Genomic DNA, 121,896 nt, shown 5'->3' with positions numbered 1-121,896 from the left:
TGGAAGGCTTTGAGGCGGGGGCGGCGGCGGTGGTGGGGTCTTTGGAAAATTCGCGTTTGAATTCGAAGCGTTTCGGGTTCGGGTTTCAGGTTCCCATTTCCTGAGAAGGGGTTTCCGGGGGATTTCTATGCCGCGTGTGTGGGCATACGTGAAATTTTTGACAGTTATTTTAATGAAATTATGCAAGCACACTTTCACACATTCACCCACTCAAAGGGGATGGGTGAAAGGAGGGTGGTGCTCGCCTGCAGCTGATTCGAGAGTTTTCGGAGTGGGCCATTCACTCCGTATGTGGGTTAATCATATGCATTTCGAGGTTCGCAGGCGGCCAACGCTTTGCCACGCAGCATTTTGGTTATTTAATTAGCGCTCCGCAGGAACACACACAAACTAGGGGTGCTAGCACACACAATTAAAGCTCACGTGTCCGCAAACATTTTCTGTTTGAGGTCCAAACCTTTACTAAAGTTTCTGTTAAATTTAGGGTAATTAGAGTCCTTTGGCGGAGAATGTAAATTACCTGTTATTAGGGTTGTTTTAATTTCAGACACGCATGTTGGTATAATCTAAAATTTTGCACCTAGAGGGATGATCAGAATATTAATAAAAAGATACAAATAGTAAGAGATTGGTTCATTTATTGATTTATTGATTGTTAAAATACTTTTCATGTAACTGTGTGTATTCAAAAATATTTAGTTTACTCCTAGTGATTCTTTTAAATTCCCCGAACTCTATTGTTACAATCTTATAACCATATTTGGTTGCATGATGTAATCGAAATTGTACTTTTCAAGTGCTCTTCTTATTTCTTTTTGGGCTTCCTTGGGTTCCCTGTTATTACGCCATGTCATCTCTAGTGTCTCATCGACTTTTGTGAGCCCCCTACACCCCCGACACTCCCCGAGTGGCTGTGCTACCCACCAAAATTGTCGCACTGCCGGAGAAATTATCCCCCGGGGTTGACGAAGGTGAGCACGTGTTGAGTTCGCAAAAAACACGGGAAATGGAAAGAAAAGTACAAACTTTTATTTGATACGTTTTTGATTTGCGTTGTCAGACAATGTCAATGTCTATCCCTGGATCTGTCGCCGGCTCCTGTTGAAAACAATGACAAGTCCTGCCGGCGAAGGGAGATTTGCCACTGGAGACAGGAGACAGGAAACGGAAGCCGGGGGACAGAGGACAGAGAGAAAGGCACTGGGGCAGACGAATGCGCCAAAGTCTCAAGTGCATCATGACACGTGAGTTTTTTGCTGAACAGTTCGGTTGAGTTTTTGGTAATTTGATTTCGACACTGAGATTTTCCCGGGGGCAGGTGGCAAAGCGGGCGAAGTTAAAGTTAACGCTACATTTGATGCCAATGGCAAAACAAATGCGGCAACGTGTGAGGAATTTTCAAGTTGCCATCCGCCTTTCATTTTCTGTAGGGCGGGTGTTTTGGGGGCGAATAATTTTGCATATTTGATTCTGGGCTAATAGAAAGAAAATGGCTTCGATTTTATTTAAGTGATATAATTGGCTGGGGCAATTGCAATTTGTTTAAGTCGTTTGTATTGGTAAAAACCAACCTTTAAAAAAATCTATACTGTGAGATAAGGTTTGTTGTCCGTACAATAAAAGACTGTAATATCAGGTATTTTAGTTTTAGAATTTGGGATAAATGATTTGATTTAAACGAATACTAATTTATTTTGTTTTTAAATATTATCTCCAAGTTTTATGGCCTCAATTTATGACTCGCATGTTTACAGCTGTCTCGTTAGTTTCCTACTAGATCCTAGATATTTTTTAGAGTACTCCCACCTGCGACTTTAACGCCCTGTGAGCTTTCACTTTATTTTTTGAAAACAACGCACGTATTTGTCGTTTCCATTACAGTTGTGCTGATTTTGATTTGCTGCCCTTATGTTGGGCTGCCTGCTGAGCCGCCTCCCAGCGAACCCCCTCTGCCCCGCCACTGCCAGTCAATCTAGAATTCACTCAATCAGTCAGCCCAGGCAGTTTCAGTTAGTCGTTGCGTCAACACTTTGCCAACTGCCAGGAGGGGCGGCAAACACCTGCCACGCCCACACATTTCGGTTATATGTTTTGTTCGAGTCACGTCTGTTGTTGTTGCGAAAACGGCCATTTTTTGCAGCTCGTTTGCCGACTTATGACTTTTGTGCCAGCGCTCATAGGCAATTTCTATCCACCGCCGGAGGGGGCGGGCTCAGGTGGGCGTGGCACATTTGTCATACTCAAATTTAAAATTCAATTTACTTGCGTCATAAATTTAATAGCACAGCTAGAGGCACCGCCACAGGCACAAATGCCAGTTGATTTTTCCATATGCGATATTTCTACGTCGACGTGTCAAGGGTTAACGCCAGCGAAAGGGGTTAATGGGAGGGGTATTTGGTGGTGGGTGGGCTATATTAGCCAGGATATTTCGAGGAACATATAAAAACCATCATTGGATCACATTGGAATATTTTATTGGTGCTAACGCAGTCAAATCAGAGGAAATAAACTGAAGAACACGCGGAAATAAAAGCCGGAAGGCCAATCATAAATATGTGTATGATGGTACTGAAGGATTTATAAATTGAATGGAAAAGCAATTGAAGAATACAACCAATAGTAGTATGTTTAATAATTTCGAGGATTAGAAAACTTAGCTAACAAAAGTTTAATACAAATTTAAGTAAACTTAAATACAAATCTGTAATGATATTAAATATATAAAAACAAATTTTAAAATTGTTTATATTATATATCTTATAAAGTCGGAGTTGTCTCTGTGGAGCTTTAACCGCACTTTTCAAGATGTTAAAGCCGCAACTCAGTGGAAGCCCCAAAACATTCCCCCATTTGGTACAACTGCCTCTCATTAGGCAAATAAAACATGGTAATTGCTTAGCTTGTTAGATGTTAGCAAGACTTTTAATCCACATACACTCCAGCCGAAAAAAGAATTAAAACTTAAAAGGAAATCTCTGCCCAGTCCTCAAGGCGTATACGTAATGGCGTATACGTAATATGCTAAACAAAAGTGCGCCAATTAGAAGGGAAGTTCAGTTTTTAAGCCCAGTCCCAAGCCCACATAACCGCAAAAGCCAGAAAGTTGATTTCTTAAAAGTCCCCTGCCCCAAAAGCCGCAAACCGAACAAAATGTCAGACGGAGACAGTCGACGAAGTCGGAGCAGCTCCAAAATTCTAAGCCAAAAAATGTTGCAGCAGCAGACCACAGAATTAAGCTGAAATGAGTCTGGCTCAGTGTGTGGAAATGGGTGTTTCAGGACAGGAGAATATGTGCGAGGGAGTCCGGGTGTTGTCAGTAACTTGTCTACTTGTTGTCTGTATCGTGTGTCAGTTTTTGGGCCCGAGTTTCAAGACCCACACTTCGAGGCATATGCAGGAAAAAGATGAATGCATTACAAATGAAGACAGCTAGGGGCAGGTCAGATGGAGAATACCCTCATCAAAGGAAAAGTCACGTGACCAACAGCTTACGTAGGGAACTACTGCATTATGCAGTCAAAGCTTGGCACAAGATCTTTAAAATATGTTGCTCCGAAGCCTCCAATAAAATAAATATCTGCTTATTTAAAATGTCATAATAAATATTTGAACTAAATTCTAAAACATTGGATCAAAGCTTAAAATGATATAGTCAACCCTCAAGCAGAATTTTCTAAAGATTTCGCGGTTTTTCGATATTCAGCTCTAGCCGAAGCTGAAGCTTTCGAAACCTTGTATTGTTTTATACAGGTTTCTATTTAAAATAGTATAAATCTTTTTTATAGACACATTACTATTGGTTTACCCAAAAATTCCTTTCTGAGTAGGTGTAGGGTACCCAAAATTTGCATGTCGGATCTGGAATCCCGATACAAACAGCAGAGCAACAAACATTCGCTAGTTGAGTTTTTGAATAGTTAAGTCATTTCTTGTTATATTTATATTTGATGTACATTTTGTGGCTTGGCCAGAGTTTTGAACAGAGACGGAAAAGTCGGCTGACAGTCAGAAGGGTCTGAGTGAAATATTCTGATTTGCGTCTTGTCACGCAGAAATAAAGCAAAAGTCCATTTTAATTGAGTTTTTCTCATGTTGCAAAATGCTTTTTGCAAATTTATGACTGCAGACCGAGCAGCAGAAAATTGGGTAGAACCAACTGAACTGAACCAAATCCCACCGAACCGAATCGAGCCGTATGAATGTGTAATAAAATGCATTTTTGGCCATTTTGTCACATGAATTTGATTTAATTTAGATTTGGACCGACAGCCGGCAAGGATCAAATGAAATGAAAAGAGCGTCGAAGGAAATGCTGAATATGAGTGAAATGAAATGGAATTATGTGCGGCTCAAATTTTATGGTCGAATGTGGCAGTTAAATTGAGCAGGGAAAGCGGCAAGTATTTTCATGGAAATGTGGAAAAGTTTTTCCTCCTCCAAGATCCCCAGCTTTTTCTTACTTACTTGCTGGTGTATGACAAAGTTTTCTTCGTCTTGCGCTTGTTATTTTCCACGTGCAGTGCTCGATATCAAAGAAAACAACTGGCAAGATTTCAAACAGCGGATTTCCCCCTTCCCATTTCCATTTTCATTTTCCGACCCCCTTCGCCACTTCAATTGAGCGGTGGCGGCTGCTTTTAACGTTTCTGTTTTTCCGTTGTTTTATTTTTATTTTTATTTTGATTTCGCCAGCGGCTTCTTGCACCGCTCACCCCTCGGAAAATCTGCGTAATCATCGGCAGACGGGCACGGGAAAAGCGGAACAGGAAAAATAAGTTTTGCCGCAAAAATAAATAAATAAATAACATTTTGTATAATAAAATGCAGGCGTGGAGGGGCAAAACTCGAGTAAACAACAGGAAGCATAAATTGTGTTATTGTAGCTTATAGGGGAAAGGCGAAGGGAAGGTGGTGGAGAAAGCAGAGAAAGGGGAAGGCGGGAAAGCTGGTCGATTTTGATGTGATTAGGCCTGTTTGGACGGAAATGGTTTAGTTAGAGAGGAAACTGGAAATGGAATCAACTGGTTCGTGGTCCTCCTTAAGTGTGTTTCATTAAATTTTTGTCTTACAGTTCCAACGAAATTGCAAATACAGATTATTCATTTCCCAAAAACCAAAGATAATAACTTATTATTTAAAAAATCATTTATTTTAAATCTAAACATATTACATATAAACTTTTTAAATAAGAATATGATAATAAAAGATAGTATAGAACCAAAAGTATTGCTATCAAATGCAGTATAAATGTTTAACAACTGTTTCTATACAATGGTATACCTTTTAAAAACCCAAAAATGAATCCATAATTTTGGTGTGTTTGCATCCCCCAGCGAACATGTTTTAATCACAGTATTAAGAAGGGGTTATCCCAAAAACAAAGGGGAGATCTACCCGCGTTCATCTGCCATTCAACTCCCAACAGCAACTCCCCGGCACATTTGCCAAATCAATATGCAATATCCCACAAGTAACGGATTTCAAACTTTCACCCACCACCCACTCACACTCACTGGGCAATCATATCGATGGGGAGAGATCCTAACCCGAACCGCCTGTCATAAAAGCCGCACACACAAAAATACGAGTAGTTGGCTGTATCAAGAGGGAACTGTGGCATGAAAAGCACAAAAACTAGGTTAGTTGCCGAGATTTTTTACCTTCGCTAACATGACCCCTCCGCCCACTCCACCCCACAAGAATAACAATTGCACCCTCTAACCCCTGACCCCACCCACTGCCATCCAACGACGTCCCAGAGCCATCCGTTCATGTCTCTGCCAATGCATTTCAAAACAGGAGCAGCAGAAGAAGCGAATCGGGAAAGGCGTTTGGCCACGCCCCCGCCTCCGCCCCCACCATATCTGTCAAGTGAAGTGGAAGTGATACGGATATATGGGGGTATGGGAAAGGGGGTGGAGGAAGAACGCTGAGCGTGTTCACGTGCAAAATTGCAGCGATTCCCTAGCGGGTTTCGGTTTCTCCTTCAAAATCGAATTCACTTTGCTGGGTACACTGAGAAAAAGTAAAAAACACCACTTGAAATGGTCCCTTGTGGCAGAAAATCAAGAGTCTCCTGGTTTTGAATTATTAAATTTTTTTTTATTTTTCAAAATGAACGATTTTAAGTATGTTATTGGGTAATCCATAATTTGAAATGTCTAAAATCTTTAAATTTAAATTCAATATCCAAGGCACCTTTTTTTTCCAGTGCATCGTGTGTGTGTGCCTGTGACGGTGTGCGTATGCGAGTGCAATTCGAGTTCGATTTGGAGTGTGATCGATGACGATGACGGGCAGGATGCGATGCGAACAGGAAACGGACTGCCAAGGATTTTAATCAGCTGTTGTCGCTCCCCCTGAATTTGGGTTGAGGAAGGCAGCTTGGAAGCCGATCGGTTGCGGTAGCGTCCAGTCGCCCAGCGACCATTGAGAAGCCGGACATGGCCAGTAGAGAGAACAAAGGGCTGCTGACTGATTTGCCAGGACAGGCATTTGTCTTAGCCATACGAACAATCACGTTGGACGAGGTAGGGAATTGTTCCCTAGCTGCATCTTTAAAATCCGGATGAATATCTAGAGTTCTTCGTAATATTAAGGATACCTTTTATTCAACAGCTCTGAAAAATGACAATATTATTATCTAAGTACTGGCAACTTAGGATAACATTCTTTGTCCGGGCTTAAGAAATTTCCATGTATTACGTAATCATAACTTGGCCAGTTTTTAGACCCCCCACCAAGGAATCAATTTTGGGAGCAAAACAAATAATTCGTTTCTCTCTATAAGATAACTTAATGAATGGAATCCATATTATGGAACCCCTTTGGACTTACCCCTTCCCTTTTAAGTTGTATCAAACAAATAAATAAATAATAAACCTAACAAAAACAAGGCTATATTAAAATTTAACTTAAATGGTCCGTGGTAATTTACCCATTATGGTTTCTCCACTGTTTTCTCTAGCTGAACCCATTAGCATTCCCCCTAATGTATTTGGCTTCTCATTCTATGCGAATCCGACAACCTTGGTTTGCACACCATCTTTCTGGCCACAGATTGTTTGTCCACATTGCAACGCCGCTAAATTGTTTGTCTTTTGTGTGTGTGCTTGTATCTGCGAGGCTGCAGCCCCCTCTATCCCCGAATCCCCCGCTCCCATCGCCCAGTCTTTCATTTGGGGGAACCCCATCGATGTGCGTGCAATGCCATTAACAATACGCCCAATGCCAAAAACGGGGCAAACGCGCCAAATCCATTGTTATTTCGGTGGTCGATTGTTGTTCTTCCGGCTTGCGTGAGCTTACTGTGGCCCCAGCCACGCCCCCGCCTCCGCCCGCCCCCCGCTGGGTAAATTGTGCAAACAAACAGCGGATGTTAGAGCGGAGAAGAGGATGGGTTGTTCTGAAAGGATGCTGCTGAGTACACTCAGAGAAACGAATTCACAGTGCTTAATGTTATGCATTTGATTACGAATCTGAAATGTGAAGAATTACCTACCCACTGTGCTCAGCGCAATTTTTTTTTGGATCCCTGATTGCTTAATTTCTGGCAAATAATATTCGTTAAGAAAGATTACATTTTCAAAATAGTTTTTAATACTTTTACTGATTTTTGTCTTACAAAATAGACTGGGATTGAAGTAGGTGCTCTTTGTATATTTAAACCGCTTTTGAAGAAGTGTACCATTACAACACATTAAATTGACTCTAGCACACCTTTCCAAATATTTCCAAAATCTTTTTCGAAATCTTTTGCTTTGTGTATAGTTTTAATTTGTGCAAGTTAACCAGTTTTTTTCTAACTGCATGCAGAACTTGTGCCACAAATCGCTTCAATTTTGGTGGCCCACTCCGCTCCTCTCATCTCATCTCTTTCCCTGACACAGTTGGAGGATAATTTGGCGAATTGGAGGGCGGCTGTGAGTGGGCCTGGGCTTTGTTTTTTCAGCTCGGTTTGTTCTCAACTGCAATAATCTTATTAGCAGTTTGTTGTTCGAACCTAATCAATTACCAACGTAATTACAAACTTTGCTAATCTGCCTCGGTTTCCCCAGCAACGCTTTCCCAGGCCGTTCCCCCATATTGTTCATGACCGTGTCAGTGCTCGTGTTCGTGTCCCTGTCGCTGTTCATGTTCACGTCTAGATTGGAATACATCCTGCATACATGTAGTACCAATCCCAGTCCCACAGGCCCGTGGATGAAACGCGCTCCGTTGATGCGGCTCAAATTTAGTGGCCTAAATAGCGATTTAACCAGTGGAGCATGACAAAAGATCTCATCAAACGTTGGCAAATTGTTAACCAGAAACTGAAAGAGATGGAAGCGGAAGAGATTTCGATTAGGCGTTAGTAGCGGAGTTTCTAAGTCCCAGGATGGTTCACATGAGTAGAGATCGAAACTCAATTAACGTTTTTGAAATGGGCTTAATGTATTCTATTTTCGAGCACTATCAATATCTTTCAACTTGTATTTGTACTACTCAAATTTAAACTTGTTTATCAGCATATGAAAAGTACTCTCAGTGTTTCAAAAATACTTAAATCAGAAAATGAAAAGTCGTTTAAGATAAACACAATTACAAAACAGTAATTCGTAAAAAAAAATTTTGAGCTTCGAAACACTTTTCCAATTATTAAAGACATTTCGCTATCAATAAGACTTATCAAAAGATGTGAAATCATAACATTTAAAAGTTCATGTGATTTGTATATTTTGTTATAGAAATAGTTGATTAACTTTCAAAAATAGTTGTTCTAACGTACAAATTTTCTGCAATGTGTTGTTTGTTGTAGACTCCCAAGCTAAACTCTGTAAAGTTATGAATCTTAACTTAAGACTTTACTTTAGCATAGCTAAAAGTCACCTTTAGTGCGAATTGAACATTTTATTTTATTGTGCTTATAAATTACCATGCTATTTTGACGTATTTATGAATTTAATTAATAACTTTATAAATTTAAAGGTATGTATTAAATATAAAAACAATTCACTAACTATATACATATGATGGGTTGGATAACTTTGAAAATAGGTTTTTCACTACAATCCATCGGTTGGATCCACTCTAAACTTTTTATAGTTACATTTACGTAACACGTATGAAAAAATGGACAATTCGATGGTTGGCCAATTTTACCAACCGATTTTTTTGTGTGTAGTTATACCCGTCATCTGTAAAGTTAAAGAGTATATTAGGTTCGGCGGAAAGTATGTAGCAGTCAGAAGGAAGCGATTATTAGCCGAGTCGATCTAACCATCTTCTTCTGTTAGTATGAACGCTGAGATCTAGAAAAGTATAGTTGCTACAAAGTTGAGCTTAAGCATGTACATTCTAAAGATTTCTGGGAAGCGCAAGGATATTTCAGCAAAGACACACGCCTACTATAACGTTCATAATGCTAAAATCAGGATTTGGCATGGACATTAGTACCGCTTCGGTTTGCTAGGTGCCGTGGCGCTGCCATCGGTGGTGTGTGCCGCGCTAAACGAACTGTCCAGGAATTGTATTTTATTTGAATCAAAGTAACGGGTATCTTATATCCCAGGCACTCGACTATAGCTTTTCTTCATTTATTCTTCCTATTTTACTCTTTATGTACTACTAGGTTTACCTACCTTTACCTAATGCCACAAAAACCACCAACTTTTTATACAAATGAATCATCGCAGACTTTTACCCTCTTTCACCAGTCGACCGGATCAATGAGCCGCTTATCGCACACCAACAATCAGTTTTGCCCCTTCTCATCATTGTTGCAGCGGCGTCTATCTATTGGGATTTGCTAGAGAAATGCCAAAAACTTTTCGGCTTAATCAAGTGCCAAAATATTTGAATATGCCAAGTCGAAATTATTGCCGTGTAAGCTCCGCCGCCGCCCCTTTTGGCATTTGCTGTCGACAGAAGCGGAGGAAAAGTTTTCCACGCATGATTTAAATGGAAATAAATCTTGCGTTAAGACTCGACTTGGATTTGGATTATGCAAGGCAGCAGAGGAGCGGAGCGAACTGCTGCGTCACGTAGTTGGTAAATTTGTTTACACGTCCTGCCGGTTGGCCCTCGCACTTGGGTCTTAGGATCTCGCCAGGATTCAGCTCCCCGGGCTACCCGCCCCCACAGGTCCACAATTGGCATAAAGTTTCTCATATGCAAATCGCAAGTTTAGCAAAATATTTCGTTTATTGTTGAAGTTTTCCTTTAGTTACTCTCGCTCTGTCTCCCTCAGTCGTCAACATTTTGTATGTTTTCCGTTCATTTTTCTCGACTTGCTTGCCTGGAAGTTTTCCCTCGCAAAGTTTTTTGGCTTAAGACATTTTTTGATAAATTATCCAGCGTCAGTTCGTGTAAGTTTGTGCCAGTAAAAATGCGCTCTCCTTTTTTAATAAAAATCATGACACCTTTTATTGATTTACTTATTCTGTTTGGATGCTGATGTGTGATTGTGTGGGGTTGTGTTGTGTAGCAATATACACTGAAGACTTAATAGATACATATAATCCATTCGCTTAACTAACTGCGTTTTATCACTAGAATTACGTTCTCGCTGTTTACTGCCTTAATATAGCCAATGCAAATATTTATCGCGGTTTTCCAAACTAATATTTCAATCTGCATCCACATTAAATGGCATTCTAATTTCATTTGTCCGAAAGGGAAATTCGCTTAATATCTAGTCAGAACACACAGCCTTGCTTTGTTTCTCTAAAAAATTACACTTAGCAGCTAATTATTAATTACACATTTAATTACACACAGAACACTTTTCACGTTAAGCTTACTCCTAAGGTGAATGCTAATTTCTGCATTGAAATTATGTTTAATTTAAAGCCACATCCAGATAGTTTGTATAAAATGCACACAGCTTAGACTCTACTTCAAACAAAGACAAACGATCAATTTGGAAACTTAGTTCAAAGCCATAAATTATTTAGCTACCCTTCCATCTGATTTGTCAATGCTTTTGTTCAGCTTCAAAACCAATTTATTATATTTGAGAACAAACTGAAACTCAGATTCTTTTCAGTTTATTTTTATAAATTTACTTTGTTAAAATTAGTTTGCTTTACAAGCATATAAAATGGCTTTTCTTGGCTATCGTACAACATGTTTGCGTATTAATTTTTTTACAGGTTTTCCAATATGTTTGTGGTTCTAAAATGTACAGTAGTTGCAAATTTGTATGCGACAGCAGTGGAATAGGCATTTATTTTTGGGATTCTCGAGACTCAAGCGGATATTTACAAGTTTCAGGGACCTATGCGCCTTCTAAAAACGATTTGCGTACAACTGAAATGAGAGGAAGAATTAGAAAACTTTATATCTAGAGAGAAAAGGGTAAAACTTACCTTTCAACTGGCGGCTTGCATCAACTACCACTTGGCTTGCCTTTCCAAAAATAAAATAAATGGCAACTCTTCCAAACGTCAACATATCATCTGGAGAATAAAAACAAGTTGAATTGGTTAATTTCTAAGTGAATATAGAACATATCTGGTTGTGTTAAAGCGTGAAGGAACCAATCGCCTTAGAGATGTTCTGAAATTAATAAAAGTAAAAAATAAAAGCATTGTCGAATTAAAATTAAGTGTGATCACATACACCAACATAATACGCAAAGAAATACCTTGTTGTATTATTAACCAAAGAACAACGTGTTAAGAACACAAAAAATAAGTACATTTTGTGTGCATTTGAAACAGAGAACAAAACTTTATTTAGATATGTATGCTGCGGGTATGAAGTGTTTACATATGTGCATGATTTTTTACATCAACAAAGTATGCTACATTAGGCACTTATCTACTTCAAAAATGTGCGACGACAGAAAGCCAAATAAACTTCAACTAAAACAGAGAGTTTACAACGAAGTGAATCATATATAATAATATAATACCAGATTTTTGTAAATTTGGATGATGTAGCGAATGATAGAAACTAAAAAATAATATAATAAACTCCATTGATAAGACTTCAACATAAATAACAAGTTTTCCATTTTTTGATTTCATTTGGTTTGTTGTCTTTTGTATGCATAGTTATTTTTTACAAATTGCATAATTAACACTGAGAAGCGTATGTGAATTTGTTTGTTCAACTAATTATAATAATAATTGTGTTACTTATAATGCGTGTTAACAAAAACATTTCCTTTTTCAATACAAATAAAAAATGTAAGTTAGTTTGGGGGTGTAACAAATCAGAAAACTAAAATCTAATTATGCACATTAGCATAAATGTAGGTATTTATATATAAAAGAGATAATCCATTGAACAGAACGAGTAACTTGTAACTATAGCTAGAATATATATCATGTGGGTATATATTTATAATAAGAACTTCATTGTGACTTGCAACATGAGAGATGAACAAATCAAACAGAAAGAGCGAGTATAAAATTATGAGATATATCAAAAACTTATAAGCTAACACTCGAACAGATCCTTGTTTTTTTTTTGTTTTTTTATATTTTGTTTCGTTTGTGAGTCATGAAAGTGTGTACAAAATGTTTAATAAAAAGGCGATGGTTCAACCAACTCGTACGACAGTTTAAAAATATGAAAACAAGTCGTAAGGGTTCAAAGGGAACTTCAACAGAAAGTTAACTAAACTACGGTCTAATAGTTGTATTATTCGTTTCTTTTTTTTTGGGTTTTGTGTTTTTTTTTCTAATTCAACATATAACGTGCTAAATCATAAGTGATTCTGTCTCTTTTTGGCACAGATTCATGTCTTTTTCTGCTCTGGTATTTGGTTTTTCATGATACGTACAACGTTGGCATTCGCATCTTCGTTTACTCTTGCAACGCGCGCGCTCTACACGGGCTACTCTTCATTCATTGACTACTCCATATTTCACAAATCTCAATATTCCTCTACTCGGTGTGTCCGGATAACCTCGCTGCTGACGGTGGGAATCCTCCGACAATGCCCTCTAGTAGGGCTTGGAGTCCTTTGGCTTCTTCAGCTGCACCTTGAGGCGCTTGGTGCCCACCTGGAAGCCGTTCATCGCCTTGATGGCCACCTGGGCCGAGTCCGGATTGTCGAACGAGACGAAGCCAAAGCACTTGGACAGGCTGGTCTGCTTGTCGATGAACACCTTGGCCGAGATCACATTGCCGAAGGGCAGGAACGTGGAGGCCAGATCCGTGTCGGTGAACTCCTGCGGCAGATGATAGATGAAAAGGTTGCAGCCCTCGGGTCCTGAAAGAAAGTAAAGGATGTTCCATTAATTTCTGATATTTTTTACAATTACGAGTCATAAATAAATATTCCAACACCTTCATAACAATAATCAAACTTTGGTTTATCCACTTTATGTAAGTAATCAGATATCATCCCTATAGTTTCTGCTGCTGCAACTAGTCCACATTATAGACCCACCTAGCAAGGAACTATTAATTAACCAGTTGCATCCTTGCACTCCCTGTGTTTTACCCATATCCCCCCTGAGTTTCCACCCACTGAACCGCAGAATACAGAGGGAAAGTTGAGCGGACAAAGAGTGAAATTACATGGGTCCAATGGCGGAGATTAGGGGAAGGGGATGGGCGCCAGCAGCAGCTGATTGCCAAGCGGAAGCGGAAATGAGGCTTCGTCCCTCTCTTTCGCACTTGTCTCGCCATCTCCTTTGCTCCCGTCAACTGTCTGCCGTACGTGTGTGGGTGTGACACTTTGTTTAGCAGCACGTGCTATTGCGACTGCTGACATCGTCATCATTATCTTTCGGGGCATTATCATCGCCATTCCCGGCGTTATCATCATCGCCCCGTCCCTGTCTGCCGCCCTATCCCTATCCCCGTCCCTGTCACACGCACATTAACGTGGCTCGCGCCTCGTGCTGCGGTTGCACTTTTCGTGCAAATTACTGTCAACGTCACTGGCAATGAGCAGTCAGCAGTCAGCAGTAATACAACCCACCAGCATCCGAAATCCAAGGCACCCAGCTCGGATAGAAAGAGATGGAAAGTGGGGTGCTGGAGAGAGAGGGGTGAAAGCAGTGCCAGCAGTCGCGTTTTCACTTTCGTGAAGCTTTTTAATGACAGCAAAACGCTTCAAATGGCAGCTGGCATTTTGCGGTCCTGTCTTTCAATTTGATCTGGATAAAACACAAAAAAAAAGAAAAGAAATAAAAAAAACGCCTATGTGTATTCGCATTTCGAAAGAATACAAAACATCGAAAAATAATTGACACTCAAATATTACAAATTTAAAATAACTTAATATTAAAAATACTTTTATCTAAGATTATAAAATCTTTATAATTCTAAAAACTAATTGCCCACCACAACACTAAATTAACCACTTTATATGATAGCTGAACAATGAATGAATCCATATATAAAAGCCTTATAAACTTAAGAAATGCTTTAGTGCATCAATCTTAAGTATCTTGATGTGTGTTTTCCTTTCTTTCGGTTTTTAATTTTACAAAACTCATGAATCTCCTCACGATGTCCCACTCATCATTAAAGCAAACTGTTACACTCTTTGATGAGTCCCCTCCCACACCCACACACACGCTGAGATTCACACTCGCTGTAATCGGATAAGTTTGTAGTGGTTCCAGGACATCATGCACCACCCACGGCCACCACGGCGGCATCCATAACTCTCACTCCATCATCGTTTGCCACAAGCACTGCTATTGATCACCTTGATGTATGGGTTGGCCACCGTAGGCCTGCAATCCCAGTAGGTTCCTCCTCAATCCGCCCACTCAGGCCTCCCCCAGTGCCACGCCCTCGAGGTAAACTGACTGCTGACAGATTGCCCGACGCTGATGCGATTACAAAATGAAGCCAAATTGAATGGCGAAGAAAGCTGCTCCTCCGGAGGCATCTCCTTCGGTCACAAGCCGTTGACGTTGCCAGGATTTTAATATTAATTGACTCGGGGCTCTCGTCATGCACTTGTTGCTTTGAAATTTTGCACGCCCATCAATTAATTTAGGCTCAGGATGGGGGAACGAAACGGGAAGTAAAAAGTCCAATTAAAAGTGCTTCAAGCTATTGAATTACGCGACTAACAAGCGACACGTGTGGCTCGACACGATACATAATTAGATGAAAGGACAAATGTGAAGGCAGGCGGCACGAGATGTTTCTAAGGCAACAAATTAAGGTAACAATTTTGAATGACACTCGACAATTTCCTGGAAGATTTCAAGTTGGTGGAAAAAACATACCCACATAAAATTCAGAAAATTCTTCAGTAAAATTTGTTTTTGTTCGTTCCTAAGGCGAATTTCTAAGAATTTTTCATTAAATGAAAACATTAAACTAAGGCTGCTCATTAGATTATTACGAGGGGACTTTTGCAAGTATTAAATTTCGAGTAAATTTTTTTAAAAGATTTGATTCATTCAATTCAAAAAGCAATGCAATTTCTTTTGATTATGTCTATATCATTAGTTACCAACTTTAACATAGAATGAATAAAGCACAACTATTTATTCTGACTTTATGCTATACCAATTTTAGTCCGCATTACATTTCCTTAACCACAAAATTTATATCCAAAACTAAATCCATATGCAGTCTGGTTTTACTCAACTTTATATAAATTCAGTTGGCTGTCAACTGCAAAATGTTTTCCACTCATTTTGGTAACCAGAAATGTGTAACTTCTTGGAATCCGCACAGGATTCCCCCTCTCCATCGCTCCGCACATACAAATAAACTTCCTGTTTTGTTTTTTCCCAACTCAAATTTGTTGGTTTCATTTTTTTGGTTGGAATTTTTCAGTGTGCGAAAAACGATTTCCTATATTGCATTTTCCTCTTCCGTCGAGCAAAGATGCGGCATCCGCCTTGGCAATGTCGCCTGCCCTCTTCGCTATTGATGCACTTGCATGCTGGCCGGGGGAATAAGAGATGTTACTTGCAGATGCACATTCCCTCTCCCTTTCGCAGTTAGGACCAGCATTTTTGCCATTTTCCTGGCTGTCGCGCTCACCGAAGTGAGCTGGCGAAAGTCCTCCTTTATTTTCCTATTCCTCTCAAGGGCACGAACGAGGCGGAAGGAAGCCAAATGGAATCTATGGCACATAAGCTACAGTTCCAGATCTGCCTGCACATATATCTGAGATTCTTTATTGATTTTAACGCGACTTGTGCATATAGCTGCAGTGGGAGAAATTGTGATAGAAATTCTCCGTTCTTGAATAGTTTGTCGAATTTATGGTTGAACCTTTTGCAGAATGTTGTCCAAAAAATATTCGTGGACACTTTGTTGAGTATGTTTTTGAATAAACACGTTTTGATAAACACGTTGTTGAATATGTTGTTCAATACGTAATGGAAAATTGTTGAATATGTAGTTGAATATATAGTTGAATATGTTGTTGAATATGTTGTTGAATATGTAGTTGAACATGTAGTTGAACATGTAGTTGAACATGTAGTTGAACTGTTGTTGAACATGTTGTTGAATATGTTGTTGAATATGTTGTTGAATATTTTGTTGAATATGTTGTGGAATATGTTGTTGAATATGTTGTTGAATATGTTGTGGAATATATTGTTGAATATGTTGTTGGATATGTTGTTGAATATGTTGTTGAATATGTTGCTGAGTATGTTATTAAATTTGTTATTGAATTTGTTGATGAATATGTTGTTGTATTTTTGAATAAATTTATCTGGTTTTTATCTTGTTAAATATCTACTTTATATAAGCTTTATATCTTATTAAACAACGCACAGAATATTTCGTTGCAATTCTTGTTGAATATCTTGTTAATATTTTGTTGTGTTTTCATTTCTCCACTTCATAACCATAACCACTCACTTGCAGGCTCATCCCCTTTATAATAATTCCAACTACCTCCCAGAGCAAAAGTCGCAAATCTGCGATGTCTCCGGCCACCTCTTCTGCTCCCCGAATCGCCCTCGCCTTCTTTCTGCACATACAACATTTGGTTATTTTATATTCCGACTTCCGGCTTATGCACATGACTTTAATCCGGATGCAGCCGGAAGGAGAGGCGACCGCTGCCGCCTTAGGGTCACCCATGCGATGATGAAGGCGGGGGATTCCCATCGTCTGTCACTGTCATATTTGTTGCCTTCCTTCCGTCCCTTTCTCGACCAGAGTTCTCGTCCTCTTGGTCCCTTAAGCATAGTCCTGCGCCGCTTATGATTTTTTAAAATTATTTTCCAACATATTTTTTATATATTTGTATTTATTTTATTTTGCTGCTTTTGCCTCTGTTTCCTGCTTAATTTTGTGCCTGTCGTCTGGGCCTGTCTACACGCTTATAAGTTGTTTCCTGCTCCCCAGCCCATCCTTATCTTCCGCTTAAACTCCCACTATCGTCCTCTTCCGCTTTCTGTTGTGGAACTGTCGTCACTTGATAAATTTCACATGTTGAGAATTTATCTGCACTAGACATTGTTGTTGCAGTTTTTCCTGCCCTTTTGCCCTACGCAGATTGCATAAATCCGACATTTTTAGGATTTTCTCAAACATATTTTTTCCCTGACTTCAGGGTTTAGACGAAATACGCTTTGTAGTAGTAAGGGGAAGATTTTAATTGTGGCTTAAAAAAAAACACTTTGCTTTAAATCTAATAAGGAAGATACCAAAAATGTCCAGTAAATTAGTGGAATATATGGTAAAGTTTTTTAGCAATACGTATGTTTAAAAAATGCTATAAGTGTACAGTCAAATTTAAGGTCGCCTTTAAACTCTCCTTTTTTATTCTGTCAAATCAGAGTCAATTACCCATTAACCACTTTCTGTCTGTATCTTCCTTATCTCATCCAATAATTATATAGAGCTTAGGTCATCCCACCCTCCTGATGGGTCGACTTTCATTTAAGCAGGTCCCAGTCATCTATGATAGTTTTTCACAATCCAACCAAGCGAGGCGAAACATGGCAGCTCACATTTCGCATTTGGGCTAGCAGGAGCAATTTGTTGTGCTTCCACAGACAGCACCACACAATCCTCGCTTCCTCGGGACTGTGACCCTGCGTCTCGTTGGAATTTGTTGTTGCAGTTGGTCAGGAGGGAATTTTCGGCGACGTCATGAGTCAACAGAGCAAACAAGGAGTCGCACAAAAGGACGAGGCAAGCAGAATTGAAGGAGTCGTGGGAGACGAAGATGAACCGGGGGACAAAGGACGAGCGAGTCACTCAACTGCAAAAATATATCTCACTATATGGTGCATAGCATGCACCGCAAAAAAGCAAATAATGGTTAAGGCCGAATTCGTACCAAATACAATTTAAAGTAAAGTATAATTTTAAAAATTAAATCAAGGTTTCATTAAAAATAAAATAGTAATAGTAATTTTGAAAGCTTATTTTTTCCCTCTGCACTTACACATCAAATGAAGCACCCCCGGCACTCCCATCCACTCAAAGGATGTTTGCTTATGTAACCGGAAATATGGCAAAAAGTGCAATGCCAAAACATTTTCCATTGCATTTTGCCCAGCATTTCGAACATCTCCCTGCTGCAACTTTAATGTTATGTGTGCCAAAGTACACACCCAGGCACACAAATCCACGGGGGGCGGGAAAAGAAATGCTCAGTTGCCATATTTCCCGATATCGACAGCGACGTCTGACTAATGGAATTGTGTGTCAAGTGTGTGTAATATTTACACTGTGTCGGGAGCTGATAAAAGTTTAAGCCCCACCGAAAGCGCTCCTCATAAATTCTCCTTAGCGAGTGTGAGATGGGAGCAGAAGTGGAGTATATGAGATGATTGATCTTATTGATTTTTGCTACATCTCTGCAGGCATTGGCTTATGGCATTGAAGGATTTGTGTCAGCAGAAGACATTCGATTGCGGATTAAAGGGGCGTTGTGCACACATTCAGGAGGGCAGGGCAAAGGCGATTGAAATTCTTGCAAGATGGTTTGGATTTGGATTGGTGATTCTGATTTGTAGGGGCTCGAAATCTACTCGGGACCAATCTTGCAGTTATGAAAATGCCCATCTGACATTGCGCTTCTCTCTCTCATCCCAAAATCCCGTACTTTATCCAACTGCATAACATTTGATAGATGACTTTTCATATAAAACTAAGGCCCCTTTCCTCCAGCACAATAAAAGCGACGCGAACAATGGCACAACTAAAACTAAGTAGATTAGACAGACATCCACAAAATGTCCATGACAAGTGGGATTCGGGAAATAGGGGGTTACGTGAAGGAAGGGCAATGTGGGTGGAAATAATGCTGAGCCAACGAGCAGAAAACAGCAAAAAAGGATGCAAAAAATAACCGCATCACGAGCGAATGACGCTGACAGCAATGAGCGGGTTTAATGCATGTGATGTTGCATCAGAAGCAGAAGCAAATACAATTGCAGATGTGAAAATGGCAGTGGGAATGTCCATTGTTTGGATACCCTATCCATTGGGATGCAATTTGAAGTGTACTTTGATTTAATGTAATATACCTAAGATCAATATAAAGTGTTTGACTTAAGAATTGCGAGGAAAAATATCGTTTATGGGTAGTGCTTAAATACAAAATGTTATTATCAATTAATTACTGTGAACAGTAATATTAATTTTTCCAATTCCTCGTTACTTTCACCAACTCTTTGGTAAGAGTTTTTAGAGAACCAACTTACGTAACCAAAAAAGAGTAGCGCAGAGGATAAAGTGTGGACCGAACGATTTGGTATTGGACTGACACGACCGCAGTAGCATTCGTTCGGGCATTTACTACATTTATCAAAATGTCAGGCTTTTAGACATTTCTATTTCTAACGTGTGCGCGTAACTTCCCCACCTTTTCTCCTCCCTAAATACCACTTTGATTACCCACGGAATTGCCAACAAGCCAGAAAAGAGTCTAAACTTAGGATTCCCTATAAAACAATAGAACAATGACCGACAAAATTTTTCAATATTTTGTTGAGATAACAAATAAATTTGTAAGGGAACATATATGTTGTTCATGAAAAAACCTTTTGTAATTTAATACTAGTTTAAATATTGAATATATATATATGGCTGAATGCTCCTTGTGTGTTTCACTCAGATTCAAATTGTTTATTTTATTGTTGAAATACCATTTTGGCAAGTTCTATAATATTTATTTCAGTGTATTTTCAGTGGGTCACTCACCTTCGATCTGCTTTCCCGCAGCGGCGGCGGCTGCGGCACTGAGGGCCACGCTGGCCAGCGGCGAAGTGGACAATGCACTGGCGCTTCCAAATTGCGGTAGACCGGCGGCTGTTGACATATATGCCGATGCCAACGGATTCGGATCTGACCCTATATGGATGAAGAGATGAGTGGAGAATTTTAGTTCGTGTCATGCTAAAGCAAATTTTAAAATATCGTTGCGTAAATGAGAAAGGTTTGCTATACCAAACGGAAAATTAAGCATAAAACTCATCATTAAATATTTCCATCTCATGTGTGATACTAAAAAATGTTATTAATACCGAAAAGTTTAGATTTAAAAATAAAAAAAGGTTTATATCAGATACTATCATACACTTGTAATCTAAAACTGATATTTCTGAAATGGAATTGGTATCACATAATTTTTTTGGCAGAATATATAACCAGTGATTTCACTGTACAATTATTATTTAGTTGGTATCGTTTCGTCAGACGTAATTAATCATCGAATTTTGTGCCCTGCGACGCGGGCGACATTTGATTATTTTACAAAGCACACACATGACACATCCGCAATAGCCAATCTGAAATTAATTTGTCTCTGTGCGATGTTGGTTGTGTTCTGGTTTCGGGTTTTGTGTAATTTGACGCCTGTTGTTTGTTATTTAGTTGTTTTGCGTGTTTCGCCATTGGCCGTCAGGCAATGCAATTTTGTGGTTTGCAATCCGCCCCTGACCACCACTACCAATTTTCGCCCCTTTACACCCCCTTGGCGCCAACCATGATCGCCGTTATTAATGAGTTTTGCAAACCTTTCGAATGGGGTCGAAACACTGCGAGTGCAATGCCCAAATAACTATATATATGCAAAATGGGCCCAATAACCAGTATCTTTGGATATTCCAACTTAGGGGAAAATATGAATTAAGATCACCAAAAAATATCCTAGTTTATTGAATTTAATTGTGCGACCCGCCTTTTCTTACGACACTTTAAAAACTTTGATCAAACGGACAACTTTACTGATTTAAATACGAAAGCAAGCAGTTAATTGAGAAATAAAAACATGGTAAATTTGCAGAAGTACGTAAGCGAAAAGTTTTGCACATATTTGCACGGAAAATTGTTTTAATTGTTGTTCAAAGTTTCGCAAAGAAAGGCAAGAAAAGTCGTCCAGTGAAGAGTGGAATATGTATGAACCCAGGGCACACTACTCATCAAGGAGCTGGCTAACTAAGTTGGCCAATAATAATACACATGAGTGGCCTGGCCTGGCCAAACAATGGCAAATTGAAGAAACAGCCGAAAGAAAGGAATAAGAAGTCGAAAACATTGCCTAAAACTGTTTTCTGGCCCGGATGTTGTCTGTTTTGTATTTGCAAGTTTTTAGTTTCAAGTTGGAAAATTGTTCGTGGAGTTCAAGTACGAAATTGTACAATTTCCAGTTCCTCCTTCATCTTATTTGCCACTTGCAGGCAGAAGACTTTTTGTTCCCACTGTTATTGTTATTTTTGCTGTTGATTTTGAAGTGCAAAAAGAAAAAGAAAGCAAAAGTGTATAAACAAACGTAATGGAGAGCGGGCTGGGAAAAAGGGAACGCCATGAAAGGAATGGCCAAGCAAAATGGAGGGGGTTCAAAACGTGTTGAAACCCTAAATCAGTTTGAAGGGCCTGAGGTTGGTAGTATAAACTACATAGTTTACTGCACTTGAACAAAACTTTGATTAAGATTTTCGGTTGTTGCTGTTGGCTTGGCTCGCTTTTGTTTTTTTACCTACTCAACTTGGAGGCGAGTTCAAAGGAGTGAGCTTCGAAAAACTTTTTGAATTGGATGCTCTTGATCTTTTGTGATGAGTGCTTGCGGAAAATCAGGCAAATGTAAGGGGGAAAAAACAAGACACACTGTGAAGACTTAAATATTTTTTTTATCTTTTTAAATTTTTTAATTAGCTTGCCCTATAAAATTACGAGTGTATAAAGTCAGTAGATAATTTTTGTTCCTTCTAAAGTGCAGAAAAACTTTAGATAATTATTTAAGAAAACAATTTAAGTTAGTTTAAAGCATAAATTATTTAAAATGTTATAATTGTTCAATATTTTTTGAAGTTTTAGAAATTTATAACATTTTCTGGGTAATAGGGCAATTATAAATAATTTGCAAACAAAAAGTGAGTGCCATATTTGTATTCCGTAGTGTAATTTAAAAAATGTACTGATCTCCCTGCAATATAGTAATTATTTCCCTTTTTCAATTAAGCCTCGTTTTTACATCCTCGTAAGTGCAACGAACAAACAAAATCCCTTTATTACTTCCATCTTCCCATTGTTAACTCTAACAATTTGTATCTCCCGCATTGTTCGTTCTAACCCCAAAACAATTAGTTCTTTTATTCCACTGCCGCCGACTTCGATACATTTTCCATAAACAATATTCGGGATGGAACAACAAACAAAGCGAGCCAAAGTCGAGAGCTCAATTTGTTTGTTCATTTTATTTGTGGCAGGCAAAGGGTGAGAGCAACAATAACAACATCAGTCACTGCCAAAAGTTTGTTACTCGTGGCAACTTGGAAAGCGATTTTGTAGTTTAGTTTATGTATCCGACCAGCAAAGAAAAAAAATACGAAACGAAAAGTTGGATTTTTTCAGCATGGGAACATGGTGAAAAAGAAGTGAGTTACAATAAGGGAGTCTCGACTATCGGATTTTCTTTATTGTTTGAATATTTCAGTAGTATTTTCCAAGGGTTCTATTTAAAAGTCTTAAATCGCATAAGAATATTAAAAAAGAAATTCTAAATTATAAATTTTTAAAATTATTTTAGTTTTATTTTATCACAACACGTTTTGTTTTTCGAGTTCCAACCTTTCGAACGAGTTAAATACACTCTTAAAGTACTGGGTATGAAAAGGCAGAAAGGACCCAGGGATAGGCGCATCCTTGCAGTCCTCGCTGTCAGCTGCACTTTGAACTGCATTTTTTTCAGTTCGAAAGGGAAGGATGTAAGAGACGGAGGACATCTCCTTCGAGTCCGAATCGTCGGACTCCATCCGCTCCCCGGGCAAAGAATTTTTAATATTTCATTAAATGAAGTGCCCGGAAATCGTTCAAGTGGCACACGATGAGCACGCACAAGTGCACAAGGGCCAAAACTCACGAAAATCCCCACAAGATAAGCTCGGAGCGAATGAGGCAGAGTGGCCAAAGGAGGGACTCTCTGCAAATCCGCTTAATTTTTGGCATTTTTCTGGTTAAGTCAGCCGCAGATTTTTCTTCTTATTTGGCCATGTTTTTTGTTCGCCTACTTCTCACTAAGATCCTCTCGAAATGAACTTGCTAAGAAAATATTTAAGAAGTAAGTGTGGAAAAGGCGGAAAATGCGGTCTGCGATGCCCGCAGATAGGCAATGACATTTCTTTTGGCCCTCGACCGAAAACTTTACTCTTTATTTTTCTGGAAAATTTTTTGTTTGTGTTATATTTGGCTTCTGTCTTTACCACATTTAAGAGGAATTTTCCTGTGGTTTTTGTTTGAAACAGGTCATAATTCTTTTTTATTTAAAAGTTTTAAGAAAGAACGAATTCCAGCTTAAACTGCTGTCGCAATTCATTGGCCTAGATCAGTTTTAAATATTTTTATGAGAATATTTTGAGGAAATTAAATTTATAACCTTAAAAATATTTTCTTTTTTCCCTTTATAATTCTAAAATATAAAAACCTTTATACTTTATGGACCTATAAACCTTTTGACCTTAATATTTTAATTCCCTATTGCCGCTTTTATTACCAGCTGCAACTGCAGAAATGGAAGCTGAGAAGTGAGAAATGAAGACTGTGAACTGAGCAGAAAGCATTGCAATTTCCCCAAAGCGAAAAAGTCAATGAGCCCAAGAAGGAGCCGTGCAGCAACAACTCGTCGTCCTTTATTCCCCATGTCCCATTTCCCAGGAACCAACTCCTCGTAACTTCGTTCCCCTTTCTCCAGGGGCTTCTGGTGCAATAAGTTCCGTGTTGTTAATTTCGCAAGAGAGTGTAACTTGTAATTTTGTATGTTGTAGGGTCTCCGGTACTCCAGATAAAGCCAGCCCTTCTCAGTTCCCCTCCTCCGGAGATATGGCCACCGATTCTCTACGGACTGGTGACGTAAAGCAGGCGACGTTAAACAAGCGCGTTACGGTGCACGTGAACGTTACGTCGAATGCTTCGTTGACTTTAACTATCAAACTTAATAACACACACATTTTTTTATGACAAAATGAAAATGAAAGCAGCATCCCTCAGCAGGTGATGAAAACTCAAGAAAATTGCGGAAAACTTGGCATACTCAAGAGTATTAGAGAAATAAAAGCATTTTGATTTAAGAGCACTGAAATTGAAATCATATTTAAGTAGGAATTAAATATTTATGGACTAATTAAATAATGGTTTAAATATTAAAATTGAAATTGCCACAGCATGGAAATGAAAAGCCAGACTTTGAAAATGTGGTCATATTCAATAAATTCTCACCTTTCTTTTTGGCTGCGTTCAGTCCACATTTATTTATACGATTTGCAATGATTTTTAAGTAGAGAGTAGAAAGTATATTTTCATTAATGGACAGATTTTCAAAACAAAAAATATCAGGATTGGAAATAAAGCTTAATAGATTTTTTATTTTGTAAAACAAAAACCAGAAAAATGAAAACTAAAACAGGGAAAATGTTGACCATTTTCATAAATTCAAGGGATTCTCACCTGATTTTTTGGCTGCTGCCTTTTTGCCCAAGAGGCCTGCATTAATTCCACATTAATTTAAACGATTAGGTTAGCAATGTTTAAGTAGATAGAAAAGAATACACTTGTGTTAGTAGAAGACTAATTAATTCTTCCAAACTTATTAGACTAGACCCGCCGATGACGTCAATCCACTTATCGCATTTGGGGAAAACATATTTTTTCGGCTATTTTTAGACAATCCGGTGAGTTTCCTCTCCAATGAAGATTGACAAGACCATCATTGTAATTTGTTTTCCTTGGATAAGTTGGAAAAACTGAAGACGGCGGGCGGTGGAAGGAAAAGCAGGGGGTCAACAAAATCAAGCTAATTGGGCACTTTGCATGTCAGATGATGACACATTACTTGTTAGCAACGAAACCAGGAATAGAAAAGCAATTTCGTTGAGTTTTTTGAGTGGAAAGTTTACCTCATTATTGATGAATTAAATTAGGAGAGCGAATGAATGTTAATGAGGCCATCGATTGGTTTATTTGCGTTATTTTATACTAAAAGCAAGGGTAATGCATAATTTATTAGAATTTAATTAAGCATTAAAAGGGAACTCTATATATACTCTGGCAGTATGAATTGTCTTTTAAGGCTGTTCCTCTCACACTTGTCATAATATTCTTTCACCCCGAAATAACTTTCTTATAACCCAATAACCATTCGACACTCATTTAAGACAATAACCAGGACAGCAACATAATTAGAAATCGATAAAAGAAACACTAAGCAACGGGATGGAAAAAGAAAGTGCGTCGGAAAGAAAGGCGAGCAACAGGCTGACGAGAAAGTAGAGGAGCGGAAAAACCCTGTGACGCACAAGCTAACTTCAATACGGAAATGAGAAAAAATTAGATAATTAGCTAAGGCAACTGATGGGTAAGATAAGTTTGGGGCGGATTATGGAATGTGGCACACCCTGATGAATTATTAACCAGGGAACCTTCACTTTTTTCCCTTAACTATCCAATTGATATTAAATGGGGTGGGGAAAACTTACAGAGCAGCGCAGCCGTGTTGGTCAGTTGGGCACTTCCCGGCGATGAGGCAGCGGCTGCTGCGGCGGCGGCATTCGAGAGACTTGGCTGCGTCATGGCCGCTATGGCCGCCAAATTCTGGACGGTCATCGGGGTCAAAAGGCCAGCGGCCGCAACGGCGCTGGTGTCCGTCGCCGAGCTGCTCTGCTGGGCTCCCAGACCGGTGAGGGCTGTAAAGGGATAATATAAGATGAGATTGTATTAGACAGTGTTTGCTAATATTAAGACTAAAGAGAAATATACAAAGAACCTTCAAAATCTTATAAATTTTGCTAAAATGATTGGTTTCATATGAAGGTCAAGCATTATATTTCTTATATAAAAAATAAATATAATTTTAGATCAGCTATTCACTATTTTTTATAAATATTAACATAAAATATTGTATCACAAAGTTAAGTACCAAAACATTAGACATAGAAAATAAATGACTTTTAATTATACAAGTAATACCGCTTAAAACTTATCATATTAACATAATACTTTATACAATAAATAATTGTACTATTTCAAAACTGTTTCCTAACATGAAATTAACCTTTAATTTTAATAAGATTATGTTTAAGTTATTGGCTTCTTATCAATGTCACAAAACATATTTGTTATTTATAAAATAAATGCATTTTTAGAACACCTTTATAAATCTTTACATTGAATATTCTATTGTATTGTATAGACATAGAAAATATATGACTTCTAATACCGCTTATAATACCGCTAAAAACGTATTATAAACACATAGTATATAATACAATACAAACAATTGATTGTATTATTTCAAAATACTTTTTTCTGATAAATAATTTTGATTCGGATATAACAACGATCACTATTTGCTGAACAAACAAAGATCCGTTGATCAGGGGTGTATATTTGCCACAATGTCCTCACCTTGGAGCAACTGCTGCTGCAGTCCAACCGCCTGCAGTTGCTGCAGCAGTTGGATGGAGGCCGGAGTGATGGCATCGGCGCCGAGGACCGGCGAAGGCTGCTGCGGCGGGTTGGGCAGAATGGGCGTGGTCACGCTGGTGGCCGTCTGCCCCAGCGGAATATTGATGTTGCTGGCCAGGTTCCACAGGTTGGCCTGGATCTGCTGGATCTTCTTCTGCTCCTTCTCCTTCTGCGTGTCGGCGAACTTGACGACCAGCGGCGATGTGCAGCCCTCCATGATCTTGTTCTGGCTTAGGGTCTATAAGGACAAACAAAAAATAGAAATAAATTTTTGAAAATTTCAAGATGGTATATTTTTGGTACCCACCACTTTAATGGCCGAAATGGCAGCGTGTTTGGTGGCAAATGTGACGAAGGCACAACCTTTGCTCTGGCCGTTCTGGTCCCGAAGAACGGTGCACTCTTCGATGGCTCCGTGGACTTCAAATAGTTTGCGAACGTCGTTCTCGTTCAGCTTCTTGTTTAGCATTCCCACAAAAAGTTTGCGTTCTGTAAAGGAAAGGGTATACATTGAATTAATATTGATAAGATTAGGTACATATAAACTATAAGTACGCTAAACATGAGAACTGTGTTTGCCAACAAATCATCTATCTCGGCTCTAATATTATTGAAATGATTTACCGCCTAAAATACACATTAGTTATCCAACGATTTTAAAATATGTGTTTGTTTTTAATTGCCTCTGTTCAACATATATATTTTCTACGACTATATTGTTTTGCCATTATAAAGGTAGCTAAACACAAATTTGGCAATCATTTATCAACTTTGTCTTTTAATTGACTGCTGCTCTACTCTGTTTGTGTGGCGGCAAAGAACCAGCAGATATATTCCCTATGCCCGCACAAACATTCTCTATTTGATAACAGGTATTCATATTAGAGTATAATTCGAAGAAATAGATAAAAATTAGAAATGTGTTAATTGTCTGTGGTGCAATAATTTATTTTTAATACGAATTTCTGCTAAATCGAGACAAATCCAAGCCATCCAAAACGGGGACCTTGGCCTTGGTAAGTTAATCGCTGCGTGAAACGCTGGCGGAAGCCCCAACCACATCGTCGAGTGTAACCCAATAGGCCCCAATGGACGGCCTCGCCTTGGCTGAGAGCTCAGTGCTGTGGCATTGAAAAGTGCCACACTCAAGTGGGTTAGGGCCAGGTTCGAACTGGTCCGTTCCGGCCGGGTCCAAACCGAGAATGGGGCTCATGGGCGGGAGTCTGCGTGCTCAGCCAGGCTTAGTTAATTCCAGCATTTGGCAATGCTCAATTAATTTTACATAAATTAAAACTCTCGCTCCGAGTGAAAACGGTATGGACTCGATAACTAATTGGCAGGCATTTAACATTTCGCCAAATATTTGCACTTCCATGGAAAAGGGCTCTAAGTGTGGTGGCGAGGCGGCCGAGGAGGCAAATGGGCAACTAATTTATTTGCACAAACACGCAAAATACGCACTGCACAAATTAATTGTTATCGAATGTGCAATTGGCTGAGAATGTTTTTCCCAAAAGGGGAAAGGGAGTGCCATGTGATGTGGTTGTTTGTGCGGGCGGATCGGCTCGGTTGGTTGGGCTCTCTATCTTTTAACTAAACCAAATTGCAATTCAATTGGCTTAAATACATTTAAAGTGCTGGCGATTACTGGAAGCGGATTAAATTTGTATGACTCGGCAAAAATAAATAAATAAGCCAAAATTTATTTCAATTTGCAGGATTTTCGTGTCGACAACTATTTTTGACGCGACCATTTTAAAGACTTTCATAAATATTTCAATGTTTCCTTCACATTTGCATATGAAAATAAAGCGTTAATTTGATAGTGATTTAAAATCATATATATTTTTCCCGCTTTAAAGAATTTCTGCATTGATTTAAGTGCTTCTTTTTATAGGTTACCAAACTTTATTTACCAAATATGTTAGTAACAAAATAATACATTTAGCCCTTACAATTTGTATCTCCACTTTCAGGTTAACCCCTTCCTTCCAAATGAGCCCAATTAGTATTTGATAATTTTAACTGCGCTGGCACAAATTTTTGGGCAGCATCAACCGAAAAATCGCATTCGGCTTTGTAATAAATTATTATTTTATCGCTCCAATAAACGCGAAATTTTTAGTCAATGCGAATTATGTTTTATAGTCTGCAATTTGCCAGCGCAAAAATGTTGAGCGCCGCCCAGCGCCACCCAATTTGAAATCTGTTTTTGGAAATCAATTAAAATTATAATTAAGCTGCTTATGGGGTGGAAATTGATTTTTAGTAGCCATTCTGGTCATTGACTTTGCTGCGTTGACGGCGGGTATTTAAAATTATTATTCGAAACTTATTATAATGGCGGTTTTTATGGACGGGAGTAACCGCAAGAAGTGTTGAAATTCAGCTTAATGGCTGGGAATTCTAATGCCTCGGTTTTGCCCCCTTTCGGTCTGCGACTTGCCACATTTCGAGGCATCGCCCATGCTGCAATGCGGCTCCATCCTTCCACTCGATGGAGCATCATGCTCCTTCTGCCCCCCATCGCCCCCAATTCAATTGCCATTCCGAGTGCTGATGCTGCATCACCATCATCATTATTATCATCTTCCCCAAGCGTTATCAAATGCAAAACCACACACACACACTATAATGACGTTGAAGGAGGAGGAGCAGCACTTGCACCACTATTATTATTATGATTATCGCAAACTGCAAGTGCAACTGCAGCAGCGACATCGACTAACTGCACTTGAGCTATATTATCATAATCCTGGCAGAAATTGCGCGCAGTCAGCAGCAGCGAGCGCAGTGGAAAAAGGAATTTTAGAATTCATTGAATTCGATGCGGTGGCGGAATGCCAATCCCGTCTAAAACATCCACCCACCACTATCCAATTCCATAATTTAAGTCCTCCTCCCGAAAAAGTAAACAAACTTGTCGAGGCGGTGACCTCATTAGTTTCGATCAGCTGCAAATTGAACGCATTGCCATTCAGGGATTAGGTTAAAGATAGCAAAAATAGGAAAATATTATGTATTTACCTAAATTATAAGAAATGTCTTAGGGGAATTTGTCGCTATTAAGAACAAGAATCTTTAAGAAAAAACTTAGGTAGGGTTTGACGTTCTAGATTTGGATTTGCATTATGTTCAGACTTAAAAGACCCCAGTTTCTTAAAGTTCCATTCAAATGATATATGTTTTTAAACCCCTTTTTCAACAATATGTTTTCCCAAGGAAGAATTATTCTCTTCATTTACTCTCCTACACATTAAGCCCCGCACATCTTAAGCTGCATTCAATTTAAACTTAAATTCCGCCACTAAGGCAGGCTGTGGAAAACTTTACCTTCAAGTCTTGCCGGCAAAATTGCTTTAGTTTTAAATTATTAATATGTCGGACCAGGCTTTCGCTCCGTAGCTATTCCGCTCCTCCCTCTTAGCCCGGCCAAAAAGGGGTGGCTGGAAAATGGACGAGTCAGTGAGCCGGCTTCGGGGTAATGCAACTAATCTGCTTCTAGTGGCGCACATTAAGTGTTGCCACGCTTTCGACTTTAATTTGAAAACATAAAGCAGAAAAGGAGGGGCGGCGACGGTGGCCAGGGAAGCGGCTAAAGTGCGGGCCACTTCTGCAACCTACATCCATACACACATTCAGCGAGGACTTGTTTTTCCTTGCTCCAGCGCTGGCCATTTTTGCATGCAACTCAACTTAACCGAGCGACCACTCGAACCCCGCGCCACCAAACCCAAAACCTGAACCGGAGAACTACGACCGGAGGGCCTGGGAACCCCGATCCCCGAACCCAAAACCGAAACCAAACGCAGGGCGAACGAGCCATGACATCGACGTACTGCACACTTCCTGCCCACTCTTCATTCGCGCCCCCTTGTTCTTTGGATTCTGCATGTAATGAGTGGGTTATGCTTGATACTTTTTGAGGAACGACTGCAGGCATACCTATTTATTATTTATGCCTAATAATGATAAAATGATCCAAGACTTAAGTGTTCTCAATTTTTAATTTTAAAAATGTAGTCTAGTCTACTCTAAAAACATTAAACACCCTTCAAAGAAGGCATTATTAGAAGTTATGAAATTTCTTTTTGAGAGTATAAGAAAATCTTTAATTAATCCAAAGGCTGCTTTCATCTATAATCCTCAAAGTCTTGGCTAATTTAATCCTCCGCACTAAGAGAATAATGGTACTATCCGCTTCGGTTACAAATCCCCCACCTGGTTCATCATTCCCCCGATATAAAGCCGAAAATGGCCGCCGCGCAACACTCATAAAAACGGGTCATATTTGCCGCCATTCCAGGTGTGGGGCTGTGCATCCTTCACTCCAACCATCCCCTAGAACCCCTCCTCCTCCGCCCATGGAAATCCACCTCACCCCCCTTGTTAGCCCGCACACTTGGCTTGGCTTATTTATGTCACAAATATGAGCAAACGCGTACGCAATGCCACGGCTGGATGGACTTGCCTTGCTTAAATAGAACCATCCCCCTGCACTTCCATTCCCCGCCCCTCGACTGCCCACTTGCCCCCCACGTAACCCCCCTTCAACCAACCCCCCTTCTACAACTAAGCACTACCCACCTGGCTGCTTTTGCCACTTTGCATGCATCGCTGCGTGTTTGGCATATTTAACAAATTTTCGCAAAAATAATGTAACTCTCCATGCTGAACTCGCGTTGTTGTTTTCCCCATGTTGTTGTTGTTGTGGCTGCGGTTATACGCACACAGTGAAAAACGGGGGGCTGTTTGTGGGTGGTGGGGTCCAAAAGTGAGTGGCAAAATCTAATCAAGCGCTGCGGCAAAAGTCGCACACCAGTATCAAAATGCACACACACGGCCACTCGCATAGAGAAGTATGCTCAATTTAAATTTATTGAAAATAATCAGAAGTTAAAATGAAATAAAGAATTTCTTTAAAAACTAATATGTTCAAAGGATTTTTGAAATATTATTAATGTTTTTAAGGTTTACCCTTCAATAAAAAACTCAAAAATTGCTTCGTATTGGTATAATTGATTTTGAAATTAAAATAAATTTTAGAGATATACACGTAGGAGCTAGTTTAATGAGTCTTTTTAATCTGTTTTATTGCGTTTTTATAAAAGAAAAAAAAATTTGTTTTGAGAAATTTAAAAAAAATCATATTTAAAACTGTTTCCTTCATATATGCAAAATATACGTTGCACATTCTGAGAAATTAAAAGTCCTCTTTTCTTAACTCTCACTTTTAAAATATGGAGAACATTTCATAGCAGTATTCCTGAATACTTATGGTATTACAGGTATATATTTCACTTTTCCACCTGCCTAATGAAATTTCGCTTCCGCCAATGCCAACACAATTTCAATGCATTATTAAATTTAATTTCGAGCAGTCGGAAAAAAGGCGCCGACGAAATTATGGCAAATACTTTGCAGCTGGTGTAAAATTTAAATTTTAATCGCCAGATTCGGCAGTTAAACGAAGGACAAAGAGCCCTACAAAGTTCGTCGACTGCGGGATTTACAGTTTTGAAGGTGTATTTTTAAGAACTTCTTTGTTTAAAGGTTCTATAAACTGCAATCCTTATTAAGTGCAAAAGTAGTCCTCATTCCCGTTTAGATATAGTTATATTTACATTTTATACATATATTTTGGAGCCTTCTTTTCTGTGTACCCTTCCCTCTTCTTTGGAATACAATTTTTATACTCTGTGTACTTTTTTTGGGGAATGCATAAACGAAATTTACATTTTAATTGCACTGAAATTGTGTTGCTTTGTGCTAAATCTATTTTCTTTTCGTTTTCCCTCCGCACAAAAAATATTGAATATCAAGTGGAGTTGCGGCCAAGTTGAAGGAGCGAAGGACTAACAAGGATTATGCATATATATCAAAAATAATTGCAGCACAAAATGGAACTTTGGCGTATAAATTTCCATTAGGAGGCGGGCCCGAAAGAAATAAATTTCAACACCCCTCAATAACAAAATGGAGGCGAAGACGAAACCAATTTCCACAAACTTGCCTCATTTATCAATTCGGTACCAGCGATGGACAATAGTTCGTACAGGTTAATAAATCGATATGACATGAAAGCCACAGAAATGTCCTTGCAACAACAGCCAGCCAATAAAATGAGCCACAAAAAAAGGGGGCACCGAAGGAACTACCAGGGAAACATAAATTTTCATGTCGAGGCAATAAAAAGGACATGTTTTTGCAGCATACATGAACAGATATCCCTACATATCCTCCCCACACAACAACAACATAACCAAGAGCATAACAATACGGCAAGAAAGTAGGAGCGAAAGAGATGGCTATGGCTGTGGAAATTATTTGCATTTTTACACATTTTGAGGGTCAAGCAAAGGACACGAAGGACACACACGAAAAGAGTATTACAGAGGGAAGGGGAAAATATGAATGGATGTCCATTATAGGGGTGTATGTGGGGTCAAAACTTTTGATTCGAACAATGAGTGTGCGAGTGTGTGTAACTGTGATAATGGGTTTCTGTGTCGAGGAACTTTCAACTTCCTTTATTGTGTTTTATGGTTCTCCCACAATATTTTTTTGGGTTACACTTCCTTTTTATTATGCCTTTCGAAAAGAATGTGTGGATGAAGAGCGAAGAGAGGGAAAGTGAAAGTAAGTAGTTCCAGTTTGATTATGATAATAACACATCTGCATAAAAAAGGAAGAAGGGTTCGCTTTTATGGCGCAAACTGAATCCATTCTTATCAATATTATATGGAAAATATGCAAATGGTTGGTAGGCCTAAAAATAAATAAGGACATTGCCGATGTAGAAAGAGATAAGCGTAAAAAAATTGAAAATTGCTATGATAATCCTAGTATATACTTGTTTCAGGATTTTAAAAGAACCTTTAATTTAAAAAGCCCATCAAAATACCTATTTAGGTATATCCGGGTTTCTTCTCTAACATTGCTGTCTTAACTTTCTCAAAATTTCTTCAGCATTATGTCAGTTGGTAGTTATTTAAGGAACTATGGGTAACGCAACATTTCTAAGCCAAATTCCCCTTTCGCATTAGCCAACTAGGCTGCTGTGTGTCGCTCAGTTTGACAGTCAGTACTCAGTCAGATAGTCGGGGCTGCAATCATTCAGTCACTCCGTCAGACTGTCACTCAACCCAAGAACTGCCAACCAGGCAGCCAAAGAAGCTCTGGGAATGCATTTGCATCTTGTGAGCGAATATCCTGCCCCAGAGATATACCACCAGAAGATTTTCTCGCCTTCCTGCTGTTTGGCCCAAAACAAAGTGCGAAGTATTTCCCTAAAAACCAATTCATTTGCATAAAATGGCAACTAGTCTGGGCGAAATAGAGCAGGGTGTTTGTGAGCAACTGTGGCATGGAAACTGAAACTCGGCTGGCTCCCAGATTAGGGAACGCCATGGCTGCGCCATCAGACTCTAAATGGAGGCCAGGCCGAATCATCCCAGTTACTATGCACTTGAATAAATGTTGGGTTATTAATATAGAAATAGATCTGAGTTGGTTTTATGATTTTTAAAAGAGTTTTACATTAATATTTTAAATTTTGTATTTATATCAACAAATTAGGACAAAATGATGATTTGTTTCGTGCTTTCCCAAAAGTATATTCCTTTTTTCTATTAATGCTAGCTTATAAAATACCAAATATATTTAGATATTATTAAAAAAAAATGTATTTCTTTCCCAATGCATCTTTTATTTACTATTTTTTTAATAACACATTCCCTTGTATAACTTATTTTAAGTGCAAGATGCGGCTGAGGGTCGAAAGCTGCATATATGTGGGTAAATGGCACACGATGGTTCCCTCTGAATGTGAAAATGCATTAGGCTGCAACAACAATACTGATAGAAGAGGGGTGCACGCAAAAAAATAATGTTATGCGGGTCGGGTAGTCTAGGCCATGCCCACATCCCGCCCATAGGCTATGTGGCTTTTGTGGCCGGGATCACAGGACCAGCCACCGAGCCAGAACCCGAACCAGAATAGTGGTACTATAGTAGCTGCACATTTTTTGGGTCAAAGCAATTAAAGGTTATAAATTTCTCCCATTCTCCTTCTCTCACTCGCTTTGTGTGCGAAAAATTACGTAACTTTTTTAGTGCAATATTTTTTGTTAAATTTCTATACCTTCGTTTTGTTGCCAAGTCACGTCCACGTGGTGGCCATGGCCTCTCTGGCAGTTTATTTAACGTTTAATTTAGCAGAAAATTAAAGAGCAGTTAAAATTTGCATGGCAATTTGGCCAGCAGTGATTTATGGAGTAACAAGTGATGCTGATAGGGAGCAAGTCAAGGGTTAAGGGTCCTTGAAAAGGATAGGCCACCCGTTGATATACGGTTGGTACGTGATTTAATATTACAAGAATTTTGTGAATTGATTTGAATGTAATTTGCAAATACTTTGCGGTGCTCAAATTTACAAGTCTTCTAAAAACCGACTATATTATTTATTTTTACCATATGGTTCTTCATACGTACATATATGATAGCTGAAACTCCTTATCGTATCAGTCTTCCTATAATTCCTTTACTTATTTTGTCAGGCATCACCCACACACTTTACCCAACCCACGCATTAAAAATGAAGTGTTAAATATAAATTCACTTTTCTCATATCGAGAGATGCAAGGACAATGTCCTTTTCTGTTGGGTTGTTCTGGCATCGACTGCTTGGTCGAGTGTATTAAGCGGAAAAGTGTCAGGCCGGCAACACGTGTATGTCAGGGGGAAAATTATTGTTAAATATACAGAGAGAAAGTTTCTGCGCGTTAATAATGTCGAAGTCAAGTGTAAACTTGTGGCCGACTGATGAGTGCGTGGGCAGAGGGGGCGTGGCACGCCTGTGTTGGACACATCCAGGTGATAAATACCCAAAAAAATAAAGGGTTTTAACATGTTTACCAGTTGTTGCTCTTTTTGTCTGGCTTGTGGTTTGGCATCAACAGATAATAAAATGAAGAGCGGAAATTGTGTGCGGAAAGGTTGAAAAATTAATCGAGGTGGAGACGAAGAGATCTGGGGATTCTGATGGAAAAAGATTCCAGGCAATTGACATTAAAGATTTAAAAATACAAAAATTCCAGAATATTATAGACAGGGACAGAAAAATGTATGAAGCTTTACTTAATTTAAGCGAGTAAATGTGGTTTTAAAACTGGTGGTCAATACTCAGCTTTTTGTAAAGTTAGGGATGAAGCAAAATTCACTTTACTTCAATAATTTTTAATCGGTATACATTTTAAAATTTAATTATACTTTCTTTTAAAACAAATAATCATGTTAAATCACTTAAAACGGCATATTAAACTTTAAAATTTTAGATAAAATATCCTTTCCGCAGGTGAATCTTCTTAACAATCCTCTCACATCCCGTATTTATTTTGGCAACAATTAAGAGACGACTTTTTGGGTCATGGGCAATTTGCTTAATGACGATTTCTTGGCCATTTGATGTCGGCATCCTGCCTCAATCTCAATCCACCGGCGACTGACAACGAGGACAGGACGCGCGTCGTCCAATAAATTGCCTTAATTACCCAATTTTAAAAGGCAAGTAAAGGAGACACCAGCGGACAGGGATATAATACATCGTAATGTGAATGTAAGGCAATTTGGTCAGCTGACGACTCCTGGCAACTCCTGCGACAAGGTAGATAACACTCAACATCAACAGACCATCAATAAGAGAGTGGCCCACGGGGCGGATGAGTGGGTGGTGACGAGGTCGGATGGCCGAGAAGGACAGGTGAGTGGTCGAAAACTGACCTGCACAGCCAGAGATGACATTGGGGAATGTACACAATATTAAACTAATACCAGGCAGGAGTAAATATTTTGAAGAACTATATCTATATTTTAATGACAAACAAGATATTACTGGAATAAAACTCAATATCGCCTACTACCATCGGATTAAATGTTCCAAATCATACAAAATCGATAGTGCAAAGAACATAATTTGTTGAAGTTAATAGAGTATGTCAAAATTGCACAACACCCCACACTTTGTAGCGATAAAAGGAAACTTTTTCTGATAACCTACTACTTTTTTTGAATTTGAAGAGATAAATTTGTAAGAAGTAATGAAGTCGTCAGATTTTTATGTACCTTCGGATCGAGTTTTAGAAGTTCGGTCCATTAAATGTTTACAAATAATATGTATAAACACAATGTCTATTAATTGGGCCCGAATCACGATATCATCTCTAGCTTGAGCTCGAGTTTCCCGGGGGCGGAGAAAAGTCGGGGAAAAGTGTGGAATCTGAGAGAATCTGCGACTCCTACCTGGCACCGCGTACGGTGATGGATGCGACGATGGCAGCCAATATGCTGAATTTATTGGCGGATAGGATTTATGCGTGGCGAGGTGCGTTGTCGAGGGGGATCCTGCTGCTGCCGCTGCTGCTGCTGCTGCTCCTACTGCAAACGATGTTAAAGCTGATGCTGCTGCCGCTGCTCCTGGCGACAGTGATGATAATAATGATGAGGATGAGGATGATGAGGTTCCCGGGGCAAAGGACAATGCGGCTGCAACGTCGCTGTTATTGGATAAATTCTCAATTACCGAGGATAATTGACTGTTGCTGCTGCCGCCAGCGAAGGCAACATTCTCAGCTGCTGTTGGCTCAGATGGCTCAGATATTCGCGCTCTTGCCGCTGTTTTATTTCCCTCACAGGATCCGCATTCGCATCCGCATTCGCCGGCGCATCCGCATCCGTGGGCTCCTTTTTGGCTATTTACGAAACCGATTGCAGTTGAATTATTTATCATGTCAGATGATGATGAGATGACGACGACGTTGGCGAGCGGAGAAGAGAGAATTCTTGAAAATATTTCACACTTACACTCAGCTCACACAGATACTCGACACGCACACAAACACAGATACACCCACACTTACACACAGACAGGGAGAGCAGAGAGCGTTAAAAACAGAACAAGAATCGTGAGACTCGAACAGGCGAGTCAAGTGGAAAATTCAATAAGCAAATATAATAAATATTAAACACGAATGTTCAACTCAATTATCAGCAAGTTAACACTTCTTCCCATACGTTGTTTGTTTATTATTTAAGTATTATTAATATTTTTGGAAGAACACGCAACGTTTTTTGGTGATTACTGCTTTTCGCTTTTTAGCCACGCACAATTAAAATATTATTTATTTTACTTTGATATTGGTCTCCTTTTGGTCGATAGTTCCTTGTAAAACGTTTAACGTGTAACAATCAGAAATATGAACACACAAATGGTTTTAGTTTAGTCTTTTCCGATTCGATTTTCCATAAAACAATGAACAACAATTATTCTGTGAGTTTCTCTTGGAGATTTCGCACTTTTTGCGTGTGATTTCAGAGTTTTCTTTCAGACAATTGCTGGCATCGAGAGTTCCTCCCTGTGGTCGCAATTAATGCGTTTACCGATTCGGCTCCTGCTTTTATAGATGCCTTCTTTCAATTGCTACTAAATATAGTTGTGCCAAGTAACACTAGAAATTGGTCGAAGGCAGAGAATTCGATTTATTCGGATCAGTTCACTTCGAAACGATTCAATACGCTGCAATTTATTTCAGGCATGCGACATTTGCTTTGGGAAAATTGGAGGGAGAGGTTGATGGACTGTTCGCCTAAAGGGTGACATATTACACATTTGTAGATCTGAACATACAACTGTATTTGCATAAAAAAGAACAACAGCATAGGGTAGTAACTTAAATCATTTAAATAATATATACATTATAATCTTTACTTCTATATTTTTAAGGTATTTAAAATCAATGATTTTTAATAAGCATGACTTACTTTCATTAATATATTTTCTTTCTCTGAAAATTTAATGCTTTAAACTTTTAGACACCCGGTATGTAGATTTGTTTGGTTTGTTTTCTCTATGCTTTGTTACTTCACTTTAACAGCCTGCCCATCACCGATAAGTTTCGCTGTGATTTAAATAAATTCCTTTGTGCAAGGCTCACTCTCTATTTACTTTTTGTTTTTTTCTGTTTGTTCCGACAACGCGTATTGGCAAACTCGATCCACTAAAAATAAATTGACATCAATCAGGGGCCGGGGAAAAAAGAAAAGTCATCAGAACCAGACGATGGCGATGGCAACTAATTAAGCAACGTCACACATGCAACGTCCATTAATGAAAGCGAATCACAGAGGACACGACAGGCGAGACGAAAGGGATTAACTTCGTATTTAAATACCAAACAATAGGCTCAATTAAAAAAGGAAAATCAATTCGCGAAAAATTGGAATTTTAGCACGTACGCGATGCGGGGAAAATAAATCAAGTTGATTGTTTGCCAGCTGCTTCTCTCGATTCGAACTGATTGACGTTGGAAATGCAACTAACCTGCGCTCGAGATCTAGACCCTAAACTCATCGCACATTAGATCTAATTTCATCTCGTACTAAGATGATTCTCGGCTGGAAAAACTTGATTAGCAACTTTTGCTGAGTTGTGAAATTGTGGGCTTTGAGTTGAGCTCTTTTAAGTGACTTTTAATGTTGGTTTAGCTTAGTTTACTTTTTATTCTCATCCACCTCTTGATGAATGTGAGTATATTCTTTGCTCATTCGCATCTACCCGCCGCCCATCGTAGTTGTTGTTGCCGTAGCACCTGATGCTAATGAGTTAATTAACACATTTAGCAGTGGCACTTTGTTGTTCACAAAAAGTTGGTTTTGAGAACTTTAAGACACGCATTTCAGGTGGGAACATTTTCAAATAGCATTACTTTGTATACTTAAAATATTTGATTTGTACGTTAAGTTTTATATTTTTACTACAAGGGGAATACGGAAAATAAATTGATTTACTCAAATCAAAAATGTACAATTATTATAAACACTTAAATAAATAATGGTAGTCCCCGATGATTTAATCATTACTTTTACTTTTTTAAACCAAGTTAAAATATTGTGACAAACTCAGCAAGCTCCTTCTCGATTATAGATTTCATCTGTGCGAAGTGTTTGCATTCAACTTTCACCTTCTTGTTGACTCACTGATTTCCACACCAGCCAAAGAACGAGAAATGCAAATACAATACGTAATTTGTTCAAGGTTCCTTCGTACACCCATGGTAAAAGTTTTTGCCGTAATTTCTTGGCACATTTTGCATTTCAGCGCCACAAAATGAAGACTCATATATGTGTGCTCTCCCCTTACTTGCCATATATTATGGCTAATTTGAATTTTTATCATGTTTACAAGCAAACAATACGTGCATCATCATCATAGCAGAAAGAAGGAGCCGCCATCGTGGTTTTCCTTTTTTTTTGTGTAGCTGTTGTTGACGCCGGGGAAAACCTCGCACAACATTTGCATATCGATTTCATATGCAGTGGGGAAAAATTCATATGTTCCTGCGTCTTTTCCACGACAAAAACAGCACCCACCATCATTTCCTGCTCCGGTTGCCCAACTCTAGGGCAATGCATTCGTATTTTTGTTCAGCTCCGAATTTTTATGGAATAAACATGAAGATGTCAGTTGCTCTCACTTTTGATCTCCTTGTTGGTGACGGAATATATAAGTTGAAGAAAATGAAGTAAGTATTTTCTTCATTATACTAAAATATTAGGTAAAACCTCTTTCTCTCTGGCAATTCAACTTTTAAATTGATACGTTTAGATGAAAACAGTAAAAAAAAGAAATAAATCGTAAGAAATATTAACATAATAAAAGAATTTCTATATATGTATATATTAAATTAAATTTTCCTTTTTAAAGATTTGATTAATTTTAAAAAGCTAATATCTTTATAGTGAGAGTAAACATAAACTTTTGTTTTAAACTTAACGTTTTCAACTATTTCCTTCATTTCTCTGCATCCCAAAAAGGGAAATTGTGGATTATTTGAAAATTTAATATCACCCCTAGAAGCTTCTGCCTTCATCATCCCCATTCCTCATAATCCTTCAAAACTTGACATCGTTCGCGACTCGTGGCCCCCATTTTCCGCTTTTCCTCGTTGTCTGTTTGAAGTTTGCTTGCATGTAAATTGCCCTGATTACCACGTTGCAGTTTTTCTCACCTTCCCATTTTCTCGCCTTTTCCACTTTTGCTTACTCATTTGATTTGCTTGCACATTCTGCTGTTGTCTCGTTTGCCATCCTTTTTTTACTTAACCTAATGCAAATCGCTGTTATTATGCACTTCTTTGCCCCTAGACAATATTCTCTTTGTTTCCCCGGCTTTCTTCGCCTTTTCCTTGAGGTATTTATGTCCTTCTGGGTTTCCTCCTTTTCCGCCAAGGGTTTTCTAGCCCAGGGTCAGAGAGAAAGCTTCGGAGTGGCAGGGTGTCATAAAATTTGAATGCAATTTTTCCTTTCCCTTTGCTTCAATTTAAGTGGAAATGAGAAGTCATTTGTTCGGTATTTATGGCAGAGGGGGATTTTTCAAGAAATAACTTTTTGTGGGTTTGAGGGTTTATGTGAGAGCTGCAATCGTTGATTGAATTTGTGATGAAAGATCAAAGGTAAACAAATCGTTGGGGATAATTTCATTTGATTGTTTGATTCACTTTAATCCGGAATGTTAAATTTGAATGGGTGAGCTCTTTTGTGGGAAAAATTGATTGGATATTTTATGGACCCCAATTTGCACTGACTTTGTTGAATCCCAGCAACAGCCTTACAAAATAAATTCATGATATAGGACCACCAGTTCGGTAATTTGATACACCAGTTTGAAATTTTTAAATTTGCTCCATAAATTATCTACAAACCTATTATCCCCATAATGCTTTCCTTGGAAAAGTACTTATGGAACTAATATAAATTCCGTGTTGTTTTTCAAGGCAGCTGCTCGATTCCCACGCTACTTCAAGCCTTTGACTAAAGCACTCTATTAAAGGAATTTTAAATGTATTATACAACCCAGTCGAAGAATCAAGAATAACAATAGCAATAGGAAAGTAGGGAAAGAAAACCAATCAGAGGGTTGTTCTCTTTAGCGATTTCCGCCTCCCAAAAAGTATGCAACACTTTTGCGAACAACTTTCGGAAAAGAGGAAAATTTGGAGTAGGAAGAGGGAAAAGCAGCGTGAGCCAAGCAGGAAACAAAACTCGGCGACTCACTCAAGCATTTTATTAAATTGCCACCTTCCGTTTGTTGTTACGTTGAGACGACGACTGTCGTTTCTATAAGTTTCTTTTTTCGATTTCTAGGCTGTGACTACCTTCCCCTTAGCCCTCTCGAATACTCTGGCGGTAAACCAGTAAAAAATGAAAACATGGAAAAAATATTTCTGCCATCTTTTTCTATTATATCGCTTCCGCTGTGGATCCCAGCCAAACTTTTTTGTCAGTTGTTTTCGTTTCGGTTTTTTATTTAAAATTTTGTTGCTGCCTCTCTGCGAGGTTAAAGTGCCAAATCACGAAACAAGCCACATTTCTCTCTGTCTAGTTTGGAATATTGAATTGAATTGCAATTTCGCTGTTTGCCGGGGAGTCGTAGTCGTCTGTCTATAATGCGGCAAATGTTGGATGGCGTCCAACTTGAATTTGCATCGAATTTGTTTTAGGCGCAATGCGGGCGGTCGCTACCAAAGGGCTTATCTGAAATTGGAAAGCCCTGGCAGGGGTTTTCGGCCCAATCATGGGTTTACCAAGCCGCTAAAAACCCACAGACTATTATATAGAAATTAGAAAAAGTTTTCACTGCTGCACATAGATAAAAATTAGCAACGTTTATTACTTGCTTTGTTGGACTACCTGATATAAGAAATAAACTGGAATTTAATTTTTCATGCTTTTGACTTCCTATTCCGTTTGTTATAGGTTACTAAGCCTAGACCGAATACAATTCATTTCGTTCTATCCATTTCACAGCTATGAGAAACTATCATATTCCTCATTACCACCATTGACAGTACTTATCCATCATCAACCCATAAAAAAATAACGAAAAAATTAGTTAAGCACACACAGAGGAAAAAGTGCCGAAAATTATTAAGCATACGCCATGTTGTACAAGCGTAATTACACACTGCTGAAAAAGCAGATGGTGGGAGCTTTTCAGAGGAGATTGGCTGCCAGAAAGACTCGCAATGCTAGCGAAACTTTTTTTGCGCTCAGATTGCATTTTTTTTGTTCCAACTTGTTAACAATAAACGCCGCTAGAGGTCCCCCAATTAAAAGTGGCATTCCCCCTCCCTTTTCCCTTTGCGTGGGGGTGAAAGTCAACATTTTTGTGGTCACTTAAGCAGATTAATATCATGGGTGTAATTAAAAGAAGCAGCCCCCAAAGTGTGGGCGGGTTGAAGCTTCCTGTCTGAAATTAACATAAATTAAAAAATGTTCACCAACTTTTTTTTCAGCTTTTCGGACACTTTTTTCGTGTTGGAAAATTTTGCTGGCTCACATAATTGATGGTTTTTAATTAACTGCCAAGTGACCGACATCTGACAACAAACTCTGAAACAAAGGGAGGGGAAGAAGCAAAATCCAGGAATGGAAGTTCAATGAAAAATTCGTAAAATGTTGGAAAAAAATTCGTGCACAATATCCCTGCCGTTTCCACGTTTTTCGCAATTTTCCCTTCCATCGCACTTTTCAGCGTTTTTCCCCTTGACCATGGCCAATAAAAACTGTCAAATACTATTGCCCGCTTTTAGGCTGACCGCGTTTTTCGCACGCAATTTCCCCTGCCACCAAATTCTGATCGGTTTGTGTCTATCTCTGTCACTCTCTGTCCGTCTCCCTCACTTTATATGTCCATGTTTTTCGAGAATTTCTGAAATGGGGGTTACATTGAAAATGGATGTGGGTCCTTAAACTTTCGCAAAAATAATATAATTGGATTGGATAAAAGAAAGATTTAAGATAAATAAAAACGGCATGAATACTTAAAGTTAACCATCTTATAGAGTTTCTGTAAATTCATTAGGTTGCCAGAAGAGTCTTAATTTTAATTTGATTTTCAAAATGGGATAACTTTTAAACCCTATTATCCAATGTTTTTAAAAATGTGTGTTTAAGATCGAAAGTATTATAATATTTGAATACTAAATCAATACTTTTGTATAGTTCCCTTTTTCTATAGCACTTTAGCCAATCAAAAACAAGGATTTTTCGGAAGTCCATTTTCAAAATACTTGTGCTATCCTTTCAGTCCATGCATTTCGCAACCGTAAGCCCCAATTTGTGTTTGGTTTTCGATAGAACATCGCACACATATTTCTCACGCTTGGCTGGTCACTTTGTGCCGAGTTTTGTTGATTTGTTGGCGGTGGAAATATTTTGGCTTGGCATACTTTTAGTCACCCACATGCCCACAACGCGTCTATCCAGCGCATTCTGTGTATAGCTTTCGATTTCTATTTTTCCGTTTTATTTGCTAAATTTTTGTTTGTGATTGGGTATAAAAACTTACCATTGCGATTCTCGCTATCGGCGGGTTTCATTTGAATGGGATGGTACATCTGAAATAAGGTAAATAAGAGAAAGTTTAATGAGAAATAAATCAATACATTATTCGGGTTAGTTTTAAAATTGTAACATAACTAGTTTAATTATGTTTTATCCTAATTGCCGATAAACAAATAAAAAAACACCAAATATAATTCTGTCATTTAAAGCACTTAGTGATTGTGTTTTAAATGACAGAATTCTATTTGTAGCGTGGGAATCGAGCAGAATTCTATTTGGTGTTTTTTTTATTTATTTATTAAATATATATAAGATAAGAAGACTTGTTCCCATGTATACCTATCTTGATGGTATACATGGGAACAAGTCTTCTTATCTTTAGGTTTAGTACTTGCTGTCCAAAAATATTGCCTTCTCATCTTCATAGTCTAGATATTTAACCTAATCCTGCCATTTTCTCTCGTTAAAAACAAATCCCTTTCCGGAGCGTGTTAATCACATTTGAAATATTAGAGCGCAATATGCTCCGTGGTTCCGGCCGAAAGAGAGAAGGCCGCGATTAATTTACAGAGCTTAGGGCCAAAATGCAGTCGCCGAAAACGGCGAATGGGGACTGCAGCTCTGGGAAGAGGGCGGTGAAAATAGGAGAATCGGGCGGAAAATCCCATCGCCCTTTCCACAGGGCCACCATCCACTTAAGCTGCATAATGAATGGAATGCAGGCAAAGGCAAAAAGGAGCCTCGCAGGACACGGAACAAAGCCTCCGCCTAAATCCTTGACAAAAGCCAAACACATTTATTCAGCGGTCGCTAAAAAGGACACGGGCGGTGGCAAAATGCGAAAAGGGGAAGAGTTTTCTGCTATGTGCAAAAATCCTAAAATATGCGTTAGACTTTGCAGCGTGTTTTAAATGTAATTTTTCGCGCACACACACACCTCACAACGTCTTCTAATTAAAACAAGCTTAAAGCTCGCCCCTGTCCCCCAGCCACGCCCCCTTTTGCATTCAAAGAGGCCGCAAAACGGGCACGAGGTCAGGCTGTAGTCTATGGTTAGAGTTGGGGTCGTGAGCAAAGGGTAAATGGGATATAACAATTTCAAATTTTAAAATATATTTAAAATTTGCTTAAAAAAACTGAAAAGTTTATCAATAATTATAATAATAATAATTTTATACATCCTTGAAAGTCTAACAGATATCATTAAATTTTTTTAATGCCTAAATGTATGCAGTGAAAAAGAAACTTCTTCTAATTGGACCTTCCCATTCACAAAAACATTGTTGCATACTTTTTAGCACCTTCATAGCAGATTTAATAGTGCATTCAGGACACACATGTAAAAGTATTTGAAAGCCCTAGTTATACACCTTAGAAGTTTACAAAAATATTTTTATAAAATGTAGTTAGTGAATACTTATATTACCTTCTCACGCGTGTCACGTGATCACCTCTGTGTGAAACTACAACTTGGCTAATGGCGCGTGATTTATTGGCGTACGGGCAGCAAACGACGACAGTCTACGCTAGAAGGCAATGTCCTTGTGCTTCCCTTTGGCGGTACGCCCCTTTTTGCCACGACCCCTTCGCCCACCGCCTTTCCTGCTTTCCTGCCCAACCTTTTCTGGCCGTAAATAATACACGCAACGCGACTGGTTACAAATTGCAGTCCAAGTCAACCTGCTTCACCGCCGCTTCCTTGCCTTTCTTATTTTGCCAATTTATTTATATGCAGGAAGTAGCAATTACCAGTCAAACACAGGCGGCATTCACGCCCCCACCAGGAGAAACGGTTTCGAAGGTGGAAGTCCTTTCCTCACTTTGTCAACCAGCTTTCGTGGTTGGCTTTTCCCTGCCTCCACGTAATTGGTTGAAATATCGCAGTCGACTGTTTTCTATTGGGGCAATTATCGGCCGGCCTGCACTTAATCAGTGAAAAGTGGCTCATGAAATGCAGCCCTGCTACATATATGTTATCGATAAAAGAAAACAGGGAGACTAAACCGACTGGAAATTGAGCAAACATGGCAAACGGGAAACCTGACTTTTTTAGTTTTACAACAAATTAGAAATTCTTGAAAGCTTAAGGAACCCCAGCTAAATATTTTGACAACCAAAAACTTTTAGACTAAAAGTTTTTAAAATATTGTGTTATTGCCTAACAATAGTGTAAGTTCTTATTCTCACTATAGTATCCTGTGCCAACCTAGTGATGAAAAATGATTAAATAAATATAAAATACCCCACCGACTTTCACAGCAATCAACATAAATTTGCAAAAGCATTTCCCCCATTTCGATAACAATCGCAAATTGTGCAAGAAAATTACAAGCTAACGTCAAAGCCTGTCAGTGGAACCGCCAAAAGCAGAAGCAACAACGATGGGAAACAAATTCAGCACGCACATGTCCCGTTATTCGCCCTTTAACCCGTCATCGCCCGAAAACGTTCCATAGCAATTTTCTAAAATAAATATCGCAGCTGCAGCCACGAAGCTACATGCAAATTATGTCAGTTGCTCTTTTTTGAAGCCGATAACGTGATGACATAAGCATTGTCCCTAGGAAGCTTTCCCTTCTCTTTTCGGGAGCTAACACATGGCTTTCAAATAATAATAATATTCAATGCTTATTTGATGGCGCTATGCAAAAAAAAGGTATACGAAAAAAAAACAAAAAAGTGGGAACCGAAAAATAAAAAGCAACATTGCCAAATGTCGCTCGCTTTTGCTGACGTTGCTCGCTATCTTCTGACCTCTCGCCGAACAACCCGTCCCACAACATCTTTTTCCCTTTGCACTTGTGCTGACAACTTTTCCGGGACTCCGCTTGCTTTTCCGCTTTTCAGCTGCTTCTGCACCAAAGTGCAAATTGACATTTTTGTGCCTGCGGTTTGCTCTCTTCCCGCCAGACCGAAATTTTGTACTGATCGACCACTTGAACATCCTCTATAGGAAGTTTGAATACCATTAAAGTGTAGGTAAAATCTTTAAGATATTGAAAGACTAAACAAGTTGACAATCTTATTATTTTATAACCTTTTGGTTTTGTCTAAGTGTTAAGAAAATGCCTTTCGACCTATTGACATTTTATATTACCATTCTCTTGAAAATTCCTTTTTTATATTTTATGTAGAATCATTTTCTCAAAAAGAACTTTTCAATTAATCGGAAATTTCATCATACCCCTTGCTAGAATGGGTCTAAAAAACTTTTGGCGCGTGTCTTGTGCTAACAATTTTCGATACTTTTTTTGTATTCCTCCTTCATTTTTAAGCTGCCACAGGACACAAGACTAAACTTTTAAAATTACTTGCATTTTATAGGGAAATGTACGGAACGGAAAAAAACTATATTGGAAAATAGAGGAGGAAGAATTTCACGTTCCACGATTTTTTTTAGGTCTTTACAAAAACATTTCCCCTTGCGATGCATTTTATTTCAGTCCCGCAGAATTGTGCCTTTTTTGTGCGGTGTCATGGCTCTGTCAGTCCAAACGCCAGTCAATCTGTCAGTCAGCGAGTCAGTTAGCCATAATGAAGGAGGCGAGAGGAATCACGACGATGATGCGATGCTGCCGCCCCATCCCGAAACCTCCTGGCTGTTGTCCTGTCAACCGGATGATAGCGTTTCATGATAAGTTTATAGAGTTTTTCCTTGTTCGTGTCGGATCAGCGAAAATTCCAATTAAAGGATAAGACGGCCATGTCGTTTTCATTTCTTTTCCTTTGCCCCAATTTAGGCTTGAAGACTACCTCAATATCTAATGCAAGTATTGTGAAACCTGTACCACACTTGAAATAAATTTAAATTTCTTAGAATTATTGAAAAGCACTTTTAATTAACTATCCTTATACCTATACTATCTAACAATTAAAAATGTTGAAAAAGCAATCACAACAATTTTTGCAATTTATTTTTACACTGGTATTCCACACGATTTAAATATTTCGGATCTGATCTAAAAATCTTATAATTAATATTAACTTCTTATACATTCGAATAATTTTGATAGGATTTACTAGAGGATGGGGAAAAGCCCCGTTTAACCTTTAATGGAGTTTAGAGGGTTGGGTTTGATAAAATCATTACACAAATCAAAATGCCTTACCCCATTCAGCGTCTTAACATTATGCAAAGCATCCTGGGCTTTCAGGGCGGCGCGTCTCGTATAAAACGTCACAAAACAGCAACCTGGAAAATAAAGGAAGAAGCACAAGATTAGCATGAGGGTTAAATTGGAGTTTATTTTCGAGCAAGCGTCGAAAAAGGTGGCACAGGGAAATTATGAAAATTATTATTATTAGCAGAGGTGGGCCCAGGGAAAAATATCCGAATGGAAAACGTGTGAAAGGAAGGAAGCCATGGGCGTTACTAAAGAAATGTGGCAACAACATGACAGCCTGGCACTAAATTAAACATTATGGGCCCAACAAATGTGTCGCGTTTGAGATTGGAGTGCAAGTTTTCAGGGGTGGAGGGTGTCAAAGGGGTTGGACCGGGTTTAGGGCTGAAAAAGGGTGGCAAGGTGTTTAAATTTATGGGGGTTCGAGTCGAAGGCAAGTGTGGCCAGCATATTAAGTGATACTTAAAGTCAGACATTAGCGTTAAAATGCTTATTCGTCCCTCGTAAATACTTTGGAAAATACCCCCTTTATAGCGGATAAAAGTATTATTAAACCTTATTTACTATCTCTTAGTGTTTTTTAAAAAATTACTAGAACGTAACGCATCACATTTTAGTCAAATTTGTATTAAATTAACGTTGACTTTTATATAACTACCAATATTATTTTCAGAGATTTCAAATGTCACTTTAAATTGCAACTGAAAACATTTTTATTTTCCCTTAATTTTTCTCCCTTTTTCCATGGCATTCCATTTCCATTTCACCGAAATACTTTTTTTAGGTTCTATTTTGAATGTGGCAAAAATTCCCTTTCTTTTATGTGCCAAATCTGTGGGCAAGTTACACACACACACGCTAGCATCCAGAGCGTTGGTTAAATCCATTTCCGACTCCTGCAGACACACATACCTATGGTTTTCCCTGCATCCCATTTCATTTCCCATTTTCCACCCTGCTTTTCCGCCCCGATTCAAGGCCTACCACAACCTCAGGTTCAGCGGTGTGTGATGGCAGCGATGGTTACAACAAAACTTAATACTGGAATGAAATAGTTGCATAATGCAATTACCCACCAGCGTATCGGCGGCATTTAGTGGTGGCCATTTTGGTTGGTCGCCCCAGCCGGTGTGGGGGAAAGGGGCGTGGCACCAGGCTGAGTTCCCGTCCCACTTAGCCCACACAGGTAATTCAATCTGTCGCCTTTTTTGCCGTGTCACCACCAACATTTTTCTGCATTTTTCACATATTTGCAAATATTTTCATTTCTCGTTTCGGGGTTCTTTTTCTGCCGTTAAATATCCGGCAGAGAGGTTAGACTGAGTCGTCGCCACATCCGACGTATGAGTGAATTATGAGATCTGCACTTTTTCCGTTTTCAAAATATCTTTAAGTCAAAAATAAAAGAATAAATCCTGTGCCATTTCAGGCTTTACAAAAGACTTTAACATGTATGCTTTCTTTTAATAAATATACTAATAATAAAATACATTGAAGTGAAATAAATTTGGTATTACAAACAAAGCATGCCAGAGAAAACATACGCAAAGAAAATTCTGACCTTCTCATCTGAGTTGAAAATGTTCTTAAAATAGAACGACATTTTTAAGTTTAAAATGTTTTTATTTTGCTCAAATCAAGTTGAATTGGCGGTATTTAAGTATATTGTATGTACAAATAAACTATTAGTTCAGTCATTAGTGTATACTTATGAAAAAGTTGTTAAATAAACTCAATTTAACTTTTCTCTTCTCACCATTTCGTTCTTATATTGATACCAAAATGTACTTACACGGTTTTTAAGAACAAATGTTCTCAATTCAAGAACAATATTCTCAATTAAAGAACAATGTTCTCAATGCAAGAACTATGTTCTTAGATAGTTTTCTCTATGTAGTTTCCTGCCTTTTTTAATTAATACTTAAATGCTTTAAATGAATTTTACCCTTTGAAAAAAAAGGAAACAACGCAGATACCCTTTTTTCCTCTAAAGGGAGCGCAAGGGAGATGGAGATGCAAGCAGCACTCAATACAATATCTGGATAAAGAATTCAAAATTTGGTATTAAATATTTGAACCAAATACAAAAACAAAACGTTCAATACAAAACTTATTAAAATGCGTGAAGTAATTTGAAAATTTTGGAAACAAGGTAGAAAATATAAGTTTTAATGTCAGTCACGTCAATACAAAAAAATAATTTCTTACTATATTTAAAATTTAAAATCTTTAAATTAATTATAATTGTTACCGAAACCAAGCAATGATATATTTAACTTGAACATGAAATCCTTGCCTCTAGAACGTTTTTTATATCAGTGTAGAATTTGCATGCAATCCCAACTTCAATCTCAGCGCGACACATTCGGATATCAAACTTGCGCTAAATACGAAGCTAAGTAATTTAAATCTAAAAGGCAACTTAAAACTTTGAAAACAAGTCCGTGTAAGTTACATTCTTACTTGCAATTTAAATTACTATATCCTGAACAAAGCTCCTTTCACTCTTCTATTGTTCCATCATAAAAATATCTTGTTTCACATAATACCGAAGAAAGCAACAAGAAACTTTCGATGTAAAATTAACTCCAATTTCATTTTGCAAGCGCAGATTAAATATCACTTAAAATTAAACTAGCGTTAAATGTAACAAATGATGGGAAATCGAAACCATTTGGAATGCAATAAAGCATAGTCGGCGGGCAAGGATACTGTATTGGGGGATCGGGGACCATAGATAAGGAAAGCAATCGAAGGATAACGAAGGAGGAGGCAACGGAACTGCATCAAAACAACGCAGAAAACGAAGAAAAATCTCACACAATTCCCATTATGTGCATGTCAACTGCAGTTAGAATCAAACCCAAGACACACAAAACCAAATAGAACAAAGCGATAAAAAACAAGTATGGCCAAATCGGAAAAGTAGGGAGAAGCCAAGGAAAATCGGAGGAAAAGCAGCAGGAATAAAGCTGAAAACGACACCCAGTCACGTTTTTGGACAAAAAGAACTTAATCCCGGCAAGTGGGAGGAAGATGAAATCGAGAGCCGCCAGACAAGACGTGCCAAAGTCCGGCCAAAAGGATACACTCGCATATATATCCTGGCATATATCTATGTATATATCCGCCCACTCACCCATAAAGTTCAAACCCTTGGACACACGTTTGTGGACGAGGCGAGCAACGAAACGAATTAATCGAAGTTAAATAAATCAATGTCCTTAAACATTGCCACCCACAGATTTACTGACTCCGACTCCAAATAAGGGAACACAAAGTACAAGAATACTGCACAGAATCATAGATGAAACTTAAACAAACCAAAATCACTGGTGTCTAAGTCTCAGTCTAGGTTTAATTCCTTAAGAAACATAAACATTTCGTAATCTTTAAAATGCCATATTATAATAACGCACGCTTTATAGTTCCGTAATCTATCCAAATTTTAAAATATGATTGTGATATGTTTGTATGTACTTGATTTAAGATCCAATGTTTTTGTTTTGTTCCTAAAACAATTTTGTAATTACAAATGTCTAAATACTTTCAAATTAAATCAAAACCCAAAAACCCAAAAAAGCCTCTTACCTGAACCGTGTGACAAATGCTTAGCAATGCTTCAGTTGCGGCTAAAAGACATGACCAAAATCCAATTTAACAAAAAAAAATCAAACTCAAACTGTGCGAAATTTACTTCCTTACTCAGAGGCTGCATTTGAAATTGAAACTCGCCTTTTCCTTTTGCGCCCCGAAAATGCAAGGGGTGCGGAATAAAATTAAGTGAAATTTTATGCATTTTTCACGCTCAGTGCTGCAGCTAAATAAAAATGTCAAGAGCACAAAGTTTCTGAAAGAAGGAAAATAAAAAAAAAAAAACGGCCGATGAAGGCGTTAGATAAGTGCGTTACTTTTCCTTTTTCCGGGGAGACATTGGACAGCTGGTCTTAGAGTAGGGAAAAGCTTTTCAAAATGAAGTTCTCAAGGCAGCCGAAAGATAACGAAAACGGGGACGAAGGCAGCAAACAGCCAAAGAAATCTGCTAACTGACCGGGGTTTCCCCTAAACTCCTCCCCAACGAAAACCCCACTTAACCCCGATTTCTAACTTACTCTCTGTGTGAATTATATTATTTCTTTTCCTTGGTTTTCGGGAGGATTCTCATCTGCGTTTCTCAGTTTCTCGTTTTCTGGTTTGGTCAGCGAGTTAGTTTTTTATAAGGCGGAGGTCATAAATCACAGGCTCGACTAAAAAAGTGGTCGTCGGGGGAGGGGGGCGATGGGCGTGGCTGTCTTAATGGGGAACTGTGACATATGGTCTTGTTTTGGGGTGGAGAAAGTTCACAATTGAATATGGTTGGGGTGGTTTATCCGCAGAAGCTTAGGTGGATAAAAAAGAATGATTTAGATTATCACAAGTAAGTTGGTTTTAAATGTTTTCAATTTAATTACGTTGATTAAAGCAAGTTAAAACTGAAATATATAAATTTCTGTCCATGGATTCATTCAGTGCACCATTTCAATTACAGATTGTAAATTTCATTACATTTTAGAGTTAAGAAGCTGAATACGTTGTTCATAGAATACTTTATTCAGCGGAGTTCTTTGATTTGTAAACCCTTTTCTTAAAATTAAGGAACAATTTGTACGTGCCTAATTAACCTACTTATATTGTTCAATTTCTTTTTAAATATAACCCATTTCAAGCACTGAGCTGAAAAGCAATTAATTTTCATTTTACTTTAACTTGTAGCGACATTTCCACCAGAGAAATCTTAATTTTATCATAGTTAGCTGCGTTTCGTTGGCCACAAAAGCCGCGGAAAACTTGAAACTGCCAAACCAAAACGGCCACAAAACATTTTACAGTTCACCTCGGTCCTTTCCCAACCCCTCTGCAGTTCACTCAATATCGAATTAAAAGCTACCTGTTCCTACCTTTTCTCACCTGAAACAATCCGAAACGGGACCGCAGAAAATCCTTCTCGCTATGCTTCGGTTCCATCCGCCCGGGACCCCTGACCCCATAACGCCCATTTATCCCGTATTCCGAAAATACTCCCCGTACTATCGCCGAACCGCAAGCGCTAATAAATTATGACCCCGAGCGCTTAACCTTGCGTCGCTCTGGTTTCCACCTTTCCACCGTCCGCCACCCACAGCCCCCTTAACCTTCACACCTCTCACCTTTATCTGCTGGCCGCAGTGCAACAAAAACGGCAACCATAAAACCGCAACACCCACAACAACATAGAAAATCCAAAAGAGGCGGAAAAGTTAGGGGGAAAACGGGAGGAAAAACTGCCCGCTAACGAAATTTAGTGCCCCAAAAAGGATAACAATTTCGGGGAGCCAGAAGAAGGAGAAGCATTAGCCCAGAAATACTTGGCCGAAACGAAAAGGAAATTTTTTGGTTGATACTCTCTTTGCTTCTGTTGGTATTTTTAGTTATTTACGACTTTCTGGTTCAGAGGTCAACCATCGCACTTAAAAGTGTCATTTTGCATTTTGTTTGGTTTAAAGGAAAAAGCGAGACAGCAACTAAAAAAAACTATGGAAAAATGCAACAGACAAAAGCCAGCAGCAGCAAAAAAAGTTGCACAAGTCTAAGGATATGGATGAGGTCCTTTAGCCAACTGGTAGCCAAAACTGGGTTACATTTTGCCATCTAAATGGAAATGTTGTTAGCAGGAAGTTTGGCTGGCTTAAGCCGAGAAAAAGGCGGCCAAACAAAAATGCATCATGCAAGGGCCGAAAAAAAGTCTAAATGAAAAGTAGTACACTAAAGGAAAGTTTGGAGATAGCGCAGTCTGCCTATAATGGACTATTTTTTATCCATTTATGGAAAATTAGTTTTAGTATATAAAATTCTAATGATTTTAATGATAACCAGTAAGTAGAGTTCTTAGAAACGTATTTTTACCAATTATTTTAAAACTAAGTTGTATTTAATATATAAAATATTTATATTCAATATATATCTTATCGAGCAGCCCCTTATACTCCTCCTTGAATATATCTCGTCACCAAGTAACAAGAAAATTCGTTTTTACTTTATTTTTTCCCACGATTCGTTGTAGGTCAGTGACACGCCCCCGGAAAAAGCGTACCGCCTACTTTTTTCTACTTTGCGCTGACATAAATAATAACTTTGAAATGCAATTTGTGTCGATTTTGTGTTTGTGACTTGCACAAGTCTCTCAGCTCTTTGGCCGGCTACAAAAATAATGGCAATAAAAGCGAACATTCTCACATGAGCACTTGGGGAGTGGAAATGGAAAAGGAAAATGCTGTGACTTCTTTTCGTTGCTTGTCATAAATCATCAACACAACGCGCCACTTAAGTGCTTCTAAAACTGTTTTGTCCCACTCAGATACCCCCATCCTGCCACGCCCCTTTTTTCGGACGCCACTGACCAGAGCTAAAATGCCACGCCCTCTTTCAGAAAAATAAGGACGAACCTGTCAGCGGCAGTCGGAATACGGGAAAAAGGAAAAATACAGCTGGAAAAGCTAAATAGACAGTTAGATACGGAATAACAATGACGGAAAATAAACAAAACGTTTTCGAAATACAAAATATACAAATACAAATACACAATGGCAACGAGACAAGAATGAAATCTCTCACAGAAATATGAATAGAAAAATCGGAGCAAAATGGCAATTGGAAATGGAAAAGATTAGAAGTGGAAATGTCGTTATGAATGAATGGGGGGAAAAGAGCACATCAATAAAAATGGAAACTTGACTGCAGCTGAAAGGCCTCAGAAAAAGAGGCGGAGAAATGAACAGAACAATGAATATATTGGAATAATCAAAGGGGAGTTAAGGGCGGAAGATACGAAGAGTTTTATCTTCATCCGAAATGATTTCAAATGCAGTGAAAGACCAATGACAGGCGGAAAATGTATAAAAACAATCACTTTTTGTCTGAAACTTTGAATATTTCTATTTATTAAATTATTATTTTGCCTTCATCAGGAAATGTTAGCTACATTTGATGAATGAAGGGATGAAAAACTTGAATTTTAAACTTGTCTCTAATGTTTTAAATTTTAATTTAATTAATACTATCAAGAACAAAAAAGATCTAGTATAAAAAAAATTACTTATACGCAAGAAACTTAAAAACATTATTCCATCATGACGAAACATTTTGTTTTTATATATGGTTACATCTACAAATTTCTCTAGTTAAATCAACTATCAAAATTAAATAATTTCCAAAATCAGGAACCGTGGTTTTTTAAAATAATAAGAATCATAGTCAAAGAACAATCCTAAAAAACTAATTATACCTGAACATTCTTATTTCAATATCCGGTATAATTTTTATCTTTTCAAATTTTATTTAAAACTTGAAGGATAATCTTTTTTTTTTTTAGTTTTATTAAAATCTTAAAAAAAATTTCTTTTTTTTTAATCAGAAAACATAAAGCAAAAGTAAGCGTTATTTGTCAAGCGGAAAATAAAACTCATAGAGAAAACACTATTTCTAGATATTTATATAAAACGCAAAAAATTATCCATTATTTTTGGTTTAATAAATAAGTCTCAAAATCATTTGAAAATGATTTTTTGTTAAAACTAATAATCATTACGGTCCCTGGACAAAATCATTTTTACATTTAAAAAAGTTTTTTATTTTTCATGAAATGTTCAACTAAAATTTAATTTATCGGGAATTTAAGTCAATTCAATAAATGCTTTGTGCAATCCATAAACTCTTAAATAAAGGCAAATTAATACTTTGAATTGTATTATTTAATTCAACAGATCCCCTCCCCGATTTGGTGGCCCAATATCCATTAGCAAAGCTCAAGGCTATTGAAATTTCAGCTCAAACACAAATAGCGAACAAAAAGCAATTTGCTGATGAAATGAAATGGCAATTGCAAGTGAATGCAATTAAAAGGGAGAGAAGGAGACATAGAAATATGTGTGTGCACTGGATGTACGACGTTCGTGTATTTGTGTTCTGGCTAGACCAATATCTCATATTAATTTTGTCCGTACTTCTCTCATTTCCATTAGGGGGAAGATGAAGTTTTGGCGGAGCTTTTGGCTATTTACCGCAACAAATTCGGGTGTAATTTATCAGCCAGACAAAAGCTGTGAATAATGGGAGAGAAGTCATACAGTAGTCTGTCGAGAATGCGAACGATTAGGGAGAGCTTGAGAATTATAATATTACAACTAAGAACGTTTTAGTTAAGCGATCACGTTTAGTTCTTATAAACTAACAACAAACTACTAATAATATTATAATATACTAATATATACTATATACTGTATACTATAATAATATTAGAAAAGACAAACTTTAAACGCTGTTCTGACCATAATACTTCTTCAAATTGGTTTAATTTTGGTATGTAGGTGGCATTCCGATAGTTTCTTTCAGGCTAAAGGTACTTTCTCTTAAACTAGTTATTGAACAATTTATTACGTAATATCTTTGAGATTTTAAAAATTATATTTAAGTTTGGGCCAGTACATTTTTAATATAATTTTTACTTTGAAAGATTGGTTTTATGCTAATTCAAAATAAAATAACTTGTAATTTTTTTCCAATAAGACCGTCTGTTTAAATTCGTATAGTATTCAGTTTTACTATGGCTAATCCCAAGTTCAAAAGAGAATTCACCCCAGATATTAGGGTAAAAAATAATATTCGTACGATTCTTCAGAAGACTTACCCTTGCTAATTCCGGTGGCCTTGTCCCTCAGAACGTTGATCGAGTGCACCGCTCCGTACTCCTCGAACATTTCGCGCAGCTGCGACTCGTCCATCGACTTGGGCACCTGGCCGACGAACATCTTGATGTTGTCCGGGTCCGGCTCCTTCTCGCCGTAGGTCACCGTGGCGTCCGTGTCCAACCGGAAGCAGGGGTCGTCCTCCATTAGCGCAACCACATTTCGGTTGGCGCTGCACGGGTTGTTGTTGTTGTTGCTCACCAATCCGGCGGCGGACATTATACCGTTGGTGCCCACGGGAACCAGCGCGTTGTTGTTGCTGGGGCAACCCAAGCTCGGATTGCTGTTGTTGCTGCCGCTGTTGTTGTTGTTCAAGAGCGACGGGTTGTTGTTGTTGCTGTGTATGGGACTGTTTGGCAGGCTATTTGTTGCACTGCTGCTCTTATCGCTCATACCAAAAGCACTGCAAAAGAAAGATTAGAGGATAATGGAAGGATAAGTACAGTGATTAAGCCTTAAGGAGAAATATGTATTGGAAAAACAGAAACAAGGTTGTTGTGTTTTTATCATAAATTCCTTATATTTAAAATACTTTTTAAGACAACTTTTATATTTTCTTTTCTTTTTTTGTAGTTTTTAATTCGTAATGTTTTGTACTACCAGAAATATAAATGTAAGTCATATATAGTAAAGACAATTCAATATTGGAGGGGATCTAATGCTTATAAATAATTTATTATTTTTACTATTTTTGTAATGTATAGGAATATTGAACAAATATTTTCTTATATATTTCCATTAGAAAAAGTTTCGTTACACAAGATCATCTTTAAAAAGTGCCCACTGGATTTATGGTTATAAATAATTTATTATTTGTACTTAGATATATAAATCTTAACGGAAATAAAAATCTTTTCATTTATTTTCTTTTACAAACAAAACTTTGTTAATTCAAGATCCTCTCCAATAAGTGCCCACTGTATCTTTTTTAATTAGCGCCCCAACCAATATTTGTGGATTTCATGATAAGAAGTAATTTATTATTTTAACTTAGATATAGGAATATTAAACGAAACAAATCTTCTAATTTATTTCCCTTTACAAATAAAAATTTGGTAAATCAAGATCCTCCCCAACAAGTGCCCACTGTATCTCTTACAGTTACTTTCCCACACACTTACTCCAGGTAGATATCGTTGTTCTTTTCAGAAAAATCGAATATCATGCGGCGATTGGCCAAAAACGAAGCGCGACTGCTGAACATATTTGCGATCTCAATTTAATTTTTACACTGTCGACGCGAATAAAGAACGGGAAAACTTGAAACTTTTAATTTAGCGGCAGCCAATGACCATTACCAATACCAATACGCTTCACGTTTACTGTTAACGCACACGGACACTCGAGGTCGGATTGATTAAATTAAGGGCCTAAATAAATACTTCCACTTAACACGGCACTCGGAACTCAACGTGACTAATTAAAAAAGCTATATATTAAATATATAATCGCAGCGCCTTCTCTTCTCCTGCCTCTTCTTCTTCCTCGCACTTCCTTTCCGGGCAATCGTCGATGGACAAATGAACGAGAAATCGAGGTGGCGATTGGAATGAGACAGGTGGAAGGCAATCTTCCAGTGGATTCCAGCGAGAGCGTGGGAGAAGGAATCAGCGAGAGTGCTGGCCCCAAGGTCAAAAGATTAAGCGATAAGGAGAGGATCACAAGTCGAGAGAGGACTTATTCGAAGGTGGGAAAGAGCAGGAAAGGTGATATTTTCGTATACTATAAACTAGTAGACTAGTGCGAGAAAGGGAGGTACAGTGGCGGACAAAAGGGGCCTGACAAAAGTGAACATACGATTTCTTCCATAGCACCTTCAAAACTTTTTTTTCATAATTTCCCAAACGGGCGCTGTAATCTTTAAGTCCGGGCTTTGTGGTGGTAAACATAGTTATCGGGTAGCATAATACAGCAGCCAATCCTTTCCAAAGATACTTTCAAATTATGTTCTAATATGGTCTTATATCGAAAATGATCCGTAATACCCACGATGAAAAACATATTTCCTACTCCCGAGGCTGCAACTGCTCCCCACACCATGAAACTCCCACTACCATGCCTTAAGGTCGAAATTACCATGGTAGTGGGAGTGGGTGTGGGCTTGGCACCCTGCTTGAGCTGCGCAAGAATCTCTAGATTATGCATGCCTAACCCAAACTTTCTAGCTCTTATAAAGGATAACTGGCACGGCTAGTTGGACTTGGCTAGCGATCCTGATCATACATACATACATACTTTATAGGTTCGGAAACCCTTTTATCTACCTGTAACATACTTTCCGCCGAAAATAGTATACCCTTTTACTCTACGAGTATCGGGAATAAATATGTTTGGAACAATAACAAAATACCATTAAATTTCATTTTTAGAATGTAAAAAATAAAATTTATACTTAGGTAACACACAAAACTCCAAAACGTTTAGAATACCTGAAAGGACTCGATATTAGAATGAGTATGTGTCTGTAAAGCTTAATTATGTGCAATGTGATACGCTGCAATTTGTCTTTCATCCCCAAATGGAGTTTAATGCTAATTCATAGACAACTTTGACTTTGGCCCGAGTGAGCCTTCCGTGTTTGCCTTGGCGATTTTCTGGCCGAGTAAACCTCAAATAGTATTAACCTAATGGCCATTTTTGCTTGTGTAAATAAGCGATTTCAGCTTTTTCAGATGGAATTGGGTCAGCTGAAACGCGATGAGCAAACACTTGGACAAGGACCTCTACCGCACCTGATGATTAAACGGTTTCTGTCTCGTTACTTTTACAGTTGTCAGCCGAATAGTAGTGTTCACTAATAAGCGGGATAAGGAAAGATCGAAAGATCTTATTAGATGTGGAATATATATACTTTTAAGGTTTGGACTTTTTCGAAAAATAAATATTTTAATTTTTATTTAGTTTTAAACGCGACTGTATGTGTGGGAGTGTACATGAAATATATTAGCCAAGGAGGAAAAGGTAGGATGGGATCGGATAACAGGACGTGGCATTTAAGTAGGCGGACTACAGACAAATGGATAATGGAAGATTTGTTTTTTTGACGTAATTAGAAATTTGGGTTGACGTGGAGAAATCGTAAGGTGGAAGAAAGTCTTTATGCAAGTTTAATAAAGTGGGGTTGGTTGCAGACTTCTGTTAAAGATATTGTTTCCTTCTACAATAAATAAAGGTTAACCAATAAATAATTAACATTGCTAATAACTTGAGTGAACATTTTTTCCCCAGGTGTAATACTGTAATTACCGTCGCCAATACATTGTTTTGCTCTTTCTGTTCTCCTGCGCTCTTTTTGTCTCGCCCACAAATTTGCCGTTTTGGGGCTGCAGTTTCCTTTTAATTTTATTTTGTCTTTTAATTTCTTACAAGTTTCACTTTTATTTAGCAAATTCTTGTCATCCCGTTCCAGGTTTTTGCTCCCTCGGCGACTTCTTTGTTGCATTTTGTAATTTGAACTTCTTCTTTGCTCTTTGTTTTCCAGACTCAAAACTTTCTGGCTCCCCCCCCCCCCCATCCCACTTAACCCTTTCTTGGCTTTTTCGTCTTGACTTTAATTTAGTTTAAGTTTGTAAGTCACTGGAGGGAGTGGGCGAATGCCACGCCCCTACCCTAGATGGCAAAGTTGAGGGGCCTCTCTGGGGAGGGTCTGTAATTGCAACGACCCTTTGACACATTTATTGCATTTCTTACTCTTTCTACACACAAAAAATATTTCTTTGCATTTTAGGGATTAAGTTAAGTGGAATATCGGAGCATCATCTATAACTAATGTTTTCAGTTAATGTAAATAAACTATTTTTTAAATTTTAAATAAAAAATTTCATTGCCATCCAATTTTTTACAGTGTAAATTGTACATGATCCAAGTTCAGCTTAGGATCCAATAAAACATGCATTTGCGACAATTTTATCCAAAACTTGTTTAACCAAAAAACAAAACTTTTTACCCCAGCAACAACAGCAAAACAACCCCACGAAGAATGTACGAGCAAAACGAACTGAACTTTCTTACTATCAAAGTTCAAACTGCAATTCATCTTCATCAGCAAAAAGTATGCAATAAAAATGGCAACCAAGTGATATCTGCTATTCCTTGACCTCAATAATACCCAACAATTCTTCTACTCATCTAAAGAAAATACAGAAAATAAATATGTACAATCAACAGATATTATAAATCATTCAAAATTTTCAGGAAGAATAGACTGTTCTTAAAAAATAACTACAGTGTTTTACAAGACACAATAACTTATAAAGACATAAAAACGTATCCCATAGCTAATATGCCCTACAATTCCGAGTAGAGGGTACACACAAGAAGTTCAACTTTCTCAGTCTTCTTGGACTTAAAAGGACTATCGTATTTGTTTGTCAATAATGCACCCCAAAGGCTGAAATCCAGTTACAAATTGAAGATTTCACTCTTTAAATTTTTAAGCAAACTTTGGTCCTATCCCTTCGTTTACTTTTTCTTGGCATTTATCTTCATTTGTCGGAGCAGAAGAAAAAGCAGAAGGACCTGGTCCTGGAGCAGCTGTCAACAATTTGCCGACCGCAAAATTGTCGAGGGAGCCAAGTGGGAGTGTTTGAAATTCGGCATTGGGATTGTACTTGGACCACGCCTGCGACTCTCCCGAGAAACTCACTAATTTGCTTGATTACTCCAGAGAATATCCGGCGGCGGAGAAATTTGAAATCTATTATAAAAGTTTTTTAGCCTCAAAATGAAGGCTCACTAGGGATCGTCGACTGAGATACCGAGTGGGCGGAAGGTGGGCGGGGAAAATCATCTTCGACGGCGTCGACATGGGTCAACACTTTGACAGGGGCAAGGACAAAGAGTCAAAACTTCTCCAAGAAAGGAGAAGAAAATGAAGAAAAAATAGTATGTATGTAGCAGCTGTGGGGCACTTAAAAAAATCTGATATGAATAGACTCGGCAAGAACGATCTTTTAAATTCGGATACTTCAAAATGCAAGATTATGTTGAGCCAATTAAAAAAAATTATTGCCAATAGAGGGTATTACTGTCTGAAAAAATAGATTATAATGGTTTTCTGGTTAATTATATATTTGATGTTTTAAACCAAAGTTACCCATTTTCATTTTAATTTCTTTTCTTCGTAATATTACAATTTCTTATTTGGCTTCTTTAAGTCATTCTATGTAATTAAAGATATAATTTTATTTTTTTTAAGTGCATGGTAGCAGCTGAAAAATTCTTTGAACAACTTTTGCTCGCCTTCATTTTTCTATTTTTGGTTTTGGGATCTCTTTTATTTTGCAGGTGAGCCGGATAATTTTTTTTATGTCTAGCGTCTGCTCCACAACAAATCAAGTGCGAAGTGGAATCCTGTACTTCATGTTATTTTTGTTGTCGAGAAGAGTGAACTTTTGATTCTTGTTATTTTGTTTCTCGTGGCTCTTTGTTCTCCTTGATTGGTTTTTTGTTGCTAGTGCGGTGTACTAGAGAATGGAAATCAATGGGAATGGAAGAGCCCAAGTGGATTTTGTGAAGAGCTTTAACAGAGTAATTTCTGAAGTGGAGCAAAAGAAATTGAAGGACTAACGAGGTCGAAAGGTTAGTAACAAGTCCTTTAAGATTGTGGGGTAAGCTTCTTATAAAATGAATAAAAATACTAATGGGTACACCAATTAAGTCTTTCAAAATCTTTTTGTCAAAAATTAATAATACAAAAATTGGTTAATTGTTGTTTAACTAAAAAGCTGGTTTTAATCTCGGAACTTTTATACGTTGTCTAGGTATACAATCTACGAAAATTTTAACACGCGTACAGGAAAACGGCCCTTTAAAATTGATATTCTTTGTTTTCTTTCACATTTAAGTTTGCATTTTTTTGTTTAAGCTTACAAAGGGCTTTAAAATCTATTTAAATTTCTCGTCCTATTTGCCTTTATCTTATCATCCATATTTTTATATTAAGTATGTATGCATACTTTAGTTTTAATCCCTCCTAATAACCCCAAGTTCGCGGTTTCTAAGCAGCTTAAACTCGCCCCTAACCCAGATCAGTAATTTTCTTTGATCTTCCCAGGAATAACCTTTTAATGCGACTTAAGTTCAGAGGACTATAAATTACTAAACTTCACAAAAAAAGCACAGAAAGCAAAGAAAATCAAGACGAAAAAAGTATGAAAACATTTCGGCACGCTTATCAAAGATAATTTTAAGCCGCATTTAAAAATGATTTCTTTGCTTTATTTTCGCACAGGCGCTGGCACTTTCTCCAGTCCCTTTCCCTGCTCCTTTCTCTCCTTTTTTGTCGAGCTACGCGACTTTTTCCGCTGACTGTGCGTTGTCTGGCAACCCTGGATGAAAATGGAGGGGAAGGTGTACGATTATGGAGGGTACCAGAGCGGAAGAAAAGGCAGAGCAGCAGGGTGGACCAATGTTGACAGTCAGTGAACCCCGAAAAAGGCAAAGCCAACAATAAAACCAAAAAACGTTTCTGCATTCTGAAAGTTGTAATACCCTATCCCAAAAATTATAACATTTATTTTAAAAGTTCTTAAAAAATAAAATTTCAAAATATATGACAAATAACAAGTACCAACGATCCTAATTTTACTATATTTAAAAAGAAAAGCTTCAACACTCGTGATAAATTTAATGCAATATTATTTAAACATCTAGTTTGTATTTATTTATTTGTTCTTACGTTAAGAGACAGTTGAAAATAACCGATAACCTATGTTTTTTTATTGCAGCTATAGCTGCTGTGGTCTTAAGCTACATTTATTATATAATAATTTACATTTTTACCTCTAATTTTTAATTTAAGCGATATTGCACAAACAAAGAAGTTGGCTGAAAAATACATTTTAGAATAAGCTTACTCTCAAAAATATTTTCGCGAGAACTATAAATAAATTCCCCACAAGTACCAGTTGTTTCAGTTTTTAGGGTCCTAAGAGGTAAATACTAGTTTATCTCACCCACCCGATGTTCTTTTCTGTCAAAGACCCGTACTCATCCTTGCATAGACCCCGAAACCTGTGCGAGGAGGACTTGGTCTCCTCTTCGTCCTTCCACTGCGACAATTGGATGAGCAAATGCTGACGAAAGGGGTACGAGATGGGGCTTATGGGGATGATAAGGGGAGGGCAGCAGAGCCTGGACTTTGCGCAAATATTTGACATGGCCAAAAGCAGACAGCGGCCAAAGGAGTGGGAGCACTGACTGAGAGACTGAGGAGATGATGCAGCTCATTTTTTGACTCAACTCCGGGGATTTTCAGGGGTCTTTGGGAGGAGGTCTTTTTAGGTTTAGGACTCGTGTGTAATTAAGCAAAAATTCCAAATCGTTTGTAGTTGTTGTCCTTGTCTGGCGCCCTGCGCGCTCATTCCCTTTTTGTTGTTAATAATCACTTGTAAATAGATCAAAGTTGGCATTTTATTTGAATTCCTCATCACAGTGAGGAATTTTTGAGCATTGAAGTTGGCACCAGACTCAAGCTCTGAACAGGATTATGTTGACTAATTAGAGGTTGACGAGGGAGAGTTCATTGGGGAATTGGTTCAAACGCAAAATATTTGTAAAGAAATATGAGACAAGAGAGGTTTTTCTCCTCAAGAGAGTTTTACTTTTATATTAATTAATTGGGTAAGATTTAAGTTTGTTTAAATTGGAAACATTTATTTTATGAGTCAAAATATGACTGAAATTTAAATTTGATTATTTACAAATAATTATTTTAATGAGTTTGCCTTGAAAGTCCACAAATTGGTTTGTCTCCCAACTTTCCCCAAGTTCCTTAAGAAGTTTATTTATTGATATACAAATGAAATTACTGTAGCATTTCATTTATTTCAATTGTTCAACCATAACGTTCCATCTTAACAGCTGAAAATGACGCACAAATTAAAAAGCCAAGAGCACGAAAAAACACCATCGACATTGTCACCCAAGAAAAAAGTGTGTAATAAATATCCACCACACAGGAAACCAAATTAAATAAGTAAATCTTGTGGCCATGTAAAAAATGAAACCGAAAAAGCAAAAATAAAGAACCGAAAGCCGAATCGAGTATAAAATATATGTATGTGTGTCGAAAGATAAAGCACAAAGGGATGCCAGGACTGGGCTCTCAATGTCACTGGGAAAAAAGGAAAATGCGACTAAAAAAAAAAAGAAAATTAAATTGTGAAACGTAATGTTAACGCAGCCAAATACCCAAAAGTCCAAGCGAGGCGATTCGAGCCCGGCTTTAACCACAATGAAATGAATGGAATACATGCGAGAGTACTAACCAGAAAAAATATATATTTATTCCCTTTTCTGGACTCCTCTTTTTTCTGGTATATGGAAAACTTCGGGCCCCCTTTAAGAGAACCAGCCATGACACACATGCCCGGTAAGGATCAAGGGGGTGGTCCGCGCACTGGTGTTAAAACAAAAGTACAGGCATTTCACCCAACTGCGGAGCAAAAATTTCAAAAATGCCAATGGCTTTGGCGAGCGGAAACAAAAAGTGAAAAGAAATTCAAGTGGGATGGTGGAGAAAAGCGAAGTTTAGATACGCTTAAATTAAATCTTCGTGTTTTGAAATAAATATCACACGGAAAAATATTAGTCATAGAGAAGTTACTATTTTTACGCTAATTGTACACTATTGATAGAAATAAAACTGTAAAGTAAGACCTTATATTATTAGGACTTGAATCATTAATTTTTATACAGCCTAATGGTACTGTTATCTTAACTTTATATTTTTTTTGTGCAGTCTTGTTATATATATTTATTGGAATATTTAATATTGCATTTTTAGAAAAATCAAAGAACACTTTTACCATTTGTGAAAAAAGGTTTAGATTTTTAGTAGTTTTTCCGCGTTATTAAATTTTTTAACAAAAGTATAAACTCTAAATTTAATCTACACATGCATGTCAATAAGAATATTTTTAAATATTAGGAGGAAAGTTAAGAATGAAAATGGTAAAGTTTTTAAAATGCCCCAGTTTGGGGCAAGGGCTTAAAGTTCAAAAAGATGAAATTCTCAAAAAACTTCTCGCCCGGGAAAAGGAATTTATTGATTCATTTTGGAAAAATCGCCAAACCGAATGCGAACAGCGACAACTGGGGGGCCTTGGATAAAGAAGAAAATGATTTGCATGGCTCCCGGTAACGGGAAAAATTCCACTCGCTCCCCTTCGAAAACTCCCACCCGCCAAACGGAGCAAGATATGTGGAAAATTGAATCAAATGATTTTTATTTTTCTCTCCTGCAGAGACAGAGCAAGGGGTTAACACTTTTCCAGCATAAGTCTTGCCGGGAAAAAATAAAAGAGAAGGAAAAATTATAAATGAAAATTCCAAAGTGCTGAGGGGTGCAGGAATGAATGAAAAAAAAGAGCCGATGCCACGTGAAACTTCGCAACTTGAGGCAGGCAAAAATTGTCGCCACTTTTTGCAAATTGTTGTTTGCCAACGAAATTGAAACAATTCTGCTCTTAACTGCACAATTTTCTTTCCCCAACAGGCAGCTCTTTTCCACATGGCTCTGTTTTTAACCATTCGATGCAGTGGCGCATAAATTTTGTTGGCTTGACGCGCATTTTATAAGTGATGGGGTGCAATGGAAATTTCAGGAAAGTGCCCCAAGGAAGAAGTACTGGTCTGTTGTCTCTCTCTTGAATATGGATGCAGCTTCATATTTGAGCACTTTAATCATAATATATTGGCAATGCTGCCTTTCATGAGCAATTAAGTTTTTCGAAAGTATTAAATATCAACCCAAGTGCGCTTTAAAATAATAACATTTTAATACATATTTATTTATATTTAAATCTTAAAATTTATAATTTAAAACGTTTCTCATTTAATAGTTACAATTTTGACCTTTGAAATATTGAAAATACTTAATAAAAGATTATAAAATAAAATCACAAAAATTCGGATTGGTAGCATACACTGTTTGTAAATATTATTTAAATTTTTTAAGTGTCTGAAAATGTTTTGAGATTGAACTAATTACACTGGTCGAACAAAACCATGAGTTTTTCTTGGTCTGAAAGAATTTTACCTACACAGAGAAATGTTCAAGTACATTGTTCTTGAATTGAGAAAATTCGTTCTTAAAAACCGTGTAAGTACATTTTGGGTTCGATTTTCTCAATATCAGAATAAAAGCGTGAGAAGAGAAAAGTTAAATTCTGTTTAGTTAACAACTTTTTGATAAGTATAGACTACTGACTGGACTAATAGTTTAGTTGTTGAGATAAACAATGTAAGTACCGCCAATTCATCTTGATTTAAGCAAAAAAAATGTCGTTCTATTTTTAAGAATATTTTAAACTTAGATGAGAACGTCAGAATTCTCTCTGTGTTTTATGGTCAACGAAACCCATTTTTTTTTAATGTACTGAACAAAAGTGACTAAAAATGAACATAGAAAAATGCACTTTAACTTAAAAAGCGGAGGTATTACAAGAAGTAATCTTAAATATTTTAATTAAAGCATTTAGTTCCTCTTTAACCCATTCAAAACTTGAACACATCGTTATCCTAGCCCGGAACACACTCCTCCCAGTTTTGCTGGCCATCTTGGTCTCTTAGGGACCATTACCTCAAAATTGTGACTACAAAAGGGGACCAAGAATGGGGAAGAATAAAAAATTAAGTCCCTCTTTTCATTCTCATGCGGGAGACATTTGTATAATTTGTTTGTGTTTTGTGTGTATTTTTATGATTTTGTCAACGCGGCACAAAAGAAAACGAGCTGCGAAAGCGAAAGGATGGTGCCGTGATAGAAAGGGATGGAAAATAGCCCACAAAACGACCAAACGATAATCATAACAACGGGACACGACCAACGAGGCCCCTTGGAAAAGTTGGCCAAAAGGATGAGGGATAAGGAAAAGCGCCAGGAAAGGAAAGTCGTTTAGCCGTGTCTCTAATTGCCTAGGAAAATGGCCATTAAAAGGACAAGGACAGGCACCATAAGCTGTCTCTTTCAGCCAGGTGGATCCTTAAGGGAAAGGAAAATTGGTAAACAGGAGGGCCATCTTATTATTGAAAAACAATCTTGAGACATAAATTGGCCCGTAGCCAAAGGCATGAAAAAATACCATACTTTAAACGATGCTTCGGGGAAAATATTTAACGATTTCGTTTATTTCATGATATTGAAATATATTACAAACACAAATCAATTTGGAAACGATAACAATGTCATTACCAAATAAAAAGGGGCAACACAAAACCCTTTAAAAATTAAACAGTTCAGTACTTGAATTTCAAGACTTTAAATAGATCCTAGGAAGCGAAATATAAGAATACTGTTCTATTTAAATGAGCAAGATAAGCACCTCCTACAAAGTCAACAATTTATATGTTATTATATATAGAATAGCCTTAGTAAGGTTGAAATACTGTAGATGTAGGCAGTTTATTTTTAGCCGAAGCAATAAAAAACTTTTCCCGTATCCTGGAGAGCAACAAGAGCAAATATAACACAAGAAATCACGCACACACACTTGTTCAACAAAGTCGCGACATCAAGTTTCCTATATCCTTAGTCTTAGAAAAGGAATGGCGCTATCCTTTTCCCACACACATGAGAAGCTCGGGTTTCCTTCTCTTTCTAGCTAGGCTCTACTTGACGCATGTCACGTGTTTAATTATTTACGTGACTTGGCGGCATTTTTTCGTATCCCTATACTTGAATGCTTTACTTGGATTTTTTGTGGAACACAAGCATTTCTTTCGGCTGCCTTGTGTAAATATTTATTGCCATTTTGTGTCGTGGCTAAAATAAATAGAACGGGAAACACGAAACTAAAGCTGCCAAGTTGTCGCCTACGATTTGTGTTTATCTTGGCTTAAAAGCCAATTGATATTTGATGAATAAGTGCATACTATACTCAGCCAACATTCCTTTCTATTTTGACATTTATGTGTCAACTATATTTTAGAATATTGCCTAACTACACAATCATAAAACATTTTTTAATTTATATAGATTACACAGTTTTAAAAAAATAATTTTCAAAAACTGTTTTAAAATGTTTCTAAATTTTAAAATGTGCTAAAAACAATTAATATAATCTTGCAGAGGGTGTAATGATTTCAGTCTGAAGATTGCAATTCAGTGAAGCAGAGGTTACCAGCCGCATAAAGTATAACAATAGACGAGTCGATCCAGCCATGACCGTCTGTTTCTACGTGAACTAGTCTCTCAGTTTTAAACCTATCCGGATGAAACCATCCCAAAAGTTCTTTTTCCTTATCCTTATTTCTTGGGTGTACACAGAGAGAGCTATTCAAGTACATTGTTTTTGAATTGAGAACATTCGTTTTTAAAAACCGTGTAAGTAAATTTTGATATCAATGTTCTCAATATTAGAACGAAATGGTGAGAAAAGAAAAGTTAAATGGAGTTTATTTATCATCTTTTTGAAAGGTGTACACTCCTGACTGGACTAATAGTTTATTTGTTGAGTTATACAATGTAAATAGCGCCAAATCACCTTGATTCGAGCAAAATAAAAATATTTTCAACTTCAAAAATGTCGATCTATTTTTAAGAACATTTTCAACGTCAGAATTTTCTCTGTGTAGATACTTAAGACTTATATACTACCTGCAATAAAAAGACTTTTGGGAAGGGAGCTGTCCCAATAGGAATAAACAGAAAAATATTGAAATAAAAATTTTTAATGCCGCTGACATATTATCTTATACTTCTTGGAATATATTTTTTTTTTAATATTACAGAATTTTGAATTAAATTAAAAAATATTGACTATATTTTATAGCTGCCAAATAAATGATTAGATAATTAATGGTGCTTTATGTTTAAGAAGTGTATTGATTTCCAAAATATTATTGACGACTGATAAAGGTATTTTATACATGCTTACGCATAAGGACCGTAAACAATTTTGTCAAAATCGCAATTAAAATTTTTAACTTTGCAAAACTCATTCGTGGAAATTGTTGCTGCTCAAACACACACATGCACACAATTAAAAAGACAAGCAAAGTCATTAAAAATTTAAGCAGCTTTTAGGCTTACACGCGAGAGAAAAACAAACACAGACACGCAGAAATAATAGACTTTACCGCGCTTTGTTTTTGTTTATTAAGGCAACAAAAACAGCAACAATTATTTTGTATGTCTGAGTTTGTTGCCTTTTTTGCATCTGATTAACGTGGGGGAATTGGGGGTTTGAAACGGGGGATAAGCTTTCGGGGATTAACTGCTTGGCGCCCCACAAAGAACCCTTTCGCCGACTTGATCAAATTTTATTAATTGAGTGAAGCAGACACAGCAAATATTTGCATGAAAATTTAGCCTTTCTCATTGTTGCCTTTTCTAATTACTGGGTTTTGCAAAGGGATATTTTTTTTAAATTTAATTAAAAATTTCTGGCTAAATAAAGAATTTTCAGGGCCATATTTTCCTTTAAATTTGTTAGACTTAAAGTCAAAAATATATTATATATAAATTGCAATGGAATTGACAATCAGTTGTTTTATAAATAACTTTCCTTATTAGAAATTCAAAGCGTTCTTAGGAGCAATAAATCTGGATGCAAGTGTGCAACAAATATGTTGTATTTACACATACGATTGCCCAATTTCAGTTTCAATTCATTTCAACATCAATTTTTCACACATTTCGCATCGAGTGTTTGATTTTTGCCATTTTATTTGCCTTTTCATATTTTATAACGCAAACATCTTGGCTCCCTGGCTCAGTTTGCCCTTAAAAGCAGCAGTTTTGCCATCATCGAATGTGACACACTTTTCCACCTGCACACCCTCATACACCTTGAATCTACAGGAAAAACCTCTCGAATCACTTGACTTGAAGACAATTCCTTGGGCCGGGCCACTTACGATTTCTGCTCCATGTGTGGCCCATAAAAAGTGGCTCGGGAAAGGGGAAATGTCTGAGTGGCACAAAAGTAAGCGAAAGAAAGTGCCATGTTGTCTACCCAATACAATAAATATTTAATGCACATGTTATTACATCAATAAGTGTGTCACTCGCCCACACATAGGACGTAAGCTCTCACAGATACTCCGATGGCGAAGCTTTTATCTGTTGTCAGTTGAATGTTGCTAGAGGCAAAAACCGCTGCTCCGAAAAAAGATAGCGAAAAAGTATCTTCAAGATAGAAAATGCGGTTAGCGAAGTAAGTTGAAATTTCAGATTCCAGCATTTTGGCTACAATTGTACTTGGTTCTAACTATGAAGTCAATTTGGATAAATATTTTAATCACGTTGATACATATATACTAAAAATATCTTAATACTTTAAATAAAAATAAAGTTTTATCTGAGCCCCATTTTTCATTACATCATAGTTTCATTTGTGACCCATTTCTTTATATTTAAATTAATTATTTAATGACAACAAATGTTCTAAAAACCACCAAAAAACATTATATATTTAAAATAAGATTAATTATTTATTAATCCCCAAGGTCTGACTTCTTAAATCTTAGTTTGTTTAATTTTCCTTCATAATATTTTATTTTTGACCCATTTTTTTCATATTTCAATTATTTTGCTCTAAGGTGTTTCCTTCGGTTATTAAATTGTCAGCTTGAATTGCTCTCCACTCGGTGCATTGATAAATCGTTTCGATTTTATTTTCATGCTCGAATCAACTTTCGTATATAATACTTTATTATTCATGAAAAGAGGTTTTCCCGTCGGTGTTTCTATTTTTTTTCGTTGCTTAAACAAACGTAAACATGAATATGTATATTTAATCGAAATGTGGGTCAATTTTTTATGCATTAGCAATCGTTGGAAAGCGTTAAGAGAGAGGTAGAAAGCCCGGAACCAAAAAAATATACATACATTCTTTTACCACTTGACGTTTGTTTGTTTGTTTGGTGTTATTTTTGGCCATATTTCTGTGTGTGTTTGCTGTCAATCGCATTTTGGCCGGCCTTAATGCCACATGACAGGGACAAAGCGTTGCATATTTTAAGGCGCCACAGAAACATGCCAAAAACAAAAGTAATCGAACAAAAAATAGTTTGTTCAGCGGTAAATTTTTTTGTTTCCCTTTCAGCCGGCAAAATTCATGCAAAATGTCAAACAATATATATTTTTCATAATAAACGAATACCAGCGAAATAAATTTAACTGGTCGTTCAAGTGACCAATAAATATTTAAAAAGGGGTGAATACAACTATTTGACGAATTAATGGATTAGAAATAGATTGATTATTTTGGGAATATTTTAGTCAGTGCTCGGTTTGAAAAACTATTGTTGGTTTGACAAATATTGTGTTTGTCAAACAAATTTAGGCTTAGCAGCTTAGTTCACTGAAAGTATTATATAGTTTTACTCACCTTAGTTATTAGAAGCAGGTATATGAAAAGAGAAGAACCAGGAAGATATGGTTAGACTTTATTTAAATTCAAGATATAAGAATGTGTGTAACCCTTAAAGTGAAAAGTCAAATAAACCAAAAGAAAGCAAACAGTTTAATTACAGCACAGAAGAGAGAGCTCTCTTAAAATGCATAATTCGAATAATTTGCAGTGTAATTAGAGCTGCACTTAAATGGTCAACAAGGAGCAGGACTCCAAAACAGATTACACTAAATACGAATGTGAATGCAACGCACACACATACAAATAGGAAAACAAAGGAGCAACATCATCAAGGAAAAAGGATGGAAAATCACAAGAAGAGGGAAAAGCGAGCCCATAAATGTACGACAACCGCAAATAAAACGGCTGGCAAATTTTCTACAAAACGGAGCCAGGGAGTGGAGAAAAAAGGAAGCACAGAAGGAGGCAGCTAAAATTATGTGCTTGTGTTCAGGAATATAGGTCCTTTAGCTGCTATTAACTTCCTCTATTCGCTGGAATTACCACAGCGTCTGATTGCTAGACTGGATTAAATAGGTAAGATCCTTATGTAAAAAGTTTAAATTAAAAAGGTTACCATGAAAAAAAAATATCTAAATATTTAACAAACCTTTGTAAAGGCTTTCTGCTAGCTTAAAAAAATAATCCAGTGATTTTTAAAAAGCGAATGGGATTAAGGGAAATAACTCAAAAAATAACAGTATCAACTCAAATACTATTTTATAAAACATTAAAAAATTAAATACTTGAAATAGACTTCCATTTTTTATTAAATTGGATTGCATTTTTATTTCAAATTAAAAAAATGTGTTTTCTATTAGATAGCTTATCAACAATCCATGCAGTATAATAAAATGTTCCGAATTGTTTTTCTCTCTCTTCAATATATTGTTCAGTTAACACTGCTAACGCCTTTTATTCGTGAAAAATTTTTAGTTTTTCAGTTAATCGAGTTTCACTTATTTTATTTTTTTTTTAACGATTTAAAATTCAAATGTTTTCAGATTCGTTTAAAAATTTATAATAATTTTTTTGGCGCAGTTGCATCAGCTTATTCCTACTTGCGTGTGCAACAACTGTCTGCTGTTATATGCCTGTTGTTCTTGTTAATATATTTATCTTTGCAGCCCTTGGAATTCCACTGTCGAATTATATTTTATAAGCCCCCAGAAGCAGCAGACAATTTGGACCCAAAAACAGACCAATTTAATGCCGCGACGCCAAAAATTTTCCAGCCATAGACAACAACTTGGTAATGGGTGTGTGTGTTTTTGGTCACAGGTGCCACTTATGCGGTCCGTAAAGGGAAAACTGGGAAAAGAGAAAGGTGGGGAAAAGGCAAAGTTGACTGAGCTTTTTGTGGCTGCTTTCGCCATCGCCGCAGTTTCGCCGCTTATTATAACGGTTTTTATAACCAAGACAGTCAAGGAGAAATGAAACTTTTTTGGTAAAAAACCAGGGTATTAAAATACAGAATATTACCGCTTTTAAACCCTAAAATGTACTTGGCCTAATGATAAAAATAAAAAATTCATTATTTTTATTAATTTATTGTTTCCCACTTATAATATTATAATTGTAATATAATATAATATAGAACATATTATTTATGTGTAAGTGATTTAAATATTTACCATCCTTAAAAGTACAAGTTAGATCAAAATTTAACAATTTTAAAATAAGATAAAATCTTTTCTTGATATTTTTATAATTATAATGTGAAATTTTACAATTTCAAAATGAGATAAAATCTTTAATTGATATTTTTATAATTATTTATAAATGAAACCAAATGAAGTGGTATTTTCAGGGTCGATTTTCCCGAAAATAGCTTTTCTTTCGGCTTTCCACTGCTGGCAGGACTTTGCTAGTCATTTCGTTTGCCTACCCTTTTCCTCATTTCCCTCCCATTTCCTTCTCTTCCAGACGGCGGCGCATTTTAAGCATCTTAAAAAAAGTTTTCACCCGGGTTGGGGCACACACACATTTGCGGGTTAAAGTTTCGGCTGGGCTCCTTCTGTTTTTCACAGTTTTTGCTTTAATAATTCATTTGCTCGCTATTTATGTGACAGGTGATAGCCGTGGAAAGGCTTTTCCCCCTTTTTCCACCCATTTGGTCAATTGAAGAGGACCTGGTCTAGACTTTCGGCACCCGCAGATGGAATAATTGCTGCCGCTGTCTGTGCGTTTTATTCCCTGGGGTCCATTTTGGGACTTTGAAAAGGGTGAATATGAAAGCAAAGAATTTAATTTGGAGAATTTGCAGTGGTCATATGGGTGACTAATTGAAGCGACCCTTGGGGAAATTAAGAAAGGGCTTGAACAAGGATTTTAAGCTGGGAGACCTTTTTTGTAAAATAAATTTTAATAAGGTTAACAAAACATTAACTTATAATAATCATGTGCTCGTAAAGTAAAAAGTATCTTGCATACGTTGAAAAGTATGTACCAGGTAGAAGCATTTTTAACCATATATACATTTATGTTCCTGTTCAATCGACTATATGTCTGTAAAAGCCTCGAAAACTTTAAGAGCCAAAAACGCATGCCTGTTCTAGGGATTCTTACGCAGCGCAAACTTATTTCAGCAAGTTTTAGATTTTTAAATATTTTTTTTTTAATGTAAATTAAAAATAATTTTATTTGTCTATACCTATCTACTTTCTGAAAATCGTACCATCCGCACCAATCCTTTAAAAATAATGGTAATTTAATTAAAAACATTGCATGGACAGTGATACCACTGCCTTCCGCTAGGTGGCGGTTATAGTGTGTTTCATTTTGAAATTAGTCATCAGAGTGTCAGGATTTTAATAGTCGAGGCACTGGACTATAGAGTACCTTGTTTTTATCGACAAATGTTATCTACTAGATTATTTTTGAGTAACAAAAAATGTATCAAAATTGTAATATTTGCGAGGAATTAAAATATTGTGTTATTATAAGAGTTATGTTTTAGAAGAAGTTAATGTTAAAGACGAATAACAAGTTGAATTACATTTTGTAGTCCCACGATCTTCAAGCGTAGGTTAAACTTGTGCTCTTCTTAAGTCGTAACTGATTCAGATAGTAAACAGTAACAACAGTTAACGAGAGTAAAATGTATGTAAGAGTGAGTCTGGGTAAATGCCACTACATGCTGGATCATTAACTAAACGACAGTTTGAGCGTTCTGCACAACAAAAGGCGACTGGATAAAGAATGAAAACGGAAGCTGAGGAAAATTTGTTGGCCAACCGAGAGCAAATTTCTTGGAAATCTTCGCTGCGGCAGCATGGAGGAAATGTGCCACATAACATTAACCAACAACTCATATCCTTGAAAATTTAGCCAGACGACTGAGCGCCTGTTGATGGGCAACACATTTTTTCTACTTTATTTTCTTCTACTTGCGGCAAGGTCTAATGAAGCGGCAATGAGGCGAACCAACAAAACGAAGAAAAGTTCACTTGTGGAAGAAAAACAAACATCGTCATCATCATCATCGTCATCAGCGAGGGGTGAAAGGGGGGCAAGGACACGCCATGACCCTGAAGAAAATTTACATATTACCAAAAGGGAACTTTTGCGGTTTATCAGCAAAAAATAATCAAAGATACTCGCAAGACCGGAATGGCAAATGAGGGAGGAACTGGGGAGAACGGGGGCCCAAATTAATATGGAAACCAAAGAAAATTCTACTTTGATGATAAAATACTTTAAATTCTTACGAGACATATATAAACCAAGAGAGTATACAAACATTTTAGGAAAAAGCTGAACTAAATTAAATGAGGGTGCCAAAAAGTATGCAACTGTATATATTTTCTATTTTACATTGCATATTTTTGAGCACATTTTTGTGGCTTCGTCGTTTAGTTAATTACCTAGTGATTTCTGTTTTACCCCTTATCGAGTAAGCTATAAACAGTCTTGATCTGCAACAAATTTAGTTCTTAACCTAAATAAAGCTCGCCAAAATCAATGAAAAATACCTTTATGAATTTAAAGACAACAATTTCCAGACCTGAAGAACGAAAAAAAGAATTTTTCCTTACTAAAGAATGGAGCAATCAACAGCAGAACTCAAGGAGCCAACAATTGAGCAACAACAAGAAAGGCACAAAGAGCACAATTACAACTACAAGTGCGGGTCCAACCAACAAAACCCCCATCACCACCCATCATCATCCCCTTGAGACTGCCTCAACAATTAAAACCAACTGAGTTGCCATATTTGAAGTGAGCCAGCGAAAGGACAATAATAATGAGGGAAAGGGGCCGGGAAAAGCTGGGGGAGTAGTACTCATAATCATAATTATGGGCTTCCCTTAAACAACAAGAAGAACTACATCAGAAACAGCAAAACCTTAATTGTTCTCATGTGTTTTGGTATGGGGGGCGTGGCCCCTTTTATATTTTGCCTTTTCATTGTCCAAAGGAACAAAAAGGAAAAGCACATGCATTTAGCTTGGTCAAAAGAAAAGTTCCAGCATTTATTGTTGCTGCTCTTTTCTGTTTTCCAGCTAACATAATTATATTCTAGTTGCTCCCATCATCGTCATTATCGTCTTCAAGCCTGACCGAATTCGGTTTTAATTGTTCCTCCGACATAACTTGTAGTGATGGGGATGGTGGTCGGGTGGTGCTATCAATGAAACTAATTTGGAGCGGCTTCCTTGGGCTGAGACAAATATTTTATCACAGCATTGGCCAGCATCTACTCCAAACACAAAACGAGACAATTAAAATGACCATTATAGTGAGATGGGGAAGGCAGAAGTAGAGGGAATAGCAAGGTAATATAAGCAAAAAGGTGTAGAGTAAAATACAGTGAAACAATTTGCAGTGTAGAGCTAGTCTATGAGTAATGAACAGAAAGTTACCTGAAAAGTAATATGTTCCAATGAACATTATAGTAAGTTTAACAAATTTTTAATTATCACAGAATTGGGAACTTTTTCTCAAACCCGGGTTGCATTTATGCTTTAAAGCAAAAATACATTTACTGCGGCATTAGTTCCTTTAATTTTGACAATTCGGGTGGCTGTATAAGTTGTAATAACTTATGTCTTCATTTAAATTAAGATTTAAGATGAGAGATATTTGTAAAGTATATGTTGAGGATGCAACATTTTTTAATAAAAATAATTTATTTACCGAGAACTAGACCTTTTTAAAACCAGTTGTATTTTTTTAAATTTACTTTTGTGTTAGATATTTTCTTTACCGCACTTTCTTGACACATTTTCCCTGCAACCCTTTAAATTATCATATCATTTTTTGTGCTGCATCCATCTCTCCTCATGCTTATAAGCAAGTCAAGTGGGTGGCAAGTTTCCTAATTACACCAACGTCGACGCATCCTCATCTTCACTTGACATATTTTCCTCGCTATTTGTTGTTGCTGTGGAAAACCCGCCAATGAAAAGCAAAATCTCCGACTGAGCGGGAAGAACAGAAAGGGGAGTGTGGGAGGGCAAAAAAGGGGAATCAAAATATACGTGACATTTTTTGGGTTCTTTTTGATGATGCAGCCTGTGTGCAAAACATGTTCAAACACACATATTTACATTATAGTAGCTCTGTTCTTTAGAACTGTAGTGCACAAAAACCCCTATTTAGCACAAAAATGAAAACGAAACCTTTCAAACGCATTAATGCATGTATGTATATGTGCAGCTGCTACCCACATAGGGCTCATAAAGTGATAATTAAATAAGTTTTTTTGCACAAAGCCCTGGATCAAACTCTAATTAAAATAAAAAGTATGGGTGCGGAAAGCATTTACATTTAGCTAAAAGTAAGATTTCAGTTGATGGTTTAATAATTAAAGTAATGAACTTGCCTACTTTTTATGTACTTATTTTTTAAATTAAATCGTTTAATAAGGCTTAAGGTTGAAAAAGGATAACATAAAAGGACAGATGCTAAGCCTACCACAAGGAAAAAAAACACAATCAATTTTATTTAAAGTGAGAGAGGTTTTTCAAAAAACAATCTTGATAAAGAAAAACAGATTTGTCCTGACAAGGCTTATTTTAAAGTGTAGAAAATATTTAAAAGGTTAAATACAAATTCGATTTTGAATGAGATATTTTAATTATCGAATTATCCTGAGGCTGATTATTGGCTTACAATAATATACATAAAATAAGAGGAGGAAGATGTATACTGAAAATGTAGCTAAATCAAATGCGGCCTTGATTTATAATTTGGTTCACTTCTCCTACTTTCAAAACTGTTTGTGGCATCAAACGCACTTTTGGCTTTGAAACACATAATGACTTATGTATACTGAAAATGTAGCTAAATCAAATACGGCCTTGATTTATAATTTGGTTCACTTCTCCTACTTTCAGAACTGTTTGTGGCATCAAAACACTTTGAAACACGTAATGACTTGGCTTATTCAACCATGGCAATAGTTTGCTACGAAATTAAAGCAAACAGAAATTCCTGAAATATCGAAAGGATGTCAAAAACACAGAACGCAACAACCTGACAGTTGCACAATAGACGGGGCTCACTGGCACAAAGGCAGGAACATGGACCAGGGCGAGGCCCCTCTGCTCATTGACCACTTAAAGACAAAGGCCGACTCCGCTGTCCCTTGTCCGTTGGCCATTGTCCGTTCGATGTCCGCCAGTTGCCAATCGCCGGTGCATCGAAGCGGCAAATGCAACACCACGACACGACAGCAGCAACAGCAACAGCAACAGAAGCACAGAAGCAACATCGACGGGAGCAACACGGAGAGCAAGTTGCAGTTGCAACATGAACACACTTTAACCCAGGAGTCGATATCATTTCCGGCCAAATGCGTTTACAAACGTGGCTCGGGCTAAAAGATGGAACGGGTACTTTCGAGGCGAACATCCAGAGCAGACACACTCGCCGGCGCACAAAACAAGCTGGCGAAGTTTTGCTTTCTCCACCTCATTTCACCGACTTTTATACTTGGCTTCTATTAAAGCCTGGCACACACCAAAAATTGCATTCAAAACATTTCCAAGTCAAAAACGCTGACAGACTGCACCGTCTGGGCTCTGTATTCACTGACAGGCCGCCGCCGTCTAGCCAAAAAATGTAGTTAGCCTGAATTTTCTGGCTACACTCATAAAAAAAAATTAAAAAGTAAAGAAGCAAAAGGTAAAAGGATAGATCATATATCATGCGTATTGCTCATACGCAGTGTTGCCGCATGTAATAATTATTTAATTGAGATTACCCTGCCATCAAAAACATGTCATAAGAGTTATACTTAAACTAATGATCTACCAGCTATAAATTTGATAGATCCGTTGGCCGCAAATTAAGTCTCACCGACAATTTTTCAATCTAAAATGGGCAAACCTAAGTCTAATTTTGGATCAGTGCATTGCCTGTCCACAAAGTAAAGACCACACAAACAAGCCAACCTAGAGCAGTCGTCATTGCAGTCACTCACTCAGTCAATCAACGAGTCATTCCGTTTGCCAAACACTTCGGGACCCCCTTTTTTGGCCGCCCCTGCCGCAGGTCGACCCCCCTCAGTCGCCACAGACACAGGCGCCTGTCAAGTTGTCGTCTGGTGCCTGTGAAATTAGCGGCTGCTTGCAATTATGGCCTAAATGCGATGAGAACACCGTTAGACAGAGGGGAGGAAGTCTTTCACAACTCTAACGAACACCACCCCACTTTTCCTCTCCTTTCCCCATGAAAACTTTTACCAACGGCACTTGAATGCAGTGGCAGTAGTGGCAAGAACAACAATTTTCGGGCAATTCTTTACTACCGAGCTAATTGTTGCTGTTAGCCATATCCGTTGGCAGCAAACTGGGCTAATTGGCCTCCGCCAGAGTTTGTATGGATTTTTAATTGAAAATCAATAGGAGAGCGCAGCCCCAAATCGGTGGGGGCATTGGCTCGGGATAGCACAGCTGGTGCTCCGAATATTCCAGCAGACATAATCTATTGCCCAATTTTGGCACACAAAACAGTTAAAGCGGTTTTAAAGATTTTCTACTCCTGCAAAATGAGGAAACACTGGAACAGGTCGGGGAATAAAATAGAAAATGTTGGGACAGTAAATATGGTCAAGTGATGTTTTATAAGCATATAAGCAAGTTACAAGTAAATGTACATCAATATAAAATAAATATATTTTTTTAATTGTTTTTATTTATTCTAAATTTTGTTTAAATTTAAAAATGATTATTCAAATATCACTTAAAATATTCAGTATATAAAATACAAAACTTTCTACTATCACATATAATCATTTTTATGTCAATTTAATTATTATATAAATGGTCTTAAATACATTAATTACTATAAAAAAATTAAAATTCCACGTTGCTTTCTAAAACAAAATTAAAAACGATTTAGCTCAAAGTTAAATAACTTCTTTTATGGGGAATCACTGTAGATTGTTTGGAGAGTGAAGGCGGAAAAGCCAGTGAGGAAGATAGAAACATTGCTTACAGCAATTTTGCAACACTTTGGCAAGTCAAAGAATGTTTTTAATTAAATCAAAAAAGCAAACCTGGCTCCTCCCCAACTCCCCCTTCGCTCTGCACGTATGGGAAAACTTTTCGTTTCGGGGAAAAATTCATTAAAAATTTAATTTTCGCTCAACAAGTTGAAAAATGGGAAGCCGAAAAAAATACGGGGAAAGAGATAGGGGAAAAAAGAACTCAAACCTGACCCCGAAAGGTAAAAGAGATAGTGAAGAATGCACTTTGCTAATAAGTTTCGGCGCTTTTCGAATATCAGATGACGCGAGTGGAGGAAAGCGGAAAAGTGGAAAAGCAGAGAGCGAGCTGAAAGTTTGCACCACGTGACAGGCGAAAAATATTTTTCAACTGTTTGAAAAAAGGAAGAGTTAAGGGAAGAATATTTTAGAGTGGTATTCGAGCCACCTCAACCCTTTTCCACCTGACTTTTGCCACAAGTTTTCGCCATTTCTGTGTCAATGTATGCCAAGAGGAGTACCGCCTGCCCTGCCCCTCCTTCTTTTCAACCCACAATCCCCCAACTCTTTTTCTCACCACCCCATTTTCACTAAAGTGAAGCCTCGCTGCACAGCAAAGTGTTTGATGTTGTTGCTGTCGCTGCTGTTGTTGTTGTTTGGTGCGCAACGAGGCATGCATATGGTTTACATTAGGCTAAGTAGCACACACACACGATATTACCTCCAACCCAACTCACACACTCGCACCCACAATGCCCCCAAACACACACAAACTCTCGAGAACAGAACAAACTCACTTGGCGCCTACCTGGATACCAAATTACAGTGGAACAAATACTAACAAAAATGATTTGTTGTATGCCTAAGCATTATTTCACTTTTTGAAGATATGCTTGAAATTTTCAATATACATCTTTTAGGGTTTTAAGAAAATCACAACAGTTAGATTTTTTATAAATTTTTATGGGGTTACATCTACTAACAATACAATTAATATACTCATAAAAGTTTTGAATTAGACTTACTAACAAAACTAATATAGAATTAAAAAATCAAGAACACTTATATTTTTGAGATTTTAGATATTGATCTCCTTACAGAAAATCAAATATATTTTATAATAATATCTAAAGAAATACCTTATCCCTATTTACCCCACCCACTGTCGCTATTGTGGCACAGTAGCGCCGAAATGGTTTCGCCCAGCGCCGAGTGTTTGTATTTTGGCATAAACGCGCCCTGATAAGCTAAAAGGCTAAGGGCTGCCAACGCCGCCACATGTGGCTCAAGGGTTAAACCAAAGGGCGATGCAGCACAACAGCCTCAGATATCTAAAAACTCTACGGGAAATTTAGCAAAAAATGCGGAAAAACAAAATGTGGCAAGAAGGGAAACAAAGTTGATAAGCGACCAGTTTTCCGGGCTCACTTAACATATTTTCAGGGGAACGGAGTGCTGTGCATTGTCTATAAAAATGTATGTCTAAAAGGGGGCAAAATGCCGCAGCTCTTGGTTTAATGGTGTGAATTATATTAAGCGACCTACACACGCACGTGCTGGAAAAACCAGCTGCTAACGTGTGTGCGAGGGGGTGGTAACCCTGTGGGGTTGCCGCTGATTTGTTTTTATCACAGCTCCCCGGAGGCATCAATTATGCACCGATGTCAGAGCGGGAAACTCCTTCTCGGTGGTGGAAGTATTTAATGGAAGGAAAGAATACAATTTGGGGGCGATTCGTTTTTCGAATTTGAGGGGTTGTTTAAAGTGGTTGTATCCCCAATAAGTAATCCTAAAACTTAAAAAGAAGTGCCCGAGTATAAAAGAATGTTTATTTGTTTTTCAAAAGTAACAGGCAAGGGCGAAATAATCAAAAATAAAATGTTGGTTCACAACTGAAAGCCTAGATAAGTATCTAATCAAAATCGGTTTAAAAATTCTTTATGCTTCACAAGTAGCTTAATAACGGTATAGAATTTTGATTTTTGATTTTGATTTTGACAAGTAATGTCACATTCGACTTGATTTTTATGCGTTTGATATATAACCCGAATTGTTATAAAAAGAACATAAATATTTTTATTATTTTTCTATACCAACATTTGTGCAAACCGAATTTGACAAAAGATTTGAGATCTGGGATTTTCTAGATTTTATAAATTTTTTGTTTAATCTTAATTTATAACTAAAAACGTAAAATTGATATTTTTTAATACCACTTTAAGTCAGAGTGACAAAATTTCAGCCCCAAGACTTTAAAAAATATATTAAAATTTCCCAAATGCCGCCCACAAACTGTGCTTTATATGCCACATAAAACTCGGAATTATAACCGAAAATGTAAATGTCAACAATTGCCAAATAACGCTTCCCTTTCAACTTTCTTCCTCAATCCTCACCCTCGATGGAAATTTTGCCGCCACCGCAGACGCACATAAAAACGATTTCGCGCATTCAAAAGCACAAGGAAGAAATGCACATAAAAAATAAAATACAGCAGAAAACCGCTTTTAATTCTTTTTTAAGCAAACAAATAAAATTATGCTGGAAGAGGGGAGCACAAACACGGCAAATAAATATGCCGAAGGAGTGAAGGGGGCCCTGTTTTTTCCCTGGGGTGCCTTCAACGCGGCCATTATGACGAGCGGAAAATTTGCTCCTAAAAAAATAAAGAAAACACATTTCGTTTTGCAAAAGCCTGGGGAACAGAGAATTTTGTCTGAGGCAGACTGACTGGGTAGGTCTGATTCGGGGAATTCTTTTTTTTGTTGTGTTTAATGAGCTAAGCGGAAGGAAGTCAGTCAGCGACGTCGAAGTTGACGTTTGTAATATAAAATAAATATATATATACATAAAGTCAACGAACATTTTAAGGACAGGCCCCTCTTTTTGAAGGCACACAAGAATTGGGGATGGTAAAAACGGAAGGTGCCCAAGGATAAGTTGAAAATTCAGGCTCTTCTGTCACTTTCACTTTTCCCGGATAAGTTCGTCATTTGCTTGACGAATTAAGAGGGGATTTTAGAACATTTAATTTCTTTAAGCCAACTTTTTGAGAGGCGCATTAAGAGTGACAATAAAAGGGCAAAATTTTGTGGGTTTACTTTACTTGAGTTTATGAAGGTCTTTTGGGACAATGAAAAGGATAAATTGTAGAGTTTTTAGGAAAAATAATAACTAAAACCATAACCATTCAGACCAATATCTAACCAAATGAAATTGTGATTTATAAACTGTTGTCGTTTTGCTTCCTTCCTGAAATTCAATCTTAAAACCAAAGGCAAAAGTATCGCCTTACAAAACCCCAAAATATTTTTATCTCCTGGGGCAAAATCACAAAGACTTAAAACCATTAAGCCCGCCTCAAAACCTGAACCAGAAATGGAGCCCTTTTATCCCACTAAGTCCGCCACTTATTCAAACCGTTTTACCCAACCAACTGACTTAGTTTCCCAATGTAAAACATTCGCTAAACATGCCAAGTCACTAAAGAATACTGAGTAAACGGGAGCGAGTGGGAAACAAGGTAATAAAACACCGTCGTTTAGATATTTGACTTAGATTTTCAATAAAATACAGTGGCAATCTACGCAGCCAAATGCTTGCGACAGCAACAGCCAGCCAAATCCTTTGCATAAGCCAGAACAATCTAATTTTATGGCCAACGGCGGAGGAGCGGCAAGGTTGCGAAAAACTGAGGAAATGCGGGCCAAATAAATTGCCTCAGTTGAAATGTAAGCCTGGACTTCATTCCCATCCAGCCTTCCCATTTGAATCGCGTGTAATGCGCTCAATCAAAAGTCAAATGTCTAAAAATATTATGAAAAGCCCTTTTGCCTGTTAGCCAGGCCCAAAACAGAACAGACCGGACCAGGAGTCGTCCAAACCGTAACAGGACGTTGTCAGGACGCAGCTCTCCAGGATAGACTGAGCGAGAATTCCCCAAGGGGTTGTATTCACCGCTCCCGGATTGGGAAACTTCAGTCGATACAGTGGGAACATTTCAGGAATATCTCGCTAAATTACTGTTTTCCTTTGTAACATAAATAATATATAATATATATAATAATGTATAATATAATATATATATATATAATAATATAGAACATTTAAATTTAATTTTTGACAGAGCCGCTTATGACAACATCTAAAAGTATGCAGCAAAAAAAGGATTCATCTTTTGAAACAAAAACATTGAACATCTAAAATCAAAATATGTTTTTGCTTAAATATATTTTTAAAAATAACTGCAGATTTCAACATAGCAGCGATCATCATATTTATTACTTTGTTTGGATAACATAATGATAATTATTTCAAGAAAGGATAGAGAAAATAAACCCATACCCCAGTGAATTTTTTCAAAATCTACTAGCTTCAAAAACGTTAATAAGAATAGAAATCGCCCATTTAAAGCTTATTAAAAACTGACGTTGTGCTGACTCTAGAAACATTTATTTCCTTTTACATTTTACTCAAAAATCCTGAGTTTCAACCCACTGTGCTGTACACTTGCCTGCTTAGGATTCATTTATGCTGGCTGGCCCCGGGTTCGATTTTGGTCCGTTTGTGTTGTTTGTGTTTGACTCCTGCCTGCTTATCGTACTCGCTCCTTATTTCCCCCAACTTGGTTCGAATCGGTTTCGATTTCTTTTCATTTATACACTTTCCTGAATTCAGTTTTTCCCCATTCTCCAAAATCGAATCTATCTGGAAATCGTCTTTGCTTGTTATGCTTTATTTAGTTTTTTTCGTATATTTCTTCTATTATTGGCTCCATTTGCTTTTGGCCTGTGTTTGTTTATGCATCATTTTGATTTTCTCAGCTCAAGTTGTATTTGTTGTTTCTATTTCCGTGGGTGTGCTGGTTGGCAAATCTACTACCCTCCTTAGTTTACACAGAGCCACTGCCATTTTTATTTACCCCTTTTTAGTTTCCCGTTTTAGCCTCTTTTTCTGCTCTAGTCTCGTTTTGTTTGTTTTGTTAGTTGAGTCGTCCTCGGCAAGTTTATTTGTATTTCGGTTTATAAAACCCCAGCTCGGTGGCTTGTTTGCCCTTTTTTGTTGGCCCGGCCAATGGCAAATGACTGGCCGCCTTCCTTCCTTAAGTTGGCCTCCTTCTCAATGTCTAAATTTATGTGCAGCCGCAATTTATTTAAATTTATGTGGCTTTTGTCAAATTGATTTCAACGCTAAAATGGGTTGACAAGGTAAAATGTTCAGGCCAAAAAGGGCGTTGGCTATGCGATTTTTCAAGAGTCCTGATTGAGTTAGCATTGGCAAATGGCTGAGCGGAAAAGGTGGTGCTGGGTAATCATGGGGGCAAGTGGGTCGGATTATAAGCTAAATAAATGATTGCGTTTTAATAGAGGAAGTTTCAAAGGTCAATACAAAGGAAAACTATCAAAATAAATACATTTTAAGTAGTTTATAATTTTAGAGATATAACAAATTTTAGAAAGTGATTTAACAAATTTTCCAAATCGGTTCTATAACATAACTTTCTTTTTTTCCCTAAACAGAATACATTTTTTGTTATTGCCAACAATTCTTATAGAACCTGCCATGAACGACATTATATAGATTTTTATGACAAGCCAAGGGTCAGAAATATAGGAAGCTATGGAACACCAAAAAAGATGGTAAACTAGAGGCATGAAAACCGGCTCATCCAACAAGCAAAAAAAGGTTTCATATCAAAATGGCAATAAATAACAAACAATGCTGTCTGCAATTTTCCACTTTATAAAAGAAAAGCCATAAACAAAAGGGGCCTGATGGTGGGGGAAGGACAAAAACGAGCCCGAAAATTACCATGGATGTTCCTGGTTGCTCCCTTTTTTTCTGGCAGGGGGTGCTCCCTTGTTTTTGTTATTGCGACTCATAAATGCAAGGATAAGAGTTTAAGCGAGTGGGAGGGGCGGGAAATGACTGACAGTTGTAGAGGCCTCGTTGGGTTAAAAAAGAGGGGTCAGCGGGTCTGAAGGGGTCTGAACTTGTAGCATATTTTTGCCTCGCAATTAATTAATCTCCAAGGTAATAACGAACAACAACAGACTGGATCACAGGGTAGCAATTGTTGGCGCTTCTGTTTTTATTGTTTTCGCATGCACTGGAATTTATTTTTATTTATATTTTATTTATATGTATATCCCATATTTGTGGATTTGAAATGGATGTGTATTTATTAAAATCATCACTATAAAATCCATCTGTTTACAAACATTTAATTTAATAAAAATCACAATAATTGTAACCATTATAAAATCACATACTAGAATGTTAGATGTTTTAAAAATGTATCCTTGTTTCTTTCTCTGTATCAATATAGGGGTTTGTTTGTCTGCAACTCATTTTGGGTTCGTCATGTGTTTGGCATTTTGTGCAATGCCGCTGACGCGCCGTTTTAATTTATGAAAATGTTTCTGCACAAATGAAAGTGGAGTCACCACCATCAATGTCATGAACTGGAGATTAAAGGGGTTCGCCAAGGATTAAGAGTGGGTTTGGCCAGTGGGGCTTGAGTAATGTTTAGCTTTATTTGATGAGGATTGGGTTAAGCCTTTATTAGGGATTAAAAAAGCTCTTATTGTATTTTAACAATCCACAAAACAATCCCTTCAAACCGTATCATTGATTAATACTATTGTTCAGTCCACCACTGTAAGCATACGCAGACTTTATAACAGGAATTAATAGAACATATTAAAGTTAAATAAATATTTTATTCTTAACAACTTTCATTTGTTTTTAGATTTGCCCTCAAAACCCGAAATTGCGGTACCAAACAACGCAAAACCACAACATAAATAAAAGCGAAAACAAATAATGCTTACAAAGTGCCGAAAATCCACCAACAAGACCCAAAACCATCCATAAGAAACTACTGGGGAAATGTGCATAGATGATAGAGAAGGGAGCTAAGGGAACTGGGTCTAGGAAAAAACAGCAAAGTTCATTTCCACACCAAAATCAATGAACCAACAGATGCAGGCTAGGGATAGGAAAAAGTAAGTAAAATGCACAAGGAAAAATTGTAGAATGTTCTTAAAAAAACACTAAAATAAAATATTACGAATAAATTAACATGATATTTTTAATTTTATCTGTAGTTAACAATGTTTTGAAGCTATTTCAATAATTCTGGAAAGCTTAGTTTTTCTCAGTGTAGGCTCGGACGGGCCACAGCTTGTGTGGGTCGAGTGGAAGTGAGATAAGAAATGGGGATTTCGAGTCGGTGGAGAAGGTTATGCAGGGAAAAGCGAGCGCAGCTTTCCAGCTTTTGTTTTTCCACTGAAGCAGCTGAAGACCGCAAACGCAGTTACACAAACACCACACACACACACACGTACTCTTGAAAACGCACACACTCACTCTGAGAGCAAACACCAAAAAATGGTAAAAGTAGAACCCAGAACTAACCGCAATTTTCGAGGCGCTTGCATGCGATAGAAATAGAAAAAGCAAACAAATAAAAGGATGTTAGCTGGCTGAAAAGGTAACGAATAGCTCAATACCTTAAATCTATTTTTCATATTATTAAAAAGAAATACGAAAATATAAAATCGCAAAAATTTAAGATCATATATTAGTACAAGCGAACCAAGTGAAGTTATTTTCAAGTTAAAGGACATTTTATTTCTGATTTATAATTGTACGATTTCATGTAAAATTAATATATTTATTTGGTACTATTTAATGGAAGAATTTGTTTAAACCGTTAAATGTGTGAAGGACATGTAATCATGGTATTTTAGGTTTGATTTTTTATCTAAAGGATACAACTGTAAAAGTAGGCAACCCCGAAACTATACAAAATATAGCATACCAAGCGGCGCCATTTTATTAATGCTTTCTGCACCAACAGACTGCGGCGGCTTTCACTTTTCACTCTTTTCGCCCACCCATATTTTTTATTGCTTTATATTTTATTTTATATTTGGGGTCAAACCCATTCCCTTTTTTATTTGCTGACCGAAGAGAAACCACAAAATAAAATAAACCGAAAATCAACATTTGCAGCATTTTCATTTACTATTTTTTTTCTGAAAGGGACCTTTAGTTATTGATTTGGAGGGTTCATTGATATGTGTTCCAAGGAAAACTTTGCAGACGAAGGGTCCTGCCCACTCTCCCTTTTCGAGTGTGTGATTAATACATTTGGTCAGGCATTAAAAAACACAGGGCAACCAACTCAAACCGAACTCTGTTTTATTTGACTTAACCACTTCAGAGGGCCATGTGCCGTGTGTTTTTGCCGCTCGTGCTCCCTTTTTTTTATTATTTTTATTTGCCCCGACTTTAAGGACTCTTGAGTAATGATGGCCAGACCAAAAGTGAACTGAATCCATGGCGGGGACTCCGCAAATTTGCGGCAACCAGAGGTCGAAAGGGAGAAAAGGAAAAGTGCTGACATGTTATTTGTGCAGTTAACGAGCTGAGTTATTTTCCAGGGAACAAACCGCACTTGAATACAATAAAATGAAGAAAATAAAACCAACAGCACAAATCGAGTGAAAATATAATAAAAAGAGGGCCGAGCCACCAAACTGGCCATTTTCCCCATCGAAAATTTTCGGTTTCTGCCTAACAAATTACATAAAATTTATTTTCGTGCTAGAAAGTTTGATATTTGTTTATTTGATTGCCGCTCATTAAAATTGGAAATGTAATATTTATGCGATGGCCCTCTAAATTATATTTTGAAAATCAAATGGGTGGCCAACGTTTTTGCCATAAATATTGAGTTTCATGTGGTGTAGAAATTATTATTTAGTGACTTAGTTTGTCTCCATTTCATTTAATTCTCTTCGTTTGATTAACAACTGTTCCTAAACAGTTTTAAGTATTAAGTTTCAAACTAAGTTCTTTAAACATTTTCGTATAACTTTAATTTCTAGATTTCCCAACGCTGCTCTCATTTTCAACATAACTAAAAAACAATTTTGTTCATTCCCAAATATTTGCGCAAAGTCGCTCCTTCTTTAACTGAAAGCATTACTCATGTATGTAATTTATATGCAACTTTCTATTTTTATTTAAATAACAAATTTTCGAAAAAAGTGAGCAGATGCAAGTCAACTCAAGCCAACTGACACACCCGCACAAATATTTAACATATTTTTTGCAAATAAAATTTTCATAAAACAATAAAGGTGAAAAGTATGCAGACACACATGACTAACAGAAATGCATGTTGAGCTCGGCTCAAATAGCAACTATGCAAATGGCAAACATAGAACATCTGACGCGTTCTGTTTCCCACCAAACATATATTCTTTTGTAAGCACTACAAAAAATAAGAGGCTACATAAATTAAAGAGTCTACTGAACAATATAAACATTTTAGGTTACTTATAACATTTTTTTCCATTTTAAATTTAAAAGTTGAACAAGAGCCCTTGATTTTCAAATATTTAAATATTGGAAAAAAGTAAACCTAATTTCTTTCAGTGCCTGAAAATGCATACACTGGCCCTGTCTGTTGGATTTCGATTTCAGTAGAACAAAACCCAACAAAAAGTCGCGGGAGCCGAGCATACTCACTGGGTTATCCTTGAATGTCCCTCAGCCAGCAGCTAAATTAGCTTTTCCTGGGTCACACACACCCACAAATGAAGACAAGTGGGTGTGTTTTGGGGGTGGTGAGTGGGTGGCATGGCGGTTGCTGGCTAAACAAACAACAGCAAGCAAAAAGCAGCAGCAACAATTGAAATGATACAAACACAGAGAACGCTGCAAAGTGAAATGCAATGCTGGCTTGGGTTATAAATAGACTGGGTGGGTGGAAAGGTGGGCGGGAAAAATGTAGGAAAAATGGTTGTGGGTGGGTTTTTTTCATAATGCCCAGAAGAAAAAGCAGCGCTGCATTCTTTTCAATTGCTTTTGTTGGCTGCTGTACACGTGGGCAGAAAAGCTGGCTAGAAAAATAGGAAAATAGCAGAATGTGTACCTGAGGAAGTTGAAGAAAATGACCTTCATATTAAGTGCATAAATTCACAACTTTGCGGGAAAAAATCTTAAGAACATCAGAACTAAAAGTGCAAATCAATTTGGCTTGGAAATCAAATGGATAAGTAGAATATAACAATTTCTTGCATAAGTCCACTGGGTAAATTTTGATTGCAAACAAGGATACTAAGAATGGCTACAGATTTTTGAACTATTTATGAATATAATAAAAAACTGCGTTAGTTTTAAGGAATTTGAAAGTTTTTTTTAAGGAATACAATTTTTTTGAATATTTAATTCTAATTTTTAAATTTACACTGATATTAAACGAAATGAATTTGTATACCTGATACTCGTAAAAAAAAAGGGCTATATTATGTTCGACGGAAAGTATGTAACAGGTAGAAGAAAGACTAAAGTATTATATTATTGATCACAACTGGCCATATCCGTCTACATATACATATGTCCGTCCATATGAAAGCTGAGATCACATAAACCAGATAAAGTAGAATGTTGGGATTAGGCATGCAGATTCTTGAGATTCTTGCGCAGCGCTAGTATATTTTATCAGAGTGCCTCGTAAATTCTAACGACCATAATGCTAAAACCTGCCTGGCGCCCACATTTTGGAAGATTTTCTAAAGGTGTAAGTGGGATTTTGTTTTGATTATCCATATCCATCTACTTGCCAAAAATTGTTTAAATAGGACCATCCACCAAAAAGCTATAAGAAAATAAAGGGATCGACGCTAGGTGGCGGCGCTGCTGTGGGCTATGCAAGTTTAATTACAGACGCTTTGTTGCTTGTATATCATCATTTATTTCCCACTCCACTAAGCTGAGCAAGCTGGGTATCTGATAGTCGAGGCCATCGAGCGTTCTCTCTTGTTAAATCTAAAATTTTAAATGCATTTTTTTCTTGGGCCTGCGCAAAGCCTTAACAAACATTTTCTTTGAGAACTTTCCTTTATTTCTCAGGCTATCTCCTTTGGCTCACGCATTCCATTGTCACTTTACCTTTCGCCACACAAAAGCTGTGCTGCTTTCTCAGAGTCCTTTTCTAAACATCCTCAAAACATCCTTGCATTCACATGTTCTGGCATTATTTGCTTACGTGTCCAAAGCTCATCTCGTCCACCCACCCACTCATGGCCACTTTAATAAATGAAAAACCTCTCTCAGAGTTTTGTTTTCCACTTCTATTTGTTTACCACTGCTGCTGTTTTGATACAACATGTTTGTTTTGTTTGTTATTGTTTTTTGTTTGTTTTGTCGCGCATTAGAACAGAGTCATTTCACTTTCAGCAAAGAATTTTTCGGTTGGGCATGAATATACTCGTAATTATTATATGGGCCCCGATGACGATTTGTATTATCATGTGCCTCATCTGAAGCACCGCCACCCACAGCCCAACTAATTGAATGTCACATGCAAATGCAACATTACATTTACCCCGAGCTAATTGCATTGCAACACGCGCTTTAAAGTCAATGAACGATTTGGTATTTCGCTATTTTACTTAGCCACAATTGCAGGCACGCAAATGTCAAAGCTTTTTAAAATAGCCATAAAATGCCTAGAACAAGGGGAGACCACGAAAATAGCAGCAAAAGTTGTAAATTGCCTAGGCAGTAAACATAAAATGTCATACTCAGTGGGTTATAAAAAATTTACGCAATGTTTGCCCTTCTCTGGAAGAAGTTAGGGATGGGAGTACGGAAAAGAAAAGGAGTTTCTCTTGAGCCACAAGAATAATAAATACATTTTCATGCTAGATTTAAGTTGTGAAAGATATTTATGCCTAACCAAATCTGACGTTATGTAAAGGTTTATATATAGAACTGTTTAAAGTACGTTTTTTCGACCGGACACCTAACTAAAAGTAGGTTTAAAGCTCTACATATCCTAGGTTTAAAACCTACAATAGGAGAAATCGACCCTATGCTTGTTTAATAAATAATACTAAATTTTTAATGTGTTAAGGTTTATATATAGAACCGGTAAGGTACTTATTATCGTCCGATGTCAATATAAAAGTAGGCTATAAACTCTACATGTTTTAGGTTCGAATCCTACATTAGAACAAAAACGATCCTAACCCTGTTTAATAAACATAACTACATTTTGAATGTATTGACTTATAGAAAGGAAATCATAATCTCTCCAAAGATTTAGAAACAAATCCTCGAGACTTTTTGAATCTTTATTAAAGCATTTGGAAAGTTGCAAGTTTTCCATCGCTGCGCCATCCCCATTTTCTTATATAAATAAAGTCCTGGAGGGTTTTTACGTATAGGTGGTAACTGTCAAAATGGCGCCTCCCTTAGGCGCCAACTATTTGCATGTGTGATAAGCCCAGACAGAGTGGGAATGGAAAAAGGGGCCCAAAAGGGGGGAATGGAAATAAAGAGAAACCCTTTACGAGGCCACAAATCAAAGGCAGAAACATGAAAACAATATGTCAAATGATATTACACATTAAATTAGTTAAGACCAAACAAATGTGAGTAATAAAGCCGCCTGTCGTGTGTCTGCGGGGGTGTAAAGACGGGGGTTTCGTGTCGAGCATGTGCTCGGAAAACTCGATTTTCCTTACACCAATACACTTTACTACTTCCCTCAACTTGAGCACATTTTCGCCCAGCAGCAATTTGTCACGTGACATTTTCGTTTGGCCAAAAATTACAAATGTTTTTATTATTTTTGGTTTGTTTTTGGAACTTGCGCTGCATGCCCGTGCTCGGAGGCGTTGCCAAGGTGCGTGTTTTCGGGTTTTGATTTCCTGACGTGTTTACACCGAGGATACAAAACAACATGACAGCACAGCAACGGAAAAAACGAGATGGAAAAGGGCAGAGTATAGCCCTCCTCTTTGGTTAATTCATGCGGTCAGTTATTTAATTTTAAAAGCAACATAAAAATTTAATTCCCTTAAATGGGTAAATAATAACCCTGTTTTTAAATCATAAAGAAATTGAACACCCAACAATTCTCATGCTTTCATCATCATTTGCCATCCCACTCCCAGTGTTTATTTATGCATTTACCCGAATAACTGAAGATTTTAATGGATTTTCCATGTATGAGGTAAGCAACGGTTGTAAATGCATTTTCATTTCTATAATTATATGGCTTCTTGCCGATTTCTGCTAATGAATTAAGTTGGATTTTAAAAAGCATTCTTGTCGTGCACGCAAACATGCAATGGCAGGCCAAACTTTGCGGGGTAAGAACAATAAGGGAATTGACCACAATTGCTGCTATTAAATTTTCTTATGTGAAGGAAAGTGAAAATCATGATTAATGATTTAATGCAGAGAAATGAATTAGCCACAAAATGTATGATGATTGTAGGGAGCTTATAGAATATTTTCTTAATTATTGATTTTGTTACTAAGTTGACTCTTGGTACTGAGGGTATTCTGGAATAGTTTTCAAATATAAACCTCGTTGTATTTTTTTAATGTTCTTGTGAGTGTCTTTAAGTTAAACGTGTTTTTTTTTAATGGTGGGTGTACAATTTTTAACCGTTTTGCGAATTTTTAAACTAAATTCTGGGTAACAAGAGCTACAAAATAAAATTGATTGGACACAAAACTTCTTATGTGTTAAATTAAACATTGTAAGGCCTGTTGATAAGTAAATTATTTAAAAATATATATACAAAAAATAATGGTAACATTGGGTCAGAGGTTAGTGTGAGTTGATTTGTGTTCCGGGATGGATCGATAAGTCGTCACTCGCACACTCACCTATCCCTCAGGCAAATTTTGAACTCCGGCTGCGAATCGTAGTCGCTGTTATCGATAAAGCTGCTGCGCTCCCTGTCCCGCTCCCGCTCCCGTTCCCTTTCCCGCTCCCGCTCCCTTTCCCGCTGGTACTCCTGCATGTTGGCCAGCTGCTTGTGAAAGAGCTCCTGCTGCGACTGGAGGAGATCGTGGTGATCCTGCAGAGCGGCCAGCTGGTTGAGTTGCTGCTGGTAGGAGGACGACTGCTGCTGCTGATGCGGGGGCGACGTGGGCCTGGGTCGCTGGTAGGGATGGTGGTGGTGGTGGTGGTTGTGGTGGGGCGGCTGGTGGTGGTGCAGCTGGTGGTGCGGATGGCGCTGCAGCTGGTGGTGGTGGTGCTGCAGACTGTGGCTGCTCTTCAGCTGCGTCAGCTTGGCATCCACCTCGGCCAGGCCGAACTCCAGTTCCGCCTGGGCCTGCTGCTCGTAGGCCTGCTGAGCCTGCTGCAACCGCTCCCGCTCGCTCCTCGGCGAGTTGGCCAGCTGCTCCGCCGGCGGCTCAATCTCTACCGCCGAATAGTCGTAATCCAGTCGGTGGTGATGGTGCAGCGACTGTGTGTTCTTGCTGTCCGCCGTCACCGCCCCCGTTCCGGGCGTGGCAGTGGCTATTTTGCCGGCCAGCGCGTCCAGCGAACTCAGCATCTTTGGGGGATCCTCTGACTGATCAGTATAGGCTTTAATCAATCCGTACTCTTATGTCCTTTGCTGACATACAGCCGAGTCCTCGACCTTATACCCTTTGCTCCAGCTCGATTACTTCTTTTTTACTTTGCTTGTTTCTATTTACTGTTTAACTATTGCCTATAATTTGCCTGAAGGAGAAGTTGGGAGGCAAATTGCAATGGATTAGTAAGTTTTTATGAATATTTATTAGTTAAGGTAGATAAATGAGTGGATGCGACCTTGAGACATTCAGGCATGCAATATATCCCCTGTTTATTTTGCAGCTTAGGTCAGCTACATTTCACTTAAGCTCACAAACTCGAAAATAAAGAACCAGCTCACACACACTCGCACACACTTGCTCACCCACACAAGCACCCGTTGAGTGTGTGTTCTCGTATCTGTGTCTGTGTCTGTGTCCGTCTGTCTGTCTGTGGTCGTAAAATGCAAACACTTGAGCTAGAAAAGGACCGGCTTGAAAGGCAAAAAGGGGTTTTGGGGATGAGAGGATGCATGGAGTGGTTGCCACTCACATTGTGTGCCCTGTTTGTCCACCCCGTCTCCACATCACCACCCCCTACCCCCAACAAACACAAACATCTCGAGGGGCAAAAGTCGCCCCAGCTTCTGTGGTCAAAATAATTGGGGGACATTCAAATGAAGAAAATCAAGAGGAATGCTAAAGTTATACCTTTTTATATAAAGCAGAGGGAACTCGTTGCAAGTAGTTGCACTGTTGTTTAGCAACAAAATGAATATTCATTTATTAGATTATTTTTAATTATGCCATAAAATAAGGGTGCACGGAAAATGCAGTTCTAACAATAAAATAATTTTATTAAAGTTTTTTCCATGTATCCATGTATCCATCCATGTATTTTCCATGTATATATGATATAGTCGGCATACGGAATATACCAGGCTTTTTTTGAGCAATCCCAAAAAAGGGCTATAAAATTAGTTGAGATTGCAATACTTTGTGGTCAGTGGAGGATTCTGGGCAATTTCAATAAAGAACCCAGGAGCTCTTCCTTGGGCAAACAAGCTGACCGCACTTCATTCTGGCCAGCACACTAGCTTCTGTGCTTCCATATATCCTGTAGTCTCAGAATCCTTATCCACTCCACTCAACACCTGCAATATCTTCAATCAAATTTGCAGCTTACAACAAAAGTCCATTGTTGTTGCTGTGGCTGTCGGGTTTTTGTATCTACAAAAAACTACAAAGTTTGCTTAGTATCTTTTACCAGCGATGATTGAGGGGGTGGTGCTGCACAGTGGGTGGCTGAGTGGATGGATGATATCCTGCTTGATGTTTGTTGTATGACATACTATAAAAGTCAACTTGAATGCGCTGTGTAAATTTCACCACATCTCCTCCTAGCCAGAATCCAGCATTTCTCCCTGCCTTTCTCCAGTGCCTTGCAACTTTAAGTAGTTCTCCCTGCCACATCCTTTTCTCTATCCGGCGCAATGGTTGCATTTGAAAGGAATTTGCCTTTTACAAGATTTTACTCTTTGCAATTTACACGCGTCGACCGCTTTTCCATAAGCACACACACAAACGCGTCCAAAACCCACTGCACACACGTAAGTATGTGTGTTTGTCTGACTGTGTTGCAAGCATTTGGCTTTTGTAAATGTTACTTCCTTATTACATGGCATTATATTATTGCAGATACAGAGCAAGTCTCGGCTATCAAAGTAGTCCCAGCCACAAATGGGGAACAGAACGAGATTGCAGAGGAAGTTGCGGGAACAGAAGGATCTGGGCTGGTGGTAGGAAGGTTTTCCTAAATGCTTTCCAGGATGTTTGCCCACGCAGGATGTCTTTGCAGCCACAGAAACGGAAAGAAAAAATCTTGGGGCCTGTAATTAGCAAGGAGTAGGCGGAGTTTGCCACTCGGTTTAAAGTTTAATTTAAGGACTGTACAATTAATGAGGAAATGCTTAAAAAGTAACTACTGAAGCATGGAAGATTTTGGATAAAGCATAGAAAATGATGTGCTCAGCCTCTGCCGGAACACACACAGCGTACAACAGCAGTCATCCCACACACATCGATAAGCTGCCCCGTGCAAACTACTGAATTTCTTGTTTTTGGGAGATAACACTACAAATTTAAAAACGTTAAGAATTTTAAAACAGTTAAGTATAATGTTTCCGCCAGTTGAACAACAGTTTTATTATAAACGTCATCACTTGTCCATAAATAATTACATACACAGAGAAATTCTGACGTTCTCATCTGAGTTGAAAATGTTCTTAAAAATAGAACGACATTTTTAAGTTGAAAATGTTTTATTTTTGCTCGAATCAAGTTGAATTGGCGGTATTTAAGTGCATTGTATGTACAAATAAACTATTAGTTCAGTCCTTGGTGTATACTTATCAAAAAGTTGTTAAATAGGCTCAATTTAACTTTTCTCTTCATTTCGTTCTTTTATTGATACCAAAATGTACTTACACGGATTTTAAGAACAAATGTTCTCAATTGAAGAACAATGTTCTTAGATAGTTTTCTCTGTGTATGTCTAAAATATAAACTTAAATTCCCCTTTTCGAAAATAGGTAAAGACAATCAATTCAATTATAAAATGGTATGCCAAATATTATGCAAAACAAAAACTTGTTCTGTGAAAAAGCGTAGTTCGATGAATAAAGAACACAAATTTGCATTCGTTAATTTCCATTGAATGTCGCTTTAATCCTTTAAAAACAATTCAGCAACTTAATTAGCCATGCAGCTAATTGCATTCAAAGGATATCAAGCTCAACCCACAGCCGCAAGGCAAAGGAGCCAGACAGTTGGAAGTCAGCTCCTTTTTGTCCTTTTCATTAGCCATGGCATAATAGAATTTGAAAGGGCTTTAAGAGGAGCGCGCTCACTCTGTGTGTTATCAAAACTAGCAAACGGAAAAACCCGGGAAAAGTGCGCGAAAAATTAAAAAAAATTAAGAGAAAGTCGCGATAGACGAGAAAACTCTCTCTCTTTCTGAGCTTCAAAGACAAGCGCGCCATAACCCAAAAACATAAATCCTTTGGCGGAAAATAAATAAAGCGAGCTGGCAAGAGGAAAATGAATATGCTAGCCGTCGCAGAGAAATGGGGATATATAAGTGGAAAAAAGTTGATAAGCGGCAACTGCAAAAGCTTTTTAACACCCAGCCAGAAAGGAAAATGCGAAAGAGACACATTGAATGCGGGTTTCTCACTGCGGGGATACAAATAAAAAGAAAATAATGAGATTTTCCCGGCCATCCCAGTGACAGAGAGTAACTTAGAAAATATTGAGCGTTATAAAAGGAATTTCCGTTGTTCTGCGGCTTCCATTTAGAAATGCAAAACTAAGCAATTTAAATTGAAATTGTTTGACAAGGGAAACATCTAAGAAACCATGTAAAATATGCAAAGGAGCAGCTTCCAATTGTGTTTTATACAGCGAACAAAAAATAAAAGCCACAATTACAAGAGTGCTATTTGTCCAAACTCTTCTTCCATAATGTAATATACAAATTTATTGCAGATTTTCTCCGATATGCACACTAATTAATTTTCCCAAATTAAACCAGCTTTACTTTCCAAAGGTCTATCCTTGTTTCATAAATAAATATGTAGACAATATTCAATTATCATCAGTATCTAAGGCACAATTTCCCCCGAATTATTTTCCATAATGCCGAACCAGTGCAAATATTCCTTTCGGCCAGCATTAAATCAAATGAATCGTTTGATGCGGCACGGACAAATATTGTGCCACTTCTCATAATATAATCCTGAGGAGGATATGGAAACCCAACGAGAGGCCCCCAAGACACTGGCATAAATTGTCAGCTGACAATTTAATAAACAATGGAAACTCAGGGCTAAAATGATTAGACATTTATGGATGTGTGCTCGGGGCCAAAGCAATGCAAATGTAAACGAATCGAGTATCTAATTAAGCATCTCAGGATGGCCTAGAAACACCAATACTGAGATTTCTCCCGCACATAAATTAAACGAGTTTTCCTCGGCCTTTAAATATTTTCGAGAAAAGCTTGAAGCTTCAAAATTAAATATCGCACACAATTGCTGCCTTCGTTGTTGGTTATAGGAAAGAAAGTCTTAACCGCAACAAGCCAAAGTCACGATGAGCGGGAGAAAGCAATTACTTTCTGCTTTGCTTGTTGCTTCTCCTACAAGACGACGTTCGGTGGTCCTGCCCCCGAAAAAATGGGAATAGAAAACTTTTTGTGGCCCTGACAGCAGTTTATGCTACACTTGCTCCGACTCAAACTGTCAATATTTTACTTTAAGACACCCGGCCACAAGGAGTCGAGGAGCAGCCACATCATTTGCTATAAATTTACTTCATGCTGCTGCTGTAACGACCCAAAACTCGACGGAACAGAACAACAAAGTGGCAACTTCTTGTGGGCGGTTCTAGACACAAATTCCTCCTTCCTGATTTTCTCGAGCTGGATAAATAAGAGAATTAAAATGGAAATATTCTTAAGATTCTTTAAGTGATTCTTCAAAAATTACTTTTTATACTTCATGGAAAATATACTCTTTTGACTTTGTTTCATTAATATTCAAAATCTTATATTTTGTTATTTGTTTGTTGTTATTATTATAGCATATATAGATTATTTATTTATTTACTTAATCGCCAATAGATAAATCCTTTTCTGGTTACAATTATAAAACATAAATCTATCTTAAGTTTTACGTAAATCTATTTTAAAAATAAATAAATTCCCTAGTGGTTTGCCTGAGCAATAAGAGATATATTTTAGCCAGATATAAAACTGGTTTTGTAAACACCTTTTTTTTCAAAAAATCTGGCAGATATTAAATTCGAAACAGGACTCTCCCTGATTTTCCCTACACCCCACCAACCGAACCTCCCACTGTATTTTGTGGTTGCTGCTGAACATGTGTTTTCCTGGCAAAGTTAAGACGAAACCTGCCTCAATTGAAACCACCCAACCAACTGGGCCACAAATTTTGAGGTCAGCCTGGGATGGTCTGGCATAAATCTGAGAGCAAACTACACCGAGGCAACCATCTTGGACAGGACATCTCGGCCTGAGACTCCTTTGGGCGCTGGCGAGTCCTTGGGAACGGACTTTGAACCCCATGTTGATGCTGGTAATCAAGGCATTAAGTGTGTTTACTGTTTATTTTATTAGACTTTAAGGCTTAATAGCTTTTTCAAGAGCGTTTTTGGGCTCGCCTTTGTTTAGCACCCTCTCCCGCCCATTCAAGTATTTAATTAAAGTCAACTTTGATTTAATTAAAAGTTCTGGCGTTGGCCCAATATTTTGCTCATGAATTATTTATGCCAACAAAAGTGCTCCAAAAAAGGAGCGGCCGAACTGATTAAGCCAAATAAACATAAAAAATAGGGGCAATTGCTGATGGTGGAAAAAAGGAAGTGCGACAAGTTACAAGTTTGCACCGCAAAATAAGAAAAACTCTTACTCTCATTAGCGAGAAACTTTGCCCAAGGACTAAGACTATAACCTTCCTTATTTTCGTAATATTCTCTTCCTTTTTTGAATGGCGAACTTTTGCGTTAAACTTTTTTAGTCCTCCCAGCGTTCTCTCACTTTTTCTATTTATCTCAGCCAGTACTTGGTCAATTTCCTGGTCAGTTTTGTAACTTTGTTGACGTGTCCTGCAATCGACTGTCGCCGACTGCTTTTCTTTTTTGTACTTGACGTTAATCTCTCAATTTTCGTGGACGATTTCTGCAATTGCACTGTCTGCAAAAAAGCGCACCATTTTATTGCAATATTTTTCAGAAATATTTGTAAATATTTTGTTGGTTTTATTTTGCATAAGCCAAAATGTGTGCTTTTTCTAAGTAGGTTATAAAAATATTTTTGAATCAGTGCTTTTATTGAATTTTTAAAAAAAATGTATTAAAAAAAGGTTTACCTCTAAACTGTTTCAAGAGATTCTAAAGGAAATTAATTGACTTCAGGTGCAACTGAAAATATGTTTGGAAGATCAAACAATGCTAAGCCAAACACAAATAAAAACAAATAAGTGTGAGCAGAACACAGCAAAATGTGAAATTCTGGAAAGAGGAAAAATAAATGAACAATATTTGGTAGATTTCGATTTCATTTTGTTTTCATGGCGATATTACTGAGAAGGCAAGGGGTATGCTTTTATGCACTTTATAGTTCCAACATTTACCAACATTTTTTATTGGCAAAAGGTATATTTTTGGGACATCTTTGAACACTTTCATTAAAAAAGAACATGCTATAAACTCAGCTTATATTCTCTTCACAACAAATTGGTAGAAGGTAACTGGCAGCCTATAATATGTTGGCTTTCGAAGTCTAGGACACAGCACTGACCCAGTATAAATATTAAAACAGTAACTGAGCGAGTTTCCACTCACGCCGAACCAACTGGGGAACAAGTGCGACGACTCTGTAATAATTTATATTTATTTTCTGTTATCTATTTGACCAAAAATTGCAAACTGCAAAATTGCCAAAACAGAGCAACAGAGTCTGGTCTCATGAAATTTCTATTGGCAATGGTGTGTGGGTGAATTTTCGGTGGGTGTTTTGTGGGTGGACAAAACTGCCATTGTTGTGTCAGGTCTATGTTCATGTTCTATGTCCATGTGCACACTCGGCTGTTTGTTGTTTATGCAAATCTCAAATGCCTCGTAAAAGTAAATGAACAGAAAACAGTGGGCAAAAAATGGGAAAACAAAAAAATTGTCCGACAATTTCATATTGAAAGTAAGCTTTTGCCCTCTGCGCCGCAGTTCTTGTGAGTGGATGATGGAAACTGAAGTGTTTGCTTTTGGGAGAGATACGGAAAATGGGATAATATAGTATATTAGAAGTTGGTATATCATACTACAGAAATTAGACCATAAATGATATAGTTGGTTGAAGAACTGGCTCATTATAAATAAAGTATTGTATTACTTAATAGCGAGTGTTAGAAAATTACCTAGAATTCTTAACTTTTTTCCGTTTGATAAATTATCAAGCACTTTAATGCTTTTAGTCGTATCGCTCTTAAGGAAATGCATGACTCCCATTTTAGGCTCGTTTATCTACAATTAATTTTATCCCCCATCGAAACTTCGCCTTCTTCACGACGTGTCCAAAGCAATTAACACATTGTCCACCTTTTTAATGCTTCGAGCCGAAAGCAAAATGCCAAAACACTTTCGACTTGGGCCATCGATGAACAGTGAGTTGCGTGCCAAACCCGCGCAAACTGAACCATTTTATATATCAGAAGACTTGGCGCTCTACCTTTTATTGGGACCCTATGTCCAGGGCTTGGGGGATTATTTATGGAACCCACACACGCAGCTGGCGGCACATTTCTCATTTAACTGCCTTCACCATTTGCTAATTAATTCGAGAAATTCCATTTGTTTCAACGCTGAAACAACTAAATTTTGTTCCTATTTTTTTGGCCGTTCTTGAGAATGTCGAAATCAATTTGTGTTGCGTTTGCTCTTTCGACTTTGGCAACGAGATTTGTGTTTTTACGACTTTTGGCATGTCCAGAAGGAAAAGAGGAAAGTTCTGCCCTTCCACAATTGCGTGTTTTCTCAACGGGAGAGGTTAGGATCGTTTAACTTCTGACCACCTGCTCACGCAAAAAATATTTGTACGAAATCAAATTAATGGCGGCCCGTTGATGTTTTATTAATTTATACGGCTTTCCTCTCTCGCATTCGGTTTCGGGGGCTACGAAATAAATTATATTGCTCATACGGCGCGTGGTTTGCATTATTGAGTAATTAAATACTAATTAAAGCGTAACATGAGCCAATTCCCTTGATTTTTATGTGAGTCCTCGTTGCGGGGAGTTGTGGTTGGGGAAAAATAATACGAGTTAACGAGAAAACAGTCGACTTTGTTCTTATCTCCGGATTGCGTCAGCTTTAATTAGTTGGGGGAGTATTATTTAATGAGGCGGGGTTTTCATTTCGTACAATAATTGCCTCTATTGTAACAAGAGTCAATTTTAAGCGAAGCAAAATTTATAATGAATCGAGATATCTACCCTTTAAGTATAAAAAGTAGCGCCATAACTTTCTATTATTTTACTCGTTTAAGATAAAGCTTTTAGGCATTCGCATAAAATCAGACAGGCAGAGTGCTTTAAATAACAAATTAACCGAAAGGATCCTTGAAACCATTTCGCACGGCTAGACGACTTTGGTCCGGTTTAATTGCTCCGCAGTGATTTGCATCCTGTTCTGCCAAACCAAAAGCCAGACATTAAGAGCATGGGTCTCATAAATGACACTTGTCTGGCTTTCGTTTTGGTTCGGAAAACTCCTCAACTGAACTAATTACTCGGAGAGTTCCCGACTCCCTTGAGTGCTCCATCAAAAAAAATATCCATGAATATTATGCATTGATAAATGCAATAAACTTTGACAATATTGTATTGTCGTTGTTGATAAAAATTCATAAATAAATATATATATGTTTTTTCAGTTTTCCGGCACCAGCAACGATATTTTTTTGCTGTCCTGCGCTGACATGTCACTCAAATTGTGCGACGTTCGATTCTGTTTGCCCGACTTCCCGCTCTTGTTGTTTGCTCCTGTTGTATAATATATCCTATCATAATCTTTCCTGACACGCGATGCTCCTGTTCCTGTTCCCGCTCCAGTTTTTTTTATCCTTATCTTTAACTGGGTTCGTTTGTTTTCCATCCTCTCTGTTTGTGTGTGTCCCTTCAAATATTGTTGCGACCCATCAATTTGATGTTGTCAATTTTCGTGAAAATTTATTGTTTGTTGCTTTCGAAATTTGACATTGTCATGCAGTTCGTTAGCCATTTCTGGCAGAGTTGTGATGTATTAAAAACAGTTGACAGACCATTGGATGGTTCGAAACAAGGAATGGGTTATCTACAGATCGAACTGAAGGGCTTTGCAAACTCTTCAGAGAAAACCTATAATACCAGAACATAATAAAACCAATTAATACGAAAAATAATAATAAATATTTCGTAATTCAATAAAAAAATGTAGAAGTATTATTATAAATAAAATAATAATTTAAACGACATTTTTAATTTTTTCGCATGCAATCTTAACACTTAAACATCGAAAGCCACAGAAAATAAATCCAAAAAAGCAACTGTCCGCAAAATCATTTCTCGCTCGTATTTCTGTCCGGGGACGGCATATAAAATTCCAAAAATATCCTACCCAAAAGCACAGGTTTCCCCCAGTATTCGATTTACAGAGCTGCATTTAAATCTTTCAACCGATGTGTGTGCATCTGGTGTGCTTATCGGGTCTGGCATAGGTTTTTGTCAAATAAATATTGGGTGCAGCATTCGCACATAAAATACACAAAAACAAACCAAAATACGCAAAACCGGTATAAAGAAAACACAAAACGATAAACAAAAAAATAGGAACCAAAGATATCGAGGGGAGGGAAAATAGGTGCCGGGAACACACAAAGCTGTTGACATGTTGTGGAGGATATATATGAAGTGGATGCAGCAGATACAGATACGGATTGAATGGGATGTATAGCTCGGGGTGGGGATTCCTCTACCTCGCTTTGGTGATTGTTTATTTTTGGGCTTCATGTTAATTCGTGTGTAATAGACAATGTGGCCGAAATCAGCAAAAAGACCATGGGGATGTGCCAAAATAAAAAATACATTTAAAATCCTTTTGGCTTGCGTGGAATATTTTTTCCTTTCTGATTTTTGTTTGCTTTCTTGTGTCAACCCGTCGCACGCTTATCAAAAAAGGTTGCTCTTTGTTTTACACACAATCTGCAGGTGTCCTGTGACTTTGACCAGTCATGGGACCTTTTCCTGTGTCTGGGGGTATCTCTATCTGTGATTCACCTTTGTGTCTGTCTACAAACAAAAGTGTTATCAGCAATTTTCCCCTTTTTTAAATTATGTTATGTTAAATAAAAAAAGGGCTCTTCTCTCCATTTCAGAACTGCAAAATTGAATTAAGTTTGTTAAATTGGGCAGATTTGTTTTTCCGGGTTATTGTTTGCAGAGACGGAATTTAATTTTACAGTGATTTGTTTCTAGGGGTAATTGTGACCTTAAATTAATAACATTTAAGGAAGTTAGCCAAACGATTCAAATTAAAATAAATTTATGAATGAGTGCCCCTCACAAGCACATTCAAAAGAAGGGATGCTTTGTTTAATTATCAATTTGTTAGGTGATTAATTTTATTTCACATAACATTGACGTTAAAACAATTCTTTAATTCTAAACAAATTCGTTAATATATGCAGATGACCAGATTTAAAATAAAACATTTCAGGTTTTAAATTAAATCCCTTGGGCGAGCTAAATAATTGAAAGGAAATATAAGTTTCAGTGATTTTATGCAAACCGTTCATTTAGCATTTATTATTAATTTCCTATTTATTTTCATGAATATTTTACGCAGCCGTGTGCAACGAAAAAGACTTTAATAGTTATCAGCAAAACATATAAATATACTTTTACAACAGGCGGGAGATTAAAGCCGGGCCAATCTCCACTTGCTAAACTGAACTACATCAATAATTGAATACAATAAATGTGCTCCAGAACACAGTGCGTATGAGTTATGTTGTCGTTGTCGACGTCGCCGTCGTTTGTCGCTTGTTAATATGGCTCATAAATAACGCATTTATGACACAGACACACGCACAGGGCCAGGACGCAGTGCTACAATGAACTCACACAGACAGGCGTGCATGTGTGTGCGTGTGTGAACTTACACACACTCATTTGTTTGGCCTGTCCGTGTCTCTCTATTAGCAGCTTTGATATGCAAATTTTGCGCCTACATAATAAAGTTGCGCCAGATTTTTAACCCCCTGCCCTCCAAACTTAGCCAACACAAATACACACACCACACCCACTTACACACACTAATGCCAATCCTAATAGTTTAATATGCTTATAATTGTTGGCTGAAATAGTATTGTCGTGTTGTTTTGTTTTCCTCGTGTCTCTCGCTTTGCATTTTAAATATTTTATTAATTTCGTATATATTTTTGACCATTTAAATTTTCGTCGGCGCCGAGCGCTGAGTGCATTTGACAGACAGACAGGCATTGTTTAGGCTCCCTGTACGCATTTCCCCCTCTCATGTTTGATTTATGTTTTATGCATTTTACCAAATGAATTTAATTTATGGTAGAATATTCTCTACATAGTTTTTTGCATACAAATATTCGCTGTCAGAAATACTCATTTCGGCCTCGACGGAAGTGGCGAACGTTTGTTTGGTTTGCAGACACTTTTTACCATTTTTGCTGTATGGCGTGAAACAAATTGTAATGGGGAAAAAGGACTGAAAAAATACATCGATTTTAAAACAATACGTAGATAGGATATTTAGGTTTCTGCACTTTGAGTTTCTATCCATTTTTAATTGAGGAAATTGCTAGGAAATTCGTAAATATTTTTAAGACAAAAAGAGCTTCTAATTGACATTTGATTTTAAGTTTAAATTGAAGATGCGTTGTTAGAGAAATCAATCAATCATAAGCTATGGCTAGATATAAAAAAAACAGTAACAATACAAATTCTATAGTCGAGTACCTTTACTTTAAAATAAGGAACAGTGCTGTTGGCCTTTAAAATAAAATTGCAGGGAATTTTTAATGCTGCGGCACCATGATTGGTATTTTGAACCTGTGTACTTTTATATAATAACTTTTAAAATAATATTGTAATGGGGATATGATTACTGGGATGCACTGATCAATAAATCTATTTCAATGCACGCTGAAATCAAATCATCAACATTTTATGGCGGTTTGTGGGTGTTACAATGGGCGCGGCACTCGGCTCTAAGGGTATAAAAATAAGTGAACGAGATTTCAAATTATGGAAATGGTGTACGACTTTAATTATAATTAATTACTCTTAATATTACCAACTCTTTCCAATTTTGTCAAGCGCTCTAGCACCTAAATTAGACCACACAACAAAGTTTTTAATGACCAAACTAACTTAGTTAATTAAAATAGAACAGTCTTAAAATCAAATAATTTCAAGTGCATTTTTCTTTGTTAGAGAGCCAATATAGGAAACCGAATTGTGGATTCAAATGTGGATGGCGTATGATGGTCTGAAAGTTTTAAATTGTGTCTAAAAGTATGCAGTGAAAAAAGAATATATTCTTTCGGAACGAAAACATTAATGCATACTTTTCGATACCTTTAGTAGTGATTTCATAGCTTTAGTAATTGTTTTGGCACCTTCGATTGCTGTGCCTTTCACTTTCCCACCACCAAATTGAAACATTTCCAGCGATTTCACTTGCAGAAATTCAACCGAAATTCAGAGGACCTGGGAACTTGGCCCAATTATGGCCCGGCACAAACAACACAAGCCGGCGTTGTACCGCGCCAGACGCCCGAAAGTCGGCAAATGTTTTTTGTTTGCTCTGGTTACGGGGACTGGATTCTGGGTGCTGGGCTCTGGGCTCTGGGTTCTGGCTTGGCAGTTAAACCGCACTTGCGGCAGTCACCTTGTCGCTTGCTATCTGCCTCCGCTTTTATGGAAAAACCATGGGTGGCTGGGTGGCAAGTGGGTGGATATACATATAGCCCCCTGTCATAAATCTCACAATTTCTGCATGAAACTCAGCTGCGTTTTGGCTTGGCTTTATTACCGCCAGTAGACGCGACTCCTTGTTTCTCCACTTTTATATATATAAAGTTCAGCGTAAAATGTCTTAATAAAGTCTTCTGAGCGGAGATAGGAGTGCAAAAATGCGAGAGAAATGCCCTGCTAACATCTTTATGTCAAGGACATTTTTATGCCTCCCACAGCCGTCAGACAGAGATAGAGATTAGATTTCCGTCGTTATTTTTACGTTCAGATTTGACTTCATGGCCATGACGGTATTTATAACGCAAGTATTAACAATAGAGTGAGGCCCAAAAACGTATTGAGAAATGAAGTCATTGGTTGATTGGTTGCTATTTAAAAAAACTTTCATATTAAATCTATAAAACTAGAAGCTTGATTCTGTAAAAAGTTTTCGTCTACATCTTCTTAAATAGCTGGTTTTTAGACCCACTTGACAAACAATGTTTTTGCTTTTTAACAAAATCCGACTTAATTAAAACTGTTGTTCCTGCCTGTTGGCAAGATGTTTGTTTTACAGTTTTTACTTTTTATGCGATGTTGCTGCTGCTGCTGTTCCAACTCTCAACTAATTCAATAAAGTTTAGTTAGGGGCAATTTACCCACCCACTTTTCTCCCAGCCCAATTAGCGCACATCTTTAGCAACAGCTTTCGCCATGTGTCCCCGACTCATGTCTTTATTAAATGCTCTCGATGTCTGAACATCTGCCATGACCATATGGAGGGGGTCTATATATACACACATATCTCGTGTGTTGCGTGTGTCCGTAATTTAATAAATTTAATGAACATATGCCGCCAGAGAAACAAGCTGAGATTGAGGAGTCAGAGGTGGAAAAATATGTTCCATGGGCGAAATACAAACAGACTTCAATGTCGATGGACATTTGCCTGGGAACATTTTTCACTGCTCCCCTAGAAATGTACATAAACACACGAGAGTTGGGGGAGAAAGATTATGTAGACGTGTACCCACTGACTTATGATTGATGTCTTTTGTTATTGTTCTCTCTTTTATGTATTTCTCATCTCGTTCCTCGCCCCCAGACTTTTTTGGTTTATTAGATATAATATTTTAGTGGCCTTTTGTTATGCGTCCTTTCAGTTATTTGATGCGCTTCAGCAGACATGTGTTTACTCTTGTTTCCGAGTGCTAAAGTGAAAAAAGAGGGGCCCTGGACAAGGAAATATATATTTTACGCAATTTTTTCTCTGTGCATAACAAAAGGCGGCACTTAAATGATGTCTCTCTCCTTTTTCCCCCCTCTAAATTATGCCCCATATGCTCTTCGCTCTTTCTTTTTCCTCAACAATAAATGTTTGCCACATTTTTCTTAACATTTTCATGGAAATTGCTCATTTTATGTTCAAATTTTGTGAGCTCCTTTCTCTGCTTTTCTTTTTTGTTTGCAGAAATTGTTTATTTTATTTATATGGGCGGGTTTAATTGGCCGCACACACACATAAAAGGGGAAGCAATGTGAGTAGAGGCCATAAAGATTATGTTAATGCTTATAAAAAATTGGGATCAAAATGGTTTTAGAGAGTCGGAGTAACTAGAAGGAGGTTTCTGACCCAAGAGCAGTAATAAATCACTTACGAAATGGCACTTCTATGGATCAGGCAATGGTCATTAGAAGCGAGGAATTTGTTTTTAAGTTAAAGCCCAATAAAGAAATACTAATTCTAAAAAATACCTTCATAAATAGTAGTAGTCTCAAAGCCCTTTAGCGCTTTTATTTATAAAATAGTTCCTATATGTACGAATAATAAACATCGTCATTTTACCAATACGTAATCAATTTTTTTTAGCTGTTAAAGAATGTAGACAAAACAAGGAAGAACGCTATAGTCGAGTACCTCGACTATCAGATACCCGTTACTCAAAGGGAAATGGAGATATGCAAGCAGCAAAGCGAGATTAAAATGCGCCACCTACCGGCGGTAGACAGATTTAAGCGTTATGGGCGTTAGAGTGGGCGTGGAAAATTTATTTTTGGATCAATCGATAGGTATTGACGACACCAATACATTTCAGTTAAAATTTCTTATCTAGCATGCAAATTGTGGGCGTCACAGGTTTTCGCGGTTTGTGGGCGTTTAAGTGGGCGTGGCAAACTTTTTTTTAGGTCAATCGATAGGTATTGATGAGAACAATGCATTTCAGTTAAAATTTTCTATCTAGCATCAAAACTGTAGGAGTTACCGTTTTGGGCGGTTTGTGGGCGTTAGAGTGGGCGTGGCAGTCTACTGAAACAAACTTGCGCTGCGTAAGAAGCTCAGGAATCTGCACGCCAAATCTCAATAGCCTAGCTCCCATAGTTTCCGAGATCTCAGCGTTCATCCGGACAGACGGACAGACGGACAGACGGACATGGCTAGATCGACTCGGCTAGTGATCCTGATCAAGAATATATATACTTTATGGGGTCGGAAACGCTTCCTTCTGCCTGTTACATACTTTCCGACGAATCTAGTATACCCTTTTACTCTACGAGTAACGGGTATAAATACTAACGAAATTACGGGATAACAAAAACCCAATAAGTAGGCTACAGAATTTTGGATAGGTTGTAGATCTTTTAAATTATCACGCATACGCACCATATTACTAAAAGTCGTAAATGGTTGGTCTATAAATCTTTGGGGTTAAAACATTTTAGCAAGAATTGTATTTGGTACAAGCATCGACAAATATTTAACAAAATGTTAACTAAATTTAAGCAATGCCTATGAATAGCCAATATCGGTTATACCATTTTTCAGGAAATGGTGTTCTACCATCCGTTAAGCTCAGTTTTAAGCCCACATTGTTACCGTTATTTATTTGGCTCAGATGCTGCACAATTTACTGGCGATTTTCACTGCATTTTTTATGCTTTGCATTGCGGTTGAGTTTTCTGCATATTTCTTTGTTGTTGTGGAGGCGTCAGCTGACGTTGGCATATATTCAATACATTTCCTTTATGCCTGCGAACTGGAGCTAATTTGTTTACTGTCGGGCGCAGCCATATACCCTGTTTACGTATACACCATTTTCGGGCCAATTTTCCCTTTCCACCATTCATTTGTGCCAGCTGGTCAAACAGTTTTCATAGTACACAAAATGGTTTTCCATTGGCTTCAAAAAAAAAAAAAAACCAATTCAAAATGAATTTTTAAATTCCGCCCGAAATAACTTTTTTAATTAAATTTCTGCCTTATCCCCGAGTTGACTTAATGCCGCGAAGTTTAGCTAATGCTTAAACAATTAGTGGGAGAGAGCCTCGTCTTTTCCTCATTTTGTTTTCCTTTGTCTTTGGCTTTCTGTTTAACTTCCTGTATCTTGTTTTTCTTGCCGTGTTTTTGTTTTCGCTGGTTTACCTTTTTTACATATCTTATTTTAAGACAAGAAAAGTCCTCTCCTGATTTCTTTTCAGCTTGGCTGCTAGATTTCTTGGGCTTAGTAAGTCAATTAGGAAGGGGATCTTAGGTTTTATTGAACAGCTTTAAGGGGTTTTGAGTGGAACTTAATGGGTTTCTATTAATAACCTCTTTCCAAGAATTAATGTTAGATTTTAAAACGAATTGCAGCCGTATCAAAAAGAAAATTTCTTTTCTACTTTCAGCCCAGAGTGGTTACCAATTTATTTTATTTTCATTTTCATAACAACGGCTTAACCTGAATGCAGCTTTCCGGCAGCTGTTACAATCGAATGTTTTTGCTTCGCTTATTGTTAAACAATTTACAGGCTTAGCCTGGAATGCACAAAAGTTGAACAAAAATGTTTTCATTTGCATTGAGTGAGCGTTTATTCATTGCCATATATTAATTAACTATAAATTGAAATGGATTCCCCACTGCCTTTCGCTTTCGATTCAATTATTGGCAGCAAACAAAGCAAAATATTTTACAAGCGAATTACTTTTTATAACATTCAATATTTTTTGATATTTTTTTTCATTTCAGAAACGGGGGCAATTAGTGAAGAATGAAAGCAAGGTTTACAAAAAAAAAACAAAACTGAACTCTGTTCGTGACACACTTTTTCACATCGAGCCCAAATAAAGCTTTTAATTGTTGCCAATGGATTAAGGGTTCACCGTGCGTATACTTAATGCAGGCCAAGTTAATTCGTGTTGATGTTAGCTTTAAATGGTGGGTAATGTTTTCATAAAAACCTGCGTATTTAATGGGTTTAATAATTATTATGTTTTTTATACCGTTGAACTACGAAATTGAACAAGAACCAAGTATAAATTAATTTTATAAGTAAAACATACATTTTTACAGATAAAGTGGTTAAAATTTTTAGTGTAGGACTAAATATATTCAACATTTTATTAAATTTCGGACATAAATCGGTCGCAGTCACTTCGTATCCATAATCCCTAGCCCCCCGCTAATAGTAATTAAAACTATACATTTTACCATCGCATAATTATAAATTGTTTTTGGTGTTAACAGTATTTTTTTTTTGATAGGCAATTAATTGAAATATGATTGCCAATTAAATGCATACTTGATGACCCACAACCAGTGGCATATTTTAACATTTAAATTCATAATTAATGCAGCTGGCAATACAAATTGTGTGATAAAATAAAGGCAGTGTCTTTAATTAAAGTTTGCGGGAATAACGAAAATCCGTGTCGTTCGGTTTTTGATGGAATAAAAGAGCAAGGCTTGTCACGTGCAGTCTAGTCTCAACAACTAATTGAAAGGCAGACGGGAGGAAAAGTAAACAAAATGTCCATGCAAAGGAGATGAAGCGGCGGAGGGAAGGCCTACAAAGGATAACGATTGAAGGAGCAAGGATGGAAGGAAAAAAGTGGAGCACAGCTGCCGACCGACGACGTCCTTGCCCATCGTTATTATCCTGTTATCTCTCTAATAATGCCTCAGAGAGTTTGTAATTAAATTTTTCAAACACTGACGTCGCCCAGAGTGGCTGGCAGAGACTTGCGATCCGCAGACCAGAGATGCAAAGATACAACGAGGAGGGTATTCAGATACAGATACTCGCATAAAGAACGTTACGCGCACGAGTGCCACTAGTTAGTTAGATAATAACGCTCAACGGAAGCCGCTCAAAGCGGAAACGGAAGTCAAGTTAAGCGCACTACTAAACAGATACTCCAACATGGCAGCGAGGCGAAGGGAGTGGAATGGAGGAGCGCAGGAGGAGGACAGCAGATGGAGCAGGACAGATTGATTGACTGGCGGAGCGACGTGAATAAAACCGATTGAAAAGGAATCCAAATGACTAAACGAACGAGTGGATTGAATTATGCTCAATCCCGTTTTTAAGTTTCTTTTCGCAGCCAGGATATTTATGAAAATTGAACATAAAAGGATGCAACTCAATGAAGATTTTAGTGATTTATGTAAATAATTATGTATAATAGATATCCAGAAAAGTAATGAATAATTTATTTAAACAATATTTAGTCAAAAACTACTATTTATATTTTTTGTTTCCTATGGTAGATATATTTTGTTATAAAAAGATACAACATTTTAGAACTCTTTAGTTATCCAAGCTACTTTCTGATTTTTTCTGGCATTACTTTTTTGAATGTATGCGGGGCTTCTGGCCCACACAAGTACAAATTAGTTACGTAGGACGCTGAGCTCCTTGTGGAAGAGAGATGGTGTCAGTCTGGCAGCGTTCGACCCTCTCCCTTCCACCAGTGCAACCGCAGACGGGCAACGCAACAGTCAAGTCACGTCAAAGGCTGTCTGTCTCCCTCGCTCATTTCTCCCTTTCCGCTTTTCCGGCTGCGTATTTCATTTCACTTTGAATTCGTCCGATGTTCTATTTAAATGGTTACGTAATTGCATAATTATGGGCAAATGTAAGTTGAAACTTGTGGTTTGTCTCGCTCTTTTGTAAACAAGACTTCCACAAAGAGTTTCGGTATTTGTTGTGGGAGGAAAATTAATTCGGGGGGGGCGAGCATTGAGGGAGGTCACTGAACTGACAGGGAACTTGGCAGCTCGAGCGTGGCAGGAATTCGATGGATAGGGGATGCTATATTCGGAATATAAATGACACTCATAACTCAGGTTTTAGAACAGAAAAATATCCTTTGGGGTAGCAAGGAGAAGGAGATATTTTCTTATGTAGGTACAGACAGCATATAGATCTTAAAGTACATTAATGTGCGGCAGGAAGGACTCGGTGAAATATTGGGATAAGTTCATTAAAGAAAGAGGAAAATCAACCAGGATGGTAAAAAAAATTAAATTTAAAGGCAGAAAAACCATAAATGATTTAATACAAATATTAAAGGTAGAAAATTAAGGAAAGAGGAAACATTTTACAGAGTCCCATTCTTTCTTCCCCCATTTCATGGCATCACGCACTCATCTCCACCTTAGAATTAGAAACCAGCCCCAGATGTCAAGGATTTAATTAAATGCTATAAATCAAATGCCTGACAACTTTATGCAAATACTGTTCAACCATTTCTAGCCTAAGGTCAAAATACATTTAAAATACGAGAGCAAACATTTACACATTTGAAAAATCAACAGATAAAAATAAAATTCAGAATGCAATTTACTTGGTGGTAGAAAAAATGTTAAATTTTTGAGGAAAATAGATAGCAAGTTAAGGACAGTTGCGAACATTTTTAAATACCCCTCACGTTTTTCAATTAAAGCCCCGTTTCCCTTCTCCGCCTTTCTGTTTTATCTCTCCGAATTCTCGGTGTCTTTTGCTGTCAGCAGACGACGCGTGAAAAAACGCCAGCAAGAAAACGCACTCGCGTTTATTTCCGCCAGGCAACCGCGTCGGCACGTGATTTGCGACGAATTTTCATTTTTGTTGATTTCTGGCGTTGTTTGTTTCCGCGCTTGCGGCCAGCAATTGGCAATTTAAATTTTGCGGTCTAACATTTATTCAATACTTTTTGAAACGCACTTGACTGCCACATTTTCAGGTGAAAAATGTGCAATATTTAACTTGAATTATGCCTGGTAGTTATTTGATGACCACTTTCGTCAATTAAAAAGCAATTAGTTTGATTTCATTTCGAATTTCTCAATGGCTCAAATTTGTTCCGTTTTATTTTAAAATTGAAATGAAATAAAAATATTTAAACTCAATATTATAGGATATCATGATGTGCAAAAATTCTGAAATGAATTTGACTTTTGGAGTTTATAACAAGCATTGATAAGCTTTTCAAATATTTACTTTAAAATTGTATTTAAGCGAATCATTTTCACATCGTTTTCAAATTTGAAATTATACTGCCATGCTTTGGACCAGCAAGATAACAAAAACACTCACAAATTATGCACAGACAATAAAAAGGAGATTTCACTCTGCCACCCATCGTACACCCCTCGCAAGAGACGCCAGCTGCTGCCCCGAAGAAATCAAAACACTTATCAAATACGCATTGCGCATATTAAAAATCAATTAAATATTTACACAAACACACAAAATGGCGGCGGCCGAGAGCACTTAAAAATGACGGCCCAGCAACAACAATGCTGGCTCTGAATTTAACAAAGGCAGCGGGCACTGTAATGTAATTGAGGAAGCACCAAATATACCAGGGCGAAATGAAATTAAAAATTTATTTCGACTCAGCTGTTGTTGTTTACCGGGGCAAGACATTGTTCAGATAAGCAACTAAAGCACTAAAAAAGGTATTCCTGAATTTTATTCAACTAACCAGTAGGTTGCTTTCGTAGTAATGTTTTAAAAATAAGTGTACAACTACAAATGAATCGGGCTAAGAAATATTGTAAAAATATTACTCAGAGTTTTATATTGAAATTTAAAATTTATTGGAATCAACCATTGTCTTTATAAAATACTGCCTCTTTAATTTGCCTTCAAACACTTGGAAAATTGCCATAATTTGTTGACTTTGTTATTTAAACGATAGTTAATATATACAGAACTGAAGGTAATTTACAATATTTTCACAATTAAGGAAGGAAGAGTTCTTTAGACCAACTAATAAATAAGAGCTTTTATTTTTAACACAATGCCTACTGCCTGATTTTCAATAATCAACACCCTTTCCCAGTATGATTACCATTTGATTTAATAACCTTTCAAGCGTCACAAACTTTTTCTTTTAGATTTTTGAGTTTTCTATAGCCTGGCAACCACTGTAACGGAAATGGAAATTGCAATTGCAAAACAGACGCGCAACGTGTGAGTGTGGGAAAAGCGAGGGAGATGGGAAACGGAAGGGCGGAAAATGGAGAAAGGCAGTCAAGGCAGCTGCCATTGCTGTTGTTGAAGTTTTGCATTTCCGGTATGCAAACACACACACAAAACACACACATTTAAGGGCAGAGAGAGTGAGAAAGACACAATCTGAAGACGTAACAATGTGTAATTGTTGTTGCCCATTGATAAAGCTTAACAGTCAAAAAGGGCGAGAGAGAAACCAGCCACAGAGCTCCAAAACTCATTTGCATTTAACACGTTGACACACAGCAGGAAGTTACAGTGGCATTCAACTAAATACAACTAAGCGAAGTCACTTTAATTCTATGTAAATTTAAACGTTAGAAAGACAACGCTGTCGCTGTAAATTTCAATTTCTGCTACGGCAAAATTATAAATTGGATCTTGCAATTGCCTTTTATAAAAAAGGATATCATTCTTTGCATATCAGAATGCATTTTAGCCATTGACGTTAACCTTGTGTTCCTATACAGAAATTCAAAAATATTAAAATGTTTTGTAATAAACCAGTTCTTATTATTATAGAATAAATGAAAATTATTTATTGCAACTGTTTAAAACAAATATGTTATAATAAGAAAGTCATTTTTAAAGTCATCACAGTCACACCAAATACACTCAACATTCCATACTTAAAAAAAAAACAAGAATACCCAGTTTATAATATCTTAAATTTAGTAGTTCTCTTACTTCGATTTTGCACTGTAATTTGCAAGGAGCGCCTTTAAGCCGAACAGTGAAAATCGGATTCGCGGCAAAATCAACAAAGGAGAAAGGCCAACTGAGAGCCTTTGATTACGACTGTTATCATTTGAGCCTGTCCCTTCCTTATTGCACACACACTGAGTCGCACTTCGCTTTCATATAGATTTCTTTTCCACTTTGACTGATTGAATTTTCCCCGGCGCACCTAATTGTACACTTAAACGAATGATAGAGCAAGGACCGAAAATAAATAATTAAAGAAGACCGGCGGCTCCTTTTTGGTAATTCTTTTGGGTTAATTGCAGAGTTAAGTGAGAGTTTTACAAAGAGTGTTGCCTACTTAAAAGGGCACACACTCGCACAAGACGTCCGGACGCGATAGCGGTACCAAACGACAACGGTAAACGACAATCGACGAGGACGAACGACGCAGGATAACGCCGCTGATCAGGACATCCGTACCGTTTGAAAGCACGATTTATACTAAATACTGCTTTCGCTTCGGCACCAGAATCGGCGAAATTGTCAAATTGAATTTCGCACACTCGCACAGAGTCCTTTGGCGAAGGTCCTGCAGGAATTGGCTCTCTGTTTACAGGCGGCAAACGCTGTGTTCTAAAAACCAGACCGATTATTTGTGTTCTCTCAAGGAAATTTTCTCTGACTCGCGTTCGGGTTCTGCTCGGCGATTCACCATCTCTTCCACATGTTGCCATCATAGCAACCTGTTAGACTAAGTTCCTTCCCCTCCAAGGATTGTAAGTCTTTCGATTTAATGAATGAAAAATTCGATGATAGAGGAAGATATTTAATACTACATAGCTTCTATAAGAAAATAAATAAGAAAACGATTGACAAAGTTTAAGTTGTTAATAACAACCTTAAAAGGAATTTTTAACATATTACAGAAATTAAGTGGTTATACACTTTTTTTTATAAATCCTTATAGTTGTATAAAAACATTTAATACATTTTTAAAATGTTTTAAAAAACATAGCTGGAAATTTAGTACGAAAAAAAAAACCGTTATTTATTGACTCAAAAAAATGTTTTTCAGTTTTCTTAATAACCTAATCTAGTTATATTAAATAAATATTATATTAAGTTATATTATTTAAACAAAATTAGAATAAAACATAGGGAAATCTTTTTATGATTTCAAAGAGAAAAGTACCCTTTTCAAAAGAGCGCGCATGCGTTAAACTTGCTAGCGGTAATGGGAAATTTTAGACAACGAAACGGTTGGGGAAAAATAGCATGGTCTAAAATAGACCAAAACAAGAAAACGAACGTAAAAAATGTAAACAGTGAAGACCAACAAGAAAAATTATTTTAAAATACCATTAGTGAAGGTCAATTTATGGATTTAAATAAACTAAAAAACATATCAAATGAAAAAATGTGAAAAAAAAACTAAAAACGGTTCAGCATTAACCTTAATTTAAATTGTCTATTGTAGCTGCACTGTAATCCCTATAGAAGCTAAAAGTCTTCCCATTAATGCAGACCCTTTGGGTTATCCCCACCGCAAACAGCAACCGACTAACCAACTGATGGACACACAACAAGGACAACAAACAACGACAACAACCACAAACGTTGACAACGAACTGTGTGGCCAGCCGAAGAACAAATGCAGGCAACTTTAACCGCGAAAAAGGAACAAAAATGGCAAGGAAAAAGTAAAGCAAAGCCTAGATTTAACACAAACTCCTTTTAAATACTCTTTTCTATATAACCCACACTTCCCTACATGTATCGAATGTCTTAATCCTAATTATTAAATATTTTACTCGGGGTACCAGGGGTTATATTTAGTATATTTGAATACATATATTTATAAAAAAAAAAAAGAGTTGGATTTTAAATTTAATAACATAATATTTTTGAGAGTTTGACAATCAATAAAATTGTTTTTCCATTTGAATATTAGTTATTAAAACGTTGAGATACCTCTGCAAGGGGTACAACCACGCAGCTAAAAGGTATGAATGGAGCAAGTTGAAGTGGAAATGGAATGTATCCAACATCATCAGCAACAGCAATGGGAATGGGAACTGAAAGTGGCGATGTTGAACCTAGACGACAATAAATACGCAACAAGAACTACAACAATAAGCAGGGAAAGGCAGGGGTAATCAGGTGGGTGGACGGAAAATCCGAGGTGGAAGAAGGACAGCCATAGCATCCTCGCTCTCTGTCACACTCCTCGAGCCATATCATCGCCGCATCATGATGTAAAAACTTTCCCGGCTCCCCGCTTTAACCCGTAGGAAAACCTCTAACCCAAAAGCCCCAAGACCTCCGATTTTCCACCTCTCCCAACTGAGAGTCTGCCCTTTAACAGAATTTTTGTTTACAAACTTTTGCTTGTTTGTATATTCTATCCGAACGGTGGGCAAGGGAAGGGGCAAAGGTCCTCAAGCCCCATCCACAAAGGACTCCATCTCCCTACCATCCACATTTCCCCGCTCTGTTGACTTTTTCTGCGGCGACGCGACGCCCGCTAAAAGTTGCGAAAATTTCGCCTTTTTTTGTATATTTTTTCTTTTTTTTTGTTTCTCTGACGCTTAACAAGGAAATTCCTGATGCGATTATGAGGCTCTTGTTAAGGTGAGCCAGAAAAATGGAAGGCACAACCAGATCGCATGACACAGAGAGCGGAAATTCCTTTGTGGCTGCTGCGGTCTGCCACAGCCAAAAACTTGATTGGGAGGTCGGCGAGATTTACTTATATTAACCAAAAACAAATTTAAAATTTAAAAAAACACTTGATTAATGTTGCCAAAGCCGGTCTTAATCACCAAGAATATTGTGATTTTATGTTATATATTTTGGGATATAATCGGGTAAAATTAATTTGATTTGCTTATGTCCTCTAATTTGATTTGATTTTATAAAAGTAGAGTATTTTCCTGTGTATAGCTTTTATCAGCAAATTAAAATAATTAAAGTGTGTTCTATCAGCTCGTCAACAAGTATTGTATAGAAGTATTTGTTTTTTCATAAATTGTTCAAAAACACACTCACTTGCAATGTAAAAGAGAAATTCAAGACACGAATCAATTAGCTAGAGCTGGATCAGAAACCGGAGAAATCACCCCATGAAAATGGATCAAGTTTCGAAACGGGACTGCTGCTTGAGAACCCAATAAACTTCTTGAGCAACTGCAAAGGGCGACCGCAGGAAAATGCACTCAAAAGTCTAGGTGACATCACACACCGCCCCTTTTTATACCGCCCACCTCGGCGAGCGACCACACAATGCAATAACGCCGACAGATTACAAAGTGCACATGTGGTAAGCTCCCGAAGTGGTGGGCGCGATGGGGAACGAAATACCAACGGAGATGGGTCCTGAAAATCCATGTAAGGAACAACAGGAACAAAGCACTTGGAACCTTGCGGTGAAAACCTTGTGCTTGGTCTTCAATGCTCTTTGTCACTGGGTTCCTTTGATTTTTTGATAGCCTTCTAATCCAGAAAATATAATATATATAACGGTTACCCCGATCTTGCGATACAATTTAAAGTCCAGGACTTAAATATATATTGATTGAAAAGAAAATAAAGATATTAATTGTTTGAACAAAATTATAATGGTTACAGAGGTTTAGAAAATCGCTATTAAAATTTGTTTTTCTAAGCAAGACCTTTTATAAAGTCAAGGAAATTTTTCTTAAATAAAGAAAGCGTTACTTAAGTATAGTAAATAGTTACCATAACTTGAACCGCCCTAAAAACAACAACAAATTTCTATATATCTAGATATTGTTTCCTGAAAAATAGAAAGTCTGACGAAAAAATAAAATGTTTTTGCATACAATTTTTTAAAATTATTACCCTAACCCTAAAAAAATAGAAATATTTTCTTCAAAATATATATATATTTGGATTTGCATGATTTGTCGCACCGAAAAAAAAAGAAACAGTATTATATAATTAAAATTGTCTTATTTCCTCGTCCCCATACCGCGCAGTTCTCATTTATAACGAGAGTTACTTCTCGATCCACTGGCATATGCACGCTAATACTTAATATTCAACCATCATTTAAGATACTAAGATGCCTGCATATGTACAATCGAAATACATACGCATATACAAAAATATATCACAAATGAAATAAATTAATTCTTAAATTAAGTAAATAAATACGTAGTCGAAGGCCTCGTAGATAGCACTACACCCCCTATGTTAGTATTGATTTTGTAAACTTTACTATCATCTTAAATAAATAAATATCACACATAGATGTTTTTATTTTTTAGAAAATGTTTCAACTTTTTAGAAAACCTTTTCCTTATTCAAAAAATTGTTTTCTTCAAAAAAAATTTACCCTAAAATGTAGTTAAAACTACCCTAAAATTTAGTAAAATGACTCTAAATTTAGAAAATATCTTAATTTTAAATTTATGGCGAGCTTGTGTCAAAGACAATAATAGAGCGTTTTCCTTGACTTAAGGGTTAATTTTATTGTGCGTGTAGACGTCCTTTTTAATAACAATTTTATGTTTGACGGCTTTTTTTAAGCTTTTTTATAAAATATTTTTTTATTTTTTTAGTGTATGATTTATTATTGAACCGACTGCCAGCAAACACTCCATTCAGTTAACATGTTGCCTCCCGCAAAATAAATTACTGGTTCCTAGAGACCGATAAAAAGTAAAAAACAATAAAACTTATTAAAAAAAATTCACAAAAAATATATTTTACTATGCATTTTGCCAACGGCGGCTTGTTTGAGTCGATGAGATGTGAACTTCAAGTTGGGGGCCATAATAATTGATCAAGTTATTTTTCGTGTTTTTACGACATGGACAGCAAATTTTCGGTCGTTAAAACTCAAACTTTTCATCTTTGTCGATCTATTGCGCTGGATTTACTTGAAAATCTGATTTATAGAATTTTAAATTAAGCACAAACTGACCAAATTGTGTGCGATTTTTAGTTAATATACGTAAAAAATCTAAGTTTTTTGTGAGATGCAATTTCAAAACCACTTGCCATCAACGGCTT

At 37.3% G+C, this 121,896-nt stretch overlaps 1 protein-coding gene across 3 annotated transcripts; it reads right to left on the bottom strand.

The window, feature by feature from the left end:
- Nucleotides 1-11,013: 11,013 nt before the first annotated feature.
- bru1 (bruno 1) lies at nt 11,014-95,449 on the bottom strand. 3 transcript variants are annotated; one of them, XR_011605882.1, is made up of 11 exons: nt 94,637-95,449; nt 57,079-57,539; nt 48,363-48,445; nt 44,258-44,306; nt 27,161-27,342; nt 26,794-27,091; nt 25,866-26,072; nt 20,098-20,247; nt 12,776-13,207; nt 11,352-11,441; nt 11,014-11,292 (listed from the first exon to the last, which is right to left on the bottom strand). XR_011605882.1 is itself a non-coding variant. In XM_017080073.4 (9 exons), the coding sequence occupies exons 1-9, from the start codon at nt 95,311-95,313 to the stop codon at nt 12,939-12,941; spliced, it is 2,376 nt and encodes a 791-aa protein (XP_016935562.3). In that variant the 5' UTR covers nt 95,314-95,449; the 3' UTR covers nt 11,983-12,938. The 3 variants fall into 3 exon arrangements, 2 of the variants coding, with proteins under 2 accessions (XP_016935562.3, XP_016935581.1); XM_017080073.4 differs by lacking the exons at nt 11,014-11,292; nt 11,352-11,441 and having other exon boundaries at nt 11,983-13,207; XM_017080092.4 differs by lacking the exons at nt 11,014-11,292; nt 11,352-11,441; nt 94,637-95,449 and adding an exon at nt 58,258-58,661 and having other exon boundaries at nt 11,983-13,207.
- Between the last annotated feature and the right edge of the window lie 26,447 nt (nt 95,450-121,896).

The sequence above is a fragment of the Drosophila suzukii genome, chromosome 2L, assembly GCF_043229965.1.
Source record: "Drosophila suzukii chromosome 2L, CBGP_Dsuzu_IsoJpt1.0, whole genome shotgun sequence".
Taxonomy (NCBI): Eukaryota; Metazoa; Arthropoda; class Insecta; order Diptera; family Drosophilidae; genus Drosophila; species Drosophila suzukii.
Note: the sequence above shows the minus strand (reverse complement) of the source record. Positions and strands in the feature narration are given on the sequence as shown.

Excerpts from the sequence above, each read along its gene's own strand:
- bru1 (XM_017080073.4), bottom strand. The coding sequence starts at position 95,313 with ATGCTGAGTTCGCTGGACGCGCTGGCCGGCAAAATAGCCACTGCCACG. Across the intron at positions 44,307-48,362 it reads ATGTTAAGACGCTGAATGGG|ATGTACCATCCCATTCAAAT; the intron begins GTAAGGCATTTT and ends ACCTTATTTCAG. Across the intron at positions 27,092-27,160 it reads CCATTTCGGCCATTAAAGTG|ACCCTAAGCCAGAACAAGAT; the intron begins GTGGGTACCAAA and ends TTGTCCTTATAG.